The sequence below is a fragment of the Onychostruthus taczanowskii genome, unplaced genomic scaffold, assembly GCF_017590055.1.
Source record: "Onychostruthus taczanowskii isolate IOZ18803 unplaced genomic scaffold, ASM1759005v1 scaffold177, whole genome shotgun sequence".
NCBI classification, from domain to species: Eukaryota; Metazoa; Chordata; class Aves; order Passeriformes; family Passeridae; genus Onychostruthus; species Onychostruthus taczanowskii.
Genome location: NW_024498984.1, coordinates 430,164 through 574,342, shown reverse-complemented (window position 1 = coordinate 574,342; position 144,179 = coordinate 430,164). Strand labels below are relative to the sequence as shown.

The 144,179-nt window shown below is 37.9% G+C and overlaps 3 protein-coding genes across 5 annotated transcripts; 2 read left to right on the top strand and 1 right to left on the bottom strand.

Annotated features, from left to right (window-relative positions):
• The first annotated feature begins 18,039 nt into the window (after positions 1 to 18,039).
• Positions 18,040 to 23,062, top strand: LOC121333698 (small VCP interacting protein). The gene is made up of 4 exons (XM_041400284.1): positions 18,040 to 18,228; positions 19,136 to 19,186; positions 21,397 to 21,507; positions 22,315 to 23,062. The coding sequence occupies exons 1-4, from the start codon at positions 18,166 to 18,168 to the stop codon at positions 22,327 to 22,329; spliced, it is 240 nt and encodes a 79-aa protein (XP_041256218.1). The 5' UTR covers positions 18,040 to 18,165; the 3' UTR covers positions 22,330 to 23,062.
• Positions 23,063 to 27,122: 4,060 nt separating this feature from the next.
• On the bottom strand, positions 27,123 to 114,196 carry GAS2 (growth arrest specific 2). 3 transcript variants are annotated; one of them, XM_041400285.1, is made up of 8 exons: positions 114,024 to 114,196; positions 104,336 to 104,495; positions 96,169 to 96,293; positions 80,034 to 80,175; positions 70,676 to 70,739; positions 65,416 to 65,560; positions 62,089 to 62,196; positions 27,123 to 28,595 (listed from the first exon to the last, which is right to left on the bottom strand). In XM_041400285.1, the coding sequence occupies exons 2-8, from the start codon at positions 104,475 to 104,477 to the stop codon at positions 28,377 to 28,379; spliced, it is 945 nt and encodes a 314-aa protein (XP_041256219.1). In that variant the 5' UTR covers positions 104,478 to 104,495; positions 114,024 to 114,196; the 3' UTR covers positions 27,123 to 28,376. The 3 variants fall into 3 exon arrangements, with proteins under 3 accessions (XP_041256219.1, XP_041256221.1, XP_041256220.1); XM_041400287.1 differs by lacking the exon at positions 114,024 to 114,196 and adding an exon at positions 113,803 to 113,906; XM_041400286.1 differs by lacking the exon at positions 114,024 to 114,196 and adding an exon at positions 113,564 to 113,796.
• Positions 114,197 to 135,002: 20,806 nt separating this feature from the next.
• FANCF (FA complementation group F) lies at positions 135,003 to 136,500 on the top strand. Its single transcript, XM_041400280.1, has one exon. The coding sequence runs from the start codon at positions 135,145 to 135,147 to the stop codon at positions 136,261 to 136,263; it is 1,119 nt and encodes a 372-aa protein (XP_041256214.1). The 5' UTR covers positions 135,003 to 135,144; the 3' UTR covers positions 136,264 to 136,500.
• Positions 136,501 to 144,179: the final 7,679 nt, after the last annotated feature.

Genomic DNA, 144,179 nt, shown 5'->3' with positions numbered 1-144,179 from the left:
CAAAAATTTGCTACAGCGGAATATCACTCACATATCTATATAGCCAATGCCATCAGCCAGGCATGTGTGAGAAGTGAGGGCTAATGTGCACCATCCAGAGAACTCCCACAGACACCCAGAAGAAAGGAGTCCTTTTATCTGTTCTTACCTTTTGCTGGGGTGAGAGCAATAGATGAACACAGTAGAAGGCCAAAATATTCAGTCTGAAATGCTAAATGCTAAGCAAACGCCTTGCCTCTGTAGTCACAGATGATTTCCATTAAAATGAAGTAATTCAGCTGTGAAGCAGTGTAGCCTACTTGATTGACTGGCCCCATGCAGATTTAGCTAGGAAATTATAGATACTCTGAAAAGGATGAATCTTTGGCTCAAAGAAGTCTGAAGTGCTTGGAATTTTTCAAATTCCTGGTTCGATGATACATGTATGTAGGTATGTTTATCCAGTGTTACAGCTGTAACCTTCAGTATACAGCTCTTGGGCCTTCTTTCAAAACACTGGGGACTTGCATAAAGGACTTAGTCGTCTCTTCCTTACAGTGGTAAAATTGCCAGAATAATTACAGGACAAGGAAGCAAAGGGCAGTCCAGGAACAAGACTGCAGACCCAGGGTTTGAGAGGATGCAAGCGCTAAGGTCATGTAATGAAGGCATTAAGCATTTTCTGTAGGATAGAGTGAGTAACAGAAAAGAGAGAAATATAATTCCATTTGTTCTAAATCAATGCATAATATTGAGAGGATTCACATTTATATCTGTGTACAATATTTAAATTATCAGTAAGCATACTTTCTTGACAGATGCCTTACTGTGAGACAGATGTCTTTTGTAAGCCCTGCATTCAACATGCAGTCACTGGGGCTATTCATATGCTAAAATACTATGATGGAAAATGCATTGGAAATAGTAGCTGAAATAAGAAATAGAAGATTTTTTTGAGTCAGAAAGGCTACATTACACTCTCAAGAATTACTAGGATTGAAAAGGAAGTGCCATTACAGGTGGGAAGACTCCATGAAGCTTTTCCTGGCCTCTAGCTTACACCAAGCCTCTGCAGCTTTTCTGGACAAAAGAAACAAAACTATTTTAATGATAAAAGCATAACAGAACTGAGGACTTGCCCCAGTGCAAGAAGTATGCTGATGTTGACTTGGAATTTTAGAATTACTTTTATGTTTTAGAGCCTTATGACATCTGGATGAGGTGATTGTGTACTTCAGGAACACTCTCGCCTGAAGTGAGGGCCTTAGGCACTCATGGACCTCTGGCTGTCACTAGCTCAGCCAGCAACCCAGGCACTGCAAGTCCTTTTCAGGGAAAAATTAGTATAGCATCCAACCTAATACTTCTCATTCCAAACAATAAACTTATGAGAAATAAACTAATATTAGATTAGCTGCAAGGTTGGTGCAAATCTCTGATTAACATAAAACAACCCCACCAAAATCAACCCCACAGAGCAGGTTACAGAAGACAAATGTGTAAGGTCAGAGTTTCACATTGTTCAAAACAAGAAACTTGTTTTGAAAAGAAAGAAAAAATTTCTTTATAGTAAAGGTTAATGCACATCTGGTTTGAAAAATGAACTCAAAAAATACAGTTCAAACATGAGTACAAAGTATTTTGCATTCAAAATACACCAAACAACCAACAGAAATTAAGGTGAGGAAAAAAACCAGCAGAAAAATTAATCTGAATATTTCTAACCTCAGTTTATTTATTATTTTACCTTGCAATAATTTTGTGGGATTGCTTTGTCTTTTTAATTTACTATCAGAATTAAATAGCATACTGATCACTTCTCAGGTTTCCTGGATAAGAATGCTCCAATCTTTAAGGACAAGAGGATGTCCTTTTTTCCTATCTCAATCTTCAAAAACATTTGCTCAGTATTTGTCTGCTATGTCTGGGCATCTCAAGTACAAAATATGCTTACAAACATCCAAAAAAAAAAAGGCCTAAATTTGAAAAATTTAAAGAGTTTTCTCTGACCCAGAGGTCACTCACAGTGGTGGCAAAGCAACTAGAGGATGTTGCATTTATGAAAGATTACTTGTGTTGAATATATAGAAGAATTTCCCCAGGTGCCTCCCTATTGAACACACAGTGATGAAGAGGAGTGACTTGTAGCAAGCAGTAGAGCCCCATGCCATGCTGCTGACAGGGCACGTAGAAGCCCAGGGAAGTAGAAGCCCAGGTTCACAGGCATGGAGCCCACAATAAAATTCTAGTCAGCCCTCTCATTCCTGCACCATACATCACACTAACAATAAAGCACATGTCTGTCTGGCTGTAATATATTACTGTGTCATTTTCCCCACCATACTAGACACAGGTCAACTCCATAAAAAATTATTCTACAACAACATTGATTGCTTGGGCCCATGGACTAAACTCTGATGATGCACTCCTAGAGAGATCACAGAATTAACTAGGTTAGAAAAGACCTTTGAGATCATCAAGTCCAACCTATGACCTAACACCTCCTCATCAACTAAACCACGGCACTAAGTGCCACATCCAGTCTTTTTTTAAATATGCCCAGGGATGTTTAATCCACCACCTCCCTGGTCAGCCCATTCCAGTGCCCAGTCACTCTTCAAGTGAAGAATTTTTTCCTGATGTCTAACCTAAACTTCCCCACGTGCATCTGTGTCCTCTCGTTCTGTCAGCTGTTGCCTGGGAGAAGACACCAACCCCCATGTGACTACAGCCACTTTTATAGGGAGTGATAAGGTCTCCTCTGAGCCTCCTTTTCTCCAGGCTAAACAACCCCAGTTTCCTCAGCCATTCTTCACAGGGCTTGTGTTCCACACTCTTTACCAGTCTTGCTGCCCTTCTCTGGATGTCCTTATTTCAGCAGAAAAATCCCCTGTATCAAACAGATAACCCAAATTCAGCCTAAGTCCACGTGCTTAACTTGGTTCCCAGTCTTCCCACTTTCATGAATATTGAGTTCACCTTCTCAATAAGGCCCAAGGTGCAGCTGGAGTCCTGTAGCTTTATTATGCAACAAACAAATGAAAGGGAGTAACATTAGACATTGATCCAGGACTATGGCTATAAACAGTGACTGGCACAAGCTCCAGCTGGAGCTCTGCTCTCCCAAGCATGCTGTCAGCATAAGCTTCCTTCACAAGGCTGTTTTGTGACAATGACAATCGCAGTGACAAAACCTTCCCTCCTCATTCCAAGACTGACACTTCCTGGGGCTCAAATTCCTTTACTCTGGAAGTATTCCAGACTATTTCCACAGATATTCCAGGGAACAGTGAGCCATTACTTGGAGACTATTCTTATCTGTTGGATCTTAGCTTTTTCAGAAGGAAAGAGCAGCTTGGCAGAATCCAGGACAGCCATGCACATCCTGCTATTCTGACACAATTATGTTGCAGATGCTACTATTACGCAGAAGCTAATATTCAACCCTTACTATTTCTGACTTTTCAATAGTAGAAAACTTTCAGAAAATCATTGTTATCTCCAGTTTAACATCTCAGACTTGAAGACAAGGACGAACGGTGAGGATTTTTTTCTTTTAAGACTCACTAGAATAAAAATTACTCAGTCAAGGCCCATGGCTACAGGCTGTCATGCATGCTGGAGTCATTCCATACTCATCATGGCATATGAACACTGTATTCTACTGTAATCAATCTTTTCACAGTGTAGAGCTATAATTATAAAGTGATTTTGATTTCAGAAATGGCATTGCAGTACCTCACTTAAAAATACCCTCCCTGAAAATAGGATGCTAAGACTTTTGTTAGTTAGGCATCAAAGCAGACTTTGGCAAGGAGAAAGCCAGTCACTTATCTGGCAAGAGACTTGGCTAAAAAAATAAGGATTAAATGTATGCTGAATTCTGCTATGGAACACTTTCCTAGAAATTTTGAATGATGTCTTTTGTCCTAAAGGGAAGTAAGGGGGAAAAAAGGGTGAAGGCACGATGGATTGTTAAATAGCAAGCATCATGTGTCCCTTCACTAAGCACGGGCCAGGACTGAGGCATGTGTCAGATGGTGCAGGATGTAGGTGTGATTCAGCTACTTCCTTCTGACATTTAAAACACTTTCAACCACTCAAGACTATTTTCTGCCATGAAGTCTCTGATGGCAATATAAGAGAGGCAGCACTGACATTCAGCATCTGCTCTCAGAAGCAGTGCTTCTCCTATGACCCAAAGCCATAATATAAAATAATTATTTGCTTTCCACAATTCAGCTCAGTTACTGGAAAACCAGAAACAACGTTCTCCCCTTTCTTGTTATGCACACCAGGCATCATATATATTTTTTTTAATCCCCAAAAGTTACATTATTTTCTCCTGAAAAGGCCAAAGAGGCAGCTAATCCTAAACCTCTAAGTAGATATGTAATGATCAAAAATATTTTAAGGCTGCTCAGCCAAACACAAATAGCTGTGATAGCAACAGTAAATCTATTTTCACAAGTTAACTGGGCTTGATAAACCAACATATAGACAGAAAAGGAGTCATAGTTCCTCTCGTAGGAATAAAAATATTAATTTATTTTGATTTAAATGTATGTTTGCAACTCACATAATCTAACAAAAACTTAAAAAGACTTTTTGTTATGTGTTTTGACACCTGGTAAAGTGTGTGAGAGATTGCCAGGTTACATTTCACTTGTCTTTTATATTTCAGTCCTTAAATGACTATGCCTGCAGCTGGTAGCTTTTCATGTAGCCAAGCATGGTTCAAAATCAAAGTGTAGTTCCAGGTCATGGTCAGCCAAGGCCACGCACATTTTAAACACCCTAAAGGTAAGAGTAATTTCTTCCCTTCCTATTTCTCTTATGGTTCTACTAAAACAAACCAAACATTTTTCACCTCATTTTTAAATTAAAATCTGCAGAACTGGTTCACCTGAAAGGTAATCTCACAACTTATATTATAATAGAACATCTTATGATGGAAACACTTTTGAGAGGTTATATTAAAATGCCACAAAGATGTAATCACCCTAAAGTATCTCCTTGTGTTGAATTAAAAATCCTGTAACTGCAATACCATTCTGGGAAAGGATTCAAAGACCTTCCTTAAAAAATAGATTATTCCTTTAAAATATGAACCTTTCTAAAGTAATTTATGTAGAAAACCTTATTGGTCTCTTTCCTATTAAATGCCAAAGGATTCTTCATAATGGAATTAATTACAGAAGAAAAAATATAATTTAATTCATTCAAAATCATCATGCATTAATAAAACCATTTTCTGGCCTAGATAAAAAAAGGACAGGACTAGCCTAAAATGAAAACAGAACTCCACTGAGATGTTTTCACTCCTTTGTAAATTACAGCGCTTTTTTTAATTAAATGAACTTCAGACATGAAACTCAACTCAGACCCACAACTTCTCATTCAAAAAAACAAGAGTGTTCAGTATTTTAAAAGAGTACTAAAGTGGAATAGTGAGTATAAAATAAAAGTGTTAAAAAACAATGAGTATTTACAAGTAAATTAAAATGCAGCACTGCTTCTGCTACAGTTCATAGAAAGTCTCCATTTCAACAATGAAAAGAATTTAAACTATGCAATAATCCTAAAAATCACTACTTAATCAAGAAGGAGGAAAGAGTTGAAACTTAATAGCTCTCAAAACAAGCTCTGCAAATCAGTTAACAGTTCCTGTTAATCCAGAGATCAATGAATTTGATGAATGAGGTCTGTGTTGTATTTACATCTTCAATGAAAAGAAGAATAAGAGGAGCTCTAAAAAACAAGTAAAGCCTCAAATATCTTAGATTAATTATTATGTAAAGATGCAGAATGCACAGCCATAACAAATCAGTTGTACTTTATTCTGGAAAGATCTCAAGACAATTAGTTATATATCTGAAAAACATTATGACCCATTTCTATTCAAATTAAAATTTCTAACATCTTAATTATAGTCTATATATATAAAATAAATTATATATAATAAATTATATATATAATAGAAAGGTAATATATAATATATATTATATTTTATATAATATATGGTGTGTATTATATAATTACTGTATTATCTGAATTATAAAATATGTATTTTATAAATATTGGAGATACACACATATATATATATATGCCTTTTTCACACAACTCATTTGGAAGTCATTAATATGCAAGTCCTATGGAAGGGATACACATCATACCAACACACCTACTGAGTCCTGTGGGAGACCTTGTTCTGCCCAGGAATTTTTAGCTTTTTCAAGGACTCAACATGAGGCAATTATGCTTGCCACTTACTCTTTCACTTCTTCCACCTGCACAATCAGGTGCAAAATCCACAGACAGTCACAAAATCTCCCATGTGCTCCCAGTGCTGGCCAGGAGCTGCCGAAGGCTGGCTGGCATCTTAATCACTGCACAAGTCCAGCATTTCCCTGGAAAGTCCCACTGTCTGCTGATTTGTTTTAAAGCTGGTAATGAACAAGAACACATTTGATTCACCATGAATGGGTATCAGAGGACAATAAAAGCCTGGGAACATGAAATCCTCTTCTCATTGCCATTCTCTTCTGGTATGGCATTAAAACAATAACATTCTCAGACACTGCTGTACCCTGAAAAATATGGTAACCATTTTTGGAAACACCACTGAATAAAGATAAATCACTGCAACAAGATTTATTGGCAACACAATACATCAGCAAAATTCTGAAAGTTAACCACATCTTTACTTATTTCCTGATTTGCACTATGGTTAATGGGATGAAACTTATATGACCCATGTGATGATTTATGTTCAGTTATTCCTAGAGCCTTCACTAAATACAGTCAATCACAGGGAAGCAGGAGTTTTATATAATTTTATGAAATTTTTCATCAAATGAAAAAATAAAGATATTACATGGTTCACTTATTGGTAACTAACATACCAGAAATGTATTTTTTCTACCACTGTGTCAAATGTTCTTGCTCTTCCATATAACTCTGGCAATTTAATTGTTAGAACTTCCTAGAACTTCATTATCATGCTACATAATAGATTTTTACCTTTAGTTTTCCACTTCCTATTCTCTATTTATTTGACTTTGATGTAGCATTTCAATGTAAATGAAAACCATTATTTTATTCATGTATTTATCACTAGATACACTCCACGTGTCTAGGTAAAGTTTAGGTATGTTCTTTTCTTGTTTTAAGGACACAGTTGAAGGAAAGAAGTATTGGTATGTTCATGGAATCACAGGTTGCCTTACGTTTCTTTTTTATGTCAGAACATGCAACTATGGTGGCAGACTAATTTATATATCACTAAAAGTTTTATCCTTAAGATCTAGTCTGATACTCTTGTCTTATGTTGCAATGCATGATGTGGCTGGGGGTGTGTATTCTATCGCCATCTGTTAGAGGTGGGGCAGTTATCTTTTGTTAATTAGGCCACCTGTTAAAAACAGATGGGAGAGTTTTCTTTATCTCTTCCACAACCAATCCTCCCTCCAGAAAATATCTTCTGTTCATGGGTCATGGAGTCTCTCACTGCATGACTGATACAATTACATCATCCCATTGGGAGATGCTCCACCCAGGAAGAGGAGCCAAGCATTCCTACCTGGATATAATCTGAGACTTGAAACACCTCAGGCAACCTTTCCCCAGTAGATTCCCAGAGGAGTGACTTTCTTTTCTGCTGGATTCCCAGAGGAAGAGCAGGCCCATCTCCAGCACCCCTGGAGCTTCAGAGGAAAACTGCAGCCTTGTGCAGGATCCTGGTTCCAGCAGAAGCACAGCTGGCACTGCAGGAGGACTGAGTTCCCATGGGATGGGACTGTGCCACCACCCTGACCCACAGGGGGTCAGCTCCTGCTCTGACTCTGGCAGTGTTGTTTTGTATCTTTTTTTTTTTTTTTTTTCTCCTCATAAAGAACTCTTATTCTTTGCCTGAGAGCCCCTTAATTTCAAAATTATAATAATTTGGAGGGAGGGGGTTTACATATTCCATTTCAAGGGAGGCTCCTGCTCTCCTTAGCGGACACCTGCCTTTTCACCAAGACAACTCTACACAAAAAAAAAAAAAAAAAAGAAAGAGAAAAGTGGTAGATTTTAGTCAAGTATGTTGTTAGACATTCCAGTATGTGTTGACTGCAAGTATTAATTTGTGACGCTTTCTTTTGGTAGCGAAAATCTGTGTTACTTTTGTCTTAAGGTAAAGGTTTAGTTTTTAAGTCACATTTCCAGGATGAAAGAAAAAGAAATGCATGCCTGTGTCCTTCCTTTCTGCATTTCCCCCTATCCCTGCAACACTTATTTAAAACATGGGAGTGAATCCAAGTGTTCCCAATAAGCAAATTAATGAGTTTTTTTTAAAAGCCCAATAATGCAAATGCACACAAACAGTACAGTTATAGAAGAGCCTTGTAGAAGAGTTTGTAAGATGTCCCTGCTCTCACAGCCCACTTTTTCTATGCCACTCTGTTTGGCTAGGGTCAAAGCATTTCTCAAGTCTAAAGATGCAACTCTACAGAGTGACCTATATTAGTGAGTGGTCAACCAGTAGAAAAAGAATCATACAGTGTTAGAGCAGCAGTACCAAGGCAATTTTGAGCAGGACAAAATTTCAGATAGAATATATTTTGTAATAGGGTGCTTTATAGCTGTACCAGTCTCTTGGAATCCAGACTTCATGGCAGGGAACACTTTGTAAAGCTGTGAGGTTAAACTGGTGAGGGTTAGTTGACATGCAGAAGCGAGATCTGAAAGAGCTTAATTCCTTTCCATATCAAAGATATGAAAGTGGTGCCCCAGGCAGGGGTAGAGAATATCAGGTGCCTGGAGAAATCAAGCAGAATCTATAAAAGCCAAGAATATCTGCTCCCATTCCCATCCAGTTGTGGGAAAAATTTAATTTGTTTTAAAATTCATTTTGTAGTGAATAACTCCAAGCCTACCTCTGCTGACATGCTTGAGGGAGAAAGCATATGCATTGCTGTATGGCTTGGAAAGGAGTCTAGTGCACTGTGATTTTTCAGACTGTGTAGCAGCAAAACAGCAGGCAAGCAGAGTTCAAACTGACCTTGAAAAACAGTGAAATCTTCCTCTTAGTTTTAACTTCCCTTGTACTTGAACAGAACCTAGTTTATGAAGCAAATTTATGCTTAGATATGGTAACTGTAAAGAGATGTTCTTTTTGCAGTCCCTAATTACTGTCTAACTGAGGTATTCTGGACTGACAAAAGCATCTTATGAACATGCTCAGCACAGTACCTATAAGCATTCTTTGGTTTAGTTAGAAATTGGAAGGGAGCTTCACAAGAATTCAGTTTATCATTATATGCTTTTACAGATTTTATTCAAGGATATGATGATACTGAGTTTTACACTGAATTTCTCCAGACTTTCCAGTGCTTCATAGATACGCTTTTTTGCACATAAGGAAAAGGTATAAACAAAAGGCTAGTATTTAGTTTGCATGTTTTTAGTCACCAGCTAGCAACATCCTTAACCCTTTTAAAGCTGTCTTGTTTCTGTGGAGCAGTTGTTACAATCTATGAAGAAAGATGTGAAGATAATAAAAAGGGATTCATTGCTGACAAAGGAAAATGATCAAGATTAGCTGAAAGCTTACAAAGCAAGTTAAGGTATAACTTTTAAAAAAAGCTCAGTTTTCATGTATCTCAACAAAATTTGTACTCTCAGAGACCTTACAGAGCTTGGATTGCAGTCTGACATTCACAGTAACCTCTACGCTAAAATGTAAAAAGAAATTTGAGGAAACTCATGAAGGGAACAATGAATATATGCATCTGTGATTAGAATTATGCACTACATCGTATTTGCTCATTTCTGGTTAGAAATTTTGAATAATAAATAAATTTTTAAAAACAAGCCTTGCTACCGTCTTTAAAAAAAATCTCAGTGATGTTGAGAATTAGTACATTTAATCTGCCATGAACTGTTAATAATATATATTCATCTAACTGCTCCTTACAGATCCCATATCCTTCCCTACATTTTGGGTTGAATTCTGTCTAAGTAGAGGGAAAAATTAAAGTTCATTATTATTTCACTGCTAATATTCTACTACCAACACACAAAGTATCTTCTGTCTAAAGTTAGGGATTTAAGAAATAGTTTTCCAAAATTACCAAAACCAGCTGCTATCTGGAAATCTTCGTGAAATGTTTCCAGATAGGTAGAAATCTAAGGTTCTTGTCAGAATGAAGTCTTGAAAGTTCCTCTAGGACAACTCAAAGTACTAAGTCACTAAATTGTGCTCATCTTCTACAACCATCTCTTTTCTCTTGGCCCAAAATCAATTTATTATAATAAAAAAGACCCTAAGGTGGAAGCAGTAAGAAAAAATCATTATTTTTTTTTCATCATGAATGCCAGTGGAAGTACTATAAATTACTGAGGTGACATAGAACTTATGTTTTAAGATTCAGTGATCCTTGTGGAGGCAATCAACCTCCCCATATATAAATAAAATATTATGAATAAAAATAATCAGTCACATTGTTTCTTGATTCTTTACAGTTGTACTAAGAGCTTGAGACTCCAGTAACCATGCTTTGCATGGAAGACGTTATACAAATGGCTGCTCTCAAGAACAAAGGGGCCAGAACAAAGTAGCTGAGGCTCTAAAACGAGCACCATTGACAACTTCAATCTGTTCAGCATGCCTGAAGTGGAGGAGACTTTATTTGCTCAATTATACGTATTTTGTAGAGTACTGTTGTGGTTTGACACTGGCACAACACCAGACACCCACCAGAGTCGATCGCTCACCCTCCCCTGCAACAGCTGGGCAGCAGAGAGGGGGGAAAAAATAATGAAGGGTTCATGAGTGAGAGAAGGACCGGCAAAAATATTTCAAGGGCAAAACAGGCTCAATTTAAAGTTTCAAAGTGCATTTATGCAGAATCAGAGGAGGATAATGAGAAGTAGAAGAAGCTCTTAAAACACCTTCTCCCCCCAGCCCCTCCTTCCTTCTCACCAACAGTGCAGGGAGGCAGGGCATGGGGGTTTTGGTCGGTTCATGCTCTGGCACCAGCAGCATCTCCTCTGCCTCCTTCTCCACTGACCTTGGTGTCTCCTTGCTGTTTCCCTCACATGTTCTCACCTACTCCTCCTCTTTTCTAACTAGAAGGAAAAACTGTGTGACTTTGATTTTCCTTCTTAAATATGTCATCACATAGGCAACCTCTCTTGTTGTCCCAGTTTTGGCCAGTGGCATGTCCATCTTCAGAGCCATCAGCCACTGGCTCTGCTGGACATGGTGGAAGCTTCCAGCAGCTTCTCACAGGAGCCACCTCTGTGACCCCCCTGCTACTGAACACCAGACCATGCAAAACAAATACAAGTACCTAAATGGTCCTGAAGAGACTATTACAGAGGTGGAAACGCTCCCTTCCAGCCTGACCTGCTGGTCTGTAACCAACAGGACTCCATAAGTATACTTACCTGTATTGGAAGTGGCATTTACAGAGATACAAGAGCTCTTTTAAAACAGAAATTGACTGTCCCGTTTAATTTACCAATCTGCAAGGATAGTGGCATATAACCATACCAGCAGAGAAGGAACAGCAAGGTGGGACTGATGGAGTGGAACTGCTGTGGAGAGTGTCAACCCTGGAGCTTGCTAACCCAACCAGACACCAGCCACACTTCACTATCCATCAGGGCTGCACCTGCTCCCGTGGAACCAGCGACAGCATTGATTCAGTGGCTTCCAACTGACATTTAAACTGGTGCCTAATGACTGTGAGTAACACCCGGGCCACAAAGATGTATATAAGCATCCACAGATGCTGCAGTTACTTTTCCAGCAGAAGGCCTGGCTGGCACTAAGCTGTTCCTTTGCTTTTCCTGCAAAGAAGTCTATGTCTTTATTGCTTTAAGGACTGCCTATAACAAAAGGAAGAACTTCTGATTCCCGAACTACTGGGATATTGGAACACAAGACATATGATGGACTTTGGCCCTGGTTAGCATATGAGATTTGATAACAGGATGCCTTAGCAATAGCAAACAGAATTTTGAGGATTAAATCAAGATTTCAAGATTAAATCAGTCAGGTTTACCGTAAAAAGATAATTACATCAAACTCTGCAAGCAAGAAATGTTGTAAAATGCATAAGTTTGTTTATGTGATTTTTAACCCAGTCATTTTAGTAAAACATTACTAGACTTCCTAAAATGCTATATTAGCATTTGTATGCCACAGTAAAATCAAATTCTTTGACCGTCTCACTGAGTCCCCATCTTAGCCACTCTTACAGGCACTTGTCTTCTCTTGAATAAAGAGTCCTAAATTTTAAAATTCAAATAACTACAAGGTATGATAAGTAACTGAACTTAAAAAGTTCAGTTAAAATCCAACTATAATTTAATCATGGATGAGTTTTAATTTTTAAATAATTAAATAGGCACGATAACTTTATAAACTATCAGCCAGAACTGGTTTCTCTCTCCAGATTTACATGCAATAGAAATAATACAACTGCCTGTAATATCAAACAAAAACAGGAAATGGAAGGTGTGATTATCGATTTGGAAAATACAGGACATTTTTGTGTCAACAGTACCACCTGCTGGATATCAAGAAGACAAGCGGTAGAGACTAATCAACATTTATAAAAACCAGATTATGGCACAACTCAGTACTAGTCTTGCACAAATGTCAGCATAACTAAACTGTTACAAATGAATCGATAACAAATTTTCAGATCTTCTAACACACTCCTAAAACCTTGCAGAAAGGTCAAGGACATTTTCAAAACATATTTTTTCTTAAATCAGATATTCAAAATTCATTAAATATAATTAATCAGATGAATAAAAAATTCAAATCAACCTGCCTAGCAGCCCAATTTAAAAGCAAAGCTATTACTATTAATGACTGTATTAAGTATGGGGGTTTTAAACTTAATTACACAACTAATGTGTTATATCACTACAATCTTATTTAGCAGGGTGGGAGGAGTAGACAAAAATGCCCTCAAAGCACTAAAATAAGCAAACCCCCTTCTCCCTTCTATTACTATTAAGGTACTGTGAAATCCCAAAAATAAGCAGCTATTAAACGACCTCAATCCAAGTGACTTCCCTGAAAGGTTAAAGCTTCAGCAAGAAGATCATCAACCTTGAAATCCCCTAATATACAGAAATTTGTTCTGTTATTACACAACAGCAAATTGTTATCATGTTTCTGCTACTTCTCAAGAAACAACTTGCCGACTATATTATTGTACTGGTTTTGCATGGCCTGGTGTTCAGTAGCGGGGGGGTCACAGAGGTGGTTCCTGTGAGAAGCTGCTGGAAGCTTCCACCATGTCCAGCAGAGCCAGTGGCTGATGGCTCTGAAGATGGACATGCTGCTGGCCAAGACTGGGAAAATTGGAGAGGCTGGTAACATCTCTGTGATGACATATTTAAGAAGATCAAAACAAAATCACCCAGTTTTTCTTCTAGACAGAAAAGAGGAGGAGTAGGTGAGAACATGTGAGAGAAACAGCATGGAGACACCAAGGTCAGTGGAGGTGCTGCAGGTGCCAGAGCCGAGATTCCTCTGTAGCCGTGGTGAGACCATGGTGAAGCATCTGTGTCCCTGCAGCCCCTGGGGATCCAGGGGGATGCAGAGATGCACCCACAGCCCCTGGGGATCCAGGGGGATGCAGAGATCCACCCACAGCCCCTGGGGATCCAGGGGGATGCAGAGATCCACCCACAGCCCCTGGGGATCCAGGGGGATGCAGAGATCCACCCCCAGCCCCTGGGGGAGGTGCCCATGCCAGAGCTGGTGGATGCCTGGAGGAGGCTGTGATCCAGTGGGAGACCCAGTGGAGAGAGGGGGCCCTGCTTCCAGGCCGGATATTGGAGTGTACCAATATTACTGACAGGACTGCCTTGGTCTGGCCTCGGCTGCTGACCAAATAGGGCACCTGCGGTGTTTTCTCCCCAGAGTCGCTGTTCAGTACCTGTGGGTCACAGCTGAGCACGTGGGGACAAGTCCGGGCATGCCCCGAGCTCCAGTGCTTGCGGCTGGAGCTTGCTTTCAGGGGGTCGCTCCTCAGGCCTTCCTGAGCTGGAGGAACCTTTAAGGCGAGATGAAGAAAGGAGTGGGTCCCGATGGAGAGTTTTTAATCCAGAGTTTTTATTTAGGTGGCACAGCCTCTGAATCTTCCAACAACTCCCATGAACTCTCCAACAGAACCCCGACCGCGTGGTGTGCCCGTCCTTTTACCTGGGGACTGGGGCAGGGGAGGGGACCCAGGGAGCACCAGCCAGGCACAGGGGAGGGGGCCTCAGGTGAGAGGGACACCTGGGTGGGCCAATGGCCCCCCAGGGGTGGAGAGCATCCTTTGAACCTGCCAATTGCTCGACGCTTTCCTTGGAATTTCTGGTTTGATAGACAGTGCCCAGCAGGAGTCAAGGGTGGGGAAAGGAAAGGTGATTGACAGCCCACGTGGGGAAGGAAATTTCAGGGAGAAACCAAGGGAACTGAGGCAAGCCATGACATCACACCGCAACAGCTGGAGCAGCCTGTCCTTGGAGGGCTGCACCCCGTGGAAAAGTGACCCATGTCACAGCAGTTTTGGGAGGACTGTGTGCCCGTGGGGGAATTCACGTTGCAGCAGGTGTGGCAGGCCTGCTGCTTGTGACAGTGGAACCATGACAGAGAAATTCATGGAGAACTGCCTCCTGTGGGAGTGACCCCACGGCCTCACAGGGAAAGGACTCCTCTCCCTGAGCACTGGAAGAAAATCTTGGTGGTGAATGGCCAAAACCCCCATGCCCTGCCTCCCTGCCCTTGTCGGTGGGAAAGAGGAAGGGGCTGGGGGGAGAAGGTGTTTTAAGAGCTTCTTTTACTTCTCATTATCCTCCTCTGATTCTGTTAGTAATAAATGCACTTTGAAACTTTAAATTGAGCCTGTTTTGCCCTTGAATATATTTTTGCTGGTCCTTCTCACTCATGAACCCTTCATTATTTTTTCTCCCCTCTGTGCTGCCCAGCTGTTGCAGGGGAGGGTGAGCGATCGACTCTGGTGGGTGTCTGGTGTTGTGCCAGTGTCAAACCACAACAGTTATATGAGCACATTAAAAGAACCGCTCATCTTTTCTGTTATGCATCTTTGTGGGTGCCCTGAGGGGCATTCCCTGGGTTACAGAGACACAAGAAGCTTCTTTCAAAAGCTGTTAAGACCCCACTGGCTCCTTCCCTTGTTCCTGTGTCCCTCAGCCCTATTCCCCCATTGGCTCTGATCTTTGTATGGCCCCATGCCACTGTTCAGCCCCTACCTCTGGGGACACAGAAACATGGACTGTCCCCGTGAGTGGCCCTGGGACCCTGAGCATCTTACCTTGTGGCTGAATTAAACATCTGTGGATATTATGCAAAGGTCCTTTTTGCTTCCTTACCCTGGACTTTGTTAGCAGCTATTCTGGCTGCAACACATCTTATACCAGGCACACTTCCTTCAGAAAGCTGTGCTCTCTTTCTCCAGGAAGAGCTCTGTCCAAGCACACTTCAGTCTTCCTCTAAATCTTAACAGATTTGCAGCAAAATCTATTTTAGTTACCTTCAGGGATTATCATCTGAGGGATCTAAAAGGCAACTGCATGCAATGGAGATCCTCTCAGCTCTAATCTAAAGCCTGACAAATACTGAACACTTAATCCACAAAACAATAGCACATTCATACTCAAAAAAAAAAAATTGTTTTTATTAAAAAGCAGAAAATTAACTCCTAACACTCTACACCATGCAGCAGGAAAGTTTCAGTACCTCCACTGCAGCTCCCAGGAACACAACAAAACTCTCCTGCATTCAATCTCAGACTCTCCAGTAAGGCCAGCAGGTGAGCTGCCTTTTCTCCACCTTCCAATGCACCTCATCAGTCTCTCGTTATGACAGTAAGACTTTTGATGGCCAGTTCAGAAAGTCCAGGACCATGGTGAGACTTGTGTTAAGTACTTAGTTCAGCAACCCAGTAACCCCCTCTGATGACCTAACAGGCTTGAGAAGTGGGTCTGTATGAACTCCATGAAGTTCAAAGCCAAGTGCAAGGTGCTGCATATGGGTCAGGGCAATCCCAAGCACAAATACAAGCTGGACAAAGAATGGATTGAGCGGAGTCCTCAGGAGAAGGCCATGGGTGTGAGAAGCTCAACATGATCCAGCAATGTGCACCTGCAGCCTACACAGCCAACCACATCCTGGGCTGCATGAAAAGCAGTGTGAGGAGGATGTGTCCCTTCACTCTGCTCTTGTGAGACCCCAGAGGAGCACTGTGTACAGCTCTGGGGCCCCCAACATAAGAAGGACATGGACCTGTTTGTCCATGGGGGAGCCCATGGGGAGCCAGGAAGTCCAGGGGAGCCGGGAAGACCCTGAGAGAGCTGAAGCAACTCGAGTACAGAGAGAGTTGGGCTTGTTCAACCAAGAGAAGACACCAGAGAGACCTGAAAACCCTTTCCTGTACATACACACATACAAGAGAGATGAAGAGGTTTACAAGAATGTGTAATTGTAAGACTGGCTTCAAAGAGTGAATATCTTTACACTGAAGGAGGGTAGATTTAGCTTAGGCATTAAGAGGAACTTCTTTACCGTGACAATAACGAGGCAGTGGCAGAGGTTGCCCAGAGAAGCTGTGGGTGCCCCAGCCCTGATATGTCCAAGCCAGGCTGGATGGTTCTTGGAGCAACCTGGTCCAGTGCAAGGTATCCCTGACCATGGCAGAGAGTTTGGAGCTAGGGGGTTGTCTTAGGTTGGAAATGCAGCATGTGGCTGGGGGTGTGTATTCTATCGCCATCTGTTAGATGTGGGGCAGTTATCTTTTGTTAATTAGGCCACCTGTTAAAAACAGGTGGGAGAGTTTTCTTTATCTCTTCCACAACCAATCCTCTCTCCAGAAAATATCTTCTGTTCATGGGTCATGGAGTCTCTCACTGCATGACTGATACAATTACATCATCCCATTGGGAGATGCTCTGCCCAGGAAGAGCAACCAAGCATTCCTACCTGGATATGATCTGAGATTTAGACAACTACAGGCAACCTTTTTCCAATAGATTCCCAGAGGAGCAGCTTTCTTTTCCGCTGCATTCCCAGAGGAAGACCAGGCCCATCTCCAGCAGCCCTGGAGCTTCAGAGGAAAACTGCAGCCTTGTGCAGGATCCTGGTTCCAGCAGAAGCACAGCTGGCACTGCAGGAGGGCTGAGCCCCCATGGGATGGGACTGTGCCACCACCCTGACACACAGGGGGACAGGGCATGTTCTGACACTATCAGTGTTGTTTTGTATTACTGCATTTTTTTTCTATTTTTTCCTAATAAAGAACTGTTATTCCTACTCCCACATCTTTGCCTGAGAGCCCCTTAATTTCAAAACTATAATAATTTGGAGGGAGTTTGCATTTTCCATTTCAAGGGAGGCTCCTGCCTTCCTTAGTGGACACCTGCCTTTTCAAACCAAGACAGGGGTCATTAAGATCCCTTCCAAACTATCCCACTCTATGATTCTACCGTCACATGATTCTAGGCCTGATTACAGATGGATGGAACAAACACAAAAACGTAAATTCGTACTTCACAACAATGTATGACATCACAAGCTCATGAAATAAATGCTAGGGCAAGAACAAAAAAGATAAACCTTGTTCAAAATTACCGACGTAGACAAGAAGCTTGGCAGATGTTGCATGATCGTTTATTAAGAATACATTTTATACTCCTCACATAATCCTTGGAGATTGATGTATGCACCAACTCAAAAATGCAGGAAATGTTGTTGAATACGGTAATGCTGGAATCTACTATAAATAACTGGAAAATAAGGTTTCTTCCTTTTCTCTTACGAAAAATTGGAAGAAACAGCAGAAGAGCCAGCAAGCGACACCTTCAATCAGCCGAGCCGAGACAGATCTGCGCCGGCCTCAGCAGCGGAGCTCCGGCCGCGCCGGGCGGGGCGCGGCATCGGAAATGCCGGCGGAGCACGCCGCCAGCGGGCCCTGAGCCGGCACCGGCCGGGAAACCAATCGCACTATTCTCCCTGTGCCGTCACAGAACACCTTCCATTGAATCCACTACCGGGGGCACTCGCGCGTCCCCGTTCCAGCCTCCGCCCCGGCCCCGCCCGCCCCCGACGGTCGCAGGCCGGGGCGGGCACTGCCGGCGCTTCCTCCGCGGGGCTTGTGGGTGGTCGGGTGAGCCATGGGGCAGTGCCTGCCCTGTATGGGGGGCGCCGTCAAGGACGTGGTGGAGACGCCCGACCCGGTGAGTGTGGGACGGCGGCGGCGCTGCGCCCTCCTTCCCCCGTTGTTTACAGTGACGCCTGGCGTCGCCGCGATGAGGGCGAGCGCGGGGGGCGGTGACCTTGCTTGCTCAACATGGAGGCCAGGCCGCGGGGCGCTTGCAGGGCCCCGGGAGGCAGCGGCGGTGCCGGGGAAAGGGAGTCCGTCCTTCGGCCCCCGGCCCGGGCTGGGGAGAGCTCTTGGGCCGAGGCCACCCGGGGCACCCCGCACTTGGGGCCTGGCGCCCCAGAGCCTCCTGCTGCTGTGGCGCACGGATCCGCGGGGGCACTGTGGTTGTGTGGGGACCGGGGGTTTCGCGTGAGACGTGTTGGTGCATAATTGTGGCCAGCATGACCCCCGTTTTTACAAGAAATAGAAAGAAAAGCTGTGCTTTTTTTCCCCGGTGAATAGTGATGCTCGCTTCTAACTAGCCTCCACTGCATGACATTTATCCTAGGTGAGTAAGAGCCCATCTCTGTGGTTTGTACCCCTCATCTGAGGATTTCATAGGGGAGAAGGAAAGAAGCCCGTTTTGTCTGGGAGAGCAAGCATTCCCCTTTCCAGACTCTGAAAGGATGTTTCATGCACTGCGTGCCATTTCACCCCAGTCTGGATTTTTTTTAGTGAAGGTGCAGAACAGCTGAATAGTGATATCTGGTAGGGTTTGACTGTATATATGTCAGCAGCTGCTCTTGTGGCATGTTAGTCACTAAAAACACTTCGTTCTTGCAGGCTGACAGTGCAGGGAAAGATGATGCTAATTGACTTGAAGGTGTCATTTTGTGGGAGTTAGTATCACAGATTTGAGTCGTACTTAAAAATTAAGACTTTAAAAAGAATGCAAAGACTATATTGGAGTAGAATTTCACTGTCTTTAACATTTTACCTAGGAAATAAAAAGAAGACAACTAGCAGAAGCCGCTGAAAAGAGGCAGATGGAGGTAATGTCTGATAAAATGTCATTTGTTGAAATTATTTTTAGATAACTGGTTTATGGGGAGAATGGCTTTGGCTTCTCTGGTGACACTGGGTATCATGTTTGGGTTGTGGGAATTGTTGTTACGTACTTTCCTGGTATTATTAATGTTGTACATTTATACCTTTTTTATATATATTAAGAATTTCACAGGTAGGTGCTCTAAGACCATTACAAAGTAACTGAGCTTGTTTGTATGGGAGATATTCTACAGTGGTTTATAAAACAACCTAAGAACCGGAAGAGCAACTTCAGCATTATTTTTTCCTTGTTCTCAGACTTGAAAACAAGAGATGGAGAATTATTCAAACCAGAGTAGTCAAACAGTTGTTGCAATGGCAATTTCAAGTTGTAGTACACTTGTACTTTTCTGAAAAATGCAGGTTGCATGCACTTGCAGGTTCTTTTATCAACAAGGCAACAATTTGAACATGTTTATCAGCTCAGATTCCAGCAAAGATGTAGTATTAGTCTTTTGTCTTTTTAAGGTGGCCAAGCTTTAACTGCTTATATATCTTTAAAGTTAGAAGAGGTAGGATACAAATGTTCTAGCAGAACAGCCAACCTGGTTTTTTTCCTTACATACCTCTAGAAAGACTTATAGCATATATTCTTATTGTAGATTTTGAAAGGTGTGTCTTAAAGACCACAGCTGAACTGTGAAGAGAAAGGATTGTTATATGTGTGAATGTTAGTGACATTACATATTGAATTATGAATTGGCCATTATGCATAGGAGCCATGTTGACTTGGTTTGAAGAGAGTTTAGTAAATAATTGGAGCAACAGCTGAGTGATGCATGAGACTCCTTAAAACACTTGATTTTATGTCATTCTATGTACTAAAAGCAATCCACATGTTGTTTTCAACCACAAATGGGTTTCAGTCACAAAGAGATTTTTAAGCATAACTGTAGGAAATAGCTAGCTCTTAACTGGCTAAAAAGCTTTCCTGAGAGGAAGGAGAAATGAAGCAGTTAGGGTTGTGGATGTCCTTGAATCTTTGTGGGACCCATTCTGCTGACAAAGAAAAATGGAAGTATCACTCTGTTACTTTTTGTTTTCTTGGAAGACAAAGAGATAAAAAGTGTCTACCGAGATTTTTCAGGACTATACTTGAGGTCATTTTAGCCTCTGAATGTTGGGTAATGGAGACGTCTTGCAAGCAGCCATACTTAGTTTCACCCTTGTGAGGGGACAAGAGAGTAGATCAGATGTCCTTCATTCTCTGCTTAGTGTTTCTTGTACGTGCTTCTTAGCTGCTCTTTATCCCTCTTGACATCATATGAGCTGTTCTTCCTTTTGGGATGCTGCAGACAGTTTGGGTACCTGACTCACTTGGAACGCCAGTTTCCTAAGAGGCAGAGAACATATGGTCTAAGTAGGTTGTTATTTGGTGGTAAGATTTTGTCTTGGTACCCCACTGAGAATTGAGCTTGTTGTCAGGACCTTGAAATTCAGGTGAGAACATTGCTGGTTTGCCTTGGTAGATTTTAGCGTCTTTTGTATAACTTCTGCTATATTATTATAACCCTAAACTTAGATAAGAATCAGTTTTTAAAACAAAGGGATTTTTTTTGTTGTTGTTTTTTTTTTTTTTTTTTTTTTTTTTCTATTTCATGGTGTTAACTGTAATTCTGATGCTCCTGCCATCTAGATTGTCATGAAACAGTTCCACAAGGATACGAAGCAGGCAGTTCACAACATATTTTTCATTTGGTACTCCTGCTACCCACACGCCCTGTGGCATTTTGAAGGGTGGACTGCTCTCAGATCACAGCTGAAAAGTTGAACTTCTTCACAGCCTGGGCTAGCACTACTAACACAGCTCTTTTTCTCCCCTGTTCATGAGGGTGAAAGTAGGCCCTGACACTGAAAAAAAAGAGACTAAAAATTTGTGGTCTTTTGGGAAGGGAAGATTCATCTGAGGAGTAAATATCTTCACCTGTATGTAATAACAAAGGGAAACAAAAACACCTCACTTACCTATGGGACCAGGAGTTCGAAGAATGAGGAAATACCCTGAAAGGGCTACCTTGATGTAACGGTAGCATTGCTAAGTGCTTCAGTCTTTTTATGCAAACCACAGCGTAAAATAATGTTGCCAACACTTGCAGTTTGGTTTCTCTCCAGAAAAATAGCTAACCTGGTCTTACTCAAATGTGTTTTCTCCCAGGCTTCCTCTCGTGGTATTAAGAATGTTTACTCTGTAGAGCAGAAGAAAAAGAAACAGGAAGAAATAGAAAGAAGAATGGCAGCTTCACGTCCTGGAGAAGGAGGACTGAGAGTAAGTTTAAAAAAGAAACAATATGATTCAACTATCTATATATTCACTGTGAAAGTCGGTTTTGTCATGTAGAAGATTGAATAACTTGAGAAAAAAGCAAGAGGAAGGGAAATGGAATAGAAATGGAAGCATGTGTCATTGTCATGCAGTGTTCTTAATGAGACTTTGTCACTAGGCCAGAAAGACAGCAAAGATGGCAGTGATGGTAGAGAGCTTTTTTTTCCCCCCTCTTCCCAGTTTCTACATACATGATACATCAGTTTTACAGGTCTCTTAGCACTGGGGACCTCATCACTGTGTTATCCTGTACTTAGTGTCCCTTTTCAGTGCCAATTGAGATTGTCTCTCTTCCTTCAGAGCTTATAGAAAACATTTGAACTGAGTAGGGCAATGGTTTGGGGTTTACGTGTCTCTCATTATGAAAGAAACATACAGTGTTGGCAAAAAATTAGTACTATTGCTATTCTAATGTGGACTTTACCTCAGAAGGGCAGGCAGAGGGTTCATGAAGAATTACAATCTCTCCAAAACAATAGGTGTATCTGATCATTGAACTCAGGTTTTGTAAGCCTTCATCTTTTGTCCTTATCACCATACATGATTCAGGAGGCAGGAGTTTGTATAAGTTGCCACTGATTCATTGTATGTCCATCACTTGCTGAAATAAAAGATTAACTGAGAATTTAAAGGTGAACGGAGAATTTACTGTAGTTTGACAACCTTACAGTGTTTGTTTGCTTTGGGATTTTTTCCTTTCTTTTCCTTATCTTCATACAAACCTGTGGTGTGTTTTGTTTGTTTCTTTAGTGGCAGGTTGGATAACACATGACTTCTGAAGAGAAGATGATTAATGTTTACTGCCAGTAACTTGTCAGTTTCTGCAGCCAAGTGGCACTTACTCATCATGTGGCTTTTGCTGTTTACCTCTGAAGACTCAGCAGTACTTTGCCATTGTGGGACAATGGATGTGGAAACGTTCACAAAGAAATTTAAGAACTAATTCTGAACACTATGGTTTTGCCAATTTTGTTTGTTTGTTTTCCATGCATGTTTTATTGCTTCCCTGTCAAGACTTCCTGTCAGCTGGAAGTGGCCTCCTTATGTGTAGTCAGCCAATATGTGTATACCATCTGGTCAGTTGTGTCTGCACATGACTGACCTGTGCGAGCTCAGGTGCCCACATGGTGGTTTTGATGCTTATTTCAAGCTCTACAATTAAACCAAGTCCTCATGTAGAAAGTTTTTCATATATGTGTGTATTTGAATATGCGGATGGCAGCATTTCTTTTCTGTTTCCTAATGACTCTTGCACTGCTTAGGAATTTAGTGCCTTTTTGAAAAAAGAAAAGTAGTCATGGCAGGTCCTTACAGATGGAATAATTTTGTGACTAGTAAAAGAAAAAATAGAAGCCTTTATAAAGTCTGTGTACTTAGATCAAAAATGCAGTTTTATTATGTGTGTAATAATTGTTCTTGTTTTCTCATGTGAGTTTCTTTTGAGTCTGTAAGTATTTATAATGAATACTGAAAGTTAAACATGAAATTAAAAATCCTTTTTATTAGTTGTATTCATTTATTACCACAAGAGGGCAATGCTAACCTCAGGATTTTGAAAAACAAAAAGGAAAACAGTTACTGTGTCATCACTTTGCCAGTTCATTTCCAAAAGTTTCTGTGTTATCTAATTAGGTGGACTACTTACAGTGCAAAAATGTTTTATTTTCCCCAGAGAGCATTATGCACATTATGCATGGGACCAGTACTGCAATTGCTGCCTTTCTGACCTAGTCAAGATAAAGAGGCTTTTTTTTTCACCCCTTGAACTATGTATTTTCTTTCACATCTCAGTACTGCCCAGTGTTGTCCTGAGAGTGCAGTCTTGACACAGTTTCCTGGCTTAGCCTTCAGAACTGAGCTGAGAAGGGAGAACTTTCAATATTAGCATAATGGTGTTTGGGCTGAGAAAAGCATGTATCTTTGGCTGAAGACTGCCTTCAGTTTCCTTTGATTGCTGGCAATTGCTCTCGTCAGTGTATTAACTGTAATAATTTTTTTAAAGTCTAGTGAAAATGCATTGAGTTATAAAAAGGTATCTCAGGTGTTAATTTGAAATGAGAATTTCAGTCTAGCATCACAGTAGGTGTCCTACAAGACACTTAAGTAGCACTTACTTACACCTAGTTGGTCACTTGGGTTATTTAAAACTTGAAACATTTTTCTCTTTATTCTCTGTCATATGCTCTCCTGAAACTGCCAGGGGAGCAAATAACCATGTCTCTTGTCATCCAAGCCTCTGCTTGCATTAGTGCCATGAACACTTGCATTTAAAGCCATTGAAAGAACCTAGGGAAAGCAATCACATTCTCTCTCTCCATCCTTTATGTAAAAACTAGAGCTGTCTTTGCTTCTTAAGAGACCTAGTTTTGAATGTTGGATTTATTCTATGGCTAAGGAACCGCATCAGAGGATGTGGGGGTTTGTAAATCCAGATTAAGAATCACCTACAAAGCTGTTTCAAAAGATGTTCCTATACCATACGTATCCAACTGTCCAAATGGCCAGGTTTAACTGACTGGGAAATTATTTGAGTAAATAAAACCACTAACTGTTGGTTTAACTTTTTTTTCAGTTGACAGTGAAAGCAGAAATTACTGCAGATCAGTAGTGTACAGCTGATAGCCACCTGACATGTACCACTAAACAGTAAGGCTGAGAGCCGTGTAGATGAGAGCTGCTCTCTCGTTACAGGTGTCTTCCCTGTCTTTCTGATTGCTTAGTGCAGCAGTAGGTTTATGTGAACCACGACAGGAGTTTTGTCCTTATTTCTCTCACTCCTGGATGTTTACTTCACCTCAGAGGCTGTTAAAATGCACCTTTTCACATAGATTATCTAGATGGTTGATATTTTGTTTACATCAGTACAACTCTTTTTTTTTTTCCTTCATCTTCTGAAAGCACAGTCTTGTACTTGAAAAACTGGCAGGCCCAAGCCCAGTGCTGGTGAACTGGACTGAAAAGCTGACTCTCCCATCTTTGTTGCAGTAACAAAGTGAAACCATTTGCCACTCCATAGCGTTAAAATTCAAAGATTATCCTAGAGAGAGAGTGTTTGTAGCAGATGTCCTGAAACTGGGGAAGGCACAGAAGCTGTGTCTCCACAAGGATGGGCAGCATCACAGTGGGCCCTGAAGAACACAGATGACTTCAGCATGTGGATTTGGCACAGTGACAAGACTAAGTACTTGAGATGCAGCTCATCAGGCATAAGCAGTGCCAGCAGTTTTTCCGGAATCTGGGAGAGCCTGTCCAGCCCCATCAGCATTTGTGTGATCCCACCTGTCTGTTCCACCTTACCTTAGCTGACACACCCCAGGCTAAGAAAGTCGGAGACAGAGCAAAGAAGCAGCACTGTGCATCCTTCCCTTGTCAGGTACTCTCAGGCTGCTGCCAATGAGGCAGTACAATGTGTAAGCCCAAAAAGAACCCAACCCTTGTCAGCATCTCTAGGAAATGCTTCTGTAACTCTGTCGTGTGGCAAACAGCTCGTCTTCTAGATCTAAAGTGAACATGTGTAATTAGTTCAGGATTGAGTCTTCAGTTACAAGAAACTTGCTGTACCTTCCCACACATATATTGCCTTCTCATTTCACTCATCCCCACCAACAATCCTTTAACTAGCTGCCATAGATTTTCCATATCTTCTCTAAATTGCTGTTGGAAAAAAAGGTGGTACTGCAAAGGAAGGAGCAATTATTCCTTGTAATAAAGATGTGAAAAACCCCTATCCTCAATCAAAGATGTAAATAATCCTGCTTACAAAAAAAATCTCCAGGTAATGTACGAATAGTGAGATGACAGAATGCACTTCCTATAAAGAGCAGTAATAGGTATCAGTTACATTTCCAAACTAGTTTTGAATGGCTTCCAGCACGATAAGTCATATCTGACACTATACAATAATAATGTTTTTTTTGTAAATAATTTTACATCATTTATCCATTTTGAGGTTAAGCACAGTTTATTCACAGGCATCTCCCATGGAGTTTGGCCTATGAGGACTTTGAGAAAAGGCTTCATTGTAGCTGCTGTTGCTTGAAGTTTTTAGGACTTCAGCTTCCTCAACATTCACATCCAGCTAATTTACACAGGAAGATAGTTAAAATCACTGCATCATGGAAAATGACCTAAATTTGTTCTGCCCCTATCGCTGCAACAAGCAACAAGGGCTGTACGCCTTTGAGCAAGATTCTGCTGCTCAGCTTTAGCTTTATAAATTGAGCCATAGGTTCCTAACAAGTTTTCCAATTCCTACATTGCTACAGGACCTAACACACTATGAAAATACTATTTGTCAGATTAGCAACACTTACCTCCAACCCCCTCTTCCAGACTAACCAGCTTACTGCATTTCTGTGGTTTGTTTTATTGATGCTCTCATTTCCTCCTCTGTTATTCACACCCACATCAATGCAGTCAAAAGCAGTAAGTTCCACCTCGATGTTTTTTACATCAGGTGGTACTGCCAATACTTTAAAATAAAATCCTATAGTCTCCCATTCTGGAACTAGCAAAGTTGAAGTTTTAAGTCAGGATGTGTTTTAATGTGATTTTTTTAAAGATATTTGAGTACCCCCCCAAAAAAAAAAAAAAGGTATTTTGACAGGTACAGTCCAAGCACATAAAGGGATTTCATGCTTAGTTTAAAATCTTGATTTGGATTTACTGGTACTGTTGAAGTTTACTATTAAAATAACCTTACAAATACATTTTTTATAATTGTCTGCTCTGATTTATTAATATGCAAACAACTTCAAATATTTAAAAAATCAACATCATAATAACAACACAACCTTAGTCTTGGATGATGGACATAAAGGTTGAAGATCTTGGAAGTCTTTTCAACCTCAATGATTCTGTGAAATCCAACTAATTATGTTTAAAAACCTAGCCATTATTTCTAAATAAACATCTTACATTTTCATGAGTGATTTTTTTTTCCTTCCCTTTTCATTTGAAAACAGATCTCTCAGTGCTTATATTAAAATCATGATTTTTTTTCAGATATACTACCTTTTTTATGAAAGTATGTTACTTGTGGTCTGCTTTCTGCTCCCTTAAGAGGACATATGACAACTTCTATGACAACTTCTATGACAACTGAGACTTCCTATGGCTTTTCAAAAGATTTATTGCTGAATAGGTGTTTAATCTTCCTACATAGTGTTTTAAAATAAGATTAAAATGCTGTAACTTTGAAATTATGTCCTGCTACATGGTCTGCTGCATGCAGCAATTGTGAACTGTTTGTATTCAGCAGGTATTTTTAGATGGTGAGGCAGGCCTTTTTCCATAGAAGTGAGATACAACGTGCTGATTTTAATAAGGCATGGAACATGAAAGATGGTCTTCATCCTTTCTAACCATAGACTTTTATTTTTCTGTTAATTTTAAAGACCACAGGAGCAGATCATAAGACCATGTAAAAAAAAAAAGCTACCATCAGAAAATAGAGAAAAATACTAGTCAGGACTAAAAAAAAAATATTTCCAGGATGCTTTTGAATTTTTTTCCCTGCAAAGAAAAATTTATTTTCAGAAAATATGGGTATTTCTGTGATATCTGTTTGCCCCTTTCTTTGTGCAGCTCATTATTAGGGCAGCAAGTAGTGTTGTGCATTGTAGGCATCCAGTCAGTAGCAGCAAAGTAGAGATGAATGATTACAAATAATAAGAAATTCAAAATGTATGAGTATTTTAAAAATTTTATTTCATTTTAAAATTTATACAGTCAGTGAAACAATCCTATAAAATGATTTTTCTAGGATGTTATAAGGCACATAAATTACCAAATATAAACATAGAAAAGTAGCCAAAATAATGAACTAAGCCCACATACACCTTTAGCTATATTAGAGGTGTGTGAATGATTTATGAGAATGTGAATCACTCTATTTACAGGGTAATGAATATTTCACATTTAACAATAACCAACAACATTAAAAAGAAGGGGAAGGAAAAGCTCATATCCAAGAACAGAGCCGTGTTTTTTCACTCCAGAGGGACCTGCATTTTCTGAAGCTCCTCCCTGGGTTGAGGGCTGTGCACTGTGAGTGCTTCCCTTCTGGGCTGCAGAACATCACCTGGTGTGACCAAGCAGCTCTGCTGTGTGACACAGCAAGGGGCACTCTCCCCACGTCCCCATGCTTCCATACCGGGCAGCTTGGTGAAAGACAGAAAGGATCTACACACAGATCGAACACTCAGCGTTGTCTTCAGCTCTAAATAGTAAAATGGTGTCAAGGGGTTTCTTGGGCTTTTTCTTTTAAGTAATGGCTTTGAGAAGTTGTTTGGCATGCAATAAGCCATTATATTCTACTAATTAAGAAAAGATTGCAAAACATACAAATAGTCAATTTTTATTTCATTTCAAGAGACATTACCAATAATTTCTCCAAATACCCATTTTCCACCTGCATATATATATTTCAACTAGACTAACAGTCAGGGATTCAAAGTAGTAAGATTTTGGTACAAATATATTTCATTGTGTATTTTCTTCCATTAACAGGATCCACTCCTTTATGTAGCTCTAAGTATACATTCACATAATAAAGAGTAATAATTTGGCTAAAAAGATATGTCTGTTTATTATCCGATTGTAGTAATTTGCCTATCAAGGGTAAGTTGCTATAAAAGATACAGTACTAGAAATAAATAGTTCTAAATTCAAAGATCTTCAAAATGGGGTGTCATTTCCAGTCTGTGTTAAATTTTCCAAAGTCCTTTTAAAAGCATTAACTAAATTCACTACACATGAGAGAATAATTTGGACCTACATACACCAAGTCCCACTCACATGAGAAGCTTATTTCACTTAATTTCCTTCTTGGTTTTGTAATGGGCAGAAACAACCAGATAATTGTCTGGATTCATGTCCCTGATGTTTGGAGACTTGCTCTGGATTGGAGATGTTTTCCCATCTACTCGGGAGATCTGAAGCATTCGGCATGGGTCGTGCTTCAGTAAGTAACCTGCAAAAGTCTCCCAGCCTCCTCCAACACGAACCATCACGTGTTTGTTGTGCAGCATCTGAAATTACATAGGCGGGAAAAAACAAAAACACTCTTGAGAGGCAACCGTTCACAAAGAAATCATACTTTTTTTGCTGTAAAAACCTGCTTACTTTAATTGAAAGCCAAAAAACATGTGATGGTAGTACATAAAAGGAAAGGAAATGAAAAGAAATAGTAGAGTGGTTTGATTTGCAGTTTAAAAGTAAATTAAAAAAAAAAAACTGTAAGAAAATGAGCTGGTATTTTAAACTAAAGATTTTCATATTTTATTTAAATAAACACTACATGTTCTAGTCCTATAGCATGGAGTCTTTCTGTTCTTCATGTGTTTAGTAGAAATACGTCAGGTAACATGAATACTTAAAGATTACTTTTTAAAAATATATTAGTAAAGACACCATTTTATATTGAATTGGAACTGGCTGTTCTTTACAGGAGTAGCGAAGGGCAAACAACCAAAACAATTTCCTCTATCTCTGAAAAATTTAAGAGAAAAAAAATATTTAAGAAAATGAAGTTGCATTTATTTTAACAATTAAGTCTTGTTGACAATACATTCTAATAAAATCGTTTAATGCTGTAATTAAAATAATCCAATGAGGTACATCAGAAGTAATTTATCTGGGTTTGGAAACACCTGAATTTTCTGACTAAATTCAAATAAAATTTTTCTGCAAGTGCCAGTGTACCTTCTCCCTTGCCTACCCTGGAATTCAGTTGGTGATTTTAGTAATTTCTTCCTTTTTTTTCTCCATGCAGAACAGCAAAATAAATACTGGTGAGGTATCATAAAGCAGTACATTCTTTATTTTATCGGGATATTTTATAACCAACATGAATACCACATTGAAAAATGCTTTGATCATGGTATCTCATGAAAGGGTAAACAACATTTAGCTGTAATACCAGAAATTAAAAACTGGTCTGGTAAAATGTGTCATAATAAGACCTTTGACACAGTCTGGGTTTTTGAATTTGGATGTGTGGCAGTGATGCCTGTATCAACATGTCCAAAACTCCCTGAAGGGCTGGCAGTATTTGCAGTTGAGACTTAGATGGCATGTAAACCTTTTGTAACACAGCATAGCCAACAAAACAGGAAACATCCTCAATCAAACAAAATCACACATAATATAAGGCAAAAAATTAACTTAAAAAAAAAAAAAAAACAAAAAAACAACCCTCACCTCAGCCTATTTGAATTCTGTGACATAAGGAGACAGATTCATCTGGAGTGAAGAAAGCATGGCCAGCTGTACAACTTACTGAAGTTTGAAAATCAGGTTACATTCATAAGGAATAGAACTCTTCATTAGAATAATCAGCTGCAGATGGATTCTCATTTGACAGTTTTCATTTAAAACACTGCTACACAAGGAAGTGTTTACATAAAAACCAAAATGTTTTTATGTAAAACACAATGTGCAATCAATTATGGATACTGAAAAATAAAGTTACTTCTGATCCGTCGCAAAGAGGTGCTCAAGCACCCTCAGTCCAATGAGTATCTCCCAGCTGTTGAGTCTGCGCTGTTGCTCTGGGTTGTGTGAGTTTTTGTTTTACAATTCCTGTATACGAATGAGGTTTTTCTCTAGATTTATGGGAGTCAGAACAGAATCAGACTTTTTCTCTCAAGGTTTGTATTTTAGTTTCAAGACTTTGATTTGAGCTGACAAGGATGTGAGATCTGAATCATGCCTTTAGTCTGGACAATGTATCATGAAAGAAGCAAACGGTTTTTGCATCAAGTTTGAAAATTGAAGTTCAAATGGAGACAGATCCTTAACAGAGTCTAGGGAATTTTATTTAGCAACTTTCTTCTCTTTGAATGCCTTAAAAAGCTTTTGAGAAGTGCCCCAAAAACTTTTAACATTAAAACAAGCCAAACTGATGCAATACAACATGGGGTGGGGAGGGGTTGATTGTGCCTGAATTTCAGCTTCCCTATATTATCATAGGGGCATTCACGTTCCAAGAAGAGGTGGGAGCTGGGCTTTTGATTAAGATGCAAAGTTAGCAAAAAGTGTATTTGGTTGAATTTCCCTTGCTGACTACTGTGCAAACACACTCTAAACACACTATTTCCTGATGCTTAGGTTAAATGCACATCTTTTGTCTTTCCCCTCTTTGATCTTTATCTTTTGTGTTATTACTATTATAAAAATCATTGAGTGCTTGCTTTCTACAGGCAGAGTTTTCCGACATCCTAAAGAGACATAGTTTATGATGTGCTGTGTCACAAATGCACCATTTTACTCCTACAGTCATATTTTGATGTTAGTAACATCAGCATGAATCCAAAATAATTCTGCTAGTTTTAGAATTGTTCCAGCTCCACAGAAGTATGAAAAACTTCTTAGCATGGAAAAAAACACCAACAACTTGCTCTACTTTCTAACTGAAAAAGCAGTTTTCTCCCCAAATTACTTCAGCTGGAGATGAAACTTTTGAGATTTCATATTCCATCCAATTCACCTTTTAAATTGCATGAGATCTCTGAGAAGAAAAAAGTTGGATTCTGCAATAATAAAGTTTATTAGTAACAATTTAAATACATTCATGGCGTACATGTATTTTCACACTGCTATCCAGCCAACTAAAACTAAGAAAATCCTTTCTGAAAATAAAATCCAACATATGTTTATGATTGCCATAAATTCCATTATTTCAGTTGTGTCTGAAATGTGGCTGTCACTAAAGCTCTTCTCTCTTGAATGTGTCACTGAATCTACAGTGAACCAAACAGATATAAGAAACCAGAGGACCAGAAAATAGCATTACAGAGAAAGAAATGATAGATCTGTTTTCGTAGGCGCCAAGGCTGTATCCAGAGATAACAAGGGAAAGAGTTAACAGAAGTTAGGTGACACTGAGCTGTCATTGCATGGGACTTTGGCTTCAGTATAAAATATAGTCTAGGCAGTTATGGTTTTCACATACCCTAAGTTTGGTGAGTTTGATGCCTTATTAAAGACATATTAGGTGTATGTAAAGGCAGTAAGTTCATCTAAATAAGCAGCGTTTAACTGACTTGAAAAATTCCTATTCTGTTTTATAGGAACTATTCTGTTTTACAGGAACTAAAAATCCGGCCGAATCTGGCCCAATATAGTTACACTTCTGTGGATGCTGACAGTTTAGTCAGAAAAAGAAACAGATAACTTTTACAGGCATTGTCCTGGGGAAGTTGTGAGAAAGCTCAGAGAAAGAATGAAACCAATTCTTATCTTAAGTCACTGCAGCTGGTGTTTGTGAACTTGTGGAACATGTTATACACGATGTTATGGAAAGATATTTACAAAGAGGTGTTGTTCCTAATTAACCAATGGGGTGACAGGTGTTATTAAGAACCAATCAGGTTCTGGGTGAACAATGTTGCTTATAAAAGTGTGAAGTTTTGTAATAAAGTAGCTTTTATGCCTTCTGAAAATGCATGGAGTGTGTCACCTTCATTCCTGTTCCTGACTCAATGCTGACACCCTTCTGATTATAACTTTCTTACAAAATATTTCAGAAGGTGAGAGGAAGAAGAAGGAGGAATTACACACTATAGATCTGATCCAAGTACTACAAAAGCCAACACAAAAACCCTGCTGACTCAAAAGGAACTTGGGCTGGGCTCTGGAAGATAAATGCAGCAACCTAAGGCAGAGTTAGCTGGTATGACTTTAGACCATCTTCAGAAACAGTGTAGGCTACACACTAAGAGAATATTGACTATAAAATTTGAAGGTGTTTGGCAAAATAATGCAGAACATCACACCAGTGGCTGTGCAAAAAAAAAAAATCACACTCACAAAAATGAAATACTAATGAGATTGCTAAAGAGAAATTAAATTTTGCTGAATATAAGCCACTTAGACTTATTGTCATCAGTAGATGTATCTTGGTGCTTGTATCTTAAGGACTTAAGGATCCTTCTTTGAGTGGTGTTCAGAACAACAACACGAAATGGGCTTCTACATCAATACATTCCACATTATCCGCAGAAACGTCACAGGTCAACCTTAAGGAAATACCACTGTTCTGAAGACTTATGTGCATTACTGTATCAGACTGCTGCCCACAGCAAGCTTGAAGGCTTTGCTGCCTCCACTGAAAGGTACACCCACCCACCCACATACAAGACACCCTCAGATATGGTACCTCTACCTGATGATTCTGCTGCAACCCCCACTGATGTTATTTAGGAATCATTTTGCTCCAGCTGGTCCATACCACTTTTGATGATCTACCCTCCTGTCTATGAAAAATAAATTACTTTCTCAAATCTCAGCAGTATTGAGCATTCACTAACCATTCTTAGTAAAAAAACCAAAGTGAGAGCAGGATACAAATCTCAGACCAGGAATGGGACTCAGATCTAGGCTTTTAGCCTGCCCCAGCGAGTCTCTGGGCCTGTATCTAGAATATGTTATTGTCAAGTAATGACAAATTATTCTGCAGGGATAATTCTGCTCATGTGGACATTTTCATGGAGTAGGACATCTCTTCCATATAAGAGACTGTAGTCTTTCTCTTCCCAGTTGTGAGAAGAAGTGATGTTTGGCGCTGGCAAATGGTGAAGTCTTGGAATTTGATGCACATATCTATATGGAAGATGAAAAAGTATTATCTGCAGACTTGAGACACTACTGCTTCAGGAAACAGGGCCAGCAAAGTTAAAAATCAAAATCCCCAGAAGTTCCAATGCTTGGCAGTTACCAGGTCTTCTTGAAAGTGGCCACTGAAAATTCTGACATTTATCACTTAATGTGGAAACAGGTCTAGCTTGGTGAAGCCCTGAGAAAGACTCTGGAAGACTGGCAGAAAAGTCTGTGTGCAGAAGCGTGAAGAGAAGTCTGTCCAGCTGTATGCTTTCCCAGACACTCTGATGACAGTGGCTCAACATCCCTGACAATCACCGAAACATGCAAAAGTTTTTGCTAACAGTCCATGCTAATAGTCCATTCAAACAGGGTGACTGGGGGCTGGCCAAGAAGGGGACACCACCACAGTAGGTGACAGAAGTAATTTATACTAAAACTATATAAAACTAGAAGTTTTCTAAATTCATTCAGATATGCGAATTTTCAGAAATTTATAGGTAACTGTTGCTACATGAAGTTTTTCTACTTCTCTGAGAATTCAGTGACCTGAAAACACCGGGGTGTACAACAGGCTCCTGATTATTTGATTGAAAGCCAAATGCAGACATTAAAAATATATCATTAGCAAAGATTATGCAACTTCATCACTAGAATTCCTCATAAAATTTATAGCAAAATCCTGAAGTATGACCTGATTTAATCATCAGCCAGGTTCTATTTACATACAGTCCTATTTTTAAAAGTTTATAGACACTGTAGCATAAATATTATAAAAAGCAGTACTGCTCTTAAACACAGAGGACTCCCTTACACACAAGGAATCATGGGAGTAATTCCCAACAGAATATGGAAGAAAATCAGCTTCCAGTGGGAAAGCTAGAAAGCTTCCCTCCAACTACACTCTCTCTTGGCTTTCATTCCCCTTTTGTCATAGAATTTGTGTCTTCTTAGAGAAATGTTTTAGTCTAATAAAGCAATAAAGCTTATTTTAGACTTTTAAGGAGTCACTTATGTGCCTGAGTGCATATCTAAGGGATTAAAACTAAACCTCACCTCTACAAATCTGAAAAAGTGCAAATTATGTAGCCAATTCCAGGTACTAATTATTCATCCATATTGAAGCAATCTATTTGCAGTCTATTCATATATATTTTGCAGATGATAATTTATTAGTCCCTTCCAACCTAAATTATTCTAAAAAAAAGTAAAAATAAGTCTTGCTCCACCTGAAAACCAGGAAATATGCACTTCTCATCTTCCCTTGTCATCCCTCATTAAGTCACATTTTGCCTAGCTCCCCTCTTTATATAGATTTATAAAAAAATGCTTTGTATAAAAATGTCTTCTAGTTTTAAAAGTTCCAGATGATGCGACCTCAGCCATTACATATGGATTTGTTTAAGGACCAGCTCTGTGTTGTCATTCCAAGACCCCAATAACATACCCTGCACTTCCTCTCTCTTCAGACACCACGATAATGACATGAAAAATAGATGGCTCTCTGGATTAACATCTCCCTCTCATTTTTGTGGAGTTATAGTTGTAAATCACACTAAACAAATCTCTCTTAGTTGGAAAAAAATGTCATAAAAAAGCTCGGACTGAAAAAAATATGTCAAGAACATATGTTAATTGCTTGTCACAATATTTCTAGCTACGCTACAGTTAGGTTTTAGAATTAACATACTTTCTGAATTATAGAGAATTTTATTTTAATGTTACATCTTGGGCTGTATCAAACACATCAACAGGTATCCACTTAATTAATTGAAACAACCTTTGCTTCAGATCAAAAGAACAAACAGACTTTGTTTATGCAAACACAAAAGGCGTCTAAATAATCATTCAGATATGTAAATACCCAAAAGGCTATTTAAACATTAAAAGTATTAAGCAGAAAATGGCAGGTGTAATTATCCACTTTTCTTATTTTCTAAATTTAGCTGTCACTTCACTCTGCAAACAAAATTTATCAAAGAGGACTGCAGACATCTCTCTGCATGTAGGACATTAAGGAGGGTCAACTACAGTGAAGATGGTGGTTTTAAGAAAACCCTTATCCTTTTGAAGTTAAAAGTAAGTGAGGTTTTGTGCAAAACTGTACTGAGTACTAAATGTCATGTAATCCTCCTAGGCAAAAACTATTATGATAAGAAGAGTACCAAATATAAAAGAAGGAATGGCAGCAGAGCAGTATATTATATATGGTGGCATCTTTAAGTTAATATATGGCAAGATCCCTCACCTGCCCAATGAAGAATTTAGGGTTCAATTTCATGTTTTTGTACCATTTTCCATATTCAACTCCAAACTGCTTCAGACACACTAATAGTGAGGGGGTTTTTTTTCAGCAGTTAAGAATGAGATAGTACTATTGTTGTGATCTATCACAGATACCACTGTATCTTCAAAGAAGACTTACTCTTCAAAAAAAGCCATCTCTCTTCAATTAAGACATAATGAGGGACTCATAAAATTTAGTGGGCAACTGACACCCCTAACACTCACTATTCTAGGACAGAATTTTTTAATTATAAGTGTGTTTTCATTATATTTTCTTCCCTACCCATATTTTTGTCATTTTTTCTGTTACATAGTTGAGTCTTCAGGATTTGTAAAGAGATAGCTTAAAGTATCATTATAAAATACAATATTAGGTACTATGACTTGTTAGTGTAATATAATATTGTATTATATTATTAAATAGATATTACCTATTGTTTCACAGTTTAACCTAGTAGTACATTTTGAAATAGAGATGGAAATGTTTAAATATATAAATAAAGTGAAGATCTACTCCTTGCTGCTGGACGCTCACTCAGTAACAGGTGCACTTCTTTTCTAAGTGAAACCAGTTACACGTTTTCAAGAAATGAGTGATGTAGTTCCTTCCTACTGAAGTCAATGGGCAGTCCAATCCTTCTAAATGTATTTTGGGTCATGTTTTTTGGAAATCTGAGCCAAATCCTTTTGCTAAAATGAGTAAGAATTTTTTTTTCTGTTATGAAAAGGCCCCTAGAATAAAGGCTTTAAAACCCTAACCACTTTATCCTTTGTTAATTAAATCCACTCCTTTCAGCCTTCTTGTTCTCCTTTTCATCTCACAGATATTTCTATGAAAAGATGTATAACATCATCAACTGTTTTATTTCACTAAAACACATAGCAGAGAGCTGTTGTCATTTAGAATAGGAAGTGAATTGCTTCCACCTAACTCATATTTACTTAATTGATTAGTCATTTTGCTTGTGTCTTGATTTCTCCTTTCTCTAAACTGGTATTACTGTCCATTTGGCAACTGCCTCCATTTTCAAAACCACTCCTTTCTTTGAAAAACTTAAGCAAACAAAGGTAAGTAAAGCGCAGTTAAAATTGGACTGCCTTTGTCTTTTGGGACTCAGTTTCCTTTCAAGCCTTTTATATTCCATTTGTGCCTTAGAGATTAGGACCTCCTTTGAGATTTCTACCCTATGACTTTCCAATTTGTTTTTGCAATAATTACCCAAGCTGTTAAACTACCTTATCAGTCAAAAACCTTGTTTTTTACAGTGCTTATAGAATGCTAATACAAGATGTCATGTTTTCAGTGCAGCGCTGGTAACACAACTGGGAATAGAAAACATCTGTGCTGAAGACAGGCAGAAAAGTAAGTGGCTAGTGATTCCACTGAAATCAGACTGCCGTAGCTCAAAAACAAACACTTCATATATTACTGTACCTTGTTGGTATGACCTTTGTTATGTTAAAACATGCTTAAGCAACTTATAATTCATACATTATTGCAAATTACTCCTAGCAGGAAGGCAAGTGGAACCTGTAAAACAGTTTAAAAATCTGGGAACAGTGCTCCCAAGTATATCAACCCCGTGCCTTTCACCATTACACAGAGCTAAATCCTGCTCCACTCTTTCAGTTTGTGCAGAAAGCAAATCTCCACCAAGCCTCACGGCAATATGAAATGAAAACAAAAACTGACTTAGATTTAGCCACAGCTCAGGAAACTAGCATGTAATCAGGTCAGAAACCCAATCAAGGGGAAAAAGTTTGTAAATTGTTCCTAGAGAGTTCCCCAGAAGAGGTGCAGATGTGGAAAAGCTGATGGCTTACTTACATCTGAGTTTATAAAGGTCTGAAAGAAGCTAGGAAACACATATCATGAAGACACAGTGTGTCTAAAAATCAATAGGATGCTAAATTATTAAAGCCCTATGTGATCTAAGAGAAATAAGTAGTTTCACAAGCCTCCATTTATAGCAGAGAGCAGGTAAATGGCATGTTTGCAGTGGTACCAGGAACAATGTACCAGAAAAATCTTCTATTTGATGTATCAGCAGAACATCATACTAGGACAGCACCACAGCCTCCCTAAAGGGACAACAGCAATTGCTGAAAACAGTACTCTTATAAATCTAGCAGGGTATCACTGAAGATCAGCCAGTTGTGGGTTGTAAGAAGAACATCAACAGCAGGGTTGTGAGAGAATAAGAAAGTAGAAAACAGGATGTGGGGATGAGCAAAATGATAACAAACAGGTGGCCTAGAAGTACCCACTGGAATGTTAGAGACAGGAGTATTTGAGAGCCAAGGTGTCCTGGCGTGATTCATACTGTTACTGCATACTCTATCTATCTGTGCCAAAAAACTGTTACTGTCTCTTTCAGACCCTGATGCCTTGAGGCTGAACACAGTTAAAGAGTAAAGTAGGTGTTTATTAAAAGGCCTTCATGGATAACACCTTGGGCAGTACAAGAGCCTGGCCAGGGCTACACCCCAGATGAACCCAAAATGGTCACAAAATGGAGAACTGGTCACCAGATCTCACACTTCTGTAAGGTTTGGTCCGTTAGCATATTGGAGTTAATTGTCCAATTATAGCTTCAGGTTATGAAGTCCCATCCTTGTTATCTATCTTTCTCTGTTCTTGGGCCTGAAACTTGTAACAGTTGTCCTTGGCCCCAGGCTAAAAGGAATTATTTTGCCTGCCTACCCTGTGAAGAGAACTTGCTAACACTTAATATGAAGCTCAGAACTACACAGCTAGGCAGCACAGAATCTGAAAAATAGGAAAGCTAAAACTTAAGGGATCACCCTGCATCTGGGACCCTTGTGTATGTGGGGTTGTGATCGTGGGCATTTTCAAAATCTCCCTGCCCAGGTAGTTTGCTGGTTTTCATCATGTGGTGTTTGCTCATGGGCTGCTTGGTCTTTGCTCAGGGAAAGGTTTTGGTTTTTTCCTTTATTTTTTTTTTTTCCTTTGGCTTGGAGAGAGTGTAGTTATTGGGTTTCAGCTTCCATTGTGGGAGTTCCGCATGTCCCTGCTGGTGACCCTGCTCCAGGAGAGAAGATGGGAGCAGCGCTCTCGCCCTTTTGTGGCAGCTTGGGGTTTCCAACTGTAGCCGTTTGTATAAAGCGCATTCCACAGTTAGAAACTGTTTCGAAGGGAACTTTGCAAACTCTGCCAGCAGTGAAAAAAAAAACCAAGTGAGGCGCTGGGGCCAGGCCAGGCCGTGTCCCCCAGCGGCCTGGTCCTCCTGCTGCCGCCCCAGCACTGCGATGGCGCAGCAGCGCGTGGGCCCACATGAGCCGGCCTGCCTCTAGAGCTGCCCTGTGGCTCCTGCCTTCCCAGAAGGGGCTGTCACCATCCGGTCTTTTGTTCCTGGGGCACACGGTCGCTTGGGAGGCACCATTTTAGAAGTGAAGGGTGTGATGTCATCCCCCGCCATGTCCTTCAGCCGCGCGGCTGCTGCTGGTGGGTGGCATTTTGGGCCTCTCTTTGTTCTCACGGTGTTGTGAGGTCTAGCAGGTTAGTAACTAGCAGTGGGTTACTTTTTTTTTTTTTTTTTTTTTTTTTCCCTCTCCTGCCTGCTGCATTCTGTTTGTTAATAAATTTTTGTGGGTTTTTTTCACTTTGTTCTACTCATATTCATGCCTTATTAATGGAAAGGGATTGTATGAACTCTTAAAGGGAGACAACTCATTCCAGAATGCTCTCCATTAAATTGTCTCAGACCAAGAGACAAGGGAAAGAAAGTTTCTTTCCAGCAGGCATCTAAGAGTAAGCAAGAATCTGGCAGTCCACTGAAATCCTGAACTGATGTAGCACATGGGATAATGAAAGATAGAGAGGGAAATCTCAGGGCAACTCACAGTAATTACAACTTAAAAGACTGAAAGGACAAACTGGAAGTGGGACTGTCAATATTGTCTCATAAAGTATGGGATCCAGCACAGCGGTGATTTTTAGTTGATACACAGTCTGCTGAAGAGATAGTAGAGATTGTTCCACAGTTTCAGTGATAAAGAAAATTGCACATGATACCTGACCTCAGGACCTGAGGTATTTGCAAAGACCCATATGGAAAGCTGTGCCTGGGAAACTGAGAAATTTACAGGAATAGGATAGGAACAAAGAAAGATCCACTTGCACAGTGAAGTGAATGGAAAGACCTCATGAAGCCTGAGACATTGAAGAACAATCCTTTGATCAGTGTAGAAGTCCCAGTCTGAGGGTGAGCATTTTTGCAGTCATTCTATGTATCATCAAAAATACTTAGAAGCCATAAAATAACATCTTTCCTTCTGCAGGGCAAGTGAGGAAATGGAATTTTTTCCCTTTTCACATTGCAAAAACTCAACACCCTTCATCTATTTGTGTATGGCAAGAGATGAAGTCAATATGCTTGGTATAATGGCAAAAAAACCCCACTATGTTCAGGAGTTCAGCTATTTGTATACCTGAAGCAGCCAGGAATTGTTTTAGCGGTTGAAACCACAGCCAGGTAAATCCTGTATGGCACAGACAGCTATTGACCTCTGGAATTAACAGTTCTACAAAGGGAAGGCATTGGGACTGACTATAGCAAAGATACTGCACTCAATGAAACTGCTTATTTCTGTTTCCAGACAATAGCAGGCTCATTGAAATAATTATTCCAAGTATTCCTGCCTAACTAACTGAAACTGAGATACATTTTTGTTCTGATAAAAATAACATGACAGTTTGGACATTTGAAATTCTTATTCTTGATTTAATTTTCCCTCAAACCTTACATTTGGCTTCTATCTGAAACTATTTTATAGAATTTGGAAATAGCATATGTTTCATGTCTACCACTAGATCTTGCTTTACTGTTTGAAAACAGCATCCAGCATAGGTGAGCACTCTGTGTGCAAGAAATAACACAGACGCAGAAATAAACACAATTCCTGTTCATTAAGAACAAGTGTATTTATGACAAGTGAAGGCATTTATGCCTTGGACAAAAATTAATAGTGCCAAGGAAAATTATTTAGACATGGGATTCATGTTCAGAATGGTATTTGCAAGTAAAGGGGCTGTGCACTTCCAAGCACCTTGGGTGACATCTGGCGCATTGAGCTCTGAGGGCAATTAAGGTGACACTTCTTTGTTTCTTACTCTCTAGACACATATGTCTGGGCCAACCACAAGGAGGACCTTGTCCCTATCAACTGAAATGTGTGATATTGAGCAGAAATCTAGTTACTCTTAGCTGCAACACTGACTCATAAGAAATATTTTATGCAACACTCAGCAGAAGAGATGATATGGCAAGCAGATGAAATACATAAAAAGAAATCAGACAGAGTTTATGAGAGTAAGTGAAAGTGTCAACTTGCAAATGGTATGTCTGGATGGAGTTATGGAAAACCATATGTACTAAAATCAAATAATAGGGGTAGGGGAAGACTGTATTTAAGAAAAAAAATTAAAAAACATTAGCATGAGGCTGCTAAAATAAATTTATGACAGATTTCTTAATAAGAAGAAAAAGACTTTACTCTTACCTTTGAATAAAAACCCAAACAAACAACTAATTTTCTTAATTGCAATGATTAATCTTTCTATTAGCATTTGGGGCCCTGAAAAGTTTCTCTTAAAGAAACCCAAACAGCTAGAGACAATTCTCTCTCACTTTCTAAAGTCAACTAAGTTTTTAGCCCTCAAGAAATACCTCTAATATAATGTTTTAGAGCAGTAAGATACTATTCAGAATAAGTTAGAGGCAGAATTTAATAGAAAATAAAAATATGAGTTCTATCTATAAACTGTTCACAAATTTAAATTAGAAACCCCACTGAATACAGAAAGGAATAAATTTTACTGAGACTATCAAGATTCTCCTAAGTTATATTCCTTTAAGGCTGTTGAGTCACTTACAGAGTGTATTCATGCAGAGTGATCATCTATTTAGATTTTGCCACTGAATTCAGCTAATCTAGGGTTTCATCATGCAAATGTGCGTGGGTTGCATGTGAACACGCTCGTGTTATAGGATTGCAGAAGTACATGAAAATGTTCTTACGAATCCTGAAGTGCCATCTGTTCTCTAGCTATTTTATCAAGACTCATTCTGTCTCTTCTAATTTTCTGCCTCAAAACAGCCAAATAAAAGAAAGTACCTCCTGCAACTAAACAAAAAACTGCCCATCTTCATCTACAGCATTCTTCTCACTGACTGCCTCTGGAAGCAATGTGCCAGTGGTAAGTGGCAGGTGTTTTAAGTCCAGCACAGACTGATTTCAGTTACCACATACATCCAACCACAGCAATCTATGTGTTTCCCTGTCTGGATTTTTTTTTTTAACCTTCCAAATTGCTTCAAAAAGCAGCTTTCAAGTGTATGCAAGATTAATGCAGTAACTGGAGTTAAAATGCTTACTTGCTTCTTTTATTACGCATTCCCATCCTCTGGGATACCAGTACAGCAAACCCAATGATACCTTCCCTGTAGTTGTGATCTTTGTAATATTTGTCACAAAAGTGATTGTTGGCCATTTTCCCCAGATCACCAACTTTTGCCCCCTGTTGAAATAAAGACTCTGCCAGTCCTTTAGTGGTTAAAATCATGACCCGTAAACTTTAAAATTATGTTTAAGGTATTTCGATTTACCCAACATCCTCAAATTGACCACAGAATTTCAGTTTAACATGTGAAGTCCAAAAAAAAAAAAAAAACCAAACAAAATCAAACAAGCAAATAAATAATAAACAAATGGCATATCTAGAGTCAACGCAATTCAATTCAAAAAAAATCAATAAACCTCCACAAAGCCAAAACCATCAAACACTTCATGTCAGGACTGCAGTAATAAGGAAAATCACAAGGAGGCAGGCAAACATCACAATCAATTACAAGCATGAGAAATAGGAATAAAAAAGTATGCTCCAGAGAAATGAAGATCTCAAAAAGGATAGGTAGCACTTTTTCATTTCCTCATGCAATAAAAACTAATAAAAATGAAACATTTCTGGATACCTTAACAAAGAAGTGAATACCATGTATTTTATGCTTGCAGATTAATCTTTAGGAAGAACTAAAAAATATGTGACACTGTAGGGAATCTTCTGCATGACTAGTCAGTGTCACAAATACTTTAACTTTTAGATCGTTTTCTGCCTTCTATGAATTTATTCAGGATTAGCAGCTCCCTCATTTGGTTTGGCACTATCAAGCAAGCAAAAGAAAATTCAATAGTTTTAAACTGAGGGTCCCAACAAAAGAATACCAGAAAGATTTGAATTTTTCTGGACATTTTCTGGACACTTTCAGATGGAGAAACTGCCTACATATTTTTGCATAAAAAAGTTCAATAATGCCTTTACTACTCAGGCTTTTTATTTCTTCATGGTATCACTTTCAGGAATGGCAAGTGCTGAGGTGTCTGATCCAACCCATAATAGAAAATAATATGTAATGACTATAATACTATTTCACTTCCTGAAATTTATGAGATGTAGGTTTAATTATAAGCTCTAAAGACATATTTTCACATGACTTCAGCAAGTAAATATATTGTAATTCTATACTTCAAGTCTCTAGGCTTGGCATAACAAGACTTACTTGTTCCAGTTCATCTGTGTACAGGCTTGCTGGCTAGTCAAAGGTAGGAACTGTGAATATATGTGGACAAAATATCAACATTAAAAAGTACAGTTTCTGATAATTGAGATAAAACCAGTCAGAGGGTAGCTATATTTGAAGTTAGGAGTTTTTAAGATTTAGCATATGCATAACATAACTCCACACTGAATGTTTGCAGATGAAATTGGTCCACACTCAAAATATAGAGCTGTCTATATGTTCCTGAAGATGAAGAATTTATAGTACACAATTTCAATGTGTACTAGCCCCTGCCTTACTGTGACTGCAGCTTATTAAAACAAACATATAAAAATAAAGAAACAAACATAAAAGAATACCACCAACATGATGCATGGCAATGATGGTAGTTATGAAGTTTAATTTAAAGTGAGCCATGTAAAACTGGGGAAGTTTCATTCATATGACTACACTGGCCTGTGGAGATCATGTCATAAAATCCAGAAGTTATCCAAGAGAAGCTATAATATGCTTACAATCAGTTTATCCCTGTGCCAAAGAATGAATGTTCTTTTAAAAAGCTTTTTAAAGCAATACAATGTACTAGCCAGACATAAAGCCATTTGTCCTTGGTTGCTTAGCAATCCTAGAAGAGACATGTAAATAAATTCATCCAGCCTTTATTTCTGACTAATTCAAAATCACATTCTATTGTCTAATCATCGTAAATATATTTAACAATATGGTCCTTCAGAAGGAAACTATTATTTAAACTATCCTCTACAAAAAGACTCATTAAAATGTGGCTATACTGAGGATATTGCTTACAAGACTCTCTTCTAATAGCATCACCAATTAATAAATAAATTGAGATAAATCTACTGTTTTCAAGCATGGGTTATACTTCAGTAATTTAATCCACCTACTCTTCCTCCATCTTTCCTCTACAGGATATTTCCTGTACTTTCCATAACCTAACCGACAAGCTTCATGGAAGTCTGCTCCCTGGATTACAGGTGAGAGAAAATTAAAACCTCCTAAGGAATAGAAGCACAAAGGAACGAGCATCGAAACAGAGAGGAGTGCAAACCTTATTTTTACAAGTGCCCCATGGCAATCCAGTACTCCAGAATGGCAAGGAGAAAACAGGGAGCTGTTCCTGTTCCAATCTCCTAGCTGTCTTGTATTCTGAGGCCAGAATATTCCTCAAAGAGATGCAGTACAATTTTAGTATCAGTCCAGTCGAAGCTATTGCTTAACATTTACATTAAGATGAAACACTGCATAGGAACATTTGTTGTGGAGTAGTAGTAGCTGCTAATTCACATTCCTAAAAGTAATTTGGTAAATTTGCCCAAAACCTAAGTTACAGTCTAGTTCTACAGAAATGTAAATTAATTCCCATTAGACTGAAGAGATTTTCTAGTCTGACTCTCTTCCAGTAGGTTCTGGACCATGGTGTGAGGGCTTAGCCTTCAGTTGCTTCTGCTCATTGTGTAGGTGCAGCAGTAGCTGTAATCCCATCTCCTCCCACTAAGACTCTGTTCTGAGTTCCTAGGTTTCCACCACTCCAGACTCCACCTCCTTCCCTTGATGAGTTGCACCTACCACCCTTCCTATGTACAACAAGCAGTAAGGAACTCTGGATGCTGGACCAATGCCACTCTTTCTTTATCCTGGACTATATAATGTATACTGTAAAGAAGGAAGAGTACATGGACAGAAGAACAAATAATGGGCAGAAGACTTCAGAAAAGAAAAATATTCCCCCTCCCTCCTGCCCCCCCCCAATATTTATACAATTCCACTTCTACAGCTTCATTCAACTTGATGGCCTTCTTTTGGAAAATGCTCTCCTAGATTCGTAACACTGTACTTTCATAAGCCTGTAGGTGGACCATGGTAAGGTTAAAAACATGAGCTGACCAACAATTAAGATTAAAGGTAATAAAGAGTATAAGTCTGTATTTGCTCTGTTATTTGTTGTATGTCTTGTGAACAGAGAGAAATTAACATTTCTTTTTACTTGTAGAGCAGTTATCTTTGAAAAACGCATCACTCGTATATTATATTTCACTCTTTGTCCCATTTTCTCCTCACCACAGCCCTGAGAGCCAGCAAGTCTCTGCTAACATTGTCCTTTGGCCTCACTCTAACGTCAATTCACAAAAAAAAAAAAAAAAAAAAATATTACTTTACCCTTATATCTTTTAATAACACTATATTCTCACTGTGGCAAACTTCCAGCTCAATTTGCCTTTACATATAGGGTACATTACAAATGGAAGCAATCTTTATAGTTTCATGTGAATTGAAGAAAATATCTGAGAAACCCAAGGTCCCAAGAAGTGCATACACTGCCAGCCAACTCTAGCCTGCAGTATCACTGCTTCCATTGACCTACTACTGGAAGAGGAGCAGCTTTCATGGGAAAATTATTTTGGAAAAATGGGAAATTTTTTCAGAGAAAAATATCAGTGAGCTGGCAATATTCAGATAATATTCCTTCAACCAATACCAATTGTATTCACGAGAACTGTCAGGACTCTGTAAGGTACTTCAGAAGACCTATGCAAAGCACAGATACCCCATGATTCTGGTTGGCTGCCTACACAGTGCCTCAGACTCCTTCTGTTTTATGATTCCTAGTTATGCTGGAAACCTTAGTCCATGTGCTTTTAGATAAAATCAAATAGGCAAAGAACACAATAGTCTCAAGGTATGTTTTCCAGTCTTATATACGAACAGTTAAGGGCAACACCAAAATGATGAAAACAGTTACACAGAAATCTGGAAACTGTCTCCTACCTCCATCCCCTGGTTTTTAAATCAACAGAGCTGCATGCATAAGCAAGAAAATTACATTTGGAAAGTATCTAGAGGCAGATTGTTTTATTAGATTCTTGCTTGAATTTAGACTAGAGGTTATTCTTTTAAATGAGTAGGTCTGCAATAAATTTATTTAACTCCATGGGTTTCATTAAAATGCCTTCTAATTTACACCGGGTTATGAAGGGAGAAAAGGGTGGCATAATTTCAATAATGTTTATCCTTAGGCTTAATTTTCTTTAAATAGTACAAAGCATTCTCTCAAAGTTTTCAAAATGATGTCAGTGTGAGTCTGTGGGGCATGATGTTACAGAGTTGGAATGAAATTATGTCACTGCAAATCTATGAAACCAGCATTGTCAGTAATGAACCAAAGCTATACTAATGTGTTTTTAAAAAGTGAAAATCATCTGAATGGAATGAAAAACTTTAAATAAAATTAAGATATTGCAGATCGCAAACTATTTATCCAAGACTGCAGTCATTGGTTTTGACTACAGATCCAAATACACATATATATTTGGCTAGGTAGTCAAATCTAATCCAATGCCATGTGTAGTATTTCACATATTTCAAATCTACCATATCTCAAGTGAGTTGACTAGCATGGAAGTCTTTGGGCCAAATTTGACCAGAGTATAAATAATATTGGGAATTAGATACCAAGTACATCAACTGCAGAAGAGTACAAATGTCTGGAAAATTTAAACTAGCATACTAAGTGGACACAATTTACCCTTGCTGCAATGTGGAAGCAGGAAATCCACAACTGGTCATTCTCCCAGCTTCTAAAAATAGCCATCCAAATGCAAGTCAGAGGTGAATTAGTTGCATTTATGAGGCGAGCATGAGCAGAAGTTAACATATAACAACATGGCTGCATGATATTTCACTGATAGCAACTTTTCTCGCTACATCTTTTTCTTTTCTTTTTGGGCCCAGATTAGCACTTGCCATCATCTTGAAGCAAATTTCTAATATATTTGAACTTAAAATGGGTTTGCTCTGTAATTGTATTGCCATAGAGAAATTAAGGATTGGCATTTCAGCTTAAAAAATGTATGACTTTCACGTATTGAAGTTCACTGTTTCATTTTATACACATCCCTATTTTGCCACAGTCATTACACCCATTTTTTGAATCTCCTTACCAGATCTATGTGTATATCCTTACACTATTACTCCATTAATACTGAACATAACATACAAATTAGAACTATTTTATTTCTCAGCCACATTAATAAATCTTACTTATGCCCTAAACTGTACACATATAAATCAATTCAGAATTTTTTTTTTTTATTCAGGCTTTTATTCTAAACTGTTTAGCACAAAATAAATTTCAGCTGAAATCAGTCTCATGTAGTTTGGTGTGTTAATGTTGAATTTTTAACTGCTTTGACACAAGACAAGATATTTTACATGGACACAAAACTGCCAGTTAGGTAAATTTGGGCAATAAAAGACAAAATATTGATGTTCTTTTTCCCCACAGCCCTACTTTGACAGCATATTTGATACTAACTTTGTTCATAATCCTCACTTTTCCATGAGAGAGATCCAGGAAAAAATCATGGTAATACTATCACTTTTGTTCTGTATAATTCCAAGTTTATCTTTGGAATGCTTTCCAGGAGTTTACTGTACTTTCATGACACTTGTGAGGGGCTGACCAGGTGCCAAGCCCTGAAATCCATTTAAAGTGCAGTAAATGTTACCAAAAAACCACACTTCCTTGGCATGAAATTTTAAAGATAAAAAAATTGATGGGGTTAAAAGGAGAATCAGATTTAAAGAATGCACAGATTTTTCATATTGTGCTATTTTTCTGTGGGGTATTTAATAATTTTAGGACTCTGGTAACTCTCTTGACACAGGAATGAATTATTTAAAGTTAGTATTAGTAATTCAGTTTAGTTTTGATAGCTGCTAGCTGTAACCTGACAGCACTTCAATTCAGTCACATGGAAATTCCCTGTTGTATATATTCTAGCATGCTGGATCTCTTTGCACTCATCAGTTTTATATCTTTCTGCAAATACCAGAAGAAACATCGTTCTAGGTTCTGGCAAAGATCTTGGAAAGGGAAAATGTGCTAGTTGCCAAAAAGACACTGATTACTCTAACAGAGTAGCCCAGAGTTTCTATCCTTTCCCTTTTAATATGTAAACTTGTTTCTGATTTAGAACTGATTCCTGGCAAAGGTGTTTTCCTCAGTGCTCATTTGTGCATAGCTAGGCTCTATGTTGACTCTCATCTTAGAGAACACAAACCACTTTTCACTTACTCAGAAGCATGAATAAATTTTATAACATTTAGTCCTGTATTTCAGGACAGGAAGGCAGAGTGAGCACACATAGTAGGAACAGAAGCAGTACTTCTATTGCATGTATGCTTTTAAATCATGACTGCGATAGCAAGAATTATGTAAAACTCGTTTTTAAAAATGTAACAAAAAGAAGAGCTACGTTTAGACAAATCCAGTATGTATGAATCAAATATACAAGTTTTCTTGCATCCTTCAATACTTCATCCTTAGATTTCACTTCTTTCAGAGATGTACTTTTTAATTCTTGCCAGAATAATAGATTTTTCCTTTGATAAGAGGATCAGGCGATGCTTTGGTAAAGCCTGAAAAAGCAATGGAAACATTCTTGACTGAAATGCCTTCTCAAATATTGTCTGTTGTTCATTGCTGCTACATCTGAACTGCACACTAGACAGTGCTTCCTCTGTTCCACACCTGCATGGTGTGCCCTGGCCATATCTTAATCCATGAGAAGGCAAGATTTCTTTTTTAACCTTACCTCTCCTCCTGTTTTCAGGTTATCACAGAGGAGGCTGCATGCTCCATCTGAACATTTAACAAACCTTGTGTGTCCAAAATTTTATCTACTTCTATATTCTAAACACAGACCTGACTAGGAACCACTGTTGCAGTTTCTAAAAATTTCAGTTGACTGTCTACAGGTCTGTTAAATCTTTAAGCCTTATTCAATTTTTATTGAGGAACCAGTTTCCCAACTGGCACTGAGGAAAGTAATTTCTACAGAATCTTTGTGCACTGATCTTTGTCTTCACAGTGTCTCTCCCAATATGCAGTTTAATAGATACTTTTCATTGTAGCGCATTTGTTCTGTAAAACAGTTTGACTAGATTAAAAATTAGCATGCAGACATAAATATTTCAAACTCAGGGCCAAAATAGAGAAGGTTAAATCAACATTTCCTTCTTGCATTTGCCATACTTAAACGGTACAGTTCTCGCTTTTAATTCACTTGGATGTCTAAAAATTACCCAGTTAACATATTAACTCTCCTTGATGTATTTTGAGTTGACATCACCTAAAATTTTTAAATTTTTAGTCAAAAGACTAGGTTTCACAGATAGTAGTGTGGCACATGTGCCTTTGTGCACACCCATGTATAACTATGTGCACACACAAACACACTCACATAAAATACATGAGGTACCCTGTGCACAGGTAAGATGGGGTGTAAAGCACACAAGAGTTGCTAAATGCAAACATATGTGTTTAGTTGGTAGATCACAATAGATTTTCATAACATTTTTTCCACTTCTCTGTTATGAATAAAGCAAAGTGACTGTCTGTTGTAAAACAAAGCTTCTTCAGACAGAAACTATTAAGTTAGAATTAGCTTTTGTTCTCAAAAGGCTTTGGTTTTTAAACAGTTTTTGTTATTATGTTAATCTTGAAAGTGAAAACTAATTGTTAGGACAAGACTTTTAGTTCTAATTGCATCATGGATAGCCCCAAGCAGTAGCTGTAAACAGAGATAAAGCTACAGAGATCTTTCCCTTAGACATTCTTTGCTAATGCTAAGCACCAGTGCTGAGAAATTCTTTCCAGGTAACTTTCATCTCAAAGTACCTCCTGAGCAGTTATTATGAATTTTAAACAGTTAAAGAAACATGAATGTGAAGATCACAGTGTAAAATGTAATTATGCCTATTTTCACATCAATATAATCTTTCATCATCAGGATACTCTTAGTTTTTGAACTGGACTCTTTACTTCAATATTAGCAAAAAGGGAATATTACATAAAAATTCCTGAAGTATTAAATGTTGATACATTCATATTCACTTGAATCTGCAAAAAATTACTTGATGGCTTGAAGTCAAATACAGCCAGAGTCCTGGCTTCAAAAAATACTCATTGAGGAACCTTTTAGATATACATATATACACACTGCCAGACCTGCATCAAACACATGATCTCCGTATTTCCTACAGCAAAGATTTCATGCCACAGCCACCATGGTATATAGGACAAAGCTTTGAGCTTTAAGGCATCTCCTCTGGCTCAAACCTCAGGCCAGTTTTTGGACTAAATGGAAACAAGAGTAGAGAACAGACAGAGTTAGAGAAGCACCATCACAAGCCTTGTCAGTATGTTACAGACATATTGCTTTTCACCAGTCTGAAAGAAGGGATGTGGATGCCTTGCACATTTAAGAAAAAAGCCTTTGCCCTACTATTCCGTATATACTGGGATACTCCAAAAGCACTGTTTGCTTATTTGCCCTCAATACTTTTTTTGTACTGATGGGATTTCCTGAAGCACTGAGAATCAGCTTTACTTCTCAGAGATTTAATTTTTTTGGTGTTGTTTGAAAGGGACTCGGGGCTAGGTCAAGACTGAATACTAAAATGATAATAGCTAATTAAAAAAACCCTGAACAAAAACCACATCCCCTTTGCTATTTCTTTTCCTAAGCTGGAAATGTGTTTTAAAATTAGGCCAGTAAGACTGTAACGCTGAGTAAATTCGCTATATTATAGCTGAATCTAACAAAATTATACACAATTATCACTACACACAGACCAGGTTTTCATGGCCTCCTTCAAAATCTGGGTTTATGTCCAGAATTGCTAAGAATTGTTAAGTAGAACTTTCTATAGTATCTTTTGCAAACACTATATTAAATTTAAAAACAAAACAGGAAAAAAAAAAATTCCACCACTCTAGCAAAGACTAAAGAGAAGGAGGGAGGCAAGAACACCACTGAAATTTCTGAAAAACTGAGTTTTTTGCAGCCTACCATTTTACTTGATTTATGTGAGTTGGGTTTGAAGGTTCTAAAAAGAATTCTGAATACTACCATGGTTCTACACCTTAGACACAATAGAAATACATGTAAAAAGAAAAATTAAAATAAAAATTCAAAATATCTAAAATACATTTAAAACATATACATTTTGACTGGGAAACGTTTTAGGTTAGGAATTTTTAAACCCTATTATATAAAGAATTCAATTTATTGTTCAAAACAGTATTTAAGTATTATCTTCAACGACAGTGTCCGAAAAGAAGTGAGCTATATTAGTTTAACTGGGCTTATAATAGGCTAGCTAATGGCAACATGTTTCTCACGTCTGATATGGGAAGCGAAACCTGAGCTATAAAAAGAATAACTGCTTCAACAATTCTTTATGTGTTCCCTTGGTGGAAACCAGGAGGTATTTTGGAACCTAAAGCAATACCAGTTTAGTTGAGTTCAGATATCTTCTAGGGAAAGCAACATGCTAAATGTTACCAAGAGCAAAATGGTATCAAAAGGTTAAATATCTGTGTCAGTTAAAAAAAAAAAAAATTCAAATAGAAACTAATTTTGTGACTTAGCTGGGCCGCCTTTAAGTGACCTATTGATATGCTCCATGTAAAATCACGCTAGAAGAACAGGGCCAGGAAGCCATCAGTTGGTTGCCAAGCCAAAAGGCCCTGGCTACTCCTGTCTTTGAATCTCCCTGCCATACCAGAACCACGTGCACCAGCCCAGATCCATCGTTGTTCCAATGGAAAGATTCAAAATTGTGTCTGGACTCCAGATCGAAATTCAGTGTGTAGAGATCAAATATTCCTTGACACCTTCATTCAAAAGGAAAAATAAAAATTCAGGAAAAGGAAGGATTTAAGATGGGGAGGGTTGCAGGGGCAGAACACAGATGAGGTAGAAACGTTTACAGGTAGTCTAACACATAAGAAACTTTGACACAGAGGCAGAAACCCATTTCCTTCATATTTAAAAAGTCATTGACATTATTAAAACTTACTTCAAATGAGATAGAAAATTATCATGGTTATGCATTTGCCAGATTGTTATAAATATATCTCCTTATGAATAAATAATTATCCTTAAATACATTAAAGTTCATGTTAAGCTACCGTGGTAGAGAAAAGCAAGATTGTCCAAGTCAGTAAACACAGCAGAGGAAGCAGCAATCTTCCTTATGCTGTGTTGTGATAAGGGGTAATGGTTTTAAACTGAAGGGAGAGTCGATTTAGGTTAGATATAAGGAATAAGTGTTTTACAACGAGGGTGGTGAGGCCATGGCACGGGTTTCCCAGAGAGATCGTGGATGTCCCATCTCTGGAAACATTCAAGGCCAGGATGGATGGGTGAGCTACCTGGTCTAGTTGAAGAAAACTCTGCTTATAGGAGGAGGTTGGACTAGATGACATCTAAGGCTCCCTTCCAAACCAAACCATTATATGATTCTATTTATTAATGCAAATTTAAAAATTACTTAACTTCATTTCAGTATTATTTACAAAAGCAATCACAAACTAGTAAGTAACACAAATGCCATTTTTTGGGCAACAGTTCTGGCCCTCTTCTGAATAGTAAAAGCTTCAGAGCAAGCTGCATCTAGTTGGTTAGAGAAGAGGTATATTCTTAAGACTGCAAAACCTAAAATATCTAGCAAAATATCTAATAAATTCCACAGCAAATATGCATCTAAATAGAGTGTTTATAACTAAAGCACTTCAGCATCTGTTGCCATGATTGAAATAATATCTTAATAAAATAAGACAATTTTATTGACCTGGTATGTGGAATTTTATGGGGGGGGGAGGTGGCAGGGGGGGGAAGCTTGAGTTGTATTTTAAAACTTTAGGTAAATCCAATTTTCATGAGTAATCTATAGCTGGTCTTCAGTTTAGTAGTTGCTGGTTTTTGGTAAATACACTTAACTGTTAACTCTGGGATCTCCCAAGTTCACTAATCTTTGGCAAAGAAAATGTTTTCTGTGTTTAAAACTTCCTTATAGCAACATATTCTTGTTTTGTTCTGAGTTTCAAAAATCACTGACAACAAAAAGAGTAAAAGATCTTTTAGATCTCAATGAGATTTGTAAAACAAATTGTTTTAAAAAAAGTATTAAAAAAGTGTTAGAAATTTGAGCATTCACCATTTTAAAAATCAAAATATAGGGGAAAGTTTTTTTTTGTGTACAGCTAACCCTCAATGAAATAGTTCATTACTAGAAGACATATTGAACTATATTGTTTTCAGAAGGGGATAAATAATGGCAACTGCATATTCAGTTTTAACTCCAAATTCCACATTAAGATAGAAGTTTTACCCCTTCGTTTGTGTGGGCTACCACTGACTTCAGGGCATTTCTAACAACTTGAACCCATCTCTAAGTTAGTACTTATTTTGTAGCATTCATGTGATAATTAAGAAACTTTTAATCAAGGCAAAAATGAAGTAATTACATTTTCCTTAATGTTCTGTTGCTAAAGGAGAGAAACTACACAGCAAACTTCAGTGAAAATTCATTATTTGATGCACAAAGCATGCAAGTGGTCTTGGACTCAAACATCTAATGTAGAGAAGAAAATAAACAAAACCAAAGAAAATAAAGCCAGGATCAAATGGTGACCTTTGTTGGGCATTTGTGATTTCTGCTGACAGAGGTGCCATGGAAGCACAATTCTGGTCCCACGTGAACTGGCACAGTCACTTGATACAGCTATTTCCATTTGTGATATACAAGGAGGTGACCAGCTCAAGAAGAGAAACAGTAACTCACACTCACAAGTCTAGGATCTTAGAGATCACAGACTTGTGGAACTACTAAAACCTGTATTTTAATCTGTTCATGTATTTTGATCATGAACTAAATTTTATACAGTTCAGCACAAATAGCTTGAAGGGCAAGTTGTCATTATATTAGAATAACATATATAAAATTTGAGTGCACTTAACCTTAAAATCTCTTTCCTTAATTCTACCTTAATGTAGGCAACAATATTTGCAAGTCATTTTAAATTATTTACATTAACAAGTGGAATTTAAAATATGAAATAAAAATAGCTATTAATACTATCCTAAATTGTTAGAAGAAAATTATATTTGAAAGGAAAGTTTTTTATATGTTGTAGTTAGATAAAAATCTAAAAATCTGCACTGAAAAAGCATTATTCAATATATCCTAAGAGTATTATTTCTATGTTATTGCAATATAAGAGAGATACACTGAATTTATCATGACTGTTTCATAGTCTTTGAAATAGTCTAGACTAATAAATAATTAAAGGACATAACTGTTGTAGATAAAGGTCTCATTATTTTATTCCTTTGCTACCATAAGAGTTTCTTGTTAAATAATTCTTTTTATTTTTTGAAAGAGATCTATTCTCACTGACTGACGCAGATGCAGCTAAAGTTATGTTTGGGTTTCTTTTCTTTTAAAGTTGTAGCATGACATCTCAAAATAGAATCTAACTAAATCAATGTAAAAAGCACCCCCAAAATTTATAACAAAAATATATCCAACTGACAGTTTAATTTTTACATTTTTAATCTGAAAGATAAATAATATAAAATGCTATGTAACTCTGTAGTTTGATTATCGATTCCATTAATCATCACAGAAAATAGAGAGGAATTTCTTGTTCCTCTCCACTGAAAGAACCCTGAAGATGAGATGAAGGATCCCTCTGACTCTAACCAAAAAAAAAAAAAAAAAAAAAAAAAAAAAAAAAAGCCACCAAAGCCTTTTAAAATTCGACTTCTCCTATCTCCTAGAAAGAATGGGCATGTGACAGCTTCTGCTAGCAAAGGCAAAATCCTATTGGAACAGACTAGCTGATAAAGTCTCTGCCATGCAAATCACCACTATTCTCACTAAAATACAACGTTCTGTATTTCAACATGAAAAAGGATTTGGAAATACTTATTACTTTTCCTCTGGTCAGAACTAGAAGGCATCAGAGAGGATAAAGTCATCAATAAACACGTGAGATAAAATCCTGCTGTGTTAATATATTGCAAAAAGTACTTTATATGCATATTGCCAGAGGTGGAGTTTAAAAATGAAATACAGCAGATATAGTTTTTGGTGAACAACATGAATACTTACAAAATGTAACTGAATATAACGAGAGGAAAAAACTTGCTTTCACACTGACAAGAGAATGACACAGAAATAAAATATTTTTAAGAACGCATTCTAACTTCCTCATGTTTTTTTAGGAATAGAAAGGTAAAACCACATTGTATTAAATATTTTAAAAGCCTACATACCACTTTTTGTTAAATCACGGCCAGCCCAGTTCTAGGCAGAACCATCATTCCCGAGTCAAGATATAAAGCCAACGGGAAATTCCCATGTAGGCTAAGATTTCTCTAAGAGTATTACACTAAAGCTAAGGAATATAGCAATAGGTAATCAATGCATTTCCATGCCTGAATCCCAAACCTCCAATGACAATCCCTTATGAACAGTGCAGCAGCTTTAGTTAACAGATGCCACCACATAAGCCACATTTTTCTTCTCTCCAGATGGCAGCAGGAGTTACGTTTACAGTAGGAAAGTATACTGTACACACTGCATATCATAAAGAATCAGGTGGGATTTTTTTCCTTTTCAATTAGCATTGTATAGTAATCATCTAAACCTACAGTGAAGAATATTAACTTAAATTCACCATAAAAATATTTTAGCATTCTTCTATAAAAGACAGATATACTTACCCTGACTCTGTTAAATGTATTTCCATTAGTGTCATACCTAGTCAACTCACCAAAGAAGAAGCTTAAAGAAGAAATGTAAAGCTCCGTGCTACCCTTTAAAAGCAACACTACAAATAGCAGCATCTCCATTTCCAAAGCATCAGTTTTACTGTTTTCTAAACCATGAGCACATGCTGCTGTCCCATCATTAATGCAGAATATAGTCTTGTCTAGTAAATGTCAAATGGATTCTTATAAAATGATTAATCTAGTCAACAGAAACACAAAGTAATAACTGAGAGAAAGGAAATACTTTTCCCCACTAACATTTTCAGTAAAAACTTATAGGATGAATCCTTAGTTCTCAACAATACACTATAAATAAAGGCCTTTTTGTTTTGAAAATTCTTGTCTGTAGATTAGTGGTGAACTTGATTAGCAGTCTACATGGGTTCTTAGCTGTGGAGATGCTGGTCCATTACCTGTAATGTAAAAGGAGTAAGAGAAGCAAAAAAAAGAAGAGGGAAGTTATATAATTTGGTCTATTTTTGTATTCTCGGTATTGAGGGGAAAAAAAAGTCTAAAATAATGAGATCAATACTACATATTTTTCTAGCTTTGTTATTTATCTTTATTTACCTTTAAAGTATTGACAATTTTTTTTTTTTGTATAATTAATTACCACACAGAAAATACTTCTGGTGCTGTTGTGCAGGGTAATTTTACCCTAGTTTATTCTTGCCAGAAAAGGAAACTCCCCACTACACCTGGGGAATGTCTTGCTTTGCCATCTTTAGCTCTTGCTAAGGAAATCAGCTGAATTTTAGCGTGATACTTTTAGACACAAAGCTTCAGAATACTCTATCCTAGCCTCCTCTTGAGAAGAATTCTCCTTCTACTAATTTTAGGTAATGTAATATTGTTATAACTTCAGTTCTAGAAGCCTAAATTATAAATACTAAGGCAGAAAATTACCACAGGTAATTTTCCAAGAACTAGAACGTTACTCTTCTTGAAGATGCATTACACCCTAAAAAAGCACAACATGATTTGCTAAAATTTTTTCTTGTCTCCAAATGGAGTTTTCATTGTGCAATCACGAATAGAGGGAGACACTTGGAATTAAAGAAAACACGGTATTTGATTGTCCACAGAAGGAGGTCACTGAGGCAAACAAGTCAAGCTAATGAGAAAAATTGCAGAGCTATTGCACAGCCTGTCAGTTCCACTGAATCTGAATATTGCATCAAAGATATATTCTGTAAAAAAATTTCCACCAAGTCTAACGAGAACTTCATCGGGTGAAAGTAAAAAGGAGTAACTTCAACAGTTTTCCATTAAATTAGAGCTAATCATTTGACTTACAAAGGGTTTTTTTTTGTAAAGAAGTTTCTGATGAACCCTTTCAAAGTTCTAGACACTAAATTAATGTGAATGGCTGCACAAATGTAGTACATCAGTGAAAAAAAGTAGAAAATTAAATCAAGATGGGCAAAAAATACATATTAAATTTTTCATACTTTATACTCAGTGAAAGTTAGTAAACTATTTAACTACAAATGTCAGTTCCTCAAAGGACCAGATAGTGGAGCTGTAGCTGCTTTTTTATTGAGTGCAAAACCAGCATCATCAGGTACAAAGTGAAGAGAGAGATGTCCACAGGCTTCTGTCTCCATGGAGGCACCTAAGCCTAAATAAGAAAAGCTGCAGGCAGGAAGGGGAAAAAAATAAAGAATAAAGGGAGAGGCAGGAGAGAAAGGGTAACTAAAAGAACAAGCAACGTGCAACTTAAGCTGGAGCAGGGCAGGGTTCTGCCTAATGTCAAAAGATTAATGGTAGACTATAGAACAAAATGGATTTCCTGACAGTTCTATAGGCAGCACTCAATTCCAGCCATCCCACTGACACCTTCAGTATCACTGTTTGTCCAAGAGCTTTTGAGTCCTGTGGAGTGAATTTTACTGGCCCTTTAAGGACCTTTTTCTTTTTAAGCAATACATGAAACCTGAGAAGGTTGAGAAGAATTCCACCTTCAGTAGCACAAGTGAGACTGAAATCTTTTCTGTGATTTTAAAGCTGTTGGAGAGGAATTGGCACAGAATAAAGAAGTGTCCAGCTGAAAGGTCTCCAAAACCACCTTGTATCTGGGCATAAACTAGGGCTGGACTTCAGACATGCCTTTCCCCTTGTCTTTTACAGTCTCGAGTCGAGAATTACTGTAGTTGTCTACAAACACAAAGAAGACTGAGATTAGAAGCCCAAAGAGACCAATGACTGTTGCGGTCCTGGGGCCAAGATGTGTTTTCAGAATTCACTCACAAGATCCCAGGCATCCCACTGTACCTCCTTTGGAGTTAGGGTAATTTAAAACTCCTGATGTGCCCATGGTTTTGACATTTTAAACACCCTGGAAAGTTATTTCTTATGGATAAAGCTTAGGAAAGGATTTTCACTGCTAAAAACATAAACTTGAAGTGAAGGTATTGAAAGTGAAGGTATTGAAATATTGGAAATGAATAGGCCTGGGAAAAGCAGAACAACTATGACAATCTTTGGAATAAAGACAAAAAAACCCAAAAAAGCTCGGAAAATTATGCTGAAGGAAAAACAAAAGACAGAAACACACCATACAAAAGGTATGAGTACAACTTATGCATTTGAATTGGAAAGGCAGAGCAAAGCATTTCAGTCTTGTGATCCGTATAATCAATCTGCTTTCTATTTCTCCTTCTTTCCAGTTCCCATATGCTATATGATACATCATCCCTAGCTGGATGGTTTTAAGTAAAATGTACTTCCATATTTATACACAAGTACATCTTTCCCACCAGGAAAAGGCAATAGTGCATACTAGACTGTCTGCAGAGGGATTTTTCTATATATATTTATATAAACATATATATAGCACATATATTATGTCAGTGAATCTGAAAATAATGTTTCTACACTATATAGTGTAGCAGGTATTATAGCAGGTAAATAACACCTTTCCTTTCCTGGGATTTAGAAGAAGAAAGTATTAAATAAACATTTTATTGTTACTATAGCAAAATAATGTTACATTATATTAATTATTAAGAATACAAGGTCAAATATTTAAGAGCAATCACGTACTTATCAACTGGTCTGCAAGACAGAGAACATCTCTATATCACAGGAAAAATCAGAAGCTTTAAAACCAGGACCTATTACATCATCTAATGTGACTCCAGTTGCACTAAAGATAATTTCCCAACAATTTGAATGTCATCATAGGTATGGACCAAAATGACAGATCTTTCTGAGAGAAGCTGGTTAGTTTGTGGGAAAATTTCATACTAATGCATATACAATGCAACGTGAGGTAACTTGAAAACAGAATTCTTGTCACTGAAAATGTTAAAGAAGTACTTTTTGTAAAGGCGTGACTGACATTTCTTACTATAAAACTCTCTGCTGCCTTCTGCAAGAAGCAAGCACTTCAAACTCTGTGACTCTCTCCCAATTTATAAACCAAACATTTGTACAAGTTTTCATGACTTGTTATTCTTTATTTTTAAAAATAGGTTTCTTCATTCAGTTCCATTCTGAAAGTTTAAGGCATTATGGTAGGATGGTAGGAGACTGAAAAAGCAAATGATTAATTGTATGTTGCACACATGCAGAGATCTTGCTAATTATGAACCAGTGTTTCAATTTTAAATAAGATGGTCATTTATTATTTAACTTACTGATATAATCCATTAATGTAAAACACGTCTTCCATCTTTTCTGTGGAAGTGGAATTTAGAATCATTCCTACTTGGAAGGAAGAAGAATCTACAAGCAGATAAATTTTTATTGAAAATACATTTTTGGGATCTAAGCCACCACAGCGTTATTTTAATAATATTCAGTTTATGCATTATGGAAACACTTCACGCATAAAAAACTCCTTTTGGGGCACGCAATTTTATCAGGAGATTTAAGCATCTTAATGCTTTTATGAAGTTTCATAATTTCCCTTAATTCATGGATTTAAAACTTCTATTAGGAAATTAAATATTTTCCCACGTTAAAATAAAAAAATTACTCTAATTTTAATGGGACACTTTTTGCTACATATTCCAAATTATTTCCTTTCCTTAGAATTACATTAAATTGACTCATGTACTTTGTTTCCGTGATTTTTTTCCTTGAAATCTATGCTCTGCCATGTTTTATTTTGCTTTGCTATTCCTTGTTCACTTATTCCATATATAATATAAATTAATAAAAAAAGGAACTTGGGACACTCTCTCTTCTGGTTTGAATGCTGTTTTTGGGTTTTTTTTCCTAACAGAACTTGCAGAATTAGGAAAAAAAAAATTACAAATGTTATTAAATAATTTCTGAAAAAATAATCTGAGTCATCAGTTAATAGGAGTTAACTCCTACCACATGGCATACTTGTAGCATTCCTGAAATGACAGAGGTTTTAAATTCTATAAAGGTTACTGAGAAAAGCTGATAGGCTAATACAGTAGTGGATATACTAAGCCATCTTCAAACAATGAAACTGTTGATCTCAATTTAACTAGAACGCATTGGGTTGTAAACAAATGGCATTTATTTGGCTGTGTCACGCTGTGTAAAGAACATACAGTCTAGGAGGAACTACCTCAGTGGCATCAAATTCGGTGCCAAATACCAACACAATTAAAAATCAGCTACACACCCTAAATCTGCTTTTTCACAACTGTCCAAAGGATTCCAAAGAAAGGCTAATATATCTAGTTATGTACTCAAGAACATGTAGAGTGAAGAGTAAAAACTTAGTGTGATCCAGTGAACTTCAAACCAACCAGAACCAAAAGACAACTGACTTTTAAAACCTAGGAAAATGAACTTGTTCCCACTGAAATGTTTCCATTTTCCATCAAGTTTCCATTGATATAAGTTTAGCAGGAATGATCTTTAATACTGCTATTTAATACCTAATCTATACTACTGTTATTTTTTTGCACAATTCAACTTGGAATGCAGTAGTGTGATATGAAAAGGGATTTTTGTTTGCAAATTTGGAATGAAATCTGGCTTGGACTAGATTGCATAATAAAGAAGTCAGCAAAAGGGAATTTGACACTCACCATTCTGGCAGAACTCAAGTTTCTCAAAACAAAAATATTAAAAATACTTTGATACTGTTTTTAAAATGAAAACCAAAAGGAAGAAAATGTAAATGTTAAACTGTGCCAGATTACTGAGGTCTTTAGTTAATAATCATTACCTTCCTCAAAGTGGTTTGAAACTAGTAATGAAGCTATTACCTAAATATACTGCAGAATTTTAAAAAAGTCCCTTACTAGCTACAAACCAGAAAAGCTATTAATCCTTTATACTCAAATATCTGCGAGATTTAACAAATCCCTTATTTCTTCTTCTTTATGACCTATTACTGAATTAATTAGGAGTTCTTAGTACTTGTTCAGCACAGTATTTATACATGTTCCCATCTTCACACTCCCGAGAAAACCCAAACCCTCATCTGCCTCCACTGACTTCACTGGAAGTTATGTGAAGCAGGAGTTTGTGACTGAATAAGCACTCTGGTATTTTGTTGAACCAGGAACTTGACTTCTGCAGATAAGAAGGGATCCCTCTGACTTCTTCTGTTTACAAGTGCTCAGTTTTATCAGGTCACAGTTATGAGCCTTTAGCAAAATAGGGATAAGAGTTATTTGGGAGCAAGACCTACCATTTTGTCAAGTCATGACTCAAGAATAGTGCATGTAGAGACGAAGATGGGAAGTGTAGTATGAATCAGATTCTTAACATACAACTACAGAATAACAAGATTAGCATATTTTCAATTATTATTACCATAGCCATATATAGAGAAGATTAAGTGGATCAGATGAATTAATCTTTGAAAGTATAGATGTGCTAAATTCAGCCATACAATAATGCTAGCAAGTATTGATACTGATTAACTTTGTGCTATGGGAGTTAATAATCTACATACAAAGTCTGAAATACAGCTCTGGCTTTGGAAATATCTGTCAATCAAATGACATGCTATGGATTTTAATGGTTCGCTCACGCTGCTTTAGCAATATATCTTAGTCATGACCTGGCAATTCACTGATCCTGAAGCCTTTGATCTGTTTCCTGACCTGTTAAATAGTATCAGTCAAAACAGAGTGGGAGAAAAACTGTTTTAATGCAGTGGATATTCTTTCAAGCCAAACTGAGAAGTCACCAGCTCTATTTCTGAATACTTTTCTTTTGGTTGCAGTTGATTAAACAGAGAGCAAATTCAATGACCTAAAGTCAGAAGGATATTTATCACATACTAATAATTCCTTGGGCCAGTTAACACATCATAGGTTATTTATTCTCCAACTGTGTCATAAAAATTAGTCAGTGCTGGTTAACCAGAAATATTTTTTCCTGTTAATCAGTGATGTAATTTTCAAAGTGGAAGGCAGCAGTAAAGTAAAAACAAAGTAAAAATAAAAAAGTGAAAATAAAATCTTTACCCTAATAAAAAGGATCTTCTCTCCAACTCTGTATCTTCCCTGTGAAAGACGCTCCACACAGAACTTATTAGGGCATTTACAAGGTGGATCTTCAGAAATGTGTTTAACCTATAAAAAAGAAGTCATTAATAGGAACTGTTTAAAATAGCATGGATAGCAGAACATTCAATAAGACACTTGTCATAATGTGTCATTTAATTTAAGTATTAATTGATGATATTTTTCTTGGTTTTGGTTAACATTTCTGTAACCCCAGAAAGCACCCTATTGCTTCCAATAGCAATGATTTAGCAGCGGAGTTAAAAATGTTGCACAGTTCAGCATCAAGATTGCACTCTTAATCTGAAGTCAAGCAGTTTGTTACACGGAGTCCAGCACCAAACTTCTGTAACTGTACTCTCAGTATTTTATGATGAATCAGCTCAAAGTGCTAATACAGTTAACAGGCAAAATGAAGGTGACACAAGATGCATCCTGCCTTCTAAATATGTATAAATATAGAGGTATCCTCCTTACATTAAGGGGCTCTGCCTCTTTAAAATTGTGCTCAAACCCCTTAAGAAAAAAGCATACAGAAAATATTGTGACATGACTAAAAATTAATGCCAAGACACTCCCCAGTAGTCACAACTGCCATTTGATGATCTCCTTGTTAGGGTTAGCTAACTCCAAGTTAATTTAAGGGACCTCAAGAACACTATCATTGCCAAACCTAACTACATAACCCCAAAAAATAAGGGCTGAGAAAAAACAGATGAAAACCACCGTCCTGCAGGTTATTAGCTGCACCAGCTTGACTTTGGCCTCCTTGCTCTGGCACGTGCTACCACAGACAGTGATGTTTAGTAAAAGTACATTTTGTACTCTTCAGTGATGGGAAAGTAGCAAAGGCATCAATATCAAAAGAGCAGGTCTGGCTGTGAAACTCTTCTTTGGTATTCAAATCGCACTTCTGCATAGGCACAGCGAGAATAAGTGCAGCATTTTCATACACTGTGGTTTTCTTGGACAAAATACCTATCTAGTATGTCAGCATCAAACAATGCAAAATGCCAGAGGAACCTGTAGATGTTTGTCCACTTCAAACAATATTCCAAAGGCATTTTCATATCCAGTTTGTAAACCAAAGCCTGTAAAAATGGTCTGAGGCCCAGGAAAGGATATTTTCAGAATAGCTAACAAATTAAGGTCTTATATTGTTTCATAAAAAGAAAAAATGCTTGGCCAAAGCTGTAGCGCTCTAATGAGTGTTTTGTTTATCATGAATAGATAAGGCTTCTGAAGTACAAACGTTTTTCAGATCTGCTTTAAGAATTAAGTTACAGTATGTTAAATAAGCCAGAAAGAGCTTATAAGGCAACCAATTACTGTTTCTATACTTTTGAAACTAGCCCTGTTGAGTGATTTAAAGGCTTTCCAAATATTTCTGAAATGGTTCAATGCCTTTATTTGAATAACATCATTACTTAATTGTGGAGGGGTTTTTATAAGTATTCTTAAGACTTACTTATTTTTAATCAGGGAATGATATTTTTATGAAAAAAATAACTAAAATAACACTTAACAGAGGAGCTCTACATGTATTTTACTCACATAAAGTATTTCTCAAGTATCAGATGAGTTATCCTTCAGTTTGAATGTATCAAGTTTTGAATTTTAGCATCAGTTACTCAAATTATTTTTATCAACATGGATGAGACTTAGCCTCCATTTCTGGTGAATAAACTATTTAGATAGTTAATGTACAATAGGAATAACTTACATGAAATCAGTGGCTGATTACTTAAATCCAAGTGCAGATTGCTGAGGATGAAAAAGGTGTATTCCTGTATTTCTTGGAAGGTGCTACCAAGACTGGAATCATGCTTAGGGAGCTCTTTGGCAATGGCCCTCTGAATACTGTTCAATAATGAGGGATTCCTGATATAATATCCTACGGCATTATCACCCTGACAGCTGAAAATGGGTAGTAGGAACTCAATGCTTTGTCCACCAGAGTTCATATAAGGAATCAAAACCCCAGGGTAACTGGGCCTAAACAAGCTCAAGGCTGTTTTGAACTTTGTAAGCAAAATAGACCCATCTTCTGCCTGTGGAGAATGAAAGCCAACAGATCTATTCTGATGTAAAGCAGAGGATAATAAGATCTTCACTGCTGATCCTGCTGTTGTGGGTTCCATTGCCTTACTGTCCCAAAGGACACAGAAGCATTGAGTGGAATTTGGAAGTCAAATAAGGAAGCAGAGGGAGGAATTATATTCTATTTTATTTTAAGTCTGGACTATATGAGAAACTGCTGCTATTTTATGGTGTGAGTGTCTGGGGCAGTGCAGGTCAGGATTCTAGCTCGATGAATTCCATTCTGTTTCTATCCATACTGCTTTCTAAATTAAAGGAGGTGGTTAGAGAAAACCTACATTCTCTCTGTTCAATTTCTACATGATATGCAGTCACCAGCCTCCTTCTACACATAACTGTTCTTTCTCAGTTCTGTTGAAACACAAGTGCTTTTGCAAAGTTAAGGAAGAAATACAAACCAGAAAATTTTAAATGTAATTATAGTCATCAAATAAAAAAAAAAAAAAGTGTTTCAATAAAATGAAGGAACATTATATTCCATCTGCTCTTTGTAACAGGAAAGTGGCACATGGATTTTTCAAGAAGTGCTTTGTAACTCCCAGGTGGCACATCTACCTTGCAATGTAGTAGTTACTATGGTAACTGCTTCTTTTTACAGGCTAGAATTGTACTTTTCCAGTTTAACCTCTTCAGGGTCTCAAAATGTGTCCTTTTCATCTGATTCCAGCTATTTCAAATGAACCCCTGTGGGTTTGCACCAGAAACATGAACACTCAATACGCTGCAACAAGTTTAATGAAATTCAAAGCAAGATTCTAACAATGAGGAAAACAATGCTTGTTTCTTTACTATGTGAGAATCATGCAGAACAGCAAAAAATTAGGCTGAAATATCTCAGAAGTGTTTGTTAACATTCAGTACAAGTCAGTATGAGCCAAATCTTGTCCTGATTCAGTCCTTCCTCAGACAAAGCACCAAGTGGGAGTTGGTGAATAAGGAGTAAAAGAGTAATAAGAAGGGAATGTGGCCCTAAGCACCAAGCTAGGCTAAGCTGCAGAGCTCCTACACAGTGTGACTTTTTTCCCCTAAACTTCAGACATAAATAATTGTGGTCAAAAACCAAATAACTCTATAAATTGACAAATGTTTAAAATAGAGTGAGATGTTAAACTCAGGCTTGTGTGTGTTTTGCAAGTAAGTACATATCAGAATCAATAAGATAGGAAGAAGCTTCCTCCCACAACTTACAGCATCATCCAAGAGTTTCCCTGTACTCTTTTTCCCAGGAGACTTTGTGGGTGATGGTGAAGGAGATGGAAGGGGAGCTGAAAGTGTTTCCTCTTGTTCAATCTCTTTTTCCAGTTTTATTAATCCAGGAGGTTCCACCCCACACCTTTTGGAAACATGCAAATAATAAATTACTAGTCCATAGAAAGTATTATGTATTTTAAAACAAAACAGTGGAAAGAATTTCTACTTTGTGTGCAATAACAGAATGATACACATTAATAAACATATTTAAAATACACCAAGCCATACTGCCATAATTTCAAATTAATAGAAAAAAAAATTAGATGCATTCTCTCAGTTAATCAAATTTACAGGAAATATAAGCTTCTCTGTCTGATATGATAAATGTTGGCAAATAATTTATGAACAATAGACCTCAAAAATTGCAATATCATGCAGGACAGAGTCAAGTTCAGCACATTTGCACTTTTTTCTATTATATTTTCTTTCTTTCCAAACAGAATCTTTTCAAATTACTTAGCAACTTATATTTTGTATTAGTATTTTCTGAAGAAATACAAATGGCCATTACTCTTCAGAAATGGTTAGTGTTTCTACTAATTGATTTTTGACAGACAGTCTTCAGATCTCTGTTTACAGTGGCAACACACTTGTAGCTCCAGCTAGAATAAAATACATGCAACTTCATCATGGATAAACTCAAACCAGAGCACCTGAAGAGCAAGGTTCTTTTTGAAAGATCTTCTGAAAGCTTTATGGCAAGTGGTTGGGTCAGTATCTCACAGCAAGCAGCAGAGCTTGGACAGAAGTCAAAAGTCTAAAAGCACATCCCATTTTCCTAATTACCGATAATCCCCTTCTGGTTTTTGGGGTTTTTTTACCTGCCAGCACTGCATGAACCCCAGAAAAACACCCAGAGTTCCTTTTTCAGAGAATGACTTCACCTTGGAAAAGTTATCATGCCAGGTAGACTTGTCATAGCAAACTATTCGCACAAATGAAATTATATTTTTTTTTCTGCAGCAGAGAAGTCCATGGTCCAGATGAGAACTATAGTGACTTATCTAGATAGAGACCTGGACCCTAAAATATGGAGCAGTGAGAAATACATATAATGAAAATTAAAGCTAAATACCATAATGATCTTAGAAGTGTACAGAGAAAAGATATAAGCACACATACTAGCTTTTGCATTTTCCTGATAATGTTCAATTTAGTCATACTACTGCCTAGTAAATTAATAGAAAGCAAACCAGGAACCAAATCTGTGCTTGTATTGGCTTCTAACTGGTGAAGTCTGCGTAATGAAAAGCCAGCCAACATTGAAGCAAGCACTTATATACAATCTATTTACTTCCCGTCTGTCTGCAGATGCTGACAGGCTGTAAATCATGTAATTCCCACTGGGCTCTAAGCCTACTTCTGCATACAGCCTTACTCATCAAATAAAACTCTTCCACGGTAAGAAATGCTGCTTTTTTGCTTCTACTACTTTTCATAGTTTCTAGATTTCATCTTTGTGACAGATTTTTAAAGTTTCCTCTACTTCCAGTATTCTGAATTTCTCTGATGAACAGCTGAAAAATAAAATCAATGATCAAACAAACACACACACTTTTTCCCCCCATATGCTGTACGAGCCCAAAGCAACGTTGCTGGAAAACTGAAACTGTAAAAAGGTACATCTTTTCTGAGAGGGGTAGAGGTGCAAATTCTGGGAAGGTATGCTGAGCATTTCCTTTTCTGCTTCTTTCTAGCCTGGCTTCTCACAACTACACGTGAAGCAGCAATGGACTGTGACATGATCTCTGTTAGACTTCTTAAGAGCAGCACTTTCTGTTTTTATCAAGGTAAAATTAAATACAATAGCAGAAAGACCTCGAAATTTTCCAATAGTTATTCCAAAATATCTGTGAGGGTTGCTTAACCCTGCAGAGTTTAACAGCAGCCCAATAACTTCATCCTTTGTGCAGAAAAAATAATTTATCTGCTTTCCATTGTATAATCTTTGACTTTCAAATACTTAGGAGAATGTTGGACCTGTGCAACCCACTGCAACAGTCCTGTGCATTTTCAGAGGTCAATTCCACCCTGTAGGACACTTCCCTCTCTCATAAATCTCACTGTATTGACATAACATCTGCCAGTGACACAAGGCCTCATTTTAACTACTGAAGTTTTGCAGACGATCTCAGAACTTTGTTTTCATAAAAAGCTGAAATTCAGGATAATTTATCAGGCAATTGTATTTTTATTAATATCTTTGAACTGCCACTTTTTGAGCCAAGTGGTCACACCAGTTTCCCGCTCACTGTGCACTCCATCCATCAAGAACACGTGTCCCTGATTTGTCTAAGAGGATACTATGTGATAACATGCTAAAAGCATTCCTAAAGCTAAGGTAAATTATCACCTGTCTCCCCTCCTCCAGAGAGTATCTGTTGAATACAAGTCGAGCAGAACAGAGGTCAGTTTAACTCCTCCTCAAGCAATCCTCATTCTTCCTCACTTGTGCCTCAACCACAAGTTCATTTGCATTAAATAAAAAAGCTTAGGTTGACTTTCAGGAGTTACAGACCTGAAAACTAAGAGTAATCTAGCTGGGCAAAGTGTGCCCAAAGCTGAGTCCTTGTGATGAGTAAGCTGCTTTGAACATATCTTTCTGCTTCTACAATTAGTCAGTGTCTCTGACACTTTTTGTTCTTTAAAAACAGATTGAGGCGTTTTTTCAAAGATCTCTACAGCTCCTGTTCTGGAAAGCAGATCCCTAAGACTGCCAACAGACCCAGTTTGCTTGACAAAGCACACATCTGACTTCCCTCCTGTTTAAAGCAGCACAGCAACCTCACTTTACTGGGCTCTTTCCCCACCCTCAAACAAGGCAATTATCAATTCTCATTTCCCATATAGTTCTGGTTTACCACAGCTCAGGCAAAACAGGCATCATATATTTGGTTTGCAATTGTATTAACCTGACAATTCAGTTTTTGTGTGGCTTGGAAGAGTACAAGATTATAAATGGGGATTTGTTTGTTTTTGAAGAGATACTAGAGCAGGGAAAAGTAGACAAACATATTATTTGACCCCTAAGCTACAAATATAATTAAAATAAAGAAACATAAATACAGAAATGGAAATACAATATATAAAATAATCATTAATGATATATGGTAATATTCATACATTATAAATAAAAAATAGAATACAAATATTTTAAGGGCAAAGGGATAGATATGCATCATAAATGAAAGCATGGCTTATTTATTTGTTCCGTACTTCTTTTCATTTCTGGAACAGAAAGCATCCGAGACGTGGAAGCTTAAGACAAATTTAAAGCATAAGATTCTGTTTTCATTCCCTTGTAGATCTATTGAGACATCAAATCTCACTGCAAAATGAGATGAACCTAACTCAACCCACTTTAGCAGAATCCAACACTGCCTAACCACAAGCATGCATTACCTGAGGAAGCTGGATCCTATAAAGGAACTAACTGGGGCAGATAGCCCTGAAGCTATGCCCCAGGCACAGGGGCTTTGGGGGCTGGTAGGTCTGTCTCCAAGCTGGTCTTGAAAGCAGTTTGTTTGCACAGGTAAATTAAGATTCATTAAAATTAATTTCATTATGCACCTGCAGATCAAAATACTTTCTGCTTTGTGGGAAGTTAAAATAATTTGCCATTTGAACACAAGTTGTAGAGATAACAAAATAACTGAAAACCTGAAATCACTATTTTTTGATCATTGCTGTTCCTATGCAAGCTTTTGTTGACAGCAAGGGTTTTTCTGGAACTTGACCATGAGACAAATTTCTAGTTTTCCATGTAAGTTCATTCACAAAATATGAATACACATCATGCAATTTTAAAACAGGCAATACTAGTTCTTAAACTAGGAAAAAACAGGGGTCTCCCTCACCTTGATTGTTACCACAAGGAATTCTTCTGAAATTAATGAAACTACCTGAATAGCTGTTGGGAAGGATGAAAGTTTGACAAGAAAGTCTCACAAATATGTATGCTTGACAGAAAGATTTTTGAATGTAGAAGCTGAGGAAGGAATAGAGATGGAAGTAAATTTTGATATAGAAGAAAAGAATTGCTGAGCCAGTCTCACTGGATAACCAAGGAGGCAAAGGGTATGTTAGTTAGAAGGGGGTTTTTTATGACTTAGAGCAAAGGATAAACCCACCTCAAACAAGAAGATGCTTTTACCGAGCAGAAAGATAGCACAGGCAAACAAGTCAGCAAATGTTGCAAGTAGAAAAAAGGTCTCAGAATTTTCCACTTCAAGAAAACTGAAAAACAACTTCTAGCTTAAACTGTAATGTACTAACTTTTAGTGATTGGAGAATAGTAACATGAATATGGTAATTATAGTAGTTGTGATAGGCTATAGATAAAAGCTAAGGTATAGATTGGTTCTATTGTATTAAGATGCTCAGTAAAGAAAAGTATATAATGCATTTGTAACCTAAACTCGGGGTCTCCAGGCCTGCCTGCAGATGCAGCTGACAGCTGTAGGCACAGGCTCTGTCGCCCACGACCCTGGACTGCTGTAACACCTTGGATGTAATAAACTGCATTTGGAAGAGCCACCTGGAGTCCCGCATCTCTATCTCAGGCTCTTACAAATAGCAAGGTACTTCAAATTTACACACATCAATGAATGCAACTGCAATTTACATGCAAGACTGGGCAGCAGTGCTGCTACTAATGCATTTTTCTGTAAATCTTATGCATTATGCTGGTTAAATCTACATCTGCAAAAAGGGGGAGAAATCACATTCTAGTTCCTGTAATTTTGATTGCTTAGCAAAAGTCTGTGTCTTTATGTCAAAGATAACATGACAATGTACTGAAGGTCCAGCACAGCTAAAATCATCTTGGTCAGATTTTGATCAAGTGAAGATCACCTTATTACCAGAAAACTTCATTAAATTGCAGTTTTTTATAGAGAGATCTGACTTTAGAAGTAGAAATGGCTCAAAGCTTTATAGAAAAAAAAAAAGTTTCTCCAACTCTTCCTCTCCTAATAGAAGGATAGCCTACAAATATATTCACTGACGTACAGATATTTTGTAATATTTTCTAACAACTGCCCTCAAGAGTGACATCCAGTGAGTGACATCAAACATTCTATTTGAACCTAATGAGCACAAAAGTTAAGCTTGAGATGTGCTGATTTAATATGTCTGCCAATAGCCCCTGCTGTCAAGAATGCAAATATTTCAACAGTCTTAGAATATTTTCACCTACCTTGCTGCAATTCTTCCAAGTTCCAGCAAACAAAGGCACACTTCTCTTGGCTGCTTGTGGAGTACTAGAAACGCAAAATGAAGATGGAAAACATTGATAAACAAAGGCTATTTTAATGATCTTAGTGATGGAATGGAACCTAATCATCAACATCTGTTACTCTTGACTCCGATACACATTTGTGTTCTTCGGCTTGCAGTAGAGTTTTATTGGAATAAAAAGGATGGGATTGATGAACGGTTCTCAGAGCTCAGACAGTTCAGAAACTCCATTTAATTATCTAAATCACTGAATAATTATTTGGGGAAACTGGTAACCTGCAAGCAGTTTATAACTTTTTAAACATAATCAAGATATCTGGCACAATACTTTAATTAGTAGAAAGTAAAAAACAATAACATTAGATTGATACTTTTCTTTCTACAAACTAAGATAATTCACATCCTTTAGATCACAATGTTTCCTAGCCAATTTAATTTTAAAAAATAACAAAGTTGCATTAACAAAGACATACCTCACTATAAATTTGGTCCTGAATTTTTTTTTTCACATCTACTCTTAAATTAAATATGAAACTAGAATGCTTTAGGAATCAGCTCTCCACAGTATAAAAACCCCAAACAGACAAAAAAAAAGAGTTTCTTCTTTATGCATACATACATATAATACAAATCTGCGTGCCTGGATTCCAGACAGAATAGGTTTTTTGTGATTCAGAAGTAGCTGTGACACAGCATCATCTTCTAATTTTTGTGAGAGATTGAAATGTTCGGGGTTAACGTCCCACCCACCCATTTGCAAAAGGAGCAGGTGCTTTGCTGAGGCCAGGTTTGCACTCCTTACTGCAAAGAGAAGGGGAGGGTTTTTGGGTGTGTGATGGTGAAATAACTGTGTAAGAGCAGTCCAGGCACAGAGGTGGTGTGCACCCACCAGCAGAGGATGACCAAAACAGACTTCTGTTAGGCAACAAGCTGGGTTTTGAGTCAAATAAGGGAAAAGACTAATAAGAAAGAGATTCTGCAAAGTGGAATAGTGCTTTTTATCATGGCAATGTCCTCCCTTACATAACTGGCTCAGTGTAAAACTCCCCTTCATGCAAGGGACACTCACATGGGCCTGAAGGCATACATCCCTTCTGATGGGGCACAACTGCTACTGTGATATTTTATGAAAATCCTTTCGCTAGGACTTTCTCCTGAGAAGCTGAGAAACCTCAGAAAAGAAACGTAAACAATAACTATCTGATGGCTGTGGAATGTGCTCTGGAGATGGTTTACCAACAGGTGCATCCTTGATTGGTCTCAGGTGAATTGTTTTTACTTGATCACCAGTCATGGTCCAGCTGTGTCAAGGCTCTGAGCAGTCATGAGTTTTTATTATTCATTGCTTTCCTAGCCTTCTGATGTATTCCTTTCTCTATTCCTCTTAGTATAGCTTTAGTACAGCTTTTTAAATATAACATAATATCATATCTAATAAATCAGCCTTCTAAGAAATATGGATTCAGATGCATCTCTTCCCTTGTCCTGGGACCCGCAGACACATTGACACACAACTGCTCAGCCACACTGCTGCGACAGGCACCTGGCATGCTTTAGGTGTCACAGACCATCCAGGTCCCCCAAAGTGTGCCCAGACTAATTCCTGAGGCTTCCCACCAGAGGACTGCATCTGATCCACAGTGCTGGAACACTGCAACACCCTCACCTCAGGAGTGGTACCCTGGATGCTGTCACCTGAACCTGACTGTATTTAAACCCACCGAACTTGGAGTTTCATAGGCTTACCCTACCCTCAACAGATCAAAACTGTGACCATCACTTTGAACAAGAGACATTGAAATTGCCACAATGAGGTCTCACTTCACTTTCTGTTCTTACCCTTTCTCTCTTTTCCCTCTGTATTTTCTTAAGTGGTATCTTCATACTTTGCTGCACTTCTACAGATGATAATAGCCAAAATGGCCACATACCTCCTTTCCATTGCAACCAAACTGATCTAAAATAAACCTGCCATATATATATATATATAAACACTAGTCACTCAGTGTGGTTTCACTCTCACTTGCCCAAAGGAATCTACTAGCAAGAAGCTCAGTTACCCTTGCCTTCAGGGGCAAGTTACAACATTTATGAAATACCAACATAAACCAATAGGGGTTTTTTTTCCCCTCCACGATTCAGAATAGGTAATGATCTGTAAAGAAGTTCAGCAAAGCATATAAGCAAAATCCAAAATCAATAAATCAAGAAAGGTCAGTGGCTGTTTGCATAATCAACTCCCCAAAACTTTAAGAAGAACAAAGGAAAAGTACAAGAAAAGAGAAAATAGTAATTATGAGTATATTGTAATCTACTCTTCAGAAACACCTATTAAAGCTCTTATGTTTTTGTGAGTAAAAAAATCAGGTTTATAAAATTTCCACAATATTAAAAATATTTGCATCTTACACTTCAGATTGAATTGAGACCAAAAAGTAATTGTGTGACTCTTTGTATTAATCAGAAAAAACCTGAACAGCATAAAAATAAATTTGCTTTTAATGAGTTAAGGTCAAGACATAAGCCATATAAACTTTTGGTAATCTAAAGACTCACCTAACACAAATGCATGAAGCAAAAATACCATACCTGAAAAAGATATTTCAATGTCTAGTTAAAGCTCTGAAAGCAATTGCTTTGTTCTATGTATGTATGACACCCAGAAGGAGACTCCACAGGTTTGAACATCTCTAGGTAATAATGCCCTGAGGAAGACCTCCAGCCTCTGTGACTTCAACTTGCAGCTCCACTGACATGAAAAATGTAAGTGCTGTGAGTTAATGCTCATCCCAGTATCTTTTCCTAGTGTCTGTGCAGCCCTTTGAGAGGTATGCATTTGTCCTCTAATCTCATCCAGATATATTTCCAGAACTAAAACTGCAAAGCATGAAAACTAAACAGGCACTGCACTAGGAAAAATATATTTATTCTTCAGCCATCTGTTACTAACATATAAATGATGAACACTTGGACATTCAGCTATTTTCAATATTCCTCCTTCCCACAGCATAGTAATTACATTAAATATTTACCTTTAGTAGTAATCAGTATTTTTAAAGTGTTACATTCATGAGCCTAGAAGTATATTCTGCTATTTTGGTTTTAAACCAGTTATGACAGCCCCAAAATAAAACTTGATTTTAAGAAGTAAGGCATACTCCAAAATATAAATAAACTGGGTTTGGAATAGTCAAACCGAGTAAATTGAAATTTATACATATGTACATCTGAATGACTTTGGAATGGATGAAAAATAGAGGTTCAACTACCACTATTTGCAAAAAGATCCATAAATATAGCCAGAAGAAAATTTGATTAAAAAAGTAAAAAAATTACCTACTCAAACAAAATTCATAGACCTTTAGCAAGTCTGACTCAACACAACCTAGACACATTTCATGCATTTCACACTGAACAATGTGGCACAGTGACATCATTGTTAGAGGATGAAGACGTGTGCAGGCAATAACCAACCACAAAAACAAACATCAGCTCAGCTCATAGGACAGTGCTTCCAAGGAGAAAATAATAGCATTCCTGAGGACTATACAGCATACATATTTGGGGACTTCAGAGACCAATAAATGTTATTTTATGCAGATCCCCTGCATAAAATGAATGGAAATATCCCTCTTTCTAGAGAATCTCACCGCTGGCATTTGCTTGACAAGAACACAATGGGAAGATAGAGAAATAGTGTGAACAAGTCTGGCTTATTTTAGGTGTCCTGCCTTTTTGCTTTTCATCTTATCTCTAAATGCTTCTTATTTGCTGTCCTCGCTGCCTGCATCTTCTCATGCTACCTCCAGCCACTCTTTGTTAACAATAATTCCTTTTCAGTTCCTGGAAGTTTTTATTTTTGCTTCTCTCTGGCAATAACATTCCTTCACACTGTTCCCTCCCATCTTGTTGCTGTCCCATTCTCCTTTTACAGGTATTCCTCTTTTTTCACTCAACCTTTGTGCTTCCCCAGAGCTCCTTACCTCAGTGCCTGGAAGCTACCAGGCGAAGCAGAGGAGGAGCAGCCTCTGCTTTCAGCATTATTACAACCTGTGACTCTGAGGAGACAGAACACACATGGAGTCCATGTGTTTACTGAACAGGTTGAAACTGAAAGTTTCACAATAACATTCAGGGCTTTTGTTTTGTTTGTGGTTTTGTATTTGTTTTAAATTAGTGGAATTTCCAATCACAATACAGAAATAAAGTTCTCACAACTTCTTGCCAAGTTTCAAATCTTGGCTTCTAACACTTTTATAAACCATTTTAAATGAAGTCAGTCTTCCTTCTGACTTTTTTTTTTGTTTGTTTGTTTTAAAGATTAAGATATCAGGCATAGCTGAATAATAAAAAGTAAATATGATTTCTGTTTGTAATGCTTTCCTTATCCCACTAGAAGCAAAGAGTTTTACCAAGTGCCTTAGTATTTATTATCACAGGCTTCCAATTGCCATCAGAACTCACACTAGTTTAGGGTAAGTTTTCCAAAAGGATGGTCCTTTGATCCTTCTTCCTATTGTCTCTCACATTTTCCTTTAATTTTTACTCTGATCCTACAGAAGGCTTTTGGTTCTTAAAAAAACCTCCAATATTGTTTTGTAAACACTCCGTTAACTTATAACAAACTTACCCTTGTTTCTGCATCAGAGTTATGCTATGACACACTTGTGCTTCCCCTATACTCCCTGCCCCATTTCAGCTCAATCACTTATGGAAATCTCAAAACAATTAAGGTGTCAAACATACTAGATCTAAGGATAGTAAAGAATTAATCTAGAAGGGATATAGAGATCATCCGAACACCACCAATTTACTGAAATTCATTAGTTTAACATGCAAATCCAGTGGTAACAACAAAGAGTCTAGGATGCTTCTATAGTCCTCAAAATGAGACATATTCAGTAATATTATGAGTAGTTTAGTAAAGAGTTGTGAAAGATGGGACAAAATCTTATTCTGATGCAACTTCAAGTAAATTTTAACATAGTGTTACAATATGTAGACTTTCAATATAAAAGAACAGAAAAAACTTGCATCTTGAAATCAGATAAACTACAGTTATAATTTAAAAAATAATCTTCCTCGTGTACAAAATATTTTTAAGCAAGCAACATCTGAGTATTTTTTTAAATAACCTTTAAACCAACAATGTTAGAAGAGCAATCAGAGGTGCTTGTGTTTCAGTTTACTATTTCCACTAAAACACTCAATGCATTTATTTAGGAAACCTGTCAATGAAACTCAAATCAATCAGTTGCATCAAAAGAAGTCCATGTCACATACTGTGTGTACAGGTGCACAGAATATACAACCACAAAACATTAACCATCAACAGCATCCAACAACTCCCAAAAGTGATTACATATCAGCATGCTGGCACACTCAGTGGCAAACCCTTTTCTTGCTGGGTAGACTTTATCACGGAAGAGATGCAGAATATTCATTGGTTCCAAATCCTATAATCATCCAACAACACTGCATTACCACAAAGAGTTCAGAACTTATGTTTTATGTTCACTGAACTAAAACAATCACAGAAAATCTTACCATTCTTATTTGTCCAAGAAGAGTTTCCTTTGAGTATTTTACTCTTCAGGCATGAGCAAAATTACAAATATCTCCACCTAGAATGCTTCCATGAAGAAAATTACCAGAGCTGTGGGGATCTGCTGCCCTAAAGCCCTACAGGGGAATTTACAAAGTATATTTATGGGAGCAGAGGATTTAAAGGCAGTGTTACACTGCACTAGAGAGTTAACACATCATATTCAGGGTCCCACATAGTCTGATACATCTAAGATCATTCAATGACACTGTACCTCAAGATTTGCACAGATGATCAAAATTTGGATTTTGGATCATAATTTTTGGTATTGACAAAGCTAATTCCTTCTCCTTTAAATGCACAAACTTTAAAAGTAAAAAATATGACAAGCATGCTGAATTTGGCAATGAGTGCAGGGAGCACACATGGTGTCCCTCTATTTTGCAGCACTCAAGATTGTCCCTATGTACTGTGTTGCTATAATTTTTACAGATGTTCATGTGTGAGCTGTAGCTCTTACATCAGCTACCCCAGCCACCTTTTCTTTGCAAAGCCATTAACTCGGAGCCTTTCCTGCCATGTCTCTGCACTTAGAGATAAATTGCTACCAGTCAGCTCTGGCTGTGTTACAAATCTTAACACGAAACTGTGTTTCCAATTTGTTTGCATTTTAACCTATGTGATAGCATTATAACATTCAGCAAGACAAACTACATCATATTGTAGACTACTAACAAATTAGCAGTACAAATCTTCAGATTTTTGAGCTCTCTACCATTCTCTTCCAATGATATCTAAAGTAACTAGTGATTACACAGCATAATTGTATCTACTGGTATGTCAAGCACCTCTATTTTTCATTCTATTTATTTTTCCTTCTATTTATTTTGAAGACTTCGATCTTGTTTCCTTGTTTAGCTCAGCAGAACAGCCCAAATCCAACAAAGCATTTGAAACTGTGCTTAACTTAAAATAATTACATTAATTGCTTAAATTAGTCCACAAGTGAAGGGCAAGAGTAAAACGACACGATCAGGTCTGCTCACCCGCTTGTGTGGCTCAGCCCTGAAATGTCAACCCTCTGCAGAAGGAAGCCTCTAAGAATACTCAAGATTGCCACTGACATCATGTACCTGCATGCTCGTCAGGTATCTGTCTATCTATCTATCTGCTCTAGTTTCTGTTTGAGACAGCTCCATTCCAGTGAGGAACACCTTTGTACCACTTGAGTCTCAGTGCTAAAAATCAGCAGTGATGGATGATGCAATTGTGTGCAGTTATACCTGCATGACTCAAAGACTTCTTCAGAACTTATAACAATGAGATAGTATTTTTAAGTAACGAGAAATAATAGCAATTTACAATTTCTTAAGCACTATAGACTTGGTTTTGCTGATCTCTAATATACTTGGTACTTTTTTTTGTTTTAAAATCAGTGTCATAAATCCATCATTCAAGTATTTCAGTGCACTAGATCTTCAAAATCACTCTTATCATTCTAGAGTACATATCTGCCAGAAAAAGACCTCAGGAATGTTTTATATGATAGAGTAGCACAATGAAAATATTCCTACATGCCTTTAATTAAATAACACAGTATTTACATACCATAAAGCACACAGAATAAGAGTAAAAAAATGAAGATAAAAATCCACTCAGTTGAGAACATTGCTACAATAAGGTTCTCTAATACAGATAGAAAAAAGATGCTTTATCACTATCAATTTACACACCAATTTACTGAGTTTATGAGCCATGGGGAAAAACAGAAAAAAACCACAAAAACAGTTACCTCTGTAACCATAATTTCAGCACAATTAATAACAAAAAAAATGCAGAATTCAGTGAGGCAGTGCAAAGACAGATGTCATTCACACACATTTCTCACTGCTTTGAAAAGAAACTTTGATATTACTTACCTTTGCTGAATTTTTGCTTCCTACGCATTGGTGAAGTGATTTGTTGGAGAGAGAGGAACATAAAAGCTTTAGATTGGCAACTGTTAAGATTTATCATTATTTCTAATGCATTAGGAAAATCTCAAAAAAGCAAAACTTTGAGTTCATGATTAAACTGAAGGAGAATAATAGCGACTAGTTTTGTTTTTTTTTTTTTTTTTTAAAGGCATGATTACCACCTCCTTCTCAAGTTCAGAAAAATGGGTCAAAAATGCTATCAAGTCCTAATCCTATTTCAAGCAACATAAATCTTTTCTATGAGTACATTATACAATAAGGGGGGAAACCACAGAACCTAGATTTTAATCAATGAAGAAAATCAGTCGCTAATCAAACAAAATCGAGTACAGGTTTGCACACTCAGTTGTATTTCACTTCAGTTTTCTGAGTGAGGAAGTCCTCTGGAACACACCTTTTCAGGTCTATTTGCACTCTGTTTCACTATGGCAGGCAAGGCACTGTGTATGTGTGAAAATTAATTATCAGGAAATGTCAGTATTCCAGCTATGTCAATTCCAACTCTAAACAAGATCTAGTTTCTTAACTTAATTTGTGGAACAATCTGTTCCACAGCTGGGCTTACCATAACAATACAAACTTCAAATACCTTGAAGTATTCCATTAACCAGAGGTTCTTCTGCCTGTGTCAGGCATTGGAGGTCTGCATCTCCTGCTGTTTACAAGCTTCTTGGTCCTAGGTAAGTGTTCAACTTCTTCACCATTTCAAATCATTGAAACTACAGTTATTGTTCATCTTCCATGTGACTTACATATCAAATAAGAATTTCATCTTAAAGATTTAATTACCAAAACAAAGTCAATACATATATTCAACTCACTATTTGTCACCTTTGAGATAGTAAGCTGTTCTCTGCCAAGCATTTTCTCCCAGACATATAAAATAATGGAATTAAAAAACTTCCCAGGATAAAAGAACAGACAAATGAAAAACTCTCTCAGAAATATCTGTGCTAGACTACAGAAGCAGAACGAGACTGTAAAAGAATTGAAATAGATCAGTCACAACACATGTAAGAGCTTCAACAGGGCAAAGGCTTTTGAGCAACAGAACAAAGAAGCTTCAGCTTTTCAGTGTGTTCCTTTGTCTTCCATAGAAATTGATCTGTCACCATGACTGCTTTATCTGATTTCAGATAGCAAACACTGGACTCTCTTCATTTCATGAGATTTGGCTGAAAAACTGTGAAGTCAAGATTCATAAGATTTCCTTTGAAGAAAGAAGAGTTAAAACAACGAAGACTATGTAGTATTTTCCTGAGCAGTACAATTATTTTCATGAAACACCATGAAGCAGTAGTATTGGATCATTTTTGTCCAGAACTGCACAAGGAAACTAACTGGGAAAAATGGTCAGCATGGGAAACAGGAAAATTTTGTATCTTCTCACCTCCTGTGCAATTCATTAAATCTCCACAACTAGCCAAATGTCTGCAGACAGAACTGTGCATGCACTTGTATCCTACCTTCCCAAAACAGAAAAATCTTATACATTAAACTAAGGAACAGCATTCCATGCTCAGAAAAGTATGTGTAGGGTGAAAAATCATTTGTGTGCAAGAAAACATAGCAAAAGTTTTCTCTCATTTAAGTTCCTCTTAAAACTGGCTTGAATGAGTAGTATGTGATGTGTACTTTAATTGTTCATTCTATGGACAAGCAGCAGAATTAACACAAACAAAGGTCAGAATTAGTGTCAGGACCTATTAAAAGCCTTTCTGTCTTTCAAGGTGAAACGCAAAGGAAAAGTTATCTTAAATTACCAACTACTACATGAAGAATAAAGAAATACATACCCAAACCTTCTGATTCAAACAGGCAGGTATCATCCACACCTACACCTCTGCACCAGGATAAGAAATTTGCTGTGTTGTCTCGTGCAAAAAAAGACCCTGAAGGAGCATTGGCTTTGCATGGAATTTTCCGAACTGGTAAGGTCTGAAAAACAGGAATTCTTTATTTAGCTAAATTATACATACTATCATAATACTTAAGTATTATGAAATCACTATGCAAGTTTTGCATAGATGGGTAACTCCCACCAAATTATTTCCTTGGCCATTAAAGAATTCCAAGAAAAGAAGCATGAGAAGTGAATTTAACAGCATGCAGTTCTCAACCAAAAAGCCTTTCCGAAAGTCCACACAATGAAGTTGAGAGCTGAACCAACTATAGCTACTTAGGAATATTAATAACTATAGGCTTTGTATTTAGTCTTTGGTCCAGTTCACTGAATTTAAAAAAAAAAAAAATAAATATACATATATATATATATAATAGACAGAATTTAAACTAGGAACAGAACTTTCTCACAATTAAGGGTGAATTACTTTCGGTTCTATGTTAGGAGGTAATCACAGTGTAAAGGCATGGGTCTTGAGGCCCAAAGACTACAAACAATTCAGAAAGGTCCCTGTCTCCTGTTTAACAACACCCAGAAGTCTCCAGTGCACAACACAGGACTGTAAATCTAGTAGGTACAAAGTCAAGGCCCACAGAGACAGGTTCTCACTGTACCAGAGTAGTTCCCTTTACATGATTTCAATATCAGAAAGGATGCTGCTGATACAGCACCCACATCTGTACCAAACAGAGTAATTACCACAGCAAACCTGCTGCCTGCGTTGGTACATTTACTGAGACACACAGAAAAGAAGTCCTTAGCATTTAGTTTCACTTAAGGCTTCTTTTCCTCAAATGAAAAATAGCTGTACTACATGGCCAAGTGAAGACAGAAAATGAAACATTGTTGATATGTAACTTTAAGGATCTCTAAATCATGGAGGAATTCAGACCTTATGTTGATTTGAATGCACTGTTTTTCCAATGCTGATTTATGAAATTTTTACTTCTGTCTGGAGTCAGTAGTTACTCAATGAAAAGTGAGCTAAGAGGTAGAAAATGGCACATATGGTGTCTCTGCTCATTCCTAGCTTAAAATTACTGGAAAATGGGGAGAGTGACACAGGAGTAGGCTTCCCCTTCTAACAGCTTCTAGCAGTATAATAATGTCAGTATTAAACACAGCTTAGAAAGAGTTTAAATATTATACACATTACACATATCACAGCAGCAATGTAATGGCAGAATATGCCTACGTGCACTGAGATACTCACTGCTATCTACCCAATAAGCCAAATAAACTCAAAATAGAACAACTGCAGGCATAATCACCATTGTACTTATCAGTATGCCAATGGGGACTAAACAGATTGTCTTAGATATATAAATATGTCTCAGAGATTTATGCAATTAAATCTATTCCTCAAATCACCATCTAGCTTTCATTCTCCCATGATTCTTACTCCAATTACTCAATTTACATTTCATTGTTTTGGAAAAATTAACTTATGATTCAAGCTATTTGCAAGGCAATATTATTTTTCTATAGTTTATATAAAACACCAACGAATTTTGCATGATATTTTAAACAAAAAAATCTCATTTTATGCCACAGATACCATATCACCTCCTGGACAATCCTGGAAGAAGGAGGGGAAAGCAAGAAGGAAGCAAGGAAGTAAAAACAGCTCTTCTCTAATCCAGAATAAATAAAAAAACTATACAACATGAATTCTTTCAAGGGGCTCTAGATATGGGGCAATCTTACAGATCAGACCACAATGAAGTTTTAAAACATTATTTCTGCCCCTTTCTATTCTTCTGGAGGGAAAAAAAAAAAAAGAAAAAAAAATGGAAATAAATGCTCAGCTCTTTACATATCAGTGATTTTTTTTCTTTTCTTAAAAAAAAGTTAATAAAAAGCTGTTAGCACTAGACACATTTTTTAGGCTAGCATTCTTTTCATATTACACTAATTTCTTCAAAGAAACAATGAGTATCTCTTCTGAGACAAATACTTATATTCTACAGACAGTTTCTCCCATTGCATTTCCTCTCAGTGACTTAGACCTTGGGAAGAAGAAATGCAGCATTTGTCCATCTCTTTCTCTCCCTACCCTTTCCCAGGAGATTTTAACTGGACAAATCTAATATAGTCTCTAACTATATTACTGTTAAAAGGACATCCACTTCTTTTGAAAGCAGTCACACAAGTCTCTGGCAGCCTGTTGGAAAAAGGTCAGCTAGTGCAGGCTGCAGAGGAAAGCTGTCAAAACACGACTTCCACTCCATGATTTTGCACTAAAACATTGCAGAAACCCTAAAGAAGTCCCTTCTTCAAAATTATTTCCCAGAGAAGATCCAACCCAACCATACCTCTTGCAGTGCAAAAGAGGAACAAGCAAAGTGGGAAGGGATACTGGACTGGCACAAAGCAAAATGGGAAAAGGCAGAGCGCAGCAAGAGCTGGGCTGCTCCATGAGGGAAGACAATCCAGGGCCAAAGGGCGACCCCAGCACAGGCAGTGGCAGCCCTCACGGGCAATGGTGCAGTCCCAGAGCAACCACATAAGGCAATTCTGGGAACGTAAGAGCTTTAGGCAATTGTTCTATCAGAGGAGGAAGAGCCAAGTCAGGTCTAGTGCGTCCAGGGAAGGCAAGTCAGAAACAGCAGAAGACAAGGCAGAACTCAGGGCTGCAGCAGACCTAGCCATGAAACCTGGAACAAGGAGGGGAAAGCAAGGAAGCAGGGAAGTAAAAACAGCTCTTCTCTAATCCAGAATAAATAAAATAAAAAAATCCTATACAACATGAATTCTTTCAAGGGGCTCTAGATATGGAGCAATCAGACAGCCAGGCTGGAGATGGTCTGTTCACAACACAGCTCTGACAAGAAGAGGGCTGGAGATAAAAGGGATGTTCTGGGCCATGGGCAGAGAGTGCAGGTCAGGGTCCCAGGGGAGGCTGGTCACAGTTATTAAGGTATTTTGATTCCCTCAAGTCTTGACAATTAATCTGTGTTTTTTAGTGTTTCAGCAGAATCAGAAATACTCAGTACTTTATAATTAACTCCATTTTGTCAGTAGGTGCAAAGAGGTGTCATATCATAGCACTCTATCAATCCACTTACAGAAAACATCCACTGTACATACATCATACTTGATCATATTCTCACTGAACCAAATTATCAGCAGCTCTAAATTGGTTTAACAGCAAGAAAATCAAACAGAATGAAATTCTTTTCCCATATAATCTCTGCTTGGACCAGAGATTATATGGGAAAAGAATTTCATTATTATGAAATTCTTTTCCCATATAATCCAAAGTGATACACAGATGTTGAATCAACTGAGTTAGCAGTCAACATCAGGGGACCAAATAAACCATATCTGACACTACTATACTCTTTGTAACTTTTGATTTATTACATCAAATTAAAAGTGCCAATTCTGGATGATCTACTAGGGATGAACAGCACTGTGACAGGAACAAGATGCCAAGAAGCCAGCTCCAGTATTCCTGGCACTTGCAGACTTGTGCATAAGGACTTCAGAGAGAATGGAAAGGAGATAAGGACACAGTTATTTATGTGTAAGAGCAGACCTGCAGTGTCAAATCATGTCACCTCTCAGTTCTCATCTCTGGATTTTTCCACAGTGTCCATGTTCTCAGGCTTGCCTTTGCAGAAAACTAGTGAGTCTTCTCCAAGAAAATAAAGTTCTGTTTCTAATGCCAGGAACAGCTCAGAAGAGCTAGTGACATCACACTGGGTTTGTTTGCTTCCACACAGCTCTCCAGCTCTAGACAGTTCTGTACCTTTAAACTGCTTTGTGCTGAGACAACCATAATAAATAGCCTAAATTCTTTCAAGTCCTGCTGAGGATACTGAACACTGTTCTGGAAGTCTGTAATAAACCACTTACATTACCTGAGAACTTTTGAACAATAAAAAACTCCAAAACAACAACAAAACAAAACAAAAAAAAAAACTAAACGACACAAAAAAAAAAAAGAAATTCTTGTGTGTGTGACTGGTGGCTGCCATCTGGCACTCGGTGGAGACTCGGGCTCAGCGTGGGCACAAGCCATGTGCTCTCTTGGCCCTGAGCCCAGCAGCCCCCAGCAGCGGGCCCAGAGAGCAGGAGCTGCTGCAGCACAGAGCCTCCAGCAGAACAGGAGCAGCCAGGAGCGAGGAGATGGCCAGGAGAACCTGACTGCCTCTCTTCCAAGGAGCCGCTAGGAAGGTATTGCAGCGCCTGGCAGGAATGCTGAAAACTCCTAGTGACCCTTGGGTCGCTATTGCTCCCCAGTACTAACGACACATTAATAAATCTGGTTCTAAATATTTTTGTTGACAGTCGGCTGAACATGAGCCAGCAGTGTGCCTAGGTGGCCAAGAAGGCCAATGGCTCCTGGCCAGTATCAGGAATGGTGTGGCCAGCAGGAGCAGGGCGGTCATTCTTCCCCTGTACTCGGCACTGGTGAGGCCACACCTGGAGTGCTGTGTCCAGTTCTGGCCCCTCAGTTTGGGAGGGACGTTGAAATGCTTGAGCATGTCCAAAGGAGAGCAACGAGGCTGGTGCGGGGCTTGGAGCACAATGAGGAACGACTGAGGGAGCTGGGATTGTTTAGCCTGGAGAAAAGGAGACTCAGAGATGACCTTATCACTCTCCAACTTCCTGAAGGGTGGCTGTGCTGAGTTGGGGGTCGGTCTCTTTCTCCGGGCAACAACAGACAGAACAAGAGGACACAGCCTCAAGCTGTGCCAAGGGAGATACAGGCTAGACTTAAGGAGGAAGTTTTTCACAGAAAGAGTGGTCAAATACTGGAATCATCTGCCCAGGGAGGTGGTGCAGTCACCATCCCTGGATGTGTTTAAAAAAAGACTGGATGTGGCACTTGGTGCCATGACCTAGTTGAGGTGTTAGAACATGGGTTGGACTCGATGATCTTAAAGGTCCCTTCCAACCTAGAAATTCTGTGTGATTCTCTGATTCTGTATCTTTTGATTTATGTATATTGCAGTGACTGAACGTAGAATTTCTTTCAAGAAGAGCAATTCAGAACAGATGGTTTATGTGTCAGTAATCACCTGAAATTTCATACACATAAATTACAATTCTGTGCCTTGACAACTAAGACTTTTAAACACATAGTTTAACCTAGCTTCACTATGAAGCTTAGACATTCATGGAACTTAGAACATTCCTTTACAGTATCTTTCAATAGCACATTTTTGGTAGTAAGAGCTACTTACAGCAAATAGTAAGAGTCTAGGTACAGAACATCACACTTTACTAAGCAAATTTGTGATATTCTTAATTTCATAGCGACAGAAAAGATGTTTGATTAACAGATGTCCTGAACAGCTCAGGAGTGACAAACAAGCACATGTGAAAACAAGACATTGTTGCGAACAACAGCTACATCATTTAACAACCAAAAAGACCACAAAAGCTTTGGGTCATTTTCTGGAGCAAATACTACAAAGACAAATATCCCTGACATCACATGATCTCACTAAAATACATAAGGGTTTCATCCCATTTCCCTTAGTACTAGGGTCTTGCTGAAGAGAACAGCAAAAAGCCCCACCCTCTTTTCTATTCAGTAATAGCCCTACCAGGTTTATCACACAAATTATAGGGAAATACTCATATTTTATAATCACCTACTAAATTTTCCTACCACCTCTTAAACAGAAGTCTACTTTTTTTAATATTTCCAAAACTGTCACTGTACTGCTCAAACTCTAACACATGAAAGCTTTTATTCAAGAAAGGTTTCATGCAGAAGTATTTTTTACTGAGTTGTATAAATGGCCTGACTATTTCAAAAGTGCTTTCTAACAGATCATTCTGAAATAATTAGGTTTCCACATGGCAAAACTGACTTTTGTTGACATAGTATAGTATGACCACAGTTGCTTTGAAGCAGCAGTGGCCGCAATTACTCCTATCAAGTATCAGGAAAACAATTCCCCAGTCACACTCCTTTTACCATCTTGTCTTGTTGACGTGCATGCATGTGGTTTAATACAGGATGTGAAAGTGCGAGTGAAACATATGATGCAATCCTGGAAAAATGCTGTCAGGTTCACTTCTAAATCCAAAAGGGACTCTCTTACATCGATGCTCTGAAATCACATGGAAAAATGTATTTTTGGTACTGCTTTTGCAAAACGAGTTCATGAACACATGTTAAAATGCCCATTTATTTATGGCAGACTTAGACTTGACCTGTATTTTGAAGATTGTTCATCATATTTCCCTTTCTGAAAAGATGATTTCAGGACATTTTGAACTATCATTTATGCTTGAATAAAAAGAAAAAGATGAGCAATTTGTTTGCTATGAAAGAGGGCTACAGTTACTAGGTACTCAAAGGGAAAATTTGCTTTTATCTCCTGATGACCTACGTTAACCAAAATGGGGGGTGGGAGTGGGAAATTATGCCATGAAGTACCTAACTGCTGTGGTGTCTTGCTAGGCCATTTAGTGTTATGTGAGCATAAATTCCTACTGAAATGTGATTATATCAGCTAGGTAGAACATGTATCTATTTCAAAACTTTCTGCCATTTGCCTTTTAACTTAGCTCTGTGGCCAGTACCAATCCCTTTCCTCCTTCAGTTCTTTCCTCATTTCCTCAAGTGTTCTTAAACAACTGGACCAACGGTCAAAGGAATGTGCTAAATGTACATGTAAAACAGAATATGGAAATACATACATAGAATTTAAATTAAGCATTTCCCACTTAAAAAAAAAAAAAAAATAACTAAGAAAAGAAATACAAACCCCTCAGCCCTCCTAAAGAAAGCTGCAAAATAGAAGTTAAACCCCAGGGCAAATTTAGAATATGAAAACTCAGCAAGAAAGTTCTGAAGGCTTAGGAGACACAAAAAAAAGCCAAACTTTTTCACAGACACAGAACTAAGAACAACTTCTAGACTGATGAAAAATAATATTGAACACGCAACAAAGCAAGCACCCCTAAGCAATCCACTTAACAAGCAGCAAAACATTTCCCTTCAGTGAAACAGTTTTTATATTGTCATATCATGTCATTTTAATGAAACAGGAGATTGGATTTCAAGTTTACAGATCATGTGTTGATCAGATTTTTATCCTATATAATAACCGAAGAGATCATCAAAAGCCAAAAATCACTCATTATCAACTTTCCAGATTTTAAGAAAGCATTTGTGAATAATTTGGAATCCCCAACACATTTACAATATGTCAATAAAAATAATTAACATCATCAAGGCTTTACAGAAATATACAGACTTCAACATTCAAATAACTGCAAGACTAAATTAATGCTTTAACCATGTAATTAAGTGTCAAAGTAGAACACATTCTTCCATGTGGCATTAGTGTTAGCTTCTTAAGAGTAATAATATATGGAAAATAAACTTAACTTTTAAAATTACATTGTTAAATTAAGCATTTTTTCATGTCCTTTTTCTTCTAAGTTCTCTGTCCAAGACACAGCTTACTCATTACATGGCAAAAGATTGGTTATTCAGAAAAGATAGTGTTAATAGCAATGAACAATGATAGTAATGAACAATGCAGCTTTTACTTCTAGCAGCCTGCCAGAAAGCCAAGGAATACAAGACACTATTCAATCCACTGTGATATCCAGAAGTAAATAATGTCAGAAAGCAGCAAGGCAGCAGCTTCATTCACCAGCTGTATCACATTTCATTATTTGACTAATAAGCAATTTAAATGTAGTCTAAGGGTATGTGCATTTCAACACATGGAGGCAAAATCCCAACATCAGAGCTGGAAGGCCACCTCTCAGGGGCTGCTGACCCAGGGTAACACACAGGGACCAAAACCAGGAGTCCTGCACTGCAGAGCACAGCTCTTGGAGGATCACAGCAGAGAGCCCACCTCAGCAGATGTCAGACACTTTCCTCCCACTGCACTGTGTAACTGAGGGTGGGATTAGGTCACTACAGTCCAAAGACTTGGGGAGGTCGATCAATTGTCTTTCAAAACTTCTAGACATCTACGTCTGTAACATATCCATGCCTACTGACAAGTTCACTTTTATCAACAGTCTTTCAAAATCTTGCAGACTCCAGGCATGTGTGCACCAAAAATTAAAAGCCATTACTGCAACTCTCTGAAAATGCTAGCAGGCCAAATGCAAAAATCAGTGGTGGTTTGGTTTTTTTGTAATGCTATGACAGCATTAAATAGAGCCACTAAAATAAGATGCGTTCAAGAGAAAGACTTCATTTTTTTTTTTAAGTGTATTAAGATTTTATAAACAGAGACCATAAGAAAAAGACACTAGGGTAAGCCATGGCAAAGACCTCCCTACAGTATCCATGAAAACAGGGATTCAGTCGTTCATTCACATTCAATAAGTGATCTGTGTTTTTTCTTCAGATCTCTGGGTTTCACAATTAATATTTAGATGGGGATTTTTTAAATTGGCATTTCATAATGGGCTTCTTCAATAACACTTAAGTATAACAGAATGAGGCAATTCTCACAGTTGCTCCTTCAGAGGGCAATTACACCTTATCCTTGGTAGATGATCCTGAGCTTTTCCCCATCACAACCTCAGAACTCAGAGTTGAATTAGCAAAGAATTAGTTGAAGAAGACAAAAGAATCCTAGTTCTTGAATTTCCCTCATTTTTATTCCAATTAAATGAGAAAAAAATTGGAGGGTTGCAATTAACAAGAGAATTGTATTTGTTTGTGGTGTTGTCACACAGCACGACTTGTGAATGAACATGCCAATAAGCACCAATTATTCCATGAGGTGTGAAAGTATTTCCAGGAGATATAAATGGTGAAATCTGGGTGGATTGTCATGGAATATATTTTTTAAAGCAACTTATGTATTATCAAATTCTGTTTTATCAAACATGACATTCCTAAAGGGGACATGATTCTCTCAAAAGAAAGCATAAAAACTACTAAATTTTGGCAAAAGCAACTAATTTTAGTAATAGCAATTTCAAAATCACTTTACCCCTTAATTATTCCAGAAGAACACAAGCTAAGGAAAATGCTTCAAAAAAATTCTAACGACATGGTTGTTCATCAAAACACATTACAGGTTCTAAAATTTCTTATCGAAAAACATTTCCATAATTTCACTGACAGTGTGGTCAAATAACATATTACTGTGATCTGTGGAATTATAGTGAATAGCCTTTCACTGTCAGTCTAAATAACAAATGTAAGTAGCCATTGAAAATCCTTGATAATGGTGGATATTCAGCTGTATTACCATTATGCCTCCTCTTCCACCTGGTTTTCTCCCAATGAGCAATCTCACTTTTTGTGACCTTCTGAAGTGCAAGACAAGGTGAGGGTTTTCCAGCCCTTTTCTGTAAGATTAGTTCCAAATGGTGCATTTCCTCCCATGAGACAAGTGTCAAGGAAGACTGAAATACTTAGACGGTCTAAAGAAATACAGAATTTTTTGAGATGCTTTATCTGTTTGCTTTCTGAATTTTCAGATGTTTAACAAAGATGAATTTTTTATGCAAATGCTGAAAACATTCAGAAAGAATTTAGCATGTACCTTACTGCAGGTACATTGACACTCCAAAGCCCTGGATGTTAATTGCTGAGAAAAAACTGCATCTTCGTTTTTATGACAAAGAATCTGAATTTTTGTAAGTTTTTCATTTAAAAAACACAAGGAAACTGCTAGAGCCCAGGGAATTCTAAACAGGTGCAGAACTTAACAAACTTCATGATTTGAAAAACATGGTGGAGTGTTTATCCAAACAACAAAATTTCTAAATCAGCCTCAAGTTAAGAGCAAAGCTTTACTGCACACTTGAAGCATTTGGAGCTGATTTACATAAACAAACACAATTTTGAATATTTATTTAAATAAACAAATTAAACAATTATAGTAGCTACAAATTGATGTCTATGCCTCAAAGGGACTTTGTTTTCTTCTTCTGCATTGCAGTCATTACTTATGCTCACCATTCCCATTGCTTCAGAAATTTTGGCTTATCTCAGTTCAGGAGTCACTATTGGTAACTGCATCAAATTCTATAGTTCTTCCTTATTCATTACTCACAGAGAACTGCTACCACAAACTTAGGTCTAAGAACTGCACAGTAAACTGAGGACAGTTGGTCTAAATTCCGTTGTTTTTTCAAGTTATAAGGTAATTTCCATGCAAGTCTGTTACATTTCTGTTCCAGACTATTCCTAGTAGTCTAAATAAAAAGCCAAAGAGAAAGATCTGTCTACAAAGATGTCTACAGTTTGCTTGAAATACTTAACAAAATAAGTAATAGGACCATTAAAATGCATTTCATATAAGAGGCAAAATCCAGCAAATCTAAAAATGACTGTTTATAAATGTCTCTCAGAAAATATGCCATCCTTATCTTTAATACATGTATTGAAGTAATGGCAAAAATGTTATGAAAACATCCAGGTTTAATATATATTTTATGAAGTGTTTAAGTATTAGCATTCTATACAAAGTCAGTGTTAATTAAAAATCTCTGAAAAAACCTCTGTGTTCTCTTGTTAAATTATATTATTAGAAATCAAAATGTGGTCCTCATGACCTGATTTGCAGTTCGAGTCATTATATTTTCCAAAGATGGAGCTACCATGTAGTTAAATACTTCAATCTGCCCTGCTTTTTCCCTGACAATTAGCTTGTGATGCAAATTCCTGTTATTTCTGCAATGTTAAACAGGAGCAGGGAGAGGGGTATGCAGGAGAACCACTGAAAAGAGCAGGGCCAGTTCACATACCCTGTTCTTCAGCCAAACAAGGGAACAAACCATGCCTTCCCAAGGACAAGAACCAAAGAGAGGAACAATCCAGAGACATGGGATGTCTTGGTGCTGCCTCAAGGATTGGATAGCTCTGCTTCTAACACAGTGCATGGCTTGAAGTGCATTTAAAGCCTTTCTAATTTGTTCTTCAATGTATTCACCTGGAACATGCCAAGCAGACAAATATCCTGGAATTGTTCAGAAATCTGCTTTCCTAGTCTGATGGGCAACACCATCTATCGTACCCTGCAATCCTCCTGCAAGCATAAACTTCAGTTGTAGGAGTATTTGCTGAGGCACAGAAGGTTTGTGCATGTGACCTACTGCAGACAAATCCTGCAATATCTGCAAGAAACCTGGTAGCAACCCAGCTGAATGAGCAAGCTATTGCCACATCTGAGAAATATACAAAGAGTTCTCTAACAAGCAGCTTTACAGTCTTGTGGAAATTATTCCTTCTAGATGGATCAGCACTGTGAATCATTTTGCAAGATCATTCTTTCCCTCTCACATCCACATCAGTCTGCCGCTAGAAAGATTAATACACAAAAAGACAATGCTGTAGTTTTTTAATCCTCCCAACTGAGAGTCATATCTATCATGCATATGATTAGAAATTGGCTCCATGAGCTTTTATTGCAAAATAAGTCCAGAAAGTACAAGTGTGCAGAAAAGCAAATTGCTGCTCCAGACCATAAAGGATCTGTTCATACCCTCACAATTGATGCAGCCCTATTCATGAAATTCTCAATTGAGTCAGAAATCTGACTCAATTCAAGAGTCAGATTTCTGACTTACAGAGGGGACCTGAACCTGACATCACTGACGCAGCTGATGTCTCTTTACACTGGGCAGACAGGCTCAAGGCACCAAACTTACAGAATACCATCCATTCATCCTATCTATAGACACAGATAATCCTGAGAAACTGAAGCCTACAGTATAAATAAAACTACCATGTTGATTAGATCAGACTTTCAGCTTGGCCATCTGGGGTCTAAGAGCAAGATCCAGATTCCAGATCTAATTCTGAATAATTGGTACAGATTCTTTTAATTATAATTCTTAAAATGCATAACATGACTCTCAAATATAATTCACCTTCAACCTCCTTCATGAAAACATTGTTTAAAGTGGAGTGTTTGTAAATACATCAGCAGCTTCAAGGCTGGTGGGCATACTACTGTGCCCTGCTAACAAAAATGGTAACAACAATCAACACGGTTTATTTATGTTTATTTTTAAATCTTTATTACTGGTCTTACTAAACTAAGCCAAACCAAATAAAATGTCGGCTTTGTGCATACTGCACAGGTCTTGATGCTCTGGATTTATTTGTACAGCTGTGAAATTCTCAAATTAACTATCTGTCAGGAAAAGTAAAATACTGACAGGAGACCGTGGAGACGAAATGCAAGTCAATGGGAGAAAATTACAAAATGGCATAGTGCAACATTAATTACTCTCATGGAATAGCTGCTGCTATAATAATAAGTCTGTAGTTTCAAGACAGTACTCCATTAACACCAGTACAGGTAGTTTCAACAACTTACTACTATACAAATCTTGAGCATTTATTAAGATTGTTGCTAGTCATCTCCTTGTATTTTATAAATGTACATTATAAGATTTATGACTCTAAAAATCTCCAGAAAGAGGAAAAAAATGACTTAGAAAATACCTTATATAGTTACACTGCGCTCTCTGTTTAAAAAAATCCATTTTAATCTAAGACTCAAAAATTTTGTCTGTTTGTAGCAAAGGATCAGATACAACATCAATGCTTTCAGAATTATCAGGTTTTGAAGCATGGTTTAGCTGCTTAACAATGAAGAACATTGTCTTCTGGGATTTGCAAAAGAATCCTGGGACCTAACATCTTCTGAAGTGAAGAATTTTTAAATGCTTCCTCTTTAGGAACTGAAATGCTTTTAGTATCTTCTTACTGAATATTAACCAATCAAACAGCAAAGTAGCTAGAGTCATGGAAGGCACAGAGTATTATGATATCCAAAGGTGCTTATTATGGCATTAAGCTCACAATAGCAACATGCAGAGGCTGCCTAAACAGCACCAGAGGCTGCCAAACTCCTGTACTCTAGGTTCAACATCACTCCCCTGAAAAACAAATATCAAAGGGGAGTGTGGCCCAGGTGGTATTTTTAGATGCAGGGATTCAGTCCTAAAAAGGCTCTCCACAGAAACAAAAAATCCAAATATAATTTTCATTTCTTTGAAGTTTGACTCCTGTGATTGATTTCCCTTTGTCCACTGGCACAACCAGCAGGGTATTCATCCCCAAGAAACAATAACAGAACCTATGAGTGACCCTTCAACTTTCTCCAGTTCTAACACTTTTCAGCTATAGAGACTTCCTCTTTTGGGTGGGGTTTCTGTGTATGCAGCCTTCCAAAAGATCTCTCTTCCAATACCTTATTCAGTATTTACTTTTAAATTTATTCTATTTAAAAACTCCCTGACAAGAATTTTCCAACTTGTATGTAAGCAAGGTCCCCCCTTTTCTTTGTTTGGCTTCCACCAGCTTCACTCCATGTCCCATAGTTTTTGTATAGAAACTGACCATTTACCACACCATTCCCGATTTTGCAAGTTCCATCACATGCCCCCCTTTCTACACTCAAGCATCCTAACCTATCCAGTCACTCATAAAAAGCAATTCCATTATTTCCTTCATGCATAAATAGTTATGCCTTTTTTGCCTGCCTCTGACTCTTAAGGAAAGAAGACTAGTTCTTCATCACAATCCATTTAATCTCCTCTTCAGTCTCTTAAAGCTCTATCCACGAAGTCACATTACCAGTAGTTTCCTATGTATTTTGAAAATGTCCCCAGTATCCACAAGTGTTTCCACATGACAAAAGAAGGAAGTGTTGATATCAGCATGACAATCTTCCTTCCAGATTTGGAAAACACAATATTTTGGGAACTTCTTTGACGTCTGTTTTCCCCATTTACTCCACACTCAAAATAGCTGATGCTGGCCTAGGGGATTCCTAAAATCTGAAGGAAGGTCAATGCTCACTAATAAGAAAGGGAATGATACAGTTCAGTTAACAAACAAACCGCAAAACTGACATTGACTTGGAACTTATTGCACAAGCTGTTAAATCAGAAGCAACAGGATTTAACCTCTGCTATTTTGTAGAGTATTGCAATATGAATTTAGGGAATTATGGCAAAAAACTGATGAGTCAGTGCATGTAATATTAGCTTTTAATGTTTTCTTAAATCTGTTGCTAGTGTTGCTAAACTAGCAGCCCCAAAGAGCTTCACAATGAATTCATGATCAGTACTACATATCAATCAGAGCAGGACATATCATCTTTCTTTAAGACAAAACTAACCCCAAAATATTATATGAAGCTTTTCCATAGAAAGAAGTTCACACAGAAGGCAAAACTTTGCTTATGAAAACAGACCAGATCTACAAGCCTGTGGAAGGCCTCAGTTAAGATGACACACACTCCATCCATTAACCACATCCTTATCATGAATTCCTCACTCAGATGCAAGCTGGTGCAGCAAGCACACTGATCCTTCTGGCTCATTGATATCAGCTGTCTCTATCTAGAAAAATTCAAAGTTGCATATAGGGATAGCAAAGTCTGTTATCTATTTTGACAGAGGCTCAAAACTCAATAGAAATCAGTGGCTTCTCCCAGCTGCCAGTGAAGCCATCAGGGTACCTCAGTGAAAGAACATGTTCCTGTTATCCTGTGCAGAGCAAGGGTCAAATGGCTTCAAAATTCCACATATATTATTAATGAAAGGCATAAAAATTATTCAGGGGAGGATCGTGGAATTCTTTCTGCGCTAAATTTCATACAGTATTATCTCTTCATAAATGTTCTTGGTACCACAAAGTCAGATTGCCCAAGAGTGCTATACAGGGAATTAAAATCTGAAAGGATGAGCAGCTCCCTAATAGCATACAATGATACAAATCTGTTATTCTGCCACTTCTTTGAATTCTTACTAAGTATGAAATAACATACATTGAGAAAATAGCAATGAGGTAGATTTTTTTCCCTTTAAATGCATTGTCAGTTGTACCAGCCTGATAAATAAAGACCAACAAATCTAAATAATGACCACACATGGGACTGCAAATGTCTAATTGCCTTCTAATGTAACTTAGAACACAAAAAACAGTACAAGTAACTCTTCCTTCTGCCTAGCTAGTTCCTAGGCTCAATCAAAAAGACTGCCCTATGTGTTTTCTCACCTGAAAACTACCATGACACTTAGGTGAAGACAAGCTGGATTATGAAGAGGAACTCCAAAGCCACCCAATACTTCTACTAAGGAAGACCTGATTATAATTCAAACTAGGAAATATGACAGAAAATTTCTTCTACAACAACAATTATGAACTTGGAACCAAAAATAACTTACACAGGTGCAACTGACACAAGACTGTCAGTTCTCAGACCAGCTGATAAAATTTATGCCATGCCCTAATTTCTGCCACACACAAGTTATGAAACATCAAGAGCACAAAATGCATTATGTGATTTCTGTTCTTAGCCTCTTTTTTACCTGTTCTTTATTTGCCTGTTTTAGCTGCCAAGGAAGATGTACCTGAATGCAACCAGAAAAAAATAAGAACAGTGTGACACTGTATGTCTTAATGTGTCAACCATTTAGTTCTACTTCTCCAATGAACTTGCTGCACTCTTGAAAGTTTCCCAGTAAGATTATCCCACAAGAACAGTTTAAATTAAAGCAACGTTGTGCTCAAACAAATTCTTAAACTGATCCTTCCAAAACTCCCAAGTATCTTCTAAGTTTCACATTTTCCATATAATTCCTTAGACTCGTTACTGAAACCCCTCCCAGTACACCAACAGGATCTTGAAACTCAAGGCACCAAAACTAACTATAGAATTTCATTATTGGTCTCCCTAGAGCTGTTCTTAGAGGAGAAGACACCTCCCACAGCTACTTAATATTCCCCTTGAAAATAAATACAAGGATCATAATTTCTCTATTGCCTACCACATCCCACTGCTAGAACTGGTTTATTCTTGTTCTCCACATATTACAAGTACTTTTTGAGTAACTGCTTTGCATAGATACTTAAATAAATACCACATAAACATTATTTCCATCAATTTCCATCAATATTGCAATTTTTCTACACAGAGCAATTACCTTCCCACCCATTTGCAGAATATCCACACATAAAACCTCTTAACTGTTTAAAAAACCCTCAGTACCAAAATGGTCAGATACGTCAGATACTGATATCAAATGCTAGAGTGTTGACCAACACTTACTTTGCCAGGCTTGTTTGCATCAAAGCTGTTTTCTTTAAATTTCTCCTGCAGGGTCTCAGCTAACCGGCAAAGCAAGGCACCATTATCCAATTTCTCCATAAAGGTTTCTGCTGTTATTTCTCTACCTGAACATCAAACAGAAAGTTAACATGGCAGAAAACATGCAATGGTATAGACTGCATTTGTGTAAAAAGAGAAATACAAAAAAAAAAAAAAAACCCACAAACTCAAAAACCTTTAACTGAAAAACTTGCATTACTTGGAATATTTTATGAATAACCTCTGTACTACCTTACTGGTAGATACACAGCAAATTAGGAAAAGAATCCCATGCTTTCTTTGGGAAGGCATGTGATATTTGAAAAATAGTTCTAGCATATCCAACCCTGTGTATTTCACTTTACTTATGAAGATCCAGTGCTTTTAACATAATGTTTTAAAAGAGAGAGTACAGCAGGGAAATGGTTTACACCAGTGTGCATGTGTAGTTATAGCATGAATTGCTGGTAGTTGATTTTGTAACAGAAGTAGAAAACCACGTCCAAAAGGAAAGGGTGGTATATTTTTAGTAGACTCTTGAGTCTTGATCCTGCAAGAAGTAGACAAGACAGTGACTGCCATGCTCCTACGAATGTTCTTTTTCAGAAGTAAAGTTAGGTACACAACAAAATAACAGAGAGTAAAATTTCATGTTATACACCCACCTGCCACACAGATCAAAATTCTGACTAAAAGAACAAACCTAAAATACTCTGCTTTTAAACTACATCAATTCTTGCATCACGCTATATGACAATACTTCAGCTGCCAGGAACTGTCCTCTCTTCTACAGCAGGCCAGACAACCTCTGATAACAGTGTAATTACATCCCCCTGGAAGAGGCGTTCACACGCTCCATGATGAGATTGCCTGCTGACCCCAGATGGGAAGGGAGTTATTTACCATCCCAGACTAAACTTCTAGGATCTTAACATAATTTTCAGTAAAAATATTCCTATTTCCTATTGAAGGTTTTTCATTTTCACATTTCTACTGAAAAATTTCCCTTTACTTTGGACACTATGTTGACAAGCCACTGTATTTTTCAGCCCTTTTAACTTCCACTCATACCAAGAGAGCATCAAGGAATAATTCTTGTTCTTCCAATTATGGCAGCATTTTTTCCCTCTGGTATTTAAATATGCCATTTAGGAAATAACACTACTAACTCTTTTTTCATAGGCTGTTACACAGCATGCATTAGCAACAATAGTTTAATGTGCCAAAAAAGAAGAATATTTAAAAACTGAAGTGAGACTGGTTCCTCATCCCATCCACGTCCACTCCTGCTTCCATGAGATGTCTGGAAACTGAAAATATTAATCTGTTTAGATCAGGTTCACTGCAGTTTTTTGTCAAACAAAATAGGAAAAGTAAAGCTTACCCATATCTTTTTGCTAAGAAGAGAGGGGAAAAAATAACATTCAAAAGTAACAAAAATGAAGTATATGCATTGGTACTGAACTTCTTGCTGATACATTGTAACCTGATGCTCCACGTCACAATACTGAAGATAGCAGCATTATAAAGCAGTATGATTTTAAAATGCTATCAGAAAGCTGATTTCTCTAGGCCCTTGTCTGAAAACTTTGAGATACTTTAGCATCTTTTGGGCAAAATCCAAAATGTGAGTCTTTTCAGTTTGGTAAATTCAGATAAAACTGATCAAGATTGTTGCAGCAAAGCATCTGCAGATACAGCACACTTCTGTTTTTCATTGAAGCTCAACTTGGTTTTTTTTCCAACACATTTTACTTCAGAAATATCTTTTTAACATGAAGATTTTCCCTTTTTTTTTATTCCCACTTAATTCTATTTGCCATGTAGCCCACTTTATAGCTCCTGTATGCATAAATGACTTCTCCAGGCAAAAGAGCAGCAGTAGCACTGCAGACATGCAGAGTTAGCACATGCCTAACTGATAATATTTTTGCCATATCTCCAGATTAAATGAAGCCAGGGATGAAACTATAATAGCCCAGACATTAAAAAAACTGAACGGCTCAGCATCTCAAAAGACTTTGCCACCATTCTAGCCTACATATTTTCCCCATCAATTTTTTATAAAATTCTCTAAAGCCACTTAGAAAGCTAAATTTTAAAAATAACTATGCTTCAGGAACTGCTTGAGTATTACTTTTTATAATACTCTCCTTCTCTTCTAAAAAATTTATTTCAAGTACCTTTAACAGACTAAAAATTTTTATTTTGATTTGCAACACATAATTTTTTCACAAAGACAAACCAAAAAACCCCCCATGTTCTACATATCTCTTCTGTCCTGTGATTTATAGATGCATAATTTCAGAATAATGGAATGTTATAAAGCCCTTAAAACTTATTAAGGATATTTTCTTTTTACAAAGATACAAAAAAATTGGTCATCTTCTTCTGCTACTTAACAATATATTTATATTATTTTAAGTGCTGAATTGCATTAGCAGTTTGGTCACTGCATACTGTACACGAAACTAGATTATTTGAGTTCTATTTGCCTTTATGAAATCTGAAAGAAGAGTTTTGCATTGAACATCTGTCTCCAATGAAAAGTATATTAGGTGTCAGCTTTCAGTTCACTGTATTTTATGGCTTCATAAGGTGGCATTTCTTTGCTAAAACAGACATGCTGACATATTTAACAGTAGAAATGTATTGATTCAAGTAAGAGTAATGTTCATAACCTGAGGAAAAAAAGTGCTCCATGTATTTGTATGGAAAAAACATCAAACTCCATTAAAAATGTACAACTCCCTCTATAATTGCAAGAAAGCAGTTGCAATGTTTTTATAGAATGGTAATAACATTAAGTATAATAAAAAAACAACACTGAAAGCATGAGAAGAAAATGCAGGAATACAAAGGCTCTCGGAAACCGCTCAAGTGCTGCCTACCCTCTCTTTTACCACAACCACCAGATTCCCCTTCAAAAGTCAAACAGCTGCACCTGAACACCTACCCCTTTCAAACTGTGAGCAACTATCTGTAAGGCCACCCAGTCCTGGGAGACCTAATAAAACCAGACTGGAGGTGTTGTCATAATTTTGCAAAAGCTCCATACCTTCTCAGTGATTTCTTATGCGCAGCTCCTCACAGCACTGACTCCTTCTTCCTTACAGCACAGCCAGCAAACTCCATCTAACTCCTCAACCAGCTAACTTGCTCTTTTACAACACCCATTCTAATTAGATCTAGCTGTGGCCTATTAAAGGCAGGACTGTTCCTAATTCTTGATAATTAGTGCAGCTGTAACTTCTTTACCTTCATCACTATCTCTATTTTCCTATATTCCATCTACCCACATGGAGGTCCATGACAAAATAATGGAGGAGAGTTCATGCCTCGGGTGTGTGCTCAAGAGGCTGAAGATAAAGTTTTCCTTACAGGTCTCAGACATCCAGAGCCTTCAGAAGAAGAGACAGACTTAAAGAGATAGTCCCAGGTCCCCAAATCTAATCAATTCTCTATTACACTTGGTGTAATAACTGCAGTGCACGACTGACTCCAGCCTCACAATTTCCTGAGGGACTATTTTAATTGTATATTTTGTGTAGTAACACAAAACTAGTAATTTATAAATACAAATACTTCACTCAAATGAACCTCTGAAACACCTACAATGCTGAGACACTACTGAAACAATTGCTCCTGACCCTCTCAATTCACATGGCATATAAACACAAGAAAACAAAAAATAAAAATAAAAGAAAAATATAAATAACAAATAAAAATAAAGAAAACCAAGGCCAATGACTATGCACATACAAAACTGGTTCTTTTCTGACAAGATTACTCTGCTCCCCACAATAGTTGACAGTAGGAGAAATCATTTTGGAAGCACTGAGACATTACTACTTACTTGAAATGGGACATATAAAACTTCCAAAGGCATGCTGATAACAAAGACAATTATAAAGCAACTCAACTAAGTAAGAAAGTCCCAGTAGAATCACTGGAGGTATCAGTACTGTGAATATCTTGATACTCAGACAATTAAAATCTATATTTCCCACTGGATTGATATGAACAAACTGATGTTGAAAATACACATCCTGGTACAGAATGCTCTTAGGCAACAAGGTGAGCAAGAACACTAAGCTTACAAAGATTTAATTCAGAATCAAAGAAAGACAGTTTTCTTGCAGAAGACTCACCATTCTCCAACTTCAAACTGTACACATCCTTCAACCTTTTAAATACCTAGCCTCGTCTTCAACTCGATGCCTCTCCTAACATCCACACCCCTGTTCTTTCCTCCAAGCCTCCTTCACTTTTGCACCCAAGCAACTTTTACCTGCATCAAACAATATTCAATGTTTACACGTCCAGTTTCTCAGCCTCTTGCACTCCCTGGCCCCTCAGCTATGAGCTTCTGAAACCCTCTTCTGTTAAGAGGCCTCAGGACTGAAACCTTGGAACCCAACATATGCCTGAGGTTCAGTCAGTCCCAGTCAGTGCTAAATGAAGCTGGATGGAATAAAAAGACAATATAACCCTCTGCAGCTTGTAAATAAACTCTGGGAATGGGGAAAAAGATTAGAGGTCCACAAAATATCCAAAGAGGAAACAGGAAAACCATCTCTCTGTACCTGTCCTAAAGTATAGGCTGGCAAGGAGGCCCACTCCTCATGTCAGCTTTTGCAGACACACAAAAGAAAACAAGACTAGACAGCAAAGCAGACAAGCAAATCTTTCAAATTTCCATTTTGCCTCTACTAGAAGATTTCTGTGGCCCAAGTGTGCTAATTCCCATATGCAGCTTGCTCAGGGTGGAATAGAACTTTTCAGTATCCACAAGAACATTCTACTAAAGTAAGTTTTATACACACTCTACCAAATTTGGAGTTTGTCAGAAGTGAAAGCATTCCCAAATGCTTCATTAGCTCTATACCTGATAGAAACAAGGCTCAGAGGTCATCACCACGACTGGCAAGTCAGCTGGGTTAACACATCTCGTTAGCTTTGCCACTGCCACTCTTGACTGAGACACCGAAGCCCAAGAGAGAGAAGCAAGGACAGGAGACACAACATCCATGGCTGCAATCTTCCTTTCCAGCAGACAAACCACAACACTGACACGTCCCACTTTGAAAATGCTCCAGTGTACAATATCATATGAGTTAATCCTATCTGACACATGGAATTTATCTGCAATGTCCTTTTTTCCATTCCCCAGAGTATAGACAGCTAAAATCTATTCAGCAGTGGAGCTGTAAAGATGAATTGTCCTCTCAGAAGTTCTGAGTTTCTCTGACATGGTTCCAAAAAATAATTAGCAAAGTGCACATAAAAGTACTAGTGATTACTAAACAAACATCCCCACAACAATGTCCATGATAAATTAAATATGGAAAGTCTCAGGATTAAAAATTCTTCCAGTGTTATTTTCCAGCCGCACCATGTATCTCACTTTTCTAATTTATCCCTTGGGTAAGGTCAAATTCTAGCTATGCCTACTTTCTATCTGATATCAAAACACTTCATTCATATTACAAAGTGCAATATCCCAATAATGTTTTCCAATTTGATTTTGAACCCACATCAGGCTATGCTGCTGCAAAACCATCACCATTCCAACTTCCAGTGACACTGGACAGTATAGGACATAAGTGTCTCTCCACAAAAATCTCCTAAAAAACCATCACTTGATCAAACTACCTCAAAGAGTTTCAGCCCTGTATTTGCCTAAAATACTTTTTTTTAAATCTATATTTCTTTGAAAAGAGTACGTGTCCTTGTTGAGTCCTAGTACAGATGAATGACAAAAATATAAATGAAATAAAAAGTTAAATTAAGTTAAATGTTATGCATTTTAAATGAAAGTTAAATGCTAAATGAAGTTAAATTACATTTAACTTCAAAAGTTAAATGAAATGCATATTAATTTCCTTTATAAATTGAGAAATCTGCAATAAGGCCACTTACAATGAAGCCACACAAGATACGGACACAGCAAGCTAGGATGTGGATACACACAATATTATCTGCTCTGTGTTACTAGCACATCCATGCATGTAAAGATCTACTGACCATTAATTCAAAACACATTATTTTTGAATTGAATATGGGAAAGCCTTCCATATTCTTCTATCCTTTTGGATGCTGAAAAATGCATGGTGTATATTCATTTCTATTTTACTGTACAGCAGCATGCTTACACATACCTTCTCTATTTAAAGTTTATCCAAATTATGCAGTAATTAAACAAAATTTCAATTCTGAGTTAATATACTCTTATGAATAATAATTATTTTCATTCACACTTCATTTATTTTGAATATGAATTTTAACTTAATTGAATTATTAATTTGAATAACAATGCCTACATAGGAATGCAAAGCACTCTAACAAAACACTATAATTTCAATTCATCAGCACAAACCCTGAGAAAAGGAGAGCTTGGTGCAAGAAGGTGTGGGGGAATACATTAAGCAAATGAACTGTATATGCTGCTTAATTAAAAGAAGGTTGTGCCCATTGAGTTCTGCAGTGCAGAACTAGGTGTCCATATGAAAAATCAGATATTTAATTACAGTTGGCATTTCGGAACCTCCTGCTGGTTGCTACTTTCTTGCTCAAAGAGTGACCTCATTCCTAAACTTTTCACCGGGAGAACTCTGTTACAAACTGCAAGCAAGCTTCTATTTGTTTTAGAGTGGATCACTAAAACTTCATTGTTCAAAACATTTAAACAATATATTGAATCCTTAATGGAATGTGCTGCTTCCAATTCAAAAAACAGTCACTTGGATTATTGTCTTGTGATAAGTGGAATGAAGAGTTCTGAATTTTGTTCTGGTTTTGCATAGACAATTTTATATTCAAAATATATTAATTTAAATGGAAGTACCATACAAATAAGTCATTTAAAACACCTGCCAATTTTGCAGTTGTGGATTCATAACTCATTCATACCTGAAAAATAGGTATTGTCTACCTGCAAAATATTGTGTTCTATTGACATTGTGCTTATTGACCACATCTGTCATAACATAAGTGATATTTCCTTTTCCTTCTCTTAAAAAAGAGGAAATAGAGCAATAGAGAATGTGCTGATGAAAGACACGGGATATACTCTGTTACTGTATGATATCACTGAGATGGATTAACTACAGCATTTGCCGTGACAAGACACTGCCCATGTCTCACCAGAACAGATTTTCAGATTTTTTTAAATTAAATAAATCCTCCAAAACCATGCACACCAAATTTTCTTCCAAAATCCCATCAACTAAAGTTCCATGTAAACATAACTTCTGAAATATTTTTTTCTCTTTATTTAATGAGAGGAATTAGTGGCATGTCTCCCTTAGCATGAGGTACTGTCTAAGTCATCTATCTCTTTGGTAGTATCCTCTGTATTTACAGAGATCACATAAAAGATCACTTTTCCCTGAGTGTTCTCAGCAAACAACACACTATTTCCTGGCTCATAGTTCCTAAATTCCTCCTTCTTGAATAATTTGCACGTCTCAAAGTATTGTCTCTTCCCTTCCTACCAGGGACAATCTCATTTGCTCTTTCTTATATGTACCTGATTTTTTTCATCAGTTTTGGTTTGCATCCCCTCCTGACAACAACAAGCTTTGTCCTCACACACCGAGATGTACACCAGCAAATCTCCAGGTGCCAGCTAGGCTAGGTCAAACCTCTCTATGCACAGGCTACCACAAGTCTTAGCATGCATTGCCTCGGGCAGCAATTATCAATTACCAACTGCTTGGTCAGAGAAGAGCTATTAAATGGCTCCTTCTGATCAAGACAGTTCCTACACCATACTCTTCAGGAGGCCTCTCAATAAAAATGGAAGACATAGGTGAAGGCAGCAATTAGTATCACTCATCTTAGTGGTATAGGTACAGAAAACACATGCAAAAAAAAAAAAAATTAAGAGGAAATTTGAAAAAAACTAAACACAGAATATATAATGTTCAGTTATGCTACTCACAGAAACACAATGGAGGCAAATTACTCGTTAGCTTTTCTGACCTCGCTAATATTTGTGTTTTATGATGGCTGTTACGTAATCATAACTTTATTTTTGAAACACAAAGAAATCTGAACTCCCAGCTAACAGTGTAAAGAGTTCTCACACTACCCAGCATCTGCATTCCATCTTATTGTACCTTACCCAGTAAGTTTGTGAGCCAGAGGGCCAAATCCTCTTTCATTGGCAGCAAGTTGGCCTCGTGTCTACTTGCAAGCCACTGACTGTACTGATGCATGTCAGAGAGGCCAGGCCCACGTGCCTTCGGGCTCAGGGCAGTGCACATGGCTTATCTTGTCGTCCCCTGTTGACCTTTTCAAAAAATAAAAAAAAAAAAAAAAAAAAAAAAAAAAAAGTTATTCATTATACCAATTAAAGTCTCACATGCTCCATTTTCAGAATTGTAGAAAATAATTCCAGCCAGAATATAATCCCCATCTCTGTAAGTGTTCAAGGCCAGGTTAGACAGGTCTTTGAGCACCCGCTCCAGTGGAAGGTGTCTCTGCCATGGTAGGGGAAGGGGCTGGAATGAGGTGTCTTTAAGGTTCTTTCCAACCTGAACCATTTTGTGATTCAATAATGACAAAGTAATTATGTGCCTAAGAAATCAGATATCAGACAAACAGAGGTGGATCTAACGCATGGTTGCACACACTAGTGACCAAAACTTTGTTTTGTTAATGGATTTTTTTATGTGATTAAATCATACAAATAAATGTTAACTTCATTTGCACTCACCAACCTACATGTTACCAACACAACAAAATGTTCTGCAAGGAATTATTAAAATCAAATGAAAATAAACATTTTGCACGAAGCTAACAACTCACTATGGTGCCATACCCAATAGCAATTCAGACTAACTGGAGAGCTCCAGAGATTTTTGGATCATGCCCAGGAAAAACATGGCAACAATCAAATTACACTCCTACAGCAAACTTATGAACAATTAATAAATGCTGTAACCAAATGGAAACAGTGTATTCTACAGCTTCAAAACTATTAAAGAAAAAACTACACCAAATATATTGACTCAGTAGCATTATTGCTTCACAAAGCAGCAGAACAGCTAGTGTTGGTCACTCACACTTGCCACCTCCCAAATTCTCCTCTGCTTCAGTGATGACTTACTGAAACTTTTCAGGTAAGACAACTAATCTTTAACACACATGAAGTATTAAGTGCTGTCAGTCACAGGAACCACTGCTGTCAGAACCACTGGACCTGTCTCTGTGTCTGAAGGGCTAGTTCTCCACCTGTGGCAGAAACGTGCAAGGTTATTTTTCCCCCTCTGAAAGAATCTTGCAGCAATTGTAGCGATGAGTTGAAATCCTTCCTTGCCAGGTAGGCTGCAGCCCACACCAACCAGCAGACACAAGGTCTGGTGGCACTGGACAGACATGCAGTGAATGTGAGACCCTTAAGGAAGAGTCCTCTGCCTATTCCCAACTGCCTGACCCACACCAATTGAAGTAAAACATGTCAACTGCCTTCCATTTAGCAATCTGCAAATACTTTCCCTCTGTCCTTTGCTTATCTTTCACACCAGGTAAGAGATATTTGTGACCTTAAAAACAACAGGAGAAAAAAAAAGAACAATTTATTATGCTATCCATTATGGCCTGAAAAACAAAAATACTGAAACAAATTTCTTTGTCAAAAAAGACAATATTTATTAAACGTAAAAAAGAAAAAAAAAATCCTTCCCATAAAATTGTGCTGTAACTGACTTTTCCAAATGTATGCAATGGTATTTGGGATATCTTAATACTTGCATTAAAATACTCCAGCATTTTTTACCCTACTCTGTGTAACTAAACTCCAGGTTTGCAAAAGGTCTGCATAAGCTCTTTTTGACAGTACCTCACCCCAAGTCCTGAAGTTTAGCTTGCCCTTGAGATAAGGCACAGCTTTCACTACAAATATACTTCTTACTGAAATTAGACAATTTTTTTCAGTTGGGGAGAAGCAAAAACATACATTAAAAAGATTTATTCTCTTGTATAAACACATATTTCTGAATTATGAGTAGATTTTACATTTTTCTAACAAAAAAAAAATCCTTATGTATCAAAATTTCTTTGAAGGCAGTTTCTTTTTAAAGCAGACTAAAGTACTTAACTTATGCACAGCTCTGTTGTGAAACTGACTTTGTAAAAACGTCAGCTTGGATTTATGGCTTCCTGGTTAATTAAATCCAAATCATACCTGCTCATTTAGGGCAGGCTGCAAGGGAGGGGAGGGAGAAGACTTGGACTGTTAGCTCTGCAAAAATCAGTCTGGACTGTCACTCTCAAAACAGATTGATTCAGACTAGAACCTACCAACAGCTAAGGAATTTCAATGACAGTATATTTAAAGTTTTTCTAAGTTACTCAGAACCACATAAATTACTCTTTCAAATCACTGCTTCATTTTGGGTTGAAACAGAGGCAAGACAGATAACTGACACAGCTGTCATCAAAGATTATATGGGAAAGATGAAGTATCCATCACATACTTGCTTTCCAGAAAGAGTCTTCAAATAATTTTGACCACTTTCTGGGGTCTATAACCTCCACTGATACAGTGAGAGCCAGAAGTGAAATAAGCTTGTTTGATTTTTTTGTCTCTTGAATTACCTCTGCAATGATAGCGGTAAAATAAATAAAAAATTCTTATTCCTGAGTGTATTATCTAAATATTTGGGAAAATCCTGAAATCCTGCAATTTGTTTCTCTTTACATACAAATTGGGAAAATACAACAGAAAAAGCAGAAATATTTTACTAAAGGAACCAGTTAGACCCTGCACCTCTTCACTGGGAAGAATTTCACATTTCATATGTGCATTGTGGAGGGACTAAGACTGGATGACACTTGGAGGTGCCTTCCAACCTAAATGTATTGTTATTTTACATTTCATGGATGCTCAAGCTATATTAATCATGAAACTCTAGGCAGGGTCTGGCCTGCTAGAAGGGTAAAACTTGGTGCACACACCCTGAGCTGGGTTGTGTCAAGAAGGAAACAACAGGCAATACCCTTTTCTGTCACCCTACTTCATCACTTCCAAGACCATGTATATGAAGTGCTCTGTGGGCTAATTAATCACCAGTATTATGATATGGCTGACAGTCATCCAACACAATACAGGCTGCTGACACTGCTAGGGCTGAAGGAATTCTATGGTCTCAAAGCCACATTTCTTTAAGACAAGACAAAACAGAAGGAAGGCTTCTTAAACAGCTACATGGAAGCAGTCTGGGCTTCCACAAGAGTCTGTGGAAGAAGCACTGCAGTCTATTTACACTTCAGGCCTGCTTCTGTGGAAATGCAGAGTAGAGAATTGGGGGAATAGGGCTGTTATTTCAGTTTGTCTCTAAAATACAGCATTGTCTTGAAGTATATTTCATACTGACCCAACTCAGCAATCAGGCTATTAAGTCCCCAGAAACTTTTGAGACTCATTCAGGGAAGAAAAGCGGGAGGACAAAGATTTTGGAGGATGCAAGGGTGCTTCAGTCTCTTAGTAACTCTGGTAGTAAGAAGAAAAAAGAAGGACAAGAAGGGTATTCTCAGTTTAAGGCAGTTTTCATAAGACACATCCTCAGAATGAGAAACTGGAAAGATAACAAAAGACAGACAGGTGACAAGTCTCTAGAAGGTGAAAATGATTAATGCATCTCTATACTGGGATTAGGTCTGCTTGAAATAGTAGCTCTGAATGAAAGTAATGTATGCACTAATTTATGAAGTGGGCATGCAAAGTGAGGACTGAGCAATGAGAAAGTTAATGCTGATGAAGAGCCTGAAAAATCACAGATAAATCACATACAAAGCAACCTTACCTCTGTGTAAGTTTTCTTTGATTTCATTTCCAAAAAAACCCCCAAAATTTTTCACTTCTCCACTACTTTTCTGAAAAACTGCCCTACACTTCAGTAAAATCCACAAAATTCCTACCTTGAACTTTTAAAATTAATTCTTAAAAAATTAAAACTCAGCTTTTAAGGAGCAGGGTATCTCGTGCCACAAACTCTACAAGTTACACTGGAGGTCAGTTATCGAACTGCAAACATCAAAAACTTTCAATATCCTTCATGCAAACACTGATCGCTACTGAACTTGCTGAATTCAACATGAGCTTTCACAATACTTCAGTACTGAAGTACCCAAGTTTCAATAAAAAGTCGTCTACTTCACCAGTTGTACTAGCAGATACTTATTAGAACTTCATCACACAGTAGCTGGGATCCACGAAGAAGCCAAAATGTGATAGTTCTGTGTGATAGCAATGTGATAGCAACAGAGTATTGAGATCCTTCAACTTCTGTTTGAAGATTCTTCCTGGGGTAAAGGCCTGGCCCTTGCTTCATCACCCAGATACCTTCAAATCTCTTCCTTAAAATGTCTTAATATATTTATTTTTCAGTGAACTGAAGAAAAGTTTGTTGACAATTTGTCAGTGAGGAATGTGGTCAGAGGAATGGACTAACTTGCAGCAGAGGTAGACAGCAGCTTTCAAGGATATATCACCACAGCTGAGGCAAGTCACTGGCCCCAACAACCATTTCATCCTTTCCTTTTGGCAGACAAAGTACGAACGAAGTAGCCAAAAAATACTGGGTTTCCTAATCTCACTACTTTCTAACAGCAACATCAAATCACCATATATGCAGCTGTTTAAAACTAGCCAACACAAACATGTCAAATATTTTATAGAATGTTACACTTCTCTGTAAACTGTTGAGGCTGACATGATATGCAGAAGCATTTTCAAAACTCACCTCTAAATGCTTTAAAGCAACTGCTTCCCCTACTATTCAGAATGTAGATGAGGAACAGTCTTTGACTACTTCTCATCCTGTTTTGTTCCAGTTCATATTTACGTAGCACGACCCTTTTTTCAGCCTCTCTCAATAAGAGAATGATGTCTCAAATTCTTAGCCTTATTGTCTAGATGAAGAATTCAGTGTGGGATGGTTTACAGTACACCCAGAAATGTGTATCAGATTCATTTCACTAAAAGGTCCTATTTCTCTCTGCTTGCTCCTACTGAACAGTGGAGTTCTTATTTTGCTTTACAGTAGTGCATTTAGTTATCTGTTTATTGCAGTTCATTGCTTGTATTATGCCAGCAGCATAACCTTACACTATCTGATGATTGTTATCAGTGATCATCAGGTGAAAGCAATGAGAATCAAACAAGTGACCTTCTGTTTCTACTGGCTTTTGTTGGGGTTAACAGGTAGGAAAAAGATTCAAGAATGATACACTGTATTCAAAACACACAGGAGGCAAAGACTGTTTAATCTAGAAAGTAAAACTGGATGCACAGTGAAGCATTTACAGTTGCAGATCCCCAGATTCAATTCCCCTTCCTATTCCAACCATCCTCCTTACCTGTAAAATTGTGATTATTTTCTTCAACCAAGTATAAAAAGGGAGGAAAAAAATGTATCTATAAAAGCTTGCATAGATATACATACAAAGAAAATACATGTGCTCCAGCCTGCTAGATAATCATATAAACCAACATGTTTTTACTCCAAATTACCCATCAAGTTCCAGCATATATGCATAACAGCTTACAGTGAGTAGCTGCTGGCTGTGCAGTGCCCTCTGTACCACATGAGTTTCATTGTCACTTCAACCTGGTTCCCAATTAAATGTGCATTAATTCTCAAATAAAAAGGGGCTTGAACCATTTCTTTCAGCTTGCTCCCACATACAATCCTTCCAGGTCAGGAATGAAGAAGTCTTGCTGAGTCACTTGCTCTTCAAGACTTGACTTAAGAATTAGCATGGAAGTTAAGTATCCAGTGAAACAAGCGTTTCTCTTTGCATTCAGTTAGAAAAGAACAAAAACAAGTTAAAAGTGTCCATGGAGGGGAAAAAAACATCATAAAGCAAATGCAGAATTCCCTATAGTGACCAATCAAATCACCTCTGACTCAAAGTTCCTGCATGATGGGTCCTTTACATCATAACATCTGACAGGGACACTGTGCACAGACATCACACTTGGCCCACCCACTGACTGGCTCTGTGCAGTTGGCAGCCAAACCAGAGCTACCCAGGACTGAAGATCTGCACACATGCCAGTTCAGTGGCCTAGCTGCTCTACAAAGCTGGAACAGAAGATGTTATAACACTGCCTTGGACCCTGGGTTCAAAGACTCTTTTTCATAAATCTTATCAGGATTAAATATGCAGGCTTTAAGCTTGAGCAATGAAATCTGTTGTAACATGACTGAGGAAGCATATTAGCCACCAGTTGCAGAAGAAACTAAACATCATACACACAACTGTGCAACTGCTTTACTGTCAGTGATAGAGGAAACAGACAGCAACTTAGACAAGATCAGCAAGTTTTTCTCTGAAGGAACTGGAACTTGAGCAGTAGACTGTACATTGGCTTTGACAGAGGGGTATCAGCTATAAATACAGACAATCTCCTGCTGTCTTAGAGAGAAGGTAATGCTACTGGAAAGCAGCCAGCCTGGAAGGAGAGGAGACAGAGGATCAAACGCCAGAACGGAGCTCATGAGTGTATCTGGCAAGGGTCTCTGCTGGATCTCCCTGCTAATTCTAATCACCTCAAGCAGATGGAAAAGAACATAACTTTGGAAATTTTACTAGAGTTTAAGTGGACTGCGTGCACCATTCACTAACTGTAACAGCAAGCTGAATGCAAAAAAGGCTAAAGATTCAGTGTTCGTAAACAGATTAAGTTGCAGAACAAAATGCATAATTGTGCAAGTAGAAATGAAGCTGCCCACAATTTGGGACCCATATTGCAATCACCACCTTCACATCATCAAGTGCCAGTTTTATAGACGTGGTAGAACCAAGGATAAATACACTCACATTTTAAAACTTACTTCAGTTTTCCTGTCTCAGTGTTGACATATTTTTCAGATTTGGAGAGTATAACATCAGTTCACAGACTAAAGGTTGCTCTTATTTTTCCACATATATATACATAGGTGAATATACACACATACAAGCAGAAAGAGGGAAAATATGAATGCCTTCCTTTGAGAGCCACAAAAAGAACTAAAAACTTTTCATTTTTTAATGTCAGGAAACTGTTCCCCATGGTGAGATCTGCTAGACAGTGGAATGACTTTCCCAAATGAGACTGTGAAAGCTCCCTTTCTTGAAATGCTAAAAATGGACTAAAAGAAGCAGTAAGAAAAAACTCAGACTTGCCACTCACTGTTAGATGTTACTTAGTCAATCTTTACCACCTTCATTTTCCTGTTTACTACAGAAGAGTAATCACTCTCCTTTTGCCCTTTTACATACATAAAAACAAACACAAATGATTCTGCTACTACCTTGCATATTTCTTCTTCAAGAGCTATTTGCAGAGCTTTCCCTTCTATAAGAAACAACAGGTCATTCTTGTGTGCTTTATCATACAGGTAACTTACATGTAATCTTAACTTTGCTCACTACTATAAACAAGCAGATAAAACATAAGCTGACAAATGCAGCAGCATGTCTTTATAAGGAAATTTAATTTTTCTAGATATTTTACTATCCTTATAAACTATACCACAACCAATTTAGCCCAAAGTTTCTGAGTTTTCCCAGATTAACTTGGAACATACTGTACATTAGGAGCAGGGGGAGGGGCACTGAAGGGGAACCACCATCTGAAACTCATTAATCAATTAGACTTTTTCATGGCTTGCATCAAAATGTGATCTACACTGATAGAGTACATTTTAATCACAAGAAGCCTTTGTCCTTTACATTATTTATGCACATTACAAGTGTGTGCAGTACTTCGAGGGGCTGATGGAGAACCTGGCACAACAGCTTACTGATACCTTATACCTGTAAGGCCCCTGGTCTGAGGCCAGACCAAAACAAAGTTAACTGCACTCAAAAATCTGTTCTAATCATTGGAAGCCTAGACATTTTCAGGACTATGCCTCATAGAAACAATTTTATTGCCTTGATAATGTCTCCCTTACCAAAAGGCAAGCAGAAAGTCTTTCGCACACAGACAGATCGAATGCTCCTAAAGCAAAGATTTGCTTAGGAACATTCAATATCTACTTGCTCATGAAATTGTACCTTCTGAAAACCGAGCCTGATTCCTAACATTGTCCAAAACCTTTCAAGCTGATTCTTCTTTGCATGGCTCTTACTGTATGTTTTTCTGATTGTCTAAGCAAAATAGACATTAAACATTAGAAGTTTCAACCTCCACCAGTTAGCAAATAAAATATATATTTAAACTGACATAACACATCTCACAAAGAGTAGGAGTGTTTCTTGCTGTAAGGACATTATGCAGACAGTACTACAAGCTTTGTATCATCAGCTTTGCTTTTAATTATGATGTTCCATTTCTAAATCCTGTCCTGAAATCAGTGTTAAGTTCAACTGAGAGGTGTAAAGTAGAGTTGAAGAGGTACTGTGCACAGTAATTGTGCCAATTTAAATAAGACTGTAGGTAGAATAAATAAAGTGACCAAATAAGTTAGCAGAATAAATTAAGTGGCAGCTAGAACTTGAGGATAGTATTGACTTTTCAGCACTTCACCACCTTCATATAATTTTGACCATGCTCCCAACAAGGGCAGTATAATCCTGATAGATGGCTTATGGCACCGTACAGCATGAATTCAGGCATGTCCTATTTAGAAATGTCCTATTAAATCACAATCCATGTCACAAAACCCTCATAAAACTGTTACACTTGGCACAGCATCTAATTTGCAATGAAACAAAAAACACATAATGCACATGGAAAACCAATAGTAATTCGTTCGTTTTTCATTGCAAAGTAACGTCAGAAGTATGTTGAAACTGCACCGGGGAGCCTGCAATGCATCCGTCCTGTGTTCCAGGAGCTGAGCTCCCCTAGGAGCGTGCAGAGACAGCAGGCTCAGATGACACCACTGCCCCAGGATGCACACCGCAACCCTAGACAGGGACAGCAACCTTCATTCCTTACACACAGAACGTTAGTGAAGAAACAGAGCCTTCTTAAAAGCGAAACTCCCTCCTCGGAGATTTGAATTTAGAGCCTGAAGAGGAAACCAAGAGTCCTGGGCTAAGCAAGGGCGGCTTTTGGCACAAGAAGGGTCTGGTTCTCTTGCCTCGGGGGGGGGCGGAGGGGCGAGCTGGGAGCGCCTGCTTGCAGCGAGCCCGGCCGCCCCCGGCCCGCCGCTGCCGCAGCCCCGCCGCCGGACCGATCGCATTTCCCGCGGGCGCTGCGGACGTACAAACCCGCCCTCCTCCTCTCGCACTACCAGCACCCCAGGGCTGCCTAGAGAAGCCATAAAGATAAACCAGAGCTTGGGGCCAGGGGTGAGTGCACAGTGAGTAAGAGCCACCCCCCATCCCTTCTTGCCCGCCCAGCTCTCACCCGCCGCGGAGTCCGATGCGTTTGTCCTCCTCGGGGCCCCTCCACAGTGAGCTAATGGCTTTGCCATGAGTGCTGGAAGCGCTGCTCCAAGGTCTGCCCCTCGGGGGCAGGACCAAGAAAACCCGCCGCAGCCCCCGACCCTCCGCGGGATGCCCAGGGCAGCCCGCCAGCAACCCGCATCCGCACCGCGGCGAGCCCCGGGAGAACCACGCGTGGACCTCCGCCACAGACCCACGCACATTCTCATTCCGCCTCCGCCATGCTTTCAAACTCCCACGGTCAGAGAGCGGGAGGAAAAGAATCCACACCAAAACCCCGCGAACCCCCACTACCAGACAGCGGCAGCAGCCACCCCCGCGGTGCCCGCCGCCGAGCCCAGCCGCGCCGAGCCCTGCTGCTCCCCCGACGTACCCCCCCGGCCTCCCCGGGACTAGGGAAGCAAGGAAACAAAAGCACCTACTCCCCACCGAAGAGCCGCCGGGCAAAGATCACCTTCCCGCTCCGCTCGGGCCCCTTTCTCTTTAAACTCGAGCGCAGCCGGCGAGACACACGAAACGCCCTCAATTTAAAGGAGCCCGCGTGGCGAGCTCCGCCGCACGGCTGACAGCGAGCCCCGCTGCAGAGGCAGGCAGGGCTCCCACCTTGGCCGGGGCGGGCAGGAAGGCAGGCAGAGTTCCCACCTTGGCAGGGAGGGGGGAGCAGGCAGGCAGGGCTCCCACTTTGGCTGGGGCGGGCAGGAAGGCAGGGCTCCCACCTCAGCCGGGGGGGAAACAGGCAGGGCTCCCACCTCGGCCGGGCAGGCAGGCAGGGCTCCCACCTCGGCCGGGGGGAAGCAGGCAGGGCTCCCACCTCGGCCGGGGGGAAGCAGGCAGGGCTCCCACCTCGGCCGGGGGGAAGCAGGCAGGGCTGCGGGCAGTGCCCTCGCTGCCCGCTCGCCTCCGGCACCGCCGCCGTGCCCCGAGCACAGCTGGGCGGGCTGGGAGCAGCCGCGCTGCCTCTCCTCATACTTCTGTCCGCTCAGCTCGATGCTCTCTTTGGGAAACCCGGCTTTGGTTTTGTTTGGATGGTTTGGGGTTTTGTCTGTTGTTTTGTTGTTGTTATTGTTTTGGGAGGTTTTGGTTGGTTAGTTTTTGGGGGATTTTGGTTTTTTTTTTTGTTTTGTTTTGTTTTGTTTTTTTTTCTTTTTTTTGTGGTCGGTGTTGTTTTTGGTTTGTTGTTTGGGTTTCGGTTTTTTTTTTTACACATCCCCCCTCCCCCCTCATTTTTCCCCCTTTTCTTTTTTTTTTTTTTTCCTCTCTGACACCGATTTCCTACCCTTGAGCAGTCCGCATTGACTGAACGGAAGTTTAATACTTAGTTTTTTTCAGAGGGACGGCAAACGCAGTTCACACTGATTTACCCTTGAAATGCTGAGGTATTGTATTACAGCCCTTGGCAGCGAGTTGATTCTTGGCTCCATTTATCTTTTATTATTGCTCCCTTTCCAAGATTCGTGGCTGGGGAAATGGAAAGAAAAGAAGAAAAGAAAATGTCACATCCAAGATAAAATTCTGTTTTTTCTTTAGTTTGACTATTATGTCTGGAATTTTTTTACACTTATAGACACACCTTATATTTGTCACTTTTTTTTTTTTTTTTTTTTTTTTTTTTTTTTTTTTTTTTATGGCTAGAGAAATATTTGGTGGAACTTTCTTTATTGCTTATTTCTCCAAAACCATTTCATGCCACCTTGTACATCTTGAATAAAAAAGTATGCTGTTCATAAACTGATCATTCATTGTACACATTTTAAAGAGTGATGGGTAGAGGTTTGGCTTGTTCTTGTTACATGTGCTTCATTTGCCAAGGTAACTTTTAGCACACCATTATTTCAGACATTTCATTCTCACGTTGCATCATTTTTGTGATACTTCAACATTTTGTTAAATGTCAGAGATAGCCTTCTCCAACTATTGTTTGTTCACTTATTCCCTGCCCAGCGAAGCTCCTTTTGTGAATTCAATAGCGGGAAACAGATGTTCAGACGACTTCTTCTCTTAATGCATGACTGTAGATGGTCTTGTTGAGTTTCCTAATGGTATCATGCTATCACTTTCAATAAGAGTGTTCCAGATGAACAGTGCACTTATTTTTCTCTTTCAGGGTAGAGTCATTTAATTACATTTTTCTAGCTAAAACACATGTATAATTATACTGAAAGAATTGTTTTAAATTGATTGCTGAAACACTCATCAAACTGACTCTTATTTTTTATTTACATTCATTTCTTTGTACACTGATCTTCTGGGAAAACTTGATTTGTGTAATTAATGCTGGGCTATTTCTCAATAATTGCAGTATAAGCAAATTCCTATTCCCTGAATAGCAGATATTCATTCCTGGCCAATCAAATGCACTCTTGTTATTTATTGTATTCCTATACTATTATTATACTTTTCTGGTGGACTATTAACTGCTGTGATGAGTGCTACTTAAATGAGAGCAATTCATCAGCATGCTGATATAGTTAACTATGGTGAGCTCTAGCCATCTACTATGTGAGTAACAGCACAGAATTAAATTACCTCCTAGTTTTGATCCAGTTAGCAAAATTTTAATGCCCCTAGGCATGACTGTTTTCATTGGCTCATCCATTTTTTTTGCTCAGAAAAACAAAAAGGAGAAAAAAAAGCCGTAAAAATATATCCTAAAAATGCACTGGGTTGGAACCGATGGTGAGCCAATAAGCAGATTCCTGCATTCACTTGATTATCTTACAATTTCTTACCTGAGCTTGAGCAAGATTTTATTTGTTACTTAATAAGGAGCAGCAATTCAAATCCAATTTATGTCAACTCAGTATAAAAACCACCTTGAGATGAGAAGACAAATTTTGTTAAAATGTCCCTTGTACTTAAAATCCTGCTAATGTCTAGAGAAGTTGAAAAACATTCTCCTAAGCAACAGTTACATCTTGACCAGAAGCTTCTCATGGTTCACATTCTCTTGAAGTTACAAGATTCCTACTAAGTTGAGGAGCAGTTTTACACAGGGAGTTAAGCTGAGGCTTTTCCAGATCCCATGTAGTAAATCTTGTGTGAGCATTTGCATAGGTACCAGTAGGAAGGACTAGAAAAGCAGTTGTAAGATTTTGAAGCTGAGGTTGGTTGTGTGCTCCTTTATATATCAGTTTGTACCAAAGGATAATCTAAGAGCGTGAGAGCATTCATAGATATTTTATGTATCTTTTTGTATTGAGGATTGATAGTAGACAAGCAATATGTAACATCCAGTACAAAAGTTAAGAAAAACAAAAACCTGAGGGTTAGAGCAAATCTTACTCTAGCCAAAGGGATGGAAACACAGTGCCAAGCACGCATCTGAAATGTCCATTATGTGAATGCTGTGGAAGTTTCAGTAGCACCATGACAATTATGAATGAACTGAGATTCGCAATTCTTCCATCTTTAACATCAGAATTCGGCTTTCAAATTTGACACAGTAACTTTGGAGCCCCAACAGGAACACATTTTCTGCATAAGGTTAAGTAACAGCATTGCTTACCTTTGCAGAGGAAATACACAAAGCTTTCCCAGTCACATGCTGTCGTTTTCATTAGTCCTCCACACAGTTAATCTTAGGTCCTCACACTTTCAACCTCCTGTGTCCACATGTTTTGATAATACTTTTGAGAGTCTACTTCCAAACAAATAAGAGGATGAATGGGTATGAGAATAAACAATGATTTGAAGACAGACATAGGAAAGGACAGGGAGAAAGATAAAGCATATTTGGAAGTCATATGTGCATGTATTGCTGAATAATATTAATACCACTGCAAAATGGTTCTGTATCTTGTCATCTGGATAATCTTCCTTTCATACTGTTAAAATTAATTCTCAGAATAAATGTGTATACGTGGCGGAGATGCAACAAATTTTATCTGAAGATATCATAAGCTTTTTATGATTTAGGACAAAAATTCAGGATTAAAGATTCTGTAAGATTTACTTGGTAGCAGGTCTAAACCTTGATGCATAGATATTTGGAGATTAAATTCTGGAGCATGAAGTCAGCAAGGATGACCACAATGGCCCACTTTATCTGTGTAATTTGTCAGCCCTTTCCTAAAAACTCTCTTAAAATCACCACCTCTGATGACCTGTGAGTGCTGTGACATTATCAGGATTTTCTTATGAAGGTACCTTGCAGGTAATTTACAAATGGGAGAGAAAAATTACCTAGATCAAAGGTTTCTCAATGCCCAGGAGGCTGAAGCAGCAGTCACTGAATGGGAGGAGGAAAAGAGACCAAGAGAAGACAGTGTAGAGTGGAGGATGAAGTTCTCAGCAGGCAGAGATACAGGCATCTGTATTGTCATATCTGTTGATCCCACTTTCCTGATAATTTTCCAAATTTCCCAAACACTCCTCCTTCCACATGTAATTAGTGTCACAACTGGCCAGAAAAAAATCAGTCAAATATAACAGATACATTGAAATTGATCACTGGAAGCCCAGCTCTGTATCACCTCCTAAAGCATATGCATTAAACAGGACATACCTTGGTCAACTAAGAGAAGAGGGATGGGAGACAACAACTGAGTTCTGTAGCAGAAATGCTGCGTAAAATGTATATTGAATTGATAATATCATACCTGCTAATTTTCTTGGGGTTTTTTTTGCCATTAAAGGGACCATATAATTAAATTATTTAACTGAAAATTAAGTAAGTTTGGAATGCAGAAATAAATTGCTTTGTTCTTTCTTTCAGTACCTGCCACAGAAGTTAAAATTCAAAAAATAGAGTTCAGAGGTGACTAAAAATTGCTGATTCTTGAGTCAGTTTGTTAGAATGTGAGCAGCAACAATGTGTGCAGAAGGTGTTTCATAAATCACCCAGTATTGCTGCAATATTATAGTACTTACTTTGCCACAAATTTCCATGTCTTCCTTGACTTTTAATAAAGGGAAAGTGGTCAATAGCTTTGCAGGCCTGAGATCAGTGAATACAACCTTATGGAACTGGCTGAAATACATTGCACTAACTGGTGTCAGATACACCTTATTTTAATTTTTTTTCTAAAACAGTTGGAATATAATGGAAAAATCTCAGTTAAAATGTGTCCTTTGTATGGCAATTTTAAGAATAGAGGAAAAAATGAAATGGGTAGAATTTAAAATTGTTTCAGTTATGCATCATTTACTATTTTCATTACCATGAAAATAAGACATGCTGTAAGTTAATTCCATCCTTTTATAATTCCATTCAACACACACAGTGACTTCACAGTCAACTGAACTTTCATCCAACCCGCAGTGAAACACTCATGTTAAAGCTCTATGAAGAAACTTCAACATAAAAGTAGTATGTTTTGTCCTTCCATCTTGTAAACTTACTATGCAGGAATTGTACTTTCTATCTATATAATTATATATAACTAAAAATAATTACCATTTAAATGAAACTTTGGTTTTAATCTTAAATATGAAACTGAATGCTGTAATTGAAGATAAGCCAATTTTCATCATTGCAAGCCCAAATACAAGTTAACTGTTCCCTCTGCATTATATTTACTAAAACTTATCTTCTTCTAACCTTTGGAGGGATCTTCATTAGTGTCATAGAAAACACCTGGATGAAATTTGATGCAATAAATAAGATTTTTGTGATGCTTGGATTGATGTACTGTGCACCAGCACACATGGACTGCTCAGAAGATCCAGGTCTGTAGTATGTGCATCACTGGCACAAATATTATAGAGTAAGTGCTCGTGATTCTGATTTGCATAGAATAGTATCATTTATCTGTGTCACTTCTCCATGGATGCAGAGCATGCAGTTGACATGCACAACTACACAATAATTACCAGGCCAAATATGTTCTGTCTGACAAAGCACAATAATCTGTCCCTAAACAAACAGTGCCTTAAACATAAATGAAGCAGACAGGTATTATTAATTTTTTCTTAAACCCTCAGTTACTACATTGATAAAGGTGATTTAATTCCCTATGTATATTGGATAGGCCTCATAACACCTTCCTTCCTTCTTGGAGTGAAATCAGTGATAGCCTCACATACAGAATCTTAACTTTTCTAACTACAGCTCATACTACACTATCTTCCTCACAAGACAATGTAGCAATGGAAAGTGATTAAGACATACAGCAACTTCACCTGAGATATCTGTCAGAACTAGCCCAAAGGTAAATTAAGTGATGATCTCTCTTCCTGTTCCTTATATTTTACAAGAGATCTAGATTTTGTGGTTGGTCTCTACTTGGAATGGACAAATCATTAAAATAGGGTGCTATCTGAGGTCACATAGAAACACTGGATTTTAACTGCTGAAAGCACAAGAAGAGCAGTGAGAAAAAGATGATCTAAACAGCTATCCCTGCCACATTGTCTTCTTGCAAATGTTTTGGAATAATTTTATCAGCTTCTTCTTTTATGGTAGCTGAATCAAAATGCATAAACTAATTTTCATGGGAATTAACAGATAAATGCTGTGCTTGGGAGGCAATTTATAAAGAGTTCTGATGCACACATTGCAGTTTCTTGAAACTTGCAAAATTTCCAGACTAAGAATAGCAGAAGACCAATCAGTTTTTCAAGAACTCAACAATTATTTTAAATAGAAAATGTTTTAACAGAGTAATAATGCCTGCCCTCCCACTTCCCCCACAGCTGGTCAAATTCCTGCCTTCCTTTTCATTTTGGAGGTCTTCCTTCTCTTGACACAGATCTACGTTTCCCTTTAATCATTAAGATTCATTGCTTCAATTTTCCTTCCCTTTAACTTATTCCCTTTGTTATTGGGCTTTATATGAAAATATTTTGTTGAGTTTTGTTTATAGTTAACCAGGTCCCAATTCTATCCCTTAGAGTGAAACTCCCATTAATAAAATCAGGTGAGGATTTTTTTTGAGCATAGTTCCTAAGAACAAGATTATCAGAAGTTATTCCAAATCTGAAAGAACTGCAGATAACTATAGACATAGTTTTAAATCTCTTCTTACAGAGAAGCATATGGACTCAATTCAAAGTCTTCCTAGCTCCATCATAACCACACTGATATTTTCCCAGACCACTTCAGCCTACAATTGTCAGAGACATAATTGTAATATTTTACTGAATGGGGGAAAAAATGTATTTCAGTAGGAGAGGTACTGATCTGATACCTCTAGATGAAAATGCTAAGGTCAATCCCAAAGGACATAGGTGGCATACAGAGGTATTTTATGTGAGACAAACATGTCTTTCTTCCCTGCTGACTACCTAGTGAAAACAATTTCATCAAACTCCACTACCCTAGTCACTGGAACAACTTTTGCAGTCCAATTTAGGATCCTGTTTCCATTTCAAGGCCCCATAAATCAGAAGATACTTTGGCTATCTCACAAGTTCAGTTCTATTTTTCTCACATTGCTTCATCTGTGAAGCAAAAAATTCTACCCTACTCAAAGTGATGCACAGTCACAAAATGTGCAATTTGTAATAAACCTGCCTTTGTAACAAGGAAATTAAAAATTCATTGCCTAGCTAGCAATGGAAAGGAAGAGAAACAGGATGGTCCTTACAGGTGAAAATTAGGTGCATGCTTAGGTTTCTGCCAGTCTGAGTTTCTTCCCACGCTGCCTTCACAGTTCTCCCAGTCTTTTTCCTGGTGCTTCTGACACAGCTGTTCAGCATTTATCCCTTAACCCTACACTTTCTCCATCAACATTCCAAATTAAGTTTCCTCAGAAGCTATTGTTGAGATACTACCTCTATTGCTATTTTTTTCCGGGACCTTTTTTCCAACTCACAGTTCAAGCAGGCAATCTTATACCTTAAGGAATACCTCAGGTCCAGCATTCCTTTTCATTCTTCTATTACAGTGTCATCATCAAAGCATTCCTAATGGAAAGAACACCATTCCCTCTGCACCATACTATTCTGCCAAGTGAAACAAGGTGAATGCCAGCTCATTTAATAAGTTATTCCTGTCTTGTGGGGTTGGGAGATTCAGTTCCTTTTCCCACCTCTGCAAATGTATCTGTTCTATCAGTTTTGCTAAACCACTTTTTATTTTAATTTTCCCATCTGTAAAATAGACAGTCATAAAACATAATCTCATAAAGTAGCTCATGCCAGTGGACACCAAAAATTGCATAGAGATAGCCTTGATTTATTAAGTTGATTTATAGAAGCACCCTGCACTTATTTCTCTTCTCTGTCTTTTCTTCTTCCTTATCCTGCAAGCCACATATCTGGTAAAATGCTAATAGAGAAGGGAAATAAGGAGGTTTGGGAATAATCCTGGCTCTGGTTATCACTTGCTGTCATACCAAAACAAGAAATCTGTGTGTGATCTCAAAGTATTTAAGTTATTAAGGGCAAGTTATTTAATCTTCCAGATGCTTCAGAGTTATAATCCATAACATTATTAAGTATATCTCATGAGGGTTGTGAGGCAATATTAAAGATTTTGATGTCACCAACAAATTAAAAATATTTCTTTTTTAGTTTATTACCTCTTTTACAAGCAGTCATGTTGTGAAGACTTTGATCAATCGCAAAATCATCTCTATGACTTTATACTTCATGTAAGGACACTTTTCCTTCAGGAGAGAATTCCCAGTTCACAGTGTTACAATCTGAAAGATGATAAGGAAATAGCTAATTGCTGCCAAAAGACTAGTGTTTATATTGTTAGGGTGTTACTTCAGCACCTGCAATCCACAGATCATCCTTTTCCAGTTTACCCTTTCCTTCACTGGGAATGATTCTTTATTCTGTTAACAATATCAGTGTCAAAATAAGGAGTTGGTTTTGTTCAACAGTGTACATATTTAGTTTTCCTCTTGGGAGAGCCTGATGCATTTCTTTTCATGCTATAGCCAAATGCCTTGGGCATGGTTTTCTAACTGAGGTTGGCTGAAACTGCTCTGCTTTCCTGCTGCCTGTCATATGCTGAATTACAAGCAATGATGGGACTGGTTACCCAGCTCCCCACATTAATGACATATGTTGCTGAAATGCATTGAGAAACTTTTAGTGAGATCAAATTGCCAACAATGATGAGAGAAAGAGACAGAAATCTAGCTTTTTAACTTTGTGAACATTATAACCATGCTTACAAATAAGATGAGTCATAATTCCAGTATTAAAACTTATTCTGTGTGATCTTTAAATTTAGGACATTTCTATTTCTTCATCTCGCCCAATTCAATGCAAAGAGCCCACAAAATAATTAAATTAATAATTCAACAAATGTAAAAACCTACTTGTACAAAATATTGTAGGTCTGACAAGTGAAAAGAAATAGGAACCAAATAGACCAAATAACTAAGACTAAATATTTAGAATGGTTATCTGAATGATATGACATTCTGAGATGCTAGTAATTCCATATGGAATTTGCTACCAAATATGGTACTGTGGATTTGTGGCCCTCAGGCTTCATACAACAACAACAACAGGAAAAAGAGTAATCTGAATCTTGATTACTAAAAACAGTAATAAAGCAGTCTTGATATACACAGGTGCTAGAGTCAAAATCCATCATAAGGACCTCTATTTTCACCCTCACAGCTATGGATGCGAAATATTCATCTGAAGAAAAAACGTATGGTAAACAAAATGATGCAGTGTTCTATCATGGCACAACTGGTGACACACATCTGTTGTAACATACCTCAAGTCTTCCTGGACATAGATAAAAATTATAATGTTCTTAGGCTTACTTTAATTTTTATTACTCTAATACTAAAAACTAGATTGTTAACCTAATAATAAATAGGTTGCCTTAGTAGAATATATAATGATATTTTATATGCTCTGAATAGGCTAAGTTCACTGTCTGTTTCTCCATGAGATACTATAAAAGGCAAATCAGAAGAAATGCTGTGAGACTGAAATGGTAATAGTTAATGACTCAAAAAACCCCAGCCATTTGCAAAAGTAACAGGTGCTTCTGCAGAGATGCAGAAAGTAATTGCCCAGGTGCAAAGGAGGTGCACAAGCTGGGAGCTACAAGCTGGGTTTTGTGCCAAAGAAGAGAAGAGGCTGATAGGAAGCAGGTCCTTCAAGGTGGGATAGTGCTTTTTATCATGCCAGTCTTTTTATCATATCAGTCTCTTACATAATCGGCTCAGCTGTGAAAACTGCCCTCTGAAAGAAGTACTGCTACATTCACATGTATTTATCCCTCTGATGGGACATAACTGGCTCAACTACACTGATAAGAGTGGCAGCTGTCATGTCCCAGAAGGTGTCATGAGCTAGCACAGACCCCCAGAGTGCCTGTGCTCCACAGCGTTACAGCAAATCTCCCGCCTGGATCTGAGCCTCTATTCACCAACGGAACTTTTGTTTCATGGGCTCTCCCCACCCCTAATGGATCAGGAACGTGAGGATCACTTAGATCAAGGGAGGATGAAATGGCAACAAAAAAGTCTCCTTGCTTGATCCACGGGTGGTGACTGTGTATCTTTCTTCTCTTATACTTTCAGTTTTTTTCCTTTATAGATGTTTTGAAGTGTTATCTTTATATTGCTATATTACAACAGACAATAATAACCAAAACAGCTACATACCTCCTTTCAAATTGTTCTAAAATAAACCCTACACACACACACATATATATAAACCTGATCATTCAGGGTTGTTTCACTCTAATCCACCCCAAGGGATATATTAACAAGAACCTGGGCTACCTTTGTCTTCTGGGGCAGGTCATAACCAATTAAAGAATGTGAAGGAAACCAAGAGGTTACACTTTTGTGAAGGTACAAAGAATTGCACTCCTTAGCAAGTACAAAGAATGCCAGGCCCACAACACGTCCATTTTCGACAAAGAGAGTCGGGAATAGCTTTTCTTGAAAAGATACTTTAAAAATTAAATAAAAAGCTACAGAGTCTCCCAGTTTTCCAAAGTGGAACATAACCCTCCCCTGGGATATGGTACAATTCCACTAATTTTGCTGAAAGTGGCAGACCAGTTACAAATCATGGGGTATGTTCAGTGAACTGTTAAGAACTGGGCTGCTCAATCACTTTGGAGACAAAATTAGTGGGAAATCCATAACCAAACCTTGTGGATTAAATTTGAGTTTATGTCCATTAATATAATAACTGAGACATGCTTGGAACGGGACTGAAGTTACTATTTGCAATTTAGTAATGTAAACCACACTTAAAATAAAAAATTAAAAATTAAGTAAGATCCATATTGTTATTTTGCACCAATATCTTTGTCAGTACTTCCCAAGTACTGGTTAATTCAAGTTACCTTAGACACTGATGCATTGGCTATAGTAGCAAGTCAGGCAAAAGGCATCTATTCACAGCACAAATTACCTAGAAACAATAATTTTTGTATAATTTGAACCTTACGTACTTGCTATGAAGCCTAAATATACACATTGTAAAGTTTTCCCATGGGAGTGATTTCAAAAACTGTAAAAGCAAAGACTGGGAAACTAGGAAGAACAAAATGCTATTAAAAATTCAGAAAAATAAACAGAACACCCTGAATATATGGTAAACAAAAGGAGAAACAAACATTTTATATTCTGAATATCAGCCCATTCTAAGCCTACTCTCTGAGGAACCACTGCATCCTAGCAGGCAGTCTCTACATTTCCAGTTCCATGTCTTCTCTGGTTCTTTGCACAGCAGCAAGAGAAATGGTAGTTTTGAACCAGGACATGTTTCTCAATTTTGTCAACAGGACAAACAGGAATTGATATGACCTTTTTTTCTTTCCCAAGAGTTTTGAATATAATAGATAAACCATACTGATTTTATGTAAATTATTAAAAGTAATTTTTAATTTCATGTAGTAAAAAATTCTAACCTCTCATTTGTAGTGAAATCACTGTTTTGATAGCAAAGACCAAAGAAAATAGAACCAAACTGCATTCTGAGATTAAAAAATTTCTCAGATTACTCCCATGGAAATGCTCTGGACTATTTCCTTGGATAAATCATTTCTGTACTATATTCATTCATATATAGTTCATAGTATCTATCCACTGCAGTATTTAGGCAAGTTACACCCAGATTACAAACTGTGGAGTTTCCCAAATAAATCCTGACTGCTGCCAGATGCACAGGATGCTTCCACTACATTAATGAGGATCCCTAACTTGGACAAAATCATCTCTCTTAATACAGAAATTTTCAAGAGCTCTCAAGACCCTTAGGCATCTGGTTCCCATTGACTTGCTCTTGTGGCAAGGTGCCCAACTCCCTTAGGTGGTTTGGAGCAGTTAATCATCGGCAAGTTTTGTCTGGAAGATTTGATCCATATTGTCCATTTTCTAAGAACTATTAGATCCAACTCTTTCTACAAAAAGCAAGGGAACCAATTCCAGCCCCCAAGGGTTGTAAATTGTCAGTTAACAGAACTTCACGCTCTTTCAAATGCTGATGAGCATCATCATTTTACAGAGAGAAAATCAGACATAATATTTTTTTTATTGTTTTATGTCATTTTCTCCACACAGAATATAAAACTCAAGAACATTTTTGAGAGAGTAATTACTCCTTGATGAAGTTACCAATATACTTCTCTCAAAATGCAAAAAATTATTGTAATACCAAGAAATATGATGACATTTTCAACAGTAGTTTCTACTAAGAGTAGTGTTTTTCTCTTTTTGTTATAACAAATGGAATTAATATGAATTTTATTATTTCCAGGTTTAATACTGGGCTACTGCTACTTTTCTTTTTACCAAAAAACCCCCAAAAAACACCAACCCCCACCCCCCTCCAAAAAAAAAATCAACAAAACAACCCCTTTACTAAATCAGACCTTTCTTTTAGACTTTTCCTTCAGTTCTAGGAATTCATCTTCACCCATCACCCCATCCACAGGTACCAACTGCACAAGAATTTTCTTTTGCTGGCTTTTAGTTTTATGCAAATATCCTTTGTGCTGGATCTCATCTCTGCTGCCCTTTTTTAGCCCATTGTTATTCTCTTCTGCAAGTACAAGGGAGCACTGTTAACTGGGAAAGCTAATAGCAACATTTCAAGACCAGCTATGAACTAACATATAATGCTACATGTTACCTACATTGTCATGCTTTTTGGATATACACGAAAGCTCCAATCTTTGCCATTACACGTCCCCTTAAGTGCACTGGACTAGGAATCAAGTAAGTCAAAATAATATGCAATTGACACGAAATACAACAATTTAGCTGCTATAGAAACCACAACACCAAAACATTTTGGATTCTGGGCCTTTTTACTAATTAAGTACCTTTGTTTTCAGTAAAAAAGTGGGGGAAAAACTTCTTAAAGAACACCATTAAGTTAAAAACTCTGGAGTTAGGAAAAAACTGTAACTGCTAGAGGCGTTTTTGAGACAGGTACACAACTTGCTATTAGCAAGCAGCTCTCAATAGAAACCAAAATTGTTTTACTGGACTATTGATCCTAGAAGTGGCTGTATGAGTTTTAATGATCTGCTTTTAGAGGACAATATGAGTGTGGATAACAGAATCCAATATTCCTTTCTATGTGTTTACATAAATAAACCAACAAATGAAAAAACTCCTTACAATTTTCTTAAACAGGAAGAAAAATCCCTTCAAAGCTTTGCATTAACATTTGCTTGGCTCACACATTTATATTATTTTTTTCAATTGAATGTTCTTGATATGCTAGGATGGAGAAAAGTAAAATCTTTTAGCCTTAATGAGATTCACATATAAGCTCCTCCTCACTTCAAGAATGTTTCTCACCATCCCACTCTCCCACATTTGCTTCACAGTGAAAAGGATGTTAAAATGGAAAATCAAATTAGTTTGTAAATATTAACCAATGAGCTTCTTAGCAAAGACTGAAAAAAAACCTACGTATACATTCTGTGGTTTCCATTTCCTTGGTTTTATTGTCTTTATGTAAATTCTCCCAGGACTTTTCAGGTTATATGTCTGGAAGCCGCAGCCATTCAGTAGAGTAAAAGTTGAGAGAATAATGAGAAATGTGCTGGAAAAATTCACATAAAAGCTTCAGAGACATGAAAATGGAAACAACAGATATGTAAAAGCCTTAATGCTAAAAAAAAAAAAAAAAAGTCTACCCAGCATGTGCATACATGTGTTTCAGTGTAGCTCCCTCTGAATACACAGACATATTATTTGTAAAGACAATGTATAGAGCAGCAAAGGAGTGGGATATGACAATTTTGAGATGTTTTCAGGATATTAAGGCAATGAAAGTTAATAATCCAAATGACTTCTGTTATTAGAACCTGGACATACATATAAATAACTCTATATATAGTTGTCTTGCATTGAGTTTTATATATCTTCTTATGTAAATGAAAAATATAACCAAATATGACATGAAAATGTGTTTATGAGATCTCCCTGAATTCTTGTGCATGACAGCAATTTAAGTGCCTTGGAAATATGCACAATCTACAGGTAGGAAAGAATCTTTAGTTGTTATTCTTAAACATTCTTTTTTTTTTTCCCAATATTCTTACAGAGACTTTGTCATTCAATACTAAACCTGTGATGCTAGACTAAGCTTAGTCCAAGTATGCTTCACTTTATACAAGTACTGAAGTGTTACATATCAAAATTCCAAACCTTTAGCCATAGCCAGCCCTTATGCCTCAAGTTTTATGGAATATTATTTTCAGAGGATTCTGGTAAGATGATATCTAAAACAGACAGCTCTTTAAAACAGTTCTTAACAGGTACCCAAAAAAGAGGAGCTGGGTTCAAGAATGGATGAATTTGTGCACCTGATCCTATAAGAAAAGTACTTAGTATAAGTAGATAAGAGTGTTCTTAGCTTAAAGGAAAAGAAGGCATGTAGGCAAACTAACCAGTACATGCTGTGACCTACCAAGCCCACCACCACAACATGCAGCAAATTAAATCTCCCTAAAGGGCATCACAAAGGCAAATGACCAAAGCACACAGCTCAATACTTTACCATTCATCAGCTGAGCAACATTAATGCATGCTCTTATCTCATAGCAAATACAAGTTAAAAATGCATTAACTCAAACAACCTCAGGCAAAACTACTTATAGCTAATACACACATAACAACTGCAAATGTTTTTTTGGAGTGCATACATGATCATTTAACAAGCCTCACGTGGTGCAAGGGAACTTTGTCTGTACTAACTTCACTTCTAATTGATTATTCACATAGAAACAGGTGACTTCATTTGCCAACCAATTACACTTCTGTTTATCTCTATGATACTGAAGAGCTATAGCCCTAGCCTAGCAGTTTTGCTACTATGGTTCTGACTCATAGTATCAAAATGAGAGACAGAGCTAGACAGCAAAATCTGTCTTTTTATACAAAAAAAAAAAATAAAAAAAAATCAGTTTTGGTATAGCCAGACATAGGTAAATTAGAGTGAGATTTAGGTTATCTCAGTGACATGTATAGCATTCTTTCAACTTGCTGAGTTTCAATCAATTTTCACTCTAGTGCACTTCAAAACTGAGGCTTGGCCATTGACACCAGTTACTACATTCATAGCCTAACTCATTACAAATGGGCATTGCTACTAATATAATGATACACTACAAGCAGGATTTAGAGGTTTCAGGGGAAATCCCCCTGATGACAGATATGCCTTTTGTACAATCTGAGGCTCATGCTGATCTACAAATTAGTAGGTTCAACACCTTTATTATGCAATTTGATCTGTTCTCATACCAAAAGCACAAAACAGCCTTGCCCCTTTTTGAGATACTGAGAGATTACATTGACACACACACACACACACAAAAATCTTTAGTACCTCAACAGAAGATATGGAAGGGGTGATATAGTCTGCCAGGCAGTGGCTTGACTAATAACCTCAGTTTTCCACAGAGTTTGTTGCAGAAATAGAAAGAAATTCTACAAGAATCATTCACAAGTTTAAAGTCTTCACTACATGGAAGATAAGAAGTATGGCAAACTTGTGTCTAATACAAAATTTGAGGCAGAAAAACAAATCTCCTTACAGTTAGCAAGTGAATATTAGTGCCAGAAATGTAGAAGATGATTATACACCTCTCTCTCAATGTATTAATTTTTATAATTTACAATAGCACCCCCTTATCTAAGGAAAGACCATTTTGGAGTTTTATAATGCCAGCTGGAATGAGTAAACAATGTCCTACATTTCTGTTCAGGAGAAATAGTATAACCATTTTATAGCCAGCATGACTTCTGAGAGGAAGGAAAATACAGCAATGAAATCCAGACTTCTGGCTACCTTGACCAATTTTGCTTCAAAACTGATATTTCCTGCCAGGGTGAATTTTACTGGCTCTGTAACCAGAGTGAAGAAACTCACTAGTTCCATAAAACTTCATATGAATCTTTTACTTGACTTCTCAGCTTAGATAAAACAGCACAGTAATTCATATTAAATACAAGGTTTGTGAAACTGCTTTGCAGTGCTTCACTGAAAAGTGGGCTTGTTTTCAGGGAGCTGTGAAAATGACTTCCCAGATTTTTGTATCTAACAGACACTTCTCTTACTTCCTCATCAACTTTCTTTGCCATGTATGTTATCAGTCAAAAGCTGTAATGGAGGAACATTTACTATAGCTTAACACAGCCATGGATGAATACCCTCAAAACACTTACTTTAATGCTTATTGTAGAGATTAAATTTTTAAAACGACAAAATAGACTTTATTGGGGAAAACCAAACAGAACAACAAAACAGAAACAAAACCTACAACACAAGAAACACTGGCCACCCCTGTTCATATTATCACATCTACTTAGAAGTATACAACAGACATCTGAACAATCTAATATGTTGTGATTGTAAATCTGTGCACTAGCCTATAATTTAAGATAGGCTGTTCTCTCTTCTACTTTCTTCTCTGCTTTTAAATATGTCATAACAAAGGTTATTTTTTCAGACTGTGTAATGAAGTGATAATTTTCCTGTATGATTTTAAGGTGTCTTGTGAGTTTCACTTCTTATTAGGTAAATATAGGCAGACTCTATAGTTTACATAACATGAAATACGCATTCAAACACACCATAAAACAGTATGAGAGACTACTACAAGCATCATCAGTAGAGGAAGCAGGTTGATATCAAACAACCAAAGACCTAGGTGAAGCCTAGAAATAAACGTTTGGGTTCTTTTTTAAAAAGTAATCAAGCAGGAAACCACATTGCACACAGTGCTATCTGAAAATCCACTCACCATTCTATCTGCCCCATCTCTGTGTTCTTACTGGATCTCCTGACAGCCTAACATGAACTTTCCCTTTCCTATCCCCCTCCCCAATACTAACCCTCTACCTCACCTCCTCAGTCTCTCAGTACTTACTTCCCAAGTATTTCCCAACTGTTTGAAGGTGTTCCTCAGAAAGAAAACCAACTCAGTACTGTACAGGTACTTTTAAACCATACCTATACAGCTCAGCAACACTATTAGATAGCAACAATCTTAGTATCAGTTGATAGACAGTAAGTACAAATTAGTAATAATGCTGATTACTAAGGAAGTAATGGCTATGCAAAATATTACTTAGCTAGATGTAAGACTGAACATAGTAAAGAGAGTACTAGCTCTCAAATTCATATGCAAATAGCTCACCTATAAGGAAAAATATCACATTTTTCAATTTAATTTGATTGCTATGTGGTACCACCACCAGCAGATCAATCAACTGATAAATAGATCCTCACTCTTGCAATGGAAGATCCTAAAATGCATTCTGAGAATGGTCAGGGTCTCAAATAATAACACAAACTTCAGAGAAGAAGAGTTCCTTTAATGGTGAGTGTAGAGAAAGAATTATGGGTTTTATGGGCTATTGTAGTGCAACAGAATCATAACCATCTCACTGACACCTTGCTTCTTTTTTCATTCATTGAAATAATTTTCCAATGCATTCTGAAAGTCTAATACAAAACTCTGCTGCTTCTTCACGTTAGGCTCTATTTTTCATTATATGCATCCCAATCATGACAGGAGACTCCAAATGCAGCTGCAATACCTAGAAATCCAGAAACATCTTTTTGCATGAACCATTTTATTAGAGATGCCAACCTGTGTCCTTTTGATGAAAAGTGGTAATATTTAGAACTTTCACCCTAAGTTAAAAAAAATGCTGAAATATTCAGAGTTTTTGTAAAACGGAAATTTAATTTTTCAATCAGCTCTACAGAGACCCACTAGAACATACAGGCCATGTCTTTTCACATGTAAGAGTATTTCTGATAACAGTGTTTTTTCCCAGACTACTTAGATTTTCACAGCCTGTTTTTGTTAGTTTCCTGGCGCTGCAAATGTGGTTATTTGATTTCTTTCAAATGAGACATACAGAGACATTCCCACAATATAAACCCATTCGTTTTATCCAGTAAAGAAAAAGAACACTAATGTGAAAGATTTCTTGTGAAAAGTCATCTGATGTAAAGGGAAATATCTTCTTTATGACATGGAGCATATCCACCTTCAAAACATATCTACCAAAATAAAACATGAATTTACAGAAACAGTTTTCTTTCTCTATGCCACAACCCTTCATTCAAGATGTGCCATATTAAACCAGAGAGGCCTATATATACACATGTGTATATATATTACATACTATATATATAATGTTGAATTATATTCCAACTACTCTAAGTTTCTGTCACTTTTTCATTTAAGAAAAACACAAAGTAACATCCCAAAGTGCTACACTCAGCTGTATGTAATTTCAAAGTTTGCACGCTCCTTCTTCTCTTCATTGTATATTATTTTGTAATATGCTCTGGAATATAGAGATAAGGCAAATGATAGGTAAATATGAAGTTATTAATTACAATAGCAATTCCATCGTTAACAATGCAATAAACTGCTAGATGAGAGATATTGTAGCCAATTTTATGTTTAATAGCTAACAGAGAGATTTTTCTCTAATAGAGAAAAGAGATTAAAAAAGAGATTAAAAAGAGATTAAAAGAGATTTTTCAGGGGAAAACCATGTCTTTTAGAATGATACTTTAAGATACATTATATTCATAGATATTGAGGGGTTTTTATGAACTCCTTCACTCACAAACAAGGGCCATAGAATTTCACTCCAATGCCTGTATTGGGCCCTTAACCCACAGGTGACCTAGAGCACCAAGCCTACAACTTCATGTTTTTCTAAGTAAGAAATAAGAAAAACAGCAAATAAGAAAATAGGACTGAAATAAGAAAATAGGATAGTAACTCAGATGAGAGATCTGTTTTAGTGAGTGTACTTAAGAAAACATTTATCAAACCATCCAGGGGAGTCTACAAGAGGGTCTAGAGAGGGTAGCCTAGTATCTAAACCCTTAGTTACAATTTTATTAATCTGTCTTTTGCTTTATTTTCAAAGCCTGATGTGAATTAGAGGAGCTTGTCACCAACAGCTTTGACATTACTTTTAGGGCAAGGACCTGTGGACATGAGACAAAGTCTCAGCATCTTCCTAGTGAGACACAGAATTCTAATGGGTTCAGTGGCTCTGTCCACACATTTCAATTTTCCTTAGTGGAAAAGAAAGCAGTAGAAGCAAGTTGTTGTCCTCTTTCTCATATTTCACCCATGTTAGTTTGAAGCCAGATCTACAAGTGTTGTGTCTCTTACTATCTAAGCTACCAAGGGTCCTTACACACTTCATCACCCAAAAATGCAATTTGTTTAATAACAAACTTGGAGGAAACTATTCGCAGCACTAGGATGTAGAGAAGAGAACATACATTCTGCATGAGGATGCATAGTGCTCTTTCAGAGAGCATTATGGTTTACAGTATTTTAGCTCACAGTGTTATAGTTTGGCTTCTATTGCTGATTCCCACAGTAAATTCCCGTCAAACCTCACTTACTGTGCCAGGTATTGTTAGTGCCTTTCAGAAAGCTAAAGGATTTGCTTGGACAGGTTGGCAGTGTTGTCCTCAGGACTGGACACAGGGCCAAGTCCTGGCAGGCTGGGTGACAAGGGCTGGCAAACTTCCAAAGAAATATCCAGCAGCTACCAAACCTCCCAGCTCCAGCACCCGCCGCCACTGCTGCAGCCCTGAGGAGCAGGGGCACAGGGTGCATCTGTGGGAGCTGCCAGAACCCAGACCACCTGCTCCCTTCCACACTCTGAGGGAACACTGAACGTAGCTCTGCCAAGGAGATGAGGATGGAGGGAAAGAACCTGTAACCCACCTGAGTGGAAGCCCTTGAGGCAGCAGACATTAGACAATGTTAGAAATATGGTTAGCAACTTGTGGAGATAAAAGATGTACAATATATATACATATATAAAACAAACCGCTTGTCCACAGGGAAAGAAAAGGTGGGGAGGAATTTCATCCCCAGGATGGCGAAACCAGGGCAGATGGGCAAGGAGGCACCACGACATTTGCATTCGAAGGGAACTTCGGCTGCACAGGAGCAGAGCATTCACGAAGGCACGTGTCCAGTGACACCCAGGAGATGATGGCCCGGACGAGATGCACATCTGAGATAACCGGAGCCATCAACACCTACCGTCTGAATGCCAGATTCCGGGAATCGGGGAAACGCATTGATCAATTCCCGGATGAAGGCTTTGTGCAGCCTGGACCCAAGAAAAGACCCAACATGAATATGAAGACCTCAAAAAGGAGACAAAGGGACTCTGCCGCGGGCAAATTAAAACGTATAAAACCCACAACCTCGGAACAGCCGGTGTGGACGAGGGGGATTTGGTGCCATAGAGGACAGATCTATGTCCACCCACCTCCCGGGGGTGTTACGCTGTCCGATTGATTGGTGGCTGTCAGGACTGTATTACGATCGCGAAATAAATTTTTTATTTTAATTTTTTTATTAAAATTGGCTGTTCTTCATTTTCCTTTATAACCGGCAAGCATCTGAGAACAGTCACTCCAACACATAGGCTGTATCAAGTCATGCCTAACTTTCTTGCCATGTAGCAGAGAGGTGGAAGTACAGGAGTCGTTAGTGGGGAATCGCTAATGAGCTATGAAGCCATTAATTGGTGGGGCAGAAGGGTGAGCCCAGCCCCTGGCAGAACACAGCCCTGGGTAGCGATGGGCAGCTTTGCTCCCAGCTGAGCTTGGCATGGCTCCTTCCAGGGCCTGAGCTATCGCTGAAATTGGGAAGCACCCCCAAAGGTGGGGCAGGGGGAGCTTTGCTCCTGAGGAGGTTTATTTTTTAGGGGATGGTTAGGAATACTATGCTACATATCGTTCTATGCCTCTTAGAATAAACAGACCGGCCGGTCGCGGGAGGTGATTATCCTGCTCTGCTCTGGCGTGGCCTCACCTCGCATACTGGGTGTGGTTTTGGGGGACACGATACAATAAAGAAATAAAGCTACTGCAGAGCGTCCAAAGGAGGGCAATGAAGATGGTGAAGGACGGGAGGGGAGGAGAGGAGAGGAGAGTCGCGGTCGGTTTAAATAATTTTAATTGGGTTCAATTTCCCGCTCCTGGTTGGGTGATCGGCCGGAAGTCGAGTGACGACTCCTTTACCGAAAGCTCGCTGCGCACGGATTGACGTCCCGCTCAGCCAATGAGTTACAAACGCCATCCTCCGGCCCGGCCCCGGCGGGACCGCGCTCAAACCTGCAGCCCCAAGCCTGGCCCATGGAGGTTGTACTGGGGCAGGTGGAGCAGCTGCCGGCGCTCCTGGCCGTGTCCCGCTCCGCGCTGGTGCGGGACTGGGACTCCCTCACCCTGGATAGGGCTCTAGAGTGGGCCCGCTATTTCCAGCACCTCTATGACCGGTTCCGTGCCCGTCCCCAGCTCCGGGAGGCCCTCGGGCGGCGGCTGCGCCGGTCTCGGCCGTACCCTCTGCTCGGCTTCCCCGCGCTGGGCCGCTGCCCGCAGCTCTTGGGGCTGGCGCTACTGGAGAACCGCGCTTTGCCGCCCGCCGCCTGCCGCCGCCTGCTCCGCAGCCTCCTGCAGCCTCCCGGCGCGGGGACCGGCTGCGATCCCCGCGGCCTGGAGCTGCTCGCCCGCCGCAAGGCCGCTGCCTGCCTGCTGGCCTTGCCCCGCCGTCCGCTGCGGCGTGCCCCCGGGCCGGAGCCGCAGCTGCAGGCAGAGGCGCAGCTGCTGCTGAGCCGGCTGCGGGAGGAGGCGCAGGAGGTCGGGGAGGCCGCGGGGCAGCAGCGTTGGCTGTGCGGTGTTCTGGAGCAGCTGCCCCAGCCCCGCACCTTCGGCGTCGTGGCGGCGGCGCTGGCTCTGCTCAAGCAGGGGCATGGCGCTGAGCAGGCCGGAGACAGGGATCGGCATGGGAGCGGCAGGCGAGGCGGGTACCAGGAGATCGCTGCGGGAGACGGGTGCTCCGCCGGGCTCCTGCTTTCCTGGCTGCTGGGCAACCAGGAACGGTTTGCTGCCTTCTGCCTTTGCCTCCCATGTTCCCATCTTGCTTTCCTAGCTGGTCACTATTCCCGGTTAAGCAGATCTTACTTGGACCTCTTGACCGGCTGGGGAAGTCACTTGGTTTATGACCCCTTGCAGGGACGGTGGGTTAAAAGTTGCCTTGACAAAGCTAAATTGTCCTGGGAGGAATTAAGGGAGCACTTCAGCTGCCTCTGTCAGGGATCTGCACTGCTTAAAGAACAGACCCAAGCTGCTCTGGAAGTGCTGAGGACACAAGATGGAGACTTCGAAGTCCGTGGCCTAAGTGTGTGGACTGACTTACTGATGGAAGTACCAATACATGAACACAAAAGCAACATGAAAACTTACAAAATCAAGTAAATCTGGTTAACTTTATTTGATGTGAAAGGCAAGACAACTACTCCTCTCTTCATTGAAAATCAAATGTTGTTGTGACTGCTGATCATGATTCTGACTGCATCTGGTTCTGAAATCTTTCAGGGAGGCCTGGTGTTTGCTTGTGATTGTGCTGTCATTTCTGGTCAACACAGAAAATTTCTTCCTTTTCAGTACTTGCTGATTAATTATCTAATAAAATAAAATCCATTCTGCTTCAAATATGGAGTAGTTTTCTGTTTAGAAAATATGACAGTTCTGATATGGTCATGGTAGTCATTTTTCTAAATGTTGGAGGCTGAGCAAAAGTTCAAAGGGAGGGTGGAGTTTCAGATGTGAAAACACAAATTCAGGGTTCCTTTAGTTTTGATTGTCTTCATTGGGCTGTCTGCTCTGGTGGCCATGTCAATGTTGATGCTTCTATAGCTCTTGCACTTGACTTAGCCCCAGGGTCAGTGAAGAAGGTGAGGGGAAGCCAACTGGAAATCTTCATGAGAAGTTCTAAAATAAAGGTCTTTATTAGTTGCTATATTACTTGATAATATCCAGGTATTTCCTAAGAAAAGTGAGATAAAATGTAGGATGTTCTGTGTGGTTTTCTTCCCATTTCCATAATTTATTACACTATTAATTGCTTTTGGAAGCAGAAAAGTGAGTGAACAGCAAACTTTTTTACTATGTGTATATATAATATGTATTATATATATAAAACTTTGTCTATATGTTTATACAAAATATATAATTGTATGTATAAAATATGTGATATATATATTTTATATGTATATATTATATATAATGTATATATAATATTTAACCTCCTTTGTTATTTTACATCTTTTCTGTTACTGTTAGAAAAACTTGAACAGGGTAGTTTCTACCTTTCCACTTTCATTAAAATGAGTACTGTAATGCAGAAGTAGTGTGTATATTCAGCTCTGTAAACTAGTATTACCAAAAGTGAGCACTGTAAAAAAAGAATAGTCAAGGAAGATGAGGCAAATGTATGGAACTACTGACAAAAGAATTACTCATTAATCTTTTGTGTGGAGGATGTGTCAGAGTTCCTGTAGACCATATTCCTACAGTTTCAAGATCAATTGAGACATCTCCTTTTGTTGCAAAAGTCTTGTAGGAGAGGTTAGAAGATTGTTCACTTATGCTTATAAGCTTAAAGAAAGCAAACCAGCTATTAAGTGTATAAACTGTATTGAAGCTAATTAGAGTAGTAGTCTGTCTTATGATAAGAAATAGTGTATGTAACTATGGCAGATATTTCTGAATGGCAGAACTAAAGTGGGAAGAATCTTGTGGTTTTTCAAATGGAAGCAATTAGTACAAGGATTGAATATTGTTTATCTGGGGAAAGAAATTATGCTTATTTGAACTTGTATGGAAGTAATTACAGACATAAATAAGTTCTTACTTTTCACCTGTTCTAAAACAGAAGAGATACTTAGGGGTAGCAGCCTTTATATAGTTAGAAGGACATGCTACTAATTATCAAAAATACAACTTTTCTTTGCATTCCTTGCTATGTTACATCAGTGAGGCAAGTTATGGAGATCTGTGGATGAACATATTCTAAAACTACAGCTGTGGCAGTTCTCTTGCTCTGTCTTAAATGGAGTTGTTTCCCCTTCTGGAACTTGCAGTCAATCTTAAAAGACACCAATGTCAGTGGACCTCCTGACTGAGTCAGTATTTCTGTGGTATCAAAAAAAAAAAAAAAAAAAAAAAAAAAAAAAAAATCTGTCTAAAAATCGGTCTGAAATCTGTCAGTGTTTAAAACTGACTTAGAAGTGTAAAGCATGAAGTTTGAATTTATGTTGTCTAGCCACAGTTCCCTGTGTTATGTAGTTTTGGCATTTGGTGTGGAAACTCTGCACTTGAGTTTGCTCTTAACGCTTTTAACAGGCGTAAGGTTTTTTTGTCTGTTGGAATACTTTCTGCTATCGGAGATTCCTGTTGAATAATACACACAAAGATGCTAGACAGAGTTATTTGCTTCTCCCCAGATATACTTTAAGGGTGATTAACAAATGTTGCAATAACCTTGGAAATGTTGTAGTATCAAATCGAACTTCAACTATTAAAACCTGCTGTTCCCAGGTATTTGAGTCTCTGGGACAAATTTCATTGAGGGTTGAGTCTTAGTTTTGCATGTCAGATTAAATATGTTTCATAATTTCTCTCAATGTTCACGATAAATTAAGTTTTAACTATTTCTAGAATGAATCAGATCCTTTTAGGGAGTTTCTTCTTGCAGTATTTCACATCTTCCTTTTGATAAGCTTTGTGTTATAAAATTCAGTTAATGAAGACATATCTCTTTCTTTCAAGTAATGCTTATTACATCTTTTAATACCTAAGTGCAACTACAGAATCTTTTACTAGCATAGCTAGGAAGTAATATGGCCATCAGTGATTTATTAAGAAAGTAAAGAAATAATCATGGGCGTGGACAGGCAAGAGAAAGGCCAGTATAAACCTTATATATACTGATTTCCAATTCTGTCTTCCTTATAGAAACAGGGATAGCAAAAGGTAGTTTAACCTCCGTGAGACAAAAGCACCTGGTTATTGCAATTACACAGAAATGCTCCAATCTGTCCCAAATACATTATAAAGAGAGGCCAGATCTCTGATTACCAAATTCCAAAATCCATATGGTATTCATTGAACAAACACACTGGTCCACATTCCCTATTATTTCAGTGTGCTTGTCGAGTTCTCCAGGTAGCTGTGCGAATGATGAATTTTTTCTGGAATTCCATTTTTAATGAAAGTATAAACAGGAAAGGAACCTCCTCTTTTTAAATATTTGCAGCTCATGTGTGCAAACTCTTGACAATCTCAACTATCACAAGAAGAAAGACAGGCTAAGGCCTCTTCCACAATCATCTTCCTCCTTTTTTTCCCCCTTAATAAGGAGAAGCAGATCTCTGCTATTTATTAATTGATGATTGAAGAAACTGCTATGCTTGTGTTTTAGAACATTGGTAAGGATTGTGGAATGCGTCAAGAGGATTTTACTTGCCCAATCAACAGCTGAGACATTTTCCTGCTGTTGATGCTTGATTTTTTTTTTCACAAGAAAGGAAAAACAATTTACCCCTTGACAAACAGAACTGTAACTCCACAGGTAACATACTATGAGATGTCTAGATACAAAGTTGCCTTTTTTCTTATTGTGAAGTGTCTGTTCACTTGTACTAGGTAAGATCTAGAAGAAAGAAAATTATATATTCCAGTACTTTGCAGAATGTATGCAGATACTAGAATAAAGATAAATTATGTAGAATAAATTGTACATTTATGAAAACACCGTTAGCAAATTGGTACTGTTCAGGTGAATATGCAAGCCTGATTGTCACAATGCATTAGCATGATTTTTTTTTTTTTCACACAAGGTTTCTTTCCCCAATAGGTGGGGAAAGCCCTTTCCCAAATATGTGAATAAGGGTCTAATGTTCTTTTCAGTGAGCATGAAGGATGGTTGTTTTTTTTCTTCTCATGTGTAAGAGAATACTTATTAGGTCATGAAGGCAGACTAATATTTTAATCACATGGAAGTAACATTTTCAGATACTGTTTAACTAGAAAGTTAAAGTTGTATGACTAATTTTAGTTTTTGCTGTTTCTGGAAAACTGAAGGTTTAAAGCTAAATTCTTTTCCTTGTGAACAGTTTGGATGAATGAGTGCAGAGTGCCGGCAAAGGTCCTACATCATCGCCATTCAGAATACAACAGTACAGGCACCCTGCACTTGAGCAGCTTCTTTATTTGTTGGGCAGAATTGCAGAAAAATAAATAAAATGCAGGTGGAAAGGGTGAGGAGAAAATGTGGAAAGCTGCTCACTTTTGAAGACCCATTGAGAAAGGGTAGATTTCCCCTTCACCAGAGCTGAATGGCTTTGCTGCTGCTGGAGACAGCATTAGGTTGGTAGTTTTGTGATAAAAAATCAGAAGAGTTTTGATTTGATGTTGGCTATTCTTCTAAAACACTCATCCTCTGTGTGCCCAAATGACCACATTGATCAGTGGTGTAGCTGGCAATAATATTAAGGTAGTAAATGAGAAATGTTGTGCAGGGAAGGAAACTGTTTATTTAAGTAGGGGCTCGTCTCACAGAGGTGATACCAAAGGAACATCATTATATCTGCCCTGGTATAAAATAGATTTGAATAATCACAAGTATGATCTGGAAAACTAGCCTTTTATATGTAATAATTAATATAAATCCCTCTCATAGGCAGTTTGCTCTCAGTATTGTACCTGTCTCATGAGGAATTAATCAAACACATCCTTCTTTATTAATCTATTATGCACCTTACTGAATTCAGATTAAAAGATACCAGACAACCTGGAAAAAATTGCATGTTTGTTCTCCCCTATGTACTTCTTTCTAAAAAGTCCCAGGATAAAAAATGACTGTATCAATGAACTAGAGAGATAAACACATAGTTAAGGTGCATTCTCTTTGATAATTTCTCAGAGGTAGCCGACAAAGATAATTTAATTCATCCTTTAATTCCTGGTGTGCCAGTACCTTAGAGTTACTGATATTATTTTTAATACTTTATTATATGCCAATAATTTTCCATTGTGTAAGTTCTTTCACAACTAGATGTCTGTGTCCCTAAATCTTTAGAGTGGTTGGCATTTTATTTACAGTTAGTATTTTGATTCATCTCAGATACCACAGAGGGTGGCAGCAGAGCCTCTCTACACATATATGCTTGGACTTCTGATCCAATGGGAGGATCCAAGATCAAGAGTCATTTCTAGAAGCAGAAGAGATGCAGGGAGTAAACACTCACTGTTGTCAGAAATTAGCCAGTCAGAAGTTTCCAACTGAAAAGTCCTATTGAAGGTTTATTTTGTCCTTGCAATTCTAATTTTACTGGCTCTTTAATGTAGTCTAGAATCAGGTAATAATATAAACCATATCCTCTGTCTCTGTCCACAAGCCCATTTTATTAATAATATTAGGTATGCAGCTCTTAAATTCCTTTTCTATTACATGATAAATTCCATAGCATTATGTGATCAATTTACTGTAACACTTAACTAGTACATTTTACCAGAAATCATAGTAGTATGCACTGAACAGAAAATGTAGCAATCAAATTCTGAATCTTATCTCAAGCTGCACCTTCCTGTTATATTTCTTCCTTCGGGTGGAACGTTCAGAATGATTGCTCAGACATGGGCTATAGTGTGTAGCTCAAAAACACACTAATCCCATCATTTGATAAAGCGCTATTTAGATTTTTGGCAATTGTCATGAGTTCTAAATCCCACTGCAAAGATTGTTTGAATGTTTTCCTAAGGATAATTTCCAGTAATGAAATATGTACTGCTTTTACCTGCACATTTGTATCATTGTTCCTTGTATGGTGTGTTGGACTCAGAACAGGAAATCATAATTGTGGTCTTGAGTACTTGTGCATAGTTCTTCACTCAAAATAAAGTTAGCAATGGAAGAAAATGATCATGTGCTTTCTATCATGCATAATAAATATTACACCCATAAAAATGATCCAACAATGCAAGACTATTTGCTATATGATTAAATTATCAGTTAAACACCTAGATAAATACTTGGTTGTAATGCTGAATAACTGGGAAAAAAATTTGTATTTGCTTTTTTCTCACAGGAGGAGATAATGAATCCTCTTTAAAGACCACTAGACTGATGTGAATGCAGCCTCTCTTTCCAATACTTATAGGCAGGGGAGTCATTAATATTTTCTTATTAATGTAAATGAGCTAGGTAAGAACGATTGATTTCTTCTAGGAATTAATTGTGCATGATCAATCCCTAAAACGAGTGTGACAACAAGGTCATTCATCAGCTGCTTAACATTGCAATAGCCTAAGCTTGCCCTTTCAGCTGGGAAAAGATGCCATACCCTGGAGAAAAGGCTTTTAAATCATTGTGCTATTGGCAAAAAATTGTGTACTGTTGTCTCTCACAGACTCATCATTCTTAATGCTGAGGTGAAAGACGCTGACTTCAGGTATTTTATAATTTGCATTGTTCAAGCTTTGGTTTTAGGGCAAAAATATAAAGTATACGTAAGAAACTAAGGGTCTTCTCAGCTATGCAGGGATGTTCAGGCATTGGAAGTGATACGCAAGCTAATGCCATAATTTAACTAATGTCTAGATCTACACACTTTTGAGTGAGATGATGGTGTTTTTTAATTATAGCAGTGAAATAATCTGACCCATCACTTATTTGCTTCAAATTAGTTTGAGCACTGAATTCGCCTCCAATTTGCCAGTGTTTTGCTTTTTTTGAAGAGGTTTGCTTTCTCCCTAATGCAGCAAAAACACCTTCCCTTTTATTCTTCATAAATGTGTACAAAATCCTGTTTCACTTCAAAGATAATATGCATCAAGGGAACAGTAGGATGACCATAATGCAGAAAATAATTTCTAGAATGTAATTGAAGGAATTTCTTAGTACTGCTGAAGTAGCCAAGAACTTTCCCCTATTTTTAAGTTAGTAAAAATTCAGTAAGGAGACAATCCCCTCCACCTGCAAACAGAACATCAAACTATCATTTAACCCAAAAAGCACAAATAAGATCCAGTAGCAGGAAATGAAAACTTGAAACACTTAAAAAAAAAAAAAGATTCTATAATAAGATTGCCAAGTTAATGGAATAATTTATCAACACCTTTTATGGTTTTCATTGCTTACTTGCAATTCTTTGCAGAGACTTATTGTGTTCCTAAAATGTGCTTTTTTATTTCAACCAAAAGTTTTTTGGCTAGTAGGACCAAATGTATGGCTTTGTAGAGAAAAAATGAGGATGAAAAAAGAAAATGCTGGTGTGTGCACTTCCCTGCAAAATTTGGCATGCTGTTTCACACCTCTGTGAGGAATGAGCAGAGTGTAGAACACAAGAGTGTAGCGTGGAGCCCGTGGCTCATAATAACAAAACTGCAGCTGTAACGTTTTGATGTGGTCATTGTTCAGTAAACCTATGAAAGGTTTTATCTGGATCACACTTAATACTGCTTCCTTTTGAATGTGATTGAATTTGTGGCTGTGGCTGTAATTGAGCTGGGTAGGGCATCAATTTTGGTCTGAGGTATAACAGACAATATCCCTGCCGAGAAGAAACACTGGACTTATTTTCTGAAGACCATACAAATATGTAGGACCATACATTTCTATGAAAGGAATAATTATGTGAAAAAAAAAAATTGTTTAAGTGGCTAAGGAAGGATTCCTATGGTGTTAATTGTAGTAACATAAAATTCTCATCTTCACACTCATCTCATCTATGTCAAGCCCTCAAAGATTTTATCTTTATTCTATGGCTTTCTACATATGACAATTTTTATTCCTTTTCAATCTGAGAAGGGGAAAAATTACTTAAATAATTCTTTTCTGTGTTCAGTGATGTCAAAAATGTGTTGCTGACACTGCCAGTTCAAGACTTTTGGAAACATGAAGTAAATTGCAAAGGACTAAGAGGATCAAATTAAGAAGGTGCATTATCCAAACGTGTGTACGTGCACACTCCACTAGTCACTGGACATCTGGTTGAATCTGGAATTACTGCAATAATTTGCAGGTAATGGTGAGCATGAACTTGCTGCTAATTCCTATAGGAAAATACTGGACCCTGTGCATGGCACTGACAAATTGCTCCCAGTGGTATCTAAGATATTACACTGTTGTCATTATAGCCTCTAGCAAACTCAGTATATTTGAAAAGAGTATGGTGTCTGCTATGTGTTAAAGATACTATATCCCTATTTGTAGTCCAATTCCATGAATAGAAAATTCCAACAGAGAATGTTTACTATAGAAATTTTGGAATATGGAGCTTTTAAAGGCAGGTATGTTTATTTTATGGGCCAGGTATTTAGAAAAAAGC

Bases quoted from the DNA above. Each gene is read 5' to 3' on its own strand.
- LOC121333698 (XM_041400284.1), top strand. From the start codon at position 18,166: ATGGGGCAGTGCCTGCCCTGTATGGGGGGCGCCGTCAAGGACGTGGTG. The intron at 18,229-19,135 runs GTGAGTGTGGGA...CATTTTACCTAG, and splicing joins TGGTGGAGACGCCCGACCCG to GAAATAAAAAGAAGACAACT. The intron at 19,187-21,396 runs GTAATGTCTGAT...GTTTTCTCCCAG, and splicing joins CTGAAAAGAGGCAGATGGAG to GCTTCCTCTCGTGGTATTAA.
- GAS2 (XM_041400285.1), bottom strand. From the start codon at position 104,477: ATGTGCACTGCCCTGAGCCCGAAGGCACGTGGGCCTGGCCTCTCTGAC. The intron at 70,740-80,033 runs GTATGTATTTCT...TTGCGTTTCTAG, and splicing joins GTTTGAATCAGAAGGTTTGG to TACTCCACAAGCAGCCAAGA. The intron at 65,561-70,675 runs GTAGGTGAAAAT...TGTTTCCAAAAG, and splicing joins CTTGGAAGAATTGCAGCAAG to GTGTGGGGTGGAACCTCCTG.
- FANCF (XM_041400280.1), top strand. From the start codon at position 135,145: ATGGAGGTTGTACTGGGGCAGGTGGAGCAGCTGCCGGCGCTCCTGGCC.